Genomic DNA, 126,895 nt, shown 5'->3' with positions numbered 1-126,895 from the left:
TGTAATATTAAGTGTTTATTTTGACGAAGGTGATGTGCATGCTTTTGCATGCGATTTTACCATCGGATTTTTTGCTGTGTAGATAGATGAGTCCAAAAAATTAAAAAAATATATTTTTAATTGAATTTTATGCAAAGAGCGTGGTTCGGGGCAAAATGCACCGCTGTGATGCTCCTTCGTAAAAACAGCGGTGACATCTGGCGACTAGTGAAAACTGCTTTTACCCGGTGCATTTTGCCCCATTGTTGTGGTGCTTTTTGCCCCCCAAGATTGTTTGAAATGAATCAAAAATGTTTTTAGAAATTTGCTAAACAATTTTGAGGGGTTTTAAGCCTTTTTTCACATGGATGACGAAGAATAATGGTTGTTTTAGAACAATTAACAAAATTCTTTCACAGAAATGCTGTTATGGTTGGAAAATCACAGTGTGCCCTTAGGGGGTGCATATTACCCGCTCTCCCCCAACTACGGGCAAACAACTTTTTGGAAAAAAATAACATTAAACTTCCACACAGCTTTGCCTTGGCGTTCACGATTGCGAGATTCCTGCTCGAAACTAGGTGTCCGAAAGCTTGGTTCACAGCAAAAAAAGTGTGAATTTGGAAGGTGTAATTTTAGAAGGTTGAATATTACCTCACACTAAAAAAATTGGAATTTTACATTTGACGTGATCGTATGTTAAACCTAATACGAAAACATGTTATCGTATATTTGATGTAAAATTATGTTTATTTTGACCTAAACTGATGAATTTCTCGTTGGAATACCATAACCTCAAGCGAAACCTAAAATTACATTACTTATAACCTAACTTCACGTTTTATTTGATGCACATGACTGGAGCATCAAATTTGATATAATTTTACATCAAACGAAACCTAATTTCACGAGCTTTAGCCGTTACACTTTTGTCTGAGCGCCGAAACGTCAAAACGTTCGCCATGTTTGACGCCGCAAAAAATATTGTTGCATCAGCGTTTTTCGTCAAGATTATCTTAATTTTTTTTTCTTTACTGGCCTGGACCTGCTCTCGGCACTCAAATCTACGAGAAAGGTAAGTTTAAGAATTCTTGAGGTGGCCAAATAGAACACTTATAGTTTTGACGTTTTCCGTTTCGTTGCGGTTTGTTGTAGGTTGCCGAAATCATCGAGTTCAAAGAAAAAATCGGCGATGTTCCAGTTCCAGTTATGTCCACTGAAGAGGATTTTCCCGGAGTGGACCAAAACCGTAGTGCCCAAGATGTGAGTTCCTTCAAGCATGGCAACATCTCCAGTTGTGTGGCCAACACACTCCAAACGGCATGCCGGAAAATTTGTAATGAAACAAAGCCATAGATAAAATTTCAGTGAAAATGCGAGGAAGAAAAATAAGACAATTAGTGGCTGTGAGTAAAATTGTGTGATGAATTGAAATGTGTTGCAATAAAACCATAAACTTCAGATAAACAACTGTTTCTTTTTATCCAACAAGATTCCTATTAGAATCATTTTCCACCAAACAATATGTTAATGTAATTTTACACGAACTTGGATGATTGTTGGTCGTGTAATTTTACGTCTTATTTAACACAAATTTAGGTCTGATTAGATGCTCCAATTATGTGCATCTAATTTGACCGAAAATTACACGTTTTTTTCTTAGTGTGCTCTTTTATGATGTAATTTTACCTCAATTGAGACTGAAAATGCGACATTACACCAGAATAGTGGTAAAATTACACATTTTCAGAGGTAAAATTACACATTTTTTCTGACATAAAAGATGTACCCCTTTCCAGATGTAATTTTACCATGATTTTTTTTCTGTGTTGTTGAGGCAATTTCAAACCATTTTTTTTACACTTAAGCTTCCATCCGCCTCGGAATTCGAACTGACGACATTTGGATTGTTAGTCCAACTGACTACCAGCGACTCTACCGAGACAGGACAAAGGAGGACGACTCATACACCTGGACTGCGCTAACGACCTCGACCTCGAATTTTTCAACCAACCTCGATAGAAGTGTGTGATCAGACAAATCTCGTCTCGAAAAAAGCCACCGGGACCTTCTGGGATCGAACCCAGTCCAACTGGGGTGAGAGGCAACCACGCTTACCATATAGGCATGTCAGAATCATGTAAGAAGAGTTTTCCATTAAATTTAAGCGTGTCTAAAGCACACAAAAACACACAATTCCATTCAAAGTGGACATCAACCACACAAAGGCACACAAAACCATCACAAAAGTTGAGTTAAATAAAACGACAAAACAAAATTTGATGGCAGCAGCAATAACCAGATAGGATCAAGTGTCAATCAACAGCGAGGCAAAAAAGGACCTCGTTTTCAGGGCAAACAAGTCCGTCTGCAGCGCAACAACAACCCAATTTAAAGGCAAACACACACAACACAATATTGTCTGCGGAAATGTGTAGCATACAGAAGAGAATATAAGTAGGGTCACATCAGCAGCAGCAGCAGCAATGTTATTGTGTAGCTGTATGTGTTTTCCTTTTCTCTTCTCAACTAGAAAATGGGAAAAACAGAACTTTTGTAAAATATAGTGTCAACTGTCACTTTCTCCCTCCCCCCTCCCCACCAAACCCTGTGCCGAGCACTTAGTCAGACGAAACGAGAACTACTAGATTGTGCCACGAGCAGCAGGGTGGCAGAAGTAAAATACAATAACGACCCCCCCTCCTTTTCCCGAACTCCACGTGGTCCTAAAGGTCACCCATTTTGAGAATTGTCTCCACTTATGAAGGGTGCACGCGTGTCGTAGGAAGGAAAAGAAAGCAAACCGGAAAATTCAAATGTAGGGGAAATCTACCCTTTCCAATCAAACACCTATCTTCGTCATATGGAGAGTTTGATGCTCGATTAAAGCTCCAAAAATACTATTTGGGCTATAAACTTACCAGCAACAGCACCGCCTCGAGTAAGCACGCAAATGTATGCCACTAACTGGCCAAAAAGATCACATTTAATGCACTTTTGATCATAATTTGTATTTTGCGAGACCACTTCTCATCATTTTGTTGGCACACACAGTGACACACACGAGAATCCCTCAAGCGCTTAATGAATATCGTCAAAATTAACTTTTCACTTTCGCTTACTTTTTCACGGCGCTTAAGATATGAAATTGCTTCCAACTACCGGCAACATGTTCTTTTGACCGTTACTTAGTCACTCACTTGAAGAATAATCCCGAAATATGTAATAAATTAGCAAGCGCCATCAAAAAAACAAACGCGCCAAGTCGTTTGACGTTTCAATTTTCACTTTGCATTCAAATCGAAGGCTGAAGAAAACCGAGCGAGAGACGAAGGCAAAAAAGAACAAAGGCTGGCCGTCAACACCACCAGCAGCACAGCCAGCGATGCCAGGAAACTTTCCCTATAAATGCCACTTTTCGTGAGTGTTCGTTTGAACTGTCAGCGCAAATGGCAACACTCGACAGAGTGTTGGAAGAAAAAAGAACTAAGCCGATATTAGAAAAATGGGCGTGGCCCAATGCATTCGCCTCGATTAGAATACCCTTGGGAATTTTTTTTTGTTAAATGCTTGGTAAAGAAATAGAATAACTTTTAGTGAAAGTGAAAATAAACAGAAATGTTCACAAAAACTTGCTCTACTCGTTGGTGTACTTGGTTTTAGTAAAATTCAAGGGAGACTCTAGATTATCCAGCATCATTCAAACACGACCGCTTATTAGGATTAAAATGGGTAGATTTCCCCTACAATGGCGTCGTTTTGTTTTCATTCCTTTCTCGAGACGTCATATTGCCTTCTTCCGGGGAAAATTCTCATTGTTTCAAATTGAGTGGGGGCAGGAAAAAGTGAGTGAGAATGATGTGGCAGATTATCAAAGCGGAGGGGACATATTTAAAGCAAAAAAAAAAGACAGAGACAATGCTTCCTTTCACAGTAAAAAAAAAATGGTAAAATTACATCTAAAAAGGGGTACATCTTTTATGTCAGAAAAAAGCTTTAATTTTACCTCTAATAATGTGTAAATTTACATCTGGCAGACGCTAGGAAAAAATATCTGTAATCCTAAAAAAATATCAAATCGGCGATAGTTATATCTAGCTTACTAAGTCCGCGCCCCAACCCGAACGGCCAACTCGCCGCTGTGAAAACTGGACGATCAAATCCGATACGACCATGTATAGAGAAAAGTAAAGTTCGAGGCTCTTTTAGAACTCTGAAAAATGAACATTTTTATTTTTTGACAAGTCAAAGTTACAGCCAATTTAAGGTATAAAAGATGCAAATTTAAAACTTAAATATCTATTTTAAGCGCCAGGTTGCATTTGAAGGAGGAGGAGACAAACGCTTAAAAAATCTCAGGTATGTTTTTCTTTAAACTCGAGATATCTTCATTTGAAAAGTCTATTCTTCAAGGGAAATCCATCTGGGACCACCCTAACGAAATTTGAAAATTGTTTTTCCATGTAATTTTGCCCACTGAATCTGGATCTGCCCTCAGAATTGAGCCAAATTGTCAACAAACTTTGTTAAACAAAGCGATTTTTGGTCATATTTTGGGTCTAAACGTAAATTTTACATGGAAACCCAAAATATGTCAAAAAATCGAGTTTTCGGCACTTTGGCTCAATTCTGAGGGAGGGATTCAGAATTAGCGAATTCTGCTTTCAAAACAATGTTTGAGTAAGACTTCAAGCTTGTCCTGTTTAGACTGTTTTTTTTTTCTAAGTTATTTTTTTCAACAACTTTTTTATTGCGTAATTGATAGAGGGCAACTAATTCAAACTCGAACTACCAGATTTTTTTTCTCAAAAGTTGTTCTAAGAGTTTAAATGCAAGTTTAAGTTTTCATTCCTACGTCACCACACAGCGACAACTTTAAACAATAATATAAATGGTTGTTAACGTTCGCCTGAGGAGGCTCCTTCCCAAAAACCGTCCAATTAAAAGCGAAACATCCTGGAAGATACCGTAGAGAATTTCCCTTATCCTCTTAAAAAAAAAGTAGAGCATCCACCGCCCTCCAAATCTCCTATTCTTGTACCCACGTGTGCGATGGAGATGAAAGCGGCCGGCAAAAGATGGATATCATGGTGTGGCATACGTTCTTTCTCGAATTATCAATTCTTATGCAACTTGGGCTTAGATTATAAACCTGACCAAATTCAGGAGTTCAACGTAACAACAAACACCAAGCGACAAAAGAAACAGGTCTGAAACATTTTCTCGAAAGTAGCCAGTTTTAGACATTGAAGAGTTATTTTATTTCATTTGTATCCTATGACATAATTCGGTAACGGATTACTTTCCGTTCGTGTGTCTATCTTCATTTAGACAGTTGACTTTCCAGTGAAATAAATAAATAAATATTTAAATAAATAAATAAATTATTTAAGAGATAGGACAAGCAGTTACAACTAAAACATACATAATTACAGGCACATTTCATCCAACTAAAATTACTTTTCCCCCACAATGATAGGTGTAGCAGCTTAAGATTAAACCTAACCGTTGCTTTCTTGGATTTTCTTCTTTACAAAGAAACCATCCAAAGACTAAAGTCGAAAAGTTGCTATCGGTGCCTTCCCGAACTTCCCGGAAGGCACTCGTACTTTCAACAAGCGTTAAACTAACAATTACACTGCTTCCTTCCGGGCTTCCGGAAGAAACTTCAACCCTTCTCAGGTGCGCGGAGGCCGGGAATTGAAAAGACTTTTCTTACCACAGGATAATCCCCGCACCACAGACAAAGAGATTCATTTCGTTCGCTCTAACTACATTTGCTCGCTAACTAAGTAAACTCTACTGCTGCTGCTCGACTCGAGTCGACGACTGATTGCTTTTACGTTTGCTACCTGAAATCCAACTTTGTGTTTCTTTCCGATTTGTCCTCATCTTCCTCCTCCTCCCTAGAGCTTCCGGGCCAGGACCAGCTTGTTGATGTCGTTGAACGTCGTCACCATGGCAGGGTTCGAGAGGTCCTTGTAGCCGGAGCACTCCTTGTACGACCGCTCACAGTCGACGCCGTCCTGGCCATCCTTGGCGGACCGCATGTACTTGAAGAACCGCAGAATGTCCGGGTTGTCGTTGGTGGGCTTGCGCAGCTCGTTCAGTTCCCTGTGGGAACAAGTTGGGAGTTAGACAATTTGATGAGCAAAATTCCCACTCAAATTACCTGCTCAGCTGCGCCGAAATGAGGTTGCTGTACGGCGCGTACTTGGCCGGGTTCGCGTACATCAGGCACACCAGCTTCTCCCGGCAGGCCTCCTCCTTGCTCGATAGGCCCATTTGGGCGAACACGGCGTCCAACCGCGACAGCAGCGGACTGTAGAACGGGTCGTAGTTCGTCAGCAGCAGGCTGCTGCTCGGGATGTCGTGGAAGATCTTGAAGTCGTTGCGCTTCTGCTGCCGGTCGTTCGGCGAGTTGACGTACGTGACGCGGCCGCCACCGAAGCCCAGCCGCGACAACGCGCCGTTGTTCGCGTCGTACATCAGGTTGTAGCTGGTGCCGGACGGGTGCGAGTCTGTAATGGTTTAGTGCGGTGGGTCAAATATTGCAAATCTTTGTGAAATATTTTTAAACTGTTTTTGATTGCAAAACCAAGGCTAAAACGGGGAATAGACAAATAATTGGCAACACTGCCAAAAATGGTTTACTTTTGTTAGACCTTAGCTATGAAATTGTCTTTAAAGGAGAAAAGCCACCCTTGAAAAAAAAAAAATTAAAAGAGCTGAAAAATTATTTACAATTTTTCCTTTGGGGCTTTGAAATCGGACAATTAGATTAATATTGAATGTTTGGCCTTTTTGAAATGTTAGTCTTGACTTCAAAATTATCAAAATTTTTGTTTCAAAGGATCTTAAAATTTCACAATTGTTTCATTTTTCAACATTAAAATAAGACCATTCTTTGTTGAGTATTGGCTTAAGAAAATGCAGGAATGTTTGGATGAGACATAAAAAACTATAATTTTCTTGATTCTCTTTCTTTTGTTCGCTGTGTTTCAGTAACCAGAGGTCCAAGCTTCAATACTTCTTAGGCAATTTTATTGGAAATTTTCTGAACTGTTCGAAAGTTTTTTTTGAAAATATTCTGAACTGTTCGAAAAAAAAAAACATTTTCAGGATGGACACTATTTTAAAAATTCGAAAAACGAAAATTTTTCAGTTAAAATTAATCTTGAAAACGGTGTACTTTATCAAAAAATCTGTAAAGTACTTTTCACATGCAAATTTGATTTTACATTAAAAACCGAAGGCAATTCAATGTTTCCAAAAAAACACATTTTTTCAAAACAAATATAACTCGGCGACAAAATTTTTAACCATACTTCTCAATACAAAAAAGTTGAATTAAAAATCGGCAAAAGTAAAACGTGTACCACTTTTTTCTGAACAGTCCTTATCAATACCTACAACTTTGCCGAAGACAGAAAATCAGAATCAGATCAGAAAATTTCTTCGAAAGTTACAGATTTTCGAATATTTACGAATAATTTGTGTATGGACCACAAAGTTTGAACCAAATAAAAAAAAATAAAAATGAAATCCATTTCCGATTCTGGCGTAAAATTGCTCTCCTATTTGTTAAGTTGAGCTGCTGATGTACAGATAGAAATAGAAAAAAACTTTGAAAAATATTTGCAACGGCCTTACTTAAATTTTAACAAAATTCCGAATTCTCCGAAAAAAACTCAAATTTACATAATTTTCAACATCGGTATCAAACGAAGCAAAATTTGGTATGCTTTTTCTCTAAAATATTCTTTTTTGTTAAATACTCAAGATTTTCACAAAGTACCTTATTTTTTAAAGTATTAAAATTTTCACAATTTGCAATATGGGTATCTAATGATTTGACATTTTACCTGCATTTAAAACCAAAAATACTAGAACATTTGAGTATTTTCGAAAAACTACGGTTCTTTGTGAAAATTGGAGAATTCCAATCAAACAACTCTTAAACTGTGAAAATGCATGCAAAATTTCAAATCATTTGATACTCATAATGCTAATTATGAAAATTTGAGGACTTTCGAAAAAAATACGGTATTTTGTGAAAATTTGAGCATTTAACAAAAAAAAAATCTAATCAAAGTGAAAAAAGGAAACAAAATTTCGCTTCGTTTGATACCCATATTGCTTATGAAAATTTTAGTATTCTCGAAAAAATACGGTATTTAGTGAAAATTAATGTATTTCAATCAAAAAACACTAAATCTGTGAAAATGCATGGCAAATTTCAACTCGTTTGATACCCACATTGCTAATCATACAAATTTGAGTATTCTCGAAAAATACGGTTTTTTTTCGTGTTTATGCTTTTACACTTGAGCCGTTGCAAATATTTTTCAAAATTTATGACGCCCCCTCCCCCTCCCTCTAAAATCGGTCCAAAAAATCAGGGGGCAAAAAAAATAAAAATAAATTAATTGAAATAGAAGCCTTATCAACTGAAAACAATTTTGATTGCATTTTCCTGCGTTTTAAATCATATTTAGTATATCTGGGATCGATCAAAAATACCTTGAAAAAAAAAAATTTCCGGCCAAAAGAAAATCGTCAATATTTAGATATTTTGAAAATAAATGATTGCAGAACAACTGGGCAGGTGTAAAAGGGAGCGTTCTTTTATTACGTAACGCAGTTAGGGGGGGGGGGGGTATCGGCGCATGTTACGAAATGTTACGAAAATTGGTGGAGGAGGGGTGTGATGAAAAATAATGTTACGTAAGGCAAAATTTGCATATAAGCACTCATGAAAATTTGCAAAAAGACATTGTGTTACGCATTACATGGGGGGTGGGGGGAGTGGGTATCTCATCTGTTACGATTTGTTCCAAAATCCAAAATTTTGCGTTACGTAATAAAAGAACGTTCCCAAATGCATTTCAAAACACTTTTTTCATTCAAATGTTAATATCATGGCTTCAAAATATCTAATCTGATTTTTCGGCCCAATTTTGAAGGGAGGTGGGGAGAAGGAGCTTTGAAAAATATTTGCTACGGCCTTACTACTTCACAAAAAAATATATTCTAAGTGAATGAAAGAAAATTTAACATGTATGAGTCAATTTAAGAAAGATTATTCAAATGAGTTTTTGTCCGATATCGGCGATAACATTATCGCCGACAGAATCATCGAAAAAATGATAACGATAACCATTAACGTTATCGTTGGACGATAATTCTGATAATCGATACCTTGGTATATTTCCCCTCCGCGATTTTTCTGGTCTTCCCGATTAAAAAATATTTTCAGAATATTAAATTCTAGTATAACATTTCAAAAGACCTAAACTTATGAAATCAGGCTCTTTTCAAATGATAGACGCGAGTTAAACATTTTGATAATAAATTCATCGAAAGACTAACCAAATTTTTCATTTTTGACCTTGAAAATCGGATCAATAGTTGCCCGAGCAGACTGAAATAACTAGGGAATAAAAATTTTTGATATTTGAATATACTAAGCCAATAACAGTTTATGTTATTTATAACATGATTTGTTATTCGTCGTTATGAATTTTTTGTTATTGAATTGTTATTTTAATAAGAGACTGATAACATTTTTAGTTATTCTTCGAACAAATCTTTGTTATTATTTTTTGTTATTTTAACAACTAATCCTATCCGGGCCACGCGATTGCTCTGCAGGGTCGATCCTATTTACAAAAATTATACTTGTGTGTCTTTTCTCACAAGGGTGATGTGCATGCTCTTACATGCGATTTTACCATCGGAGATTCGTTAAATTTAATGAGATACAGAGCATTTAATAGTGATGACCAATTTTCTTTGAAAATTATGAACGCCTTATCGTTAAGCAAAAGTCGATCCGATTTAAAATTAGATTGGTTTGGCGTATTTTTGCCTAAGAAATCGATCAAAAGTGTGGACGTGCAATGTTCAGCCGACACTTTTCAACCGGCAATTTTCACCGTAATGTGAAGAAGCATTCCTTACCCAGCGGCGGCAGATAGGCGTTGTTCTCCATGTTCATCTGGAAGTCCTGGTCCGAGTTGTACGAGTTGTCCTTAAAGTCCAAATCTTCGACGGTGGCGGCCGGATGGGACAGCCCGGACACCGAACCGAGCCCTGTCGGGGGCGGCAAATGAAAGTAATGTAGACATAAACTCTAAACCCAATTACAACACCACCGAATTTACCTTTGCCGACGATTTTACCGAGCGATCCAATGATACTGGGCAGGAACAGCACCAGCAGCACGGTTTTCACTATTTGCAGTCCAAAGAGCAACGGCCAGACGATTTTCTTCAGACCTGTGAAAACAGAGATAGAGAGTGGGTGAAAATATGGTCGAAATAGATGAGAATCAACAGCGTCTTCTAGGAGGGTTGATGAAAGACGTGCTTTGCCTTTTTTCTCCCACCCCCACTCAAAACACCTCATCGAGTGTTTTTTTTTTGTTTTTTCCTCGAGAAACTTTAACGCCCCGCCCCGAAACGGAAAGCGCTTTCTGGGAACCTAATCCCGCGCCGGCAGTAAAAGTTTGAATTTCGGCGAACGGAAAATTCCCGGCCCGGCTTCTATTTGCTTCGGTGCTTTTGGTCATCCAATATCTCGGCATTTTGTGGAAGAAAAGCGAGAAGCGTAAAATTGTATTTGTTATCGCTTCTTCTAACGCTTTTTGATTAAATTTTAAGCCAGGGATTAAGTTTCTGCTGCACGAAAAGCGTATTTGCTGCAGGAACACCTGAGCTGTTCGATGTTTGGATTTGAGATAATAATTTCTAACGTGATTTTTTTTAAATCCTTTTCTTTGCTCGAAGTCATAGTCAATACACGGAGAGACTGGCCAAGGCAAATCCGACAATCGATTGATTATTTTTTAACTTGAATGCCTAATTCAACAAGCCTTCTATTTTTGTTATTTAAATTTTTGTTGTACTAATTTAACTAAATTTTTGTTTAGTCATGTAAAAAAAACTATTGATTTTTAGATCTGAGCAATTCCAGCCCAAAACAGGAAATTTTCAGATACATTTTTACTTCAATTAAACTTTTCAGACATGCTTTGTAGACATCTTTAGCTTATATAAGCGATTTGAGTGAATATTGAGCCAGTTGCACTCGAGAATAACATTATAAAAAGGCGTAATTTTTTAAAAATATTTTTTTGTTTTTCGTAATTTGAATATAACTGAACCTCGAAGCCATTGCACCGTATCAAAAAGTGACCGAAGACAAACTTATGGAAAATTTGACGGGCTGTCTGAAAATATACACTGAAAAAAAACACGCCACCTCTATAACAAAACTAGTGTTTTTTTTTTAAGTCAAAATTAGAGCCGAGCGCTTTTCCGTTCAAAATTGTTGTGGAAGATCTTACAAAAAATACTCAAGAAAACTTCAGGATGGAGCAACTCTTTTTAAAAAATACATAAATCATTTACTAAAACATTTTTTTTTCAATTTGTCTAGACTCTAGAGAATCGATCCCCGCTATTGGCTTGTGAAAATTTTTACGCGATTTTTTTTTAAATATAGTTGTTATTAAAAAAAATGTTTTTTTTTTAATAGTTGCATCATTCTTTTTGTAACATCTTAGACTATTTCCACAAAAAAAATGTGGATCCTGTGTAATTTCCTAATTTCCTGAAGCGTCTTCCGTGACCTGATCAAAAGTGTTAACTAACAAGTTATCGTACCTTATAAATGAACAAACTACGATAAAAAACAATCGTGGGCTCATATCAAAATTTGACTTTAAATCTTAAAATTAAAAATAATCATAAAATGGCGTGGTCCGTCAAATTTTCTACAAAAAACACTCAATGAAAACTCCTTCAAATAAAGATTTATTCCGAGAACTTTTTGCACAGTTTTTGTCGTATTGGTCATGTGTAACATCACCACTTGCACCTTCTGCTTCTTCTTGCACCTCGTATCTTTATTTTAGATTTTTTTTTTATATATGTTATAGGGGCCAATAATGCGTCTTTTGAAACATTGACCCAGACATTTAACGCCCAGATCGGTCTAACATTATCAATCACTTTTTTATGTTTTGATTTTGGAAAATATCGATTATTTGAAAAAATTATACCATACTATAAATATTTTTTCATAATTTTTTATGTTAAATGTTAAATAAAAGATTTATTCCAAGAACTTTTATTATTAAAAAAAATAGCGTATTTAAAAAAAGTGCGCCGTTTTAAAGTTATAGCAACCTCAAATTTTATTGTGAGAAATCATTGTCGATTTTTTTTATAGTTCAAAAAATACTCAAAACATATTATTCGACATAATCAGAAGCTTCCAGTAAATTATCCTTAGAAACATTACAATTATTTAAAATAATGGAAGAAAATCCAGAATGCATTTTTTTTTGATGACGATATCCCAGAAACTTCAAGTTCAAGTTTTAGTGTTAAAAAGTGATTTTGTCTTGAAATTTTCTATTTATTTTTTAAACAAATTCATTGAAAATTTCAATAGCTATATAAATTCACAAGAGTTTTGTTTTAAGGATGAGATAATTTTTGCCAATGAAAGAGATATTTTATTTGCTAATACTTCAAAGGGACCATCCATAAACCACGTGGACACTTTGTTTTAACCTAGATCGAGGGCGATTTAACTACGGGAACTTTCGATATCTTTTTTTTTTATTAACATATCCCTAAAGTACTGTCTACGAAATATTTTACAACATAATTTGATATTTTTTCAATCAGTTTTTTTGCAGAATTGGGTACGTAAGTTTGACAATTTTGAAATAAGAAGACAACAACTCCCTTGTCCTTAGGTGCACTTTAACTTGAAAAATATATTCGAGAACAATACAAATTTCATACTTCGACATCTGACCACTCCATTGTCACCAAGCTGTGGTGGTCGTTGCAGTTAAGTCATTGGGTTAGTCTGCCAAAGGTCCCTGGTTCGATTCCCGTAGTCGACACTCTTGTTGCCTTCCTCACTGAGGTAAGGCTATAATCCTACTCTAAAAATGAACTTTGTATAAAAACTAACTTAATCCACCTATGTGGTTGGAGCCTTCCTCACTCATTACCAACAATGGCTGTACACAAATTTCATCTATTTTTTAGATCCGGAATAAAAAAGTACATAAATATCACTTAAGTGGCCATATCTCGAGACAGGGTTGCCAGATCATCAATGTTTTGGACTCGTTGGAAAGGTCTTTTGATAACCTAACCAACGATAGATCGGATGGTGGATCCGGACATAATTTACAAACATTCAAGTGAGATCCGGCTTCCAAAAAGTACATCAATATCACTTAAGGGGCCATATCTCGAGACAGGGTTGCTAGATCTTTAATGTTTTAGACTCTTTGGAAAGGTCTTTTGATAACCTAACTAACGATGGGTCGGATGGTGGATCCGGACATAGTTTACATACATTTAAGTGAGATCCGGCTTCCAAAAAGTACATCAATATCACTTAAGTGGTCATATCTCGAGACAGGGTTGCCAGATCTTCAATGTTTTGGACTCGTTGGAAAGGTCTTTTGATAACCTAACCAACGATGGGTCGGATGGTGGATCCGGACATAGTTTACATACATTTAAGTGAGATCCGGATATATGTGAAAACACATTTTTATATATAACTTTTGAACTACTTATCGAAACTTCAATCTGTATAAAACTCGATCTATGGTACCCTAAACCAAGTCGAATGCAACAGGTTCGGGTCAAATCGGTTGAGCCAGTGCCGAGAAACATGAGCTAGTTTGTTAGTCACATACATACATACACACACACATACACACACATACACACAGACATTTGTTCAGTTTTCGATTCTGAGTCGATATGTATACATGAAGGTGGGTCTACGACGTTTTTATACAAAGTTCATTTTTAGAGCAGGATTATAGCCTTACCTCAGTGAGGAAGGCAAAACGTCGAAGACCCACCTTCATGTATACATATCGACTCAGAATCGAAAACTGAACAAATGTCTGTGCGTATGTGTGTGTGTATGTGTGTGTGTATGTGTGTGTGTGTATGTATGTATGTGACCAACAAACTAGCTCATGTTTCTCGGCACTGGCTGAACCGATTTGACCCGAACCTGTTGCATTCGACTTGGTTTAGGGTCCCATAGATCGAGTTTTATACAGATTGAAGTTTCGATAAGTAGTTCAAAAGTTATGTATAAAAATGTGTTTTCACATATATCCAGATCTCACTTAAATGTATGTAAACTAAGTCCGGGTCCATCATCCAATCCAACCCATCTTTGTTTAGGTTATCAAAAGACCTTTCCAACGAGCCTAAAACATTGAAGATCTGGCAACCCTGTCTCGAGATATGGCCACTTAAGTGATATTGATGTACTTTTTGGATGCCGGATCTCACTTAAATGTATGTAAACTAAGTCCGGGTCCATCATCCGACCCATCGTTGGTTAGATTATCAAAAGACCTTTCCAACGAGTCCAAAACATTGAAGATCTGGCAACCCTGTCTCGAGATATGCCCACTTAAGTGATATTGATGTACTTTTTTATTCCGGATCTAAAAAATAAATGAAATTTTTGTACAATTCCATTATATCAGCCATTGTTGGTAATAAGTGAGGAAGGCTCCAACCACATAGGTGGATTAAGTTAGTTTTTTTATTTTGTTTTGACGGATGAACTTTTTTTTTGCAAAAGATCCTCGAGGGAATAATTCTCCCGCCCATCTCGAGCTGTGTTCTCTTTATCCGTAAATGGTATAACTATTCTCTCGGCTCGAATCCATTATTCTCTCGAACGAGCGCTGCCCAATTTTGGGAGTATGGATTTTTTTTTCTGCATTTTCTTATCACCCTAATGTGCAAGAATTGTATTGAGACCAATACGGATTAACCCAAAGGAGAAATTCTCTACGAAATCGGCCGATTACGAACATTTTTATTTTTTGTAATTTTTGATTTGGCACAAACTTTGTGGGGGCCTTCCCTATTACACAGATCTATTGTGTCATTGTGGGTATAATTTTTTCACAACCCCCCCATACACTTCTCCATAACAATTTAGTCGCTGACCCTACAAAATGGAACGTACCAAAACCCCCCCCCCCTCTACCAAAATCTATCAATAAACATAACACCAATTATTCATACTTCCCCCAATAATCTCATTCTCCAACCCACTTTCCCCTCAAAAAACAACCCTAATTATCACATCCCTACCAAAACCCCCCACCTACAACTCAAAACTCTCAAAATATACATAATCATTTGTCCAACCAAAAAATCCCTTAAAAATAAAAAAATCCACACCCCACTACCAAAAAACCCCCCACCAAACCCATAAACAAACCCATTACCCGTATCCTATTCCACACTAAAAACTCAAACCCCCACCTATACACATAAAACCACCACCTCCCAACTATCCCCCTACACTACCCTCCATTTCTAACCAAAAATAACCTGGTCACCAAAACCTCCCCCCCCACAAAACCTCCACCACCCCTACCCTCCTCACCAACACAATTTCCTCATAATTTCATAATATTCCCCATAACACCCTTTACCTACACCCAACTCCCCTAAAAACCCCATATTAAAACCCTCCATCTCACCTTCCCAACCCCCCCCATACACAAATGTACATTGAAAATCGCAAAAAACTGCAAATACTTCGCTGAAATCATTTTTTTTGCATTGTAAATTCAATTTTAAATGAAAAAAAAATATAAATTATAAATTTTATTTTTTCTAATCACTTTTCTTTTAAAATTCATAACTCGGCGGCAAATTTTTTGACCATGCTTCTCTATGGGTCAAAAGCTCCCCTAAAACATATCAAAAAGTCTCGAAAATCAAAAAAATACGTATTTTGGGAAATCGAGTTTTTGTAAAAAAAAAATTTAATTAAAAATCGGCAATTTTTTTCGTGTACCTATTTTCTCTCAATAGTCCTCAACAATTCCTACAACAATGCCGAAGACACCATATTGATCAGAAAATTCATTCGAAATTTACAAATCGTTGAATATTTACATACAATTTTGTATGAACAACTGCCAAAATTGTATGGAGACTTGTATGGGTAAACCAATGACACAAAATAGCTTCTTAGGTCATAGGGAAGGCCTCCACAAAGTTTGAGCCAAATAAAAAAACTACAAAAAATAAAAATGGTCGAAATCGGCCGATTTCGTAGAGAATTGCTCAGGTTGGCTATCAAAGTCGCAACTTAATAATAAAACAGTTTCTTGAGAATTAAAAACAAAACCCGTTCTGTTTAAAAATGCCGAGTTTTTCCAGGTGAATGCAAATTCTCGGGGTTTTCCCCTAGGTGGTGGCCACCTCTTATATTCATATGGAGACTTGCATGGAGAAGCTATGATGCAAAATCGTTTCTTATTACATAGTTTCATCCAAATTTAAAATCTTGAAAAAAAAAAATGCAAATTCTAATCTAATCTAATCTAATCTAATCTAACACAAACGCAGCCAGTCCGATGAAAGCATGCTGGAAAGTCTTGTGATTAGATTACGCCCCAAGCACTTTTCTTGTCATTATTAATAATTGCAGTACATCCGAGAACACCCGAAAATGTATTGCAAAAATTAAAGCGGCCAGCCCTACTACGTTGTGTTTACCGCAGAGAGGATTCTGAGAACGGATCACATTTCACAGAATCTACAGGGGAGGAAGGATGCGTGGACATACCGTACCAAACGCTCCTGTTTACAGTTTCATTTGTGTTTTGTATGATGTGTTAAGTGTAAAATATAGTGTGGTTATAAAGTCAAATAAATATAATAATGCAATATAATGATCATTTAATAAAATCCCTTCACCTATATATAATAACCAAGCACCCCAGCACACAAACAGCGGCACAAAAGAAATGAAAATGAGCATGCAAAACAAGACAGCGCGTCCCCGTGGTCAGCGCACTAATGATGCCATTATTTAATTATAATAACCACGCACCCAAGCACACAAACAGCGGCACAAAAGAAATGAAAATGAGCATGCAAAAACAAGACAGCCCGTCCGCGTGGTCAGCGCACTAATGATGCCATTATTTAATTATAATAACCACTCACCCAAGCACACAAACAGCGACATAAAAGAAATGAAAATGAGCATGCAAAAACAAGACAGCGCGTCCGCGTGGTCAGCGCACTAATGATGCCATTATTTAATTATAATAACCACTCACCCAAGCACACAAACAGCGACATAAAAGAAATGAAAATGAGCATGCAAAAACAAGACAGCGCGTCCGCGTGGTCAGCGCACTAATCTGAAAAAAAAAAAAAAAAAAAAAAAAAAAAAAAAAAAAAAAAAAAAAAAAAATGCAAATTCTACAGAATAACTCCAAGCAGCTAAAATCCCATTCTAACGTAAAATAATTTATAATTTCAATATCCACCGACCCCCCGACTCGAAAAACGAAGTTGACTTTATAGCTGTCGGCCACCATTGCTAGTACCAACCACTAGTGTCTTCCTTTTTATCTACAAGGACTTCGCCGCCCTGGGCTCCTAAGTGTATGAAAGTATGGCACGGAGCGACGGCGCCGAATACCCATATTTACACAAAGAATTTTAGAGCGCCCGCCGCGGGATTCGAACCGGCGACCTCTGGATTGTGAGTCCAGTGCGCGGTCCGATTGATCCACACGGGCGGGTCGACCCGCCGACTCACCTTTGAAGAAAAACAACCGCCCCGTCTGCACGGCCCGGGCCATCGTGTTGCCGGCCAGCAGCCGGCGGTCAATTAGCCGCGCCAGGCCGCGCAAAATTTTCCTATCAAACTCGGACAGCCCGAGGGCGTCCAGTCCGCGGGCGTCCGCCGTAATGGACACGTTAGTGGGCGCCGATGCGACCGCTTTGGTAGTGAGCCCGCCGATGATTTCCTTGAAATTTCGATCCAACGCCTCGTTGACGTACGTCGACAGGACATCAGTAAGCTCTTGCAGCTCGCTCATCGTTTGATTTGACGACAGGTCCGCCGTCGTCGTACTGCTTTCGGGGCTGGTTTGTGGGGGGACTTTCAGGGAACTGTTGGACTGCGTGCTGGCTTGTTCACAGTGCGATGGACGAATGGCAATGGCAGCTAGCAGCACAATTGTGGCCACGACGAAACCGTCCAAACTGACCGGTATCCTTTGTCGTCGGCGTTCCATGGTGAGGGGTTTTGGGACTAAACGGGATGCACTGGAATGCACTTTGGCCTGGAAATGGCTTCCTAATTGATTGGCGACGGGTGGTTAGAATGTGCGTTGTCTAACAGCGTCGTTCGGAGTTGAGTGGAACACGTGTAGGCTCACATTGGATTCGCACAGATCTAGCTCGTTGATCTGAGCACTCATTGAGTTGAGCTGTTTGATGTTTGGTGACGGACAATTACTGGCACTCGTGAGTTATTTGCGTGATGTTTCGATGCTTTTGATGTTTGATCTGAAAATGAAAAAAGTAGGTTACAAAATTAATCATCAGTCGGTTGAAATGTGTTTTATTCTGTTTTTATCTGGAAGCCATAATGCTACTTTGAGCGATACAGTAAAACTTTTTCAACAAGACATAAAATCAACAACAATTCACAACCTTCAACAAGCTTCACTTGAAACTTGTACATTCGAATCTCTCAATAAAGCTTGCATAAAGCCATAGGGAAAACATTTCCTAATCCTCACACTCATCACATTGATGTTCCGAACTGATTTACTAACAGCTGTTTGTTGCACTGAAATGAAATATGTTATAACTTTGAAGTTCTCCCAGATTTCGGTCATTCGATTTTTTTTGTATTTTTTAATCCGACTGAAACTTTTTGATGCCTTCGGTATGCCCAAAGAAGCCATTTTGCATCATTAGTTTGTCCATATAATTTTCCATACAAATTTGGCAGCTGGCCATACAAAAATGATGTATGAAAATTCAAAAATCTGTATCTTTTGAAGGAATTTTTTGATCGATTTGGTGACTTCGGCAAAGTTGTAGGTATGGATACGGACTACATTGGAAAAATATTATACACGGTAAAAAAAAATTGGTGATTTTTTAATTTAACTTTTAAAAGGGCGTAATATTGAATGTTTAGCCCTTTTTAAATGTTAGTCGTGGTTTAAAAATTTTGAAAATATTTGTTTCGAAAAGATCGGAAAATTTCACGAATGTTTGATATTTTAACATTGAAAATCGGACAATTAGTTGCTGAGATATTGACATTAGAAAATGGTGTGTTGTTTGGGTGAGACTTAGAATGCATCAATTTTCCTGTTTTTAAACCATTGCATGGCAATATCTCAGCAACTAAGGGTCGTATCAACAAAGTTCAAAAAAGATAAATATAGAGAATTTTCTCTACTTTTCAAAAAAATTTTTTTTTCAAAAGTAGGCAAACATGTGCACTTAGGAGCGGCCGTGGCTGACTGGTTACGGTGTTCGCTTTGTAAGCGAATGGTTCTGGGTTCGATTCCCATCTGCTCCCAACGAGAAAGTTAAGAACACATAAATTTGAAATGTTGAATATGAACGAAAAATCAAAGTCGCTCGAGGCGGGGTTCGATCCTCCGTCCTTTGGATTGGTAAGCAAAAATGCTAACCACTAGTCCATGACGACTTGGTGAGCGTAGACTGGAATTAGGAATACTGTTACAGAGAGCGAGTTGTGGCGCTATAACCACGGCAAATAGTGTCCAGGGCATTCGTGGAAATACAATGTCCCATCCCAGAGGGTCCCGGAGTACCAAACCTTCTTAGCATGGTGCTCCCACCGAATACAACCAAATCTCGGAGCGTATGGTGGTGTGTCCCCACGCTTCTTCCTCCCCTGTCGATTCAGAATTGTGTTGTTGTTCGAACACTCAGTGCTCAAACTCAACCCAATTACGAGTCATCTCTGCGATACGGCTTTACGCAGTAGGCCTGGCCGCTTTAACGCTTGTAATGTTTCAATGCATTCTAATGCAATGGCGCACTACAAATGTTAATAAATGACAAGAAGAGTGCTAGGCGTCATCTAACCTAAGGCACTCTCCAGGATCCCTTCGAAAGATTGGCTGCGCTAGGGTCTGATTAGATTAGATTAGATTAGAAAAGTAGGCAAACATGTGCACTAATTTTTAAAAATGAAAACTGCGACTATTTTCAAAAAAGTCACCTAAAATGGATTTAACTTGAAAACGGTGCACTTTATCAAAATTTCACGTAAGTTCTTTTTGATTGCAAATTTGATTTTACATCGAAAAATGAAGTAAAAAAATTTTTGCGATCAATTTTTCGATTTTTTGAAAAAATCAGTATTGATTCAAAAATTCATAACTCGGTCAAAGATTTTTTGCACAACCTGGAAATTTCTGAAAAGTTGGCATTTGATGTCCCCTAAAACATATCAAAAAATAAAAATAGTGTTTTTTTGCAAATCAAGTTTTAGTGACAAAAAGTTAAATAAAAAATCACCAAATTTTTTTTACCGTGTATCATTTTTTTCCAGTGTAGTCCGTACCCATACCTACAACTTTGCCGAAGACACCAAATCGATCAAAAAATTCCTTCAAAAGATACAGATTTTTGAATTTTTACATATTATTTTTGTATGGACAGCTGCCAAATTTGTATGGAAAATTATATGGACAAACAAATGATGCAAAATGGCTTCTTTGGGCATACCGAAGGCACCAAAAAAGTTCAGTCGGATTAAAAAATACAAAAAATAAAATTTAAGAAAAAAGACCGATTTCGTAGAGAATTGCTCAACTGGCATCACCTCCAAGCAGCTTGTGGTTACAATAATAATTCAATTAATGGACTTAGCAGAGTTGACTCTAGTAAAATTGTTCTCATCTTTGTTAAAATGATCAATTATTGAAGTTGGATATAACATTTTACTCGAAAGAACTAGGGTGACCACTCCGAAAACCAGACTGCTGAAATCGAAATTGCTCGTTTTTTGCACCTTTTTTTCAAAAATGTAATGTTTCATTATATTATCATAGTTCATAGAAATTCCAGGTCAAGCAAAACACATAGTTCAATTTCAAGTTCATATTAATGGTTTGTGAATTCAGACGATTTTGCGGAACGCGTTAAGGTCGTAGATGGTGTCTTCCACTCTTGGGGCAATGACTGTCAATGATGGTTCTGAATTCTAGATTAAATTTTCAAAAGGTCCTATCTGCATAGGAAACCCATAACTCATAGGTTGTTTTTGAAAATTTACTGTAGAATTCAAGGTCCAGAAAAATAGGAAATTAAAATGAAAATATAATCACGGTATGTAAAATGCTTCTACAAACAACACAACTAAAACAATTTTTTGATTGATACATTCTGAATCAAGGTTTGAATGATTATCTAAAACAAATATTGCCGCCAAATGGCGGACCGGGAATGATGCCTTTCAGAGCCTTAAACCCATGGTAATTAGGGGAAATAAACCCATTTAAATCACTCTAAGCCGTTCGACCAATTTTCATCACTCTTGCAGTTTTCCGCTTTAAAATCCACATTTTTAGATACACCATCATTGGAGAGTTGCTTGCTCACTTTTATTTGAGATATTTGTTACTTTGGAACAGTCAAAAACACTTTATGAAAGCTGTAATTCATGATCAAAGTGGCGATAGGCCTATAATAGAAATATGCTGAGAAATTGAATATTTTCCCTAGTTGCTTGTTGAAATAACTCTTGTCTCGATTACATTAAGTTTCAGGCAGTTTTTTTTTTCAAATATTTTGTTAAAACGTTGTTTGCAATTTTTCAATATATTGTAATGTGTAATATATTGGGGACAAAAACATTTAAAACCGTTGAACCGTTTCAAAAGTTAAGCCCCACTTTATAATTTAGAAATTATTTTTGGTGAAAAGATCAGAAAATTTCGCAAAAAAAATAATTGTACTAATATTTTATGAGATATCGTCAGGAGACACTTAGAGAAATTCATTTTCATCGATTCGACTTCTTTATAAGACTGTATCTCTGAAACTAATTACCCCTTTTTCAAATACAGAGAGATAATTATAGGAAATATTTGTACAGATGTGCTTTTCTTTCGAAAACCATTTTTTTTTTAACTCTGAAATCCTCAGCAACTCCATTTGAAAAGAGCATAAACTGAAAAAAAAATCTCTGATCGGGCTCAAAAATTTTCTGGGGGTTCTTTGGCCAAAATAATTTGACCCGTAACCACCGTGCAAGGGTGATCTCAAAAATGGCCATTCTCGTCATTTTTTTTTTTTTTTTTTGCAAAAACCACATTTTTCAAAAAATCTCAACTCCGCGCCATTTTAACCGATTTTTGCTGTCTTGGACGCAAATTAATGGTGATTAGTTGGACTTCCAAAGAAAAAGAAATTAAATGCCGAAAAATCTAGCCAAACATTTGAAAAGGCAAAATGAAACTGTAAAATGCCGATTTGACGATGTCTAGATCAAAAAGTCTTTGTCTGAAAATATTTGTATCGGATTCCTCGGACAATTTAACGTAACGTACTCAAAAATGGAAGGTGTTCATTAACAGGATTCCGAGATATGATTTTTTGAAGATGAAACCTGGGTTTTTCGGAGCGCCGCGCGCAAAAACGAAAAAGTGACGAAAGCGCGAATAATCTCCTTTTTTCTCTAAAACTGTGATTTTTTTTTTATTTTGGCGATATCCTATACATGTTTGAGTATTTTCGTAATTTAAAGACACTTTTGAGCCCGATCGGATTTTTTTTCAGTTTATGCTCTTTTCAAATGGAATTGCTGTCCTAAAAAAACCGAAAATGTTGACCTAAAAGTTCAAAACTTCAAAACGGTTTTTTTTAAATAATTGGGCAGTACTTTTTGCACATTTTTGCAAATTCAATCTCGCTGTAAAGAGTGATTTTTTTATATATTTTACTCAGCAGTGTCATCTAGCGGTTACTTATGGAAACAGCTTTGCATTTTGTCGTCTCAGGTGTAGATTGACCAAATTGGGTGAAATGTGTATCTCCATTATATGTATTTCTTAAATTGGATTGCACAAAAAAACTAATCATAACATTTTGTTTCCGTTCCATCTACTTGCAGCAACATTTTTCTACAAGATATTTCAGTTCGATTTTAATTCATGAAATTTTAAAGTATTCAACATATACTTTTAATATAACGAATCCGACGATTGAATTATCGAAACAAATATATCTTATCGAAAATCAACATAAATGAGCAGCATCCAAGGCTTCTACGCGATTTAAGGACAGGTAAGTCAACAAATATGTACAGTTTGGCAAAACAATAATAAGATCATTTTATCTCTACCAATTAAAGTGTTAACAAAACAGGTATGAGAAACCTAAAAGCTTGGGGAAGACACCTTAATTTTTCAGAAAAGGCAAAACAACCGATTAGTTTGTTTGCCTCCAACTTCAAAATTACATACTTAGTAACTTCTTCTCTTCAACTTCCATTAATCATACAACAGTCAATTCCGAAAACAAAGCAACCCACAACTTTCGTTTGAAGTCCTTCCACTCGAGATGCCCTCGTACAACAGCCACACTATGCTGGGGGCCAAGAACTTTGAAAGCTCCAGCGACGATTCCAGTGACGACGACGAACCGGAAATGGTCGTGGCTTCGACGGCGTCCAGCGAAAACGACGACGACGACGAAGAGGACGACGAAACGGGCGTGCCGAAGCAGTTTGCCAAGAAGAAGCACGGCAGCAGCACGGCGAAGTCGACCGCGGACGAGGAACCGGCCATGAAGCGGCCACGGTTCGATGAGGCGACCACGAGTGGGTCGGGAACATCGGGAGGGGCGGCGGCCGCCGCTGCTCCGTACTACTCGGACATGACGCGCCGGATGATGGAGAAGATGAACTACGACGCGAGCAAGGGCTTGGGAAAGCGCGGCCAGGGCCGGGTGGACATTGTTCCGGTGTCGCAGCAGAAGGGACGGAGAGGATTGGGTAAGTGGGATTTTGGGGGAAGGATTGGAGGGTTGCAGGGTGGCCACTCGATTTGGGATGTTGGGAAATTTTGTTTAACTGTGAGGTTACCATGTCCCAAACTTATGGGTAAAACTGCCTGAAAAGGCGTTTTCTATAGGCTTTTTTTTTTTAAACAAACAATAAAAATCGCATTTAAAGTAATCAATAATGAATCTTACAAAAAAAAATATTTCAAGCCAATTTTTTTAAATTTCAAGGCAACAACTATCAAAATATCAAAGAATTGATCAAAACTTGCTTTTTCCTAATGTAATAAGTCTTACTAATCTACGTTCCCATTCAAAGGCTTTTTACTGAGCTCAAATCCCAAATTCAACCCGCAATGTTTTTCAAAGATGTTTATTAAAAAAAAAAAACTGAAAAACTAAAAAGCTCAAAAACTTGGAAACTTAAATACTTAATTACTTATAACAATCAAAATTTAAAAACAATTGAAAAAAAAAATTAACAAATTTACTAAATGTACCAAATTCATCAAATGTATAAAATTTACCAAATTTATCAAATTTACATAATAATCACATTTACCAAATTTAGCAAATTTATCAAATTTATCAAATTTACCAAATTTACCAATTTTACCAAATTAACTAATTTCACCAAATTTACCAGATTTACCAATTTTACCAAATTTATTAAATTTACCAAATTTATCAAATTTACAAAGTTTACCAAATAACCACATTTACCAAATTTACCAAATTATCACATTTATCAAATTTACCAAATTTTCACATTTACCAAAATTATCACATTTACCAAATTTACCAAAATTACCAATTTTACCAAATTTATCAAATTTACAAAGTTTACCAAATAACCACATTTACCAAATTTACCAAATTATCACATTTATCAAATCTACCAAATTATCACATTTATCAAATTTACCAAATTATCAGATTTACCTAATTTACCAAATTATCACATTTATCAAATCAACCAAATTATCACATTTACCCAAATTATCACATTTACCAAATTTACCAAAATTACCAATTTTACCAAATTTACCAAATTTACCAAATTTACCAAATTTACCACATTAACCAAATTTACCAAATTTGCCACATTAACCAAATTTACCAAATTTACCAAATTATCACATTTACCAAATTTACCAAATTATCACATTTATCAAATTTACCAAAATCACCAATTTTAATAAATTTACCAAATTTACCAAATTTTCCATATTTACCATATTTACAAAATTTACCAAATTTACTAAATTTACCAAATTTACAAAATTTACCAAATTTTCTTAAATTAACAAATTATCACATTTACCAATTTTAACAAATTTACAAAATTTACCAAATTTACCAAATTTACCAAATTTACCAAATTTACAAAATTTACCCAATTTCCTAAATTTACCAAAATAACCAAATTTGCCAAATTTACCAAATTAGCCAAATTTACCAGTTTAACCAAATTTACTAGTTTTACCAAATTTACCAAACTGAAATACTTGAAAAAAAATGAAATACTTTAAAAACCTGAAAAACTTGAAAAAATTTAAAACCTTGAAAAAACTTTATAAACTTTAAAAACTTTAAAAACTTTAAAAACTTTAAAAACTTTAAAAACTTTTAAAACTTTAAAAACTTTTAAAACTTTTAAAACTTTTAAAACTTTTAAAACTTTTAAAACTTTTAAAACTTTTAAAACTTTAAAAACTTAAAAAAAAACGAAAAACTTGAAAAATTTAAAACCTTGAAAAACTTTAAAAACTTGAAAAAACTTTAAAAACTTTAAAAACTTTAAAAACTTTAAAAACTTTAAAAACTTTAAAAACTTTAAAAACTTTAAAAACTTTAAAAACTTTAAAAACTTTAAAAACTTTAAAAACTTTAAAAACTTTAAAAACTTTAAAAACTTTAAAAACTATAAAAACTTTTTAAAACTTTTAAAACTTTAAAAACTTTAAAAACTTTAAAAACTAAAAAACTTAAAAACATAAAAACTTTAAAACTATAAAACTTAAAAACTTAAAAACTTAAAAAACTTGAAAAACTTGAAAAACTTTTGAAACTTTTAAAACATTTAAAACTAAAAAAAACTTTAATACCTTTAAAAAACTAAAAAATAAAAAAAACGTTAAAAACTTTAAAAGAAACCTTAGAAAAACTGAAAAATCTTCTAAAACTTTAAAAAAATTAACAAATCTTGAAAAAACGTTATGCTTTAAAACTTGAAAACATAAAAACTTAAAAAAAATCAAATTTCAAATAAAAAAAAAACACACTTTAAAAAGTCAAATACAGTCCATACTTGGTAAATTGAAGTTGATTTTTTGGATTATTAAATCTACGAATCATGTAATTTTTATTTTTTTTCAAAATTTGTGGCTTTGTACTAAAATATGAATATGGCGTTTAGACGCTATAACAATTTGTTTTTTAATTTATTAGGCAACCAACAGGCCATACTTAATTAATTTGGGTTCGGTGAACGTCAATTGGGTCCTAAAAATAACCCTAAATTTGTAATATTATTGTTCACAACGATAAAGCTTATTTTTCTGAGTACAATGACCTTTTGTACGACCGCAAAAGATTTGAATCAATTTAAAATAAATAACTTCCAACTAGTTGATCCATAGGAAAAAAAAAATGCTTCGTCATTTTTTTTTTTTTTGCATTAAAATGAAAAAAAGGTAGCAGAAATGGTTTTTGCTCGTGTTTTTCATCGTTGTACATTAAAATTTATACAGGGTTTTAGGACCCTATTGCATTAGTGAAAAAAAAACATAAATTGATTGTAATTGCACGTTTATACGGAGCCTCGAATTTTGGATGATTGAATTTTCAGATAATCGTGGTTTAAGATATTCGAGTATGAGCTTTATTTAAACATATTTAATGCTTTAAAGTATTTTTTTTTAGGCATTTATAGTTTTGAGTTTGATCTCTTTTGAACATTTTTGATTTTTGGAAATTGGGAATGAAGGAATTACAAAACGTTTATGTTTTCTGGATTCCTGAACGAAAGGAGCCACCCCGCCGAAACGTTCGAGTATCGACTTGTACTAAAAGTTAATTAATTACAGGTTTAAAGCTCGATCAGCTTGACCAGGCGGCATCCGGTTTCGACGAAACCGCCGAAGTACTCACCATCCCCGAGAAGGTCACGTGGTTCGAGGCGGGCACGGAAGAGTCCGAGCTGGCAAACTTGAGCCGTGACGTTCTGGAAGGTTGGCTTCGGTACGGCCCGCCCAAGATGAACATCGACGACGAGGACCAGTTCTGCGAACCGGCCGTGCTGGAGAAGGTGCTCGAGTCGAAGACGGCATTCGACAAGCTGGGCGCGCAGGACATGCGGATGGCCCGGACACGGTCGAACCCGTTCGAGACGATAAAGTCGAGCATTTTTATGAACCGGGCCGCGGTGAAGATGGCGAACATGGACTCAATGTTTGAGTATATGTTTACGAGTCCGGTTGACGGGGCGGGGAATTCGCTGGTCAAGGATTCGGACCTGCTTTACTTTGCGGACGTTTGTGCGGGACCGGGCGGGTTTTCGGAGTACTTTTTGTGGAGGAAGAAGTGGCTTGCGAAGGGGTTTGGGTTCACGCTGAAGGAGTGTAACGACTTTAAGCTGGAGGACTTTAAGGCGGGGACGCCGGAGACGTTCGATACTTACTACGGGCCGAAGGAGAACGGGGACGTGTTTGATCCGGAGAATATCCAGGCGTTTGCGGATTACGTGCTGCGGCAGACGGAGACGGGGGTGCACGTCATGATGGCCGACGGCGGGTTCTCGGTTGAGGGAAGGGAAAACGAGCAGGAAATCTTGTCGAAGCAGTTGTATTTGTGTCAGATTTTGGTCGCGCTGAGTATCGTCCGAACGGAGGGACACTTTGTGGTGAAGTTGTTCGATCTGTTTACGCCGTTTAGCGTCGGTTTGATCTACCTGGTGTCGAAGTGCTTCAAGAAGATTTCGATTTGTAAGCCGAACACGAGTAGGCCAGCGAACTCCGAGCGATATTTGGTGTGTAAGTGGAAGAATCCCGGTACGGATGCCATCCAGCGGCATCTGTTTGAGGTGAATGAATTTTTGTTCAACAAGAAAGATCAGAAAGACATCTTGGAGTTGGTGCCCTTTGACGTTCTTAAGGAAGACGAGGCCTTCTTCCAGTACGTGTACGATAGCAACAATGAGATTGGAAGAAATCAGGTCGTTGGACTGCGAAAGATTGCCGCTTACACGGAGAACACCAACTTGGTAGAGTCCCGACAGGCCAAGATCCGCAGCGATTGCCTAACCATTTGGAAGCTTCCGGACGTGCTGCGAAGACATCCCCCACCAGCGAAACCGGACGAATACGCGCGCCAAATCCTTGGCGACTGGCAGCAGCAGTTCCTCTCTTCCGAAGGCTACCCGCTCCAGCCGAAGGAGGACCTCTTCTCCTCGATCCATGGCTGGCAGTTTGTCCCGGTTGCCGTAACCGAGCATGTGGACAAAACCATCCGCACATTCTTCATGGGCCGCGGCGGCAAGGACGTTTTCTACTTTGACAAAAACTTCTGGAACCGTCTCCAGGACGCACACCTGGAACTCCCCCCGAAAACCCTCGTCTACGGCGAAGTCGTCAAAGAACTGCAAGGCGAAGGTCGCTCCCAAGTCGCCATCCACGCCTTCCACATCATCGACGGCCTCATGCTCGGCGGCGTCGACATCCGTCGGTTGCCGCTCGCCGAACGACTGCGCATGTGCGAAAAGTTCGCCAAAGCCATCAACAAACCGCCCAAACCGGACTCGTCCGGAACGCGCACCATGCCCGTCCGCAGCAAACGCTCCTTCGAACTTTACGGCATGGAAGACTTCTTCGAGCGCATGGACACCTACCAACTCAAGGACGGCGCCCGCCGGAAAGGCTACAAAGTGCGCAACACCAACGAACCGGACCGCTTCTACGTGCCCCGCGGTCTGCTCTTCCTGTCCGAAGTCCGCAACGACTACCTGAAGCAATTCTCCAAGACCCACAACAAGTTCTACTACTACCACAAGGCCCGCAAGGCGTCCTTCTTCCCGGACCAGATGAAGTGCGTCGAGGAAACGATCGCCTCCTTCCGCAACTGTCTGGAGAATCGCGTCCTCTGGACCTGGGCGGACGTCCGGCAGGTGCTGAGCGAGCAGGAGAGTGCCCGCACCGTAAAGGACCCGCAGCTGGTGTATCGAACCGACCTGGAGCAGTTTCTGGTGAAGAAAAGCGTCTGACGTTAGTGGTGGGTGCGTGAGCGTTAGTGTTGGCGTTTGCGCGGGCTCAAATGAATTGTTAATAAAAATTTTGATCAACTCAGTAGCGATTAGAAGTAATAAAAAAACTAACTTAATCCACCTATGTGGTTGGTGCCTTCCTCACTTTTTATCAACATTTGGTGATATGATGAGTTTGGACACAAATTCCATCTATTTCACAATAAAAAAATACACAAATGTCACTTAAGCGGTCATAACTTGAAACTGAGCGTTGCCAGATCTTCAAAAAACTCATTACCTAACCAACGATGGGTCGGATGATGGATCCGGACAAAGCTTAGGAATTAAAAAAAAAAGTATAAAAATATCACTTAAGTGGTCATATCTGGAGACAAGGTTGCCAGATCATCAATGTTTTGGACTCATTGGAAAGGTCTTTTGATTACCTAACCAACGATGGGTCGGATGATGGATCCGGACATAGTTTACATACATTTAAGTGAGATCCGGCTTCAAAAAAGTACATTAATATCACTTAAGTGGTCATAACTTGAGACAGGGTTGCCAGATCTTCAATGTTTTGGACTCATTGGAAAGGTCTTTTGATTACCTAACCAACGATGGGTCGGATGATGGATCCGGACATAGTTTACATACATTTAAGTAAGATCCGGCTTCAAAAAAGTACATAAATATCACTTAAGTGGTCATAACTTGAAACAGGGTTGCCAGATCTTCAATGTTTTGGACTCATTGGAAAGATCTTTTGATTGCCTAACCAACGATGGGTCGGATGATAGATCCGGACATAGTTTACATACATTTAAGTGAGATCCAGCATCAAAAAAGTACATAAATATCGCTTATGTGGTCATATCTCTAGACAGGGTTGCCAGATCTTCAATGTTTTGGACTCATTGGAAAGGTCTTTTGATTGCCTAACCAACGATGGGTCGGATGTTGGATCCGGACATAGTTTACATACATTTAAGTGAGATTCGGCTTCAAAAAAGTACATAAATATCGCTTAAGTGGTCATATCTGGAGACAAGGTTGCCAGATCATCAATGTTTTGGGCTCATTGGGATGGTTTTTTGATTACCTAACCAACGATGAGTCGGATGATGGATCCGGATATAGTTTACATACATTTAAGTGAGATCCGGCTTCAAAAAAGTACATAAATATCGCTTAAGTGGTCATATCTCGAGACAGGGTTGCCAGATCTTCAATGTTTTGGACTCATTGGAAAGGTCTTTTGATTACCTAACCAACGATGGGTCAGATGATGGATCCGGACATAGTTTACATACATTTAAGTGAGATCCGGCATCAAAAAAGAACATAAATATCACTTAAGTGGTCATAACTTGAGACAGGGTTGCCAGATCTTCAATGTTTTGGACTCATTGGAAAGGTCTTTTGATTACCTAACCAACGATGGGTCGGATGATGGATCCGGACATAGTTTACATACATTTAAGTGAGATCCGGCTTCAAAAAAGTACATAAATATCGCTTAAGTGGTCATATCTCGAGACAGGGTTGCCAGATCTTCAACGTTTTGGACTCATTGGAAAGGTCTTTTGATTACCTAACCAACGATGGGTCGGATGATGGATCCGGACATAGTTTACATACATTTAAGTGAGATTCGGCTTCAAAAAAGTACATAAATGTCGCTTAGGTGGTCACATCTCGAGACAGGGTTGCCAGATCTTCAATGTTTTGGACTCATTGGAAAGGTCTTTTGATTGCCTAACCAACGATGGGTCGGATGTTGGATCCGGACATAGTTTACATACATTTAAGTGAGATCCGGCTTCAAAAAAGTACATAAATATCGCTTAAGTGGTCATATCTCGAGACAGGGTGGCCAGATCTTCAATGTTTTGGACTCATTGGGATGGTTTTTTGATTACCTAACCAACGATGAGTCGGATGATGGATCCGGATATAGTTTACATACATTTAAGTGAGATCCGGCTTCAAAAAAGTACATAAATATCGCTTAAGTGGTCATATCTCGAGACAGGGTTGCCAGATCTTCAATGTTTTGGACTCATTGGAAAGGTCTTTTGATTACCTAACCAACGATGGGTCAGATGATGGATCCGGACATAGTTTACATACATTTAAGTGAGATCCGGCATCAAAAAAGAACATAAATATCACTTAAGTGGTCATAACTTGAGACAGGGTTGCCAGATCTTCAATGTTTTGGACTCATTGGAAAGGTCTTTCGATTACCTAACCAACGATGGGTCGGATGATGGATCCGGACATAGTTTACATACATTTAAGTGAGATCCGGCTTCAAAAAAGTACATAAATATCACTTAAGTGGTCATATCTCGAGACAGGGTTGCCAGATCTTCAATGTTTTGGACTCATTGGAAAGGTCTTTTGATTACCTAACCAACGATGGGTCGGATGATGGATCCGGACATAGTTTACATACATTTAAGTGAGATCCGGCTTCAAAAAAGTACATAAATATCGCTTAAGTGGTCATATCTCGAGACAGGGTTGCCAGATCTTCAATGTTTTGGACTCATTGGAAAGGTCTTTTGATTACCTAACCAACGATGGGTCGGATGATGGATCCGGACATAGTTTACATACATTTAAGTGAGATCCGGCTTCAAAAAAGTACATAAATATCACTTAAGTGGTCATAACTTGAAACAGGGTTGCCAGATCTTCAATGTTTTGGACTCATTGGAAAGATCTTTTGATTACCTAACCAACGATGGGTCGGATGATAGATCCGGACATAGTTTTCATATAGATAATTGAGATCCGGCATCAACATTCCAGCACCTGATTCGCAACTCTAACACTTTTTTATACGTAACTTTTGAACTACTTATCGGATCTTCAAACAATTCAATAGTGCAGTATGGGGCACCAAAACGAATCGAATGCAACTTGTTTAACTCAAATCGGATCAGCCAGTGCCGAGAAAACTTGGCAAGAATTTTGAGCACCAAGGGGAATACGCACACACATACACACACACACACAGACATTTGTTCAGTTTTCGATTCTGAGTCGATAGGTATATATGAATATAGGTCTACGAGCTGTTTTTCAAAAGTTCATTTTTCGAGCAGGATTATAGCCTTACCTCAGTGAGGAAGGCAAAAAGGGTTTTTTTTTGTCAATGATGACTTTCGATATTTTTTCTAATAAAAGTTATGCAATTTGATTAAAATTCTCTAAATCAATTTCATCCGAAAAACGTCCAAACCATGGTGAACAAAGCAAACATTTTAAACATTTTGCTCCGCTACTAGGAAAGGTAGGTTTGCATGTTATATAATTATTGGTTCTCCCACGAAATTGATCGACACTTAATTAACTCGTTTACTATACATAATTAATATTTTGCACCAGAATTGTGGTTTCCACGCTTCCAAGAGAACTGCTGATTATGGAGTGCAAATCACACAGGGTTGGGAAACGGCATGTATTTTCATCGAGCATCTTATATTATAAATCAACACTTTGTAATTAGAAAAAAGCTTCAAAGAGCGTTTCATCTATAACCAAGCATTTATCAAAAGCTTTGCAAAAAAAAAATGTTGTTTTGGGAATCGGAAAAATCGATGAAAAGTCTTAGCATCATCTTTAGACTTGTTTTTATTAGGTCCTATAAACAAATGTAGTGTATTCAGCTTACTCCCGTATCCCGCTATTGATTGCATTTTGAGCAAGTTGGCGAAAGAACCGAATCTTTAAAAATATAAATCGTCCCTGCCATCTCAACGATCAAGTGGCAGTCATCAAAAACGAGATCAAATCATAGGTACTCATAGGGCCTTTCATCAAGCAATCATATTCGCTAGAAGCGATTCTTTTTCAACCCTGATTCTCAAAGCCAGCTTATATTACATGAATAGGGTAGAGTAGTCATCAATGAGACACGGGGAACAATGATAAAATGGCTCTCACAAGTCGTAGTTTCAACCAATCAGGCTCATATTTGGGGGAAAGGTGTGTCTACTGGATACACGTCTGCCATAATAGTGGCTTTGGTTATGGACGCTCCCTTGACAAGTTATTCATAAATGTTTGATTCTGGGGTGTAAAAGTAAATTATGGACAAAAAATACTTTTTCGCTCGTAAGCTGCCATTTACACCAAAACTAATATTTCTTCAAATTTCTTTCGACGTTCCATAGGGATTAAGTTGGGCTACAATGTCCTTTCATTAGATTTGGCCAAAATTTAGAATATACCCAGAATCCAGGGCTGTCTCATTGTTCCCCACTCATTTCAGCCCATGGGTAACAATGAGACACTTTGATTTTTCTTCAATAAACTTTTCAAAATCGATAGAAATCTTTCAAAACATGAATTAAAAGTGATTTTTGGCATATTTATAGAGTTTAAACTTCATTTAACCAAAAATACAAAGTTATTTGGTATTAATATATGGATTTTACAAAATTTAAATACTTTTTAGTGTAACTTTTGTAAATAAAAGTTTCATGTTGGCAAAATTGCTCTAAAATGTTCAAGGCAAGTCACCTGCAATGAAACAATACAAAAACATGATGTTTTGTTAGAAAAATGTTGATTTTCGTAGAGTGTCTCATTGTTCCCCAGCTGTCTCATTGTTCCTGCCAAGTGCGTCTACAATGAGACAGTTGAATAACTCTGGCTGTAGACGTCAGATCGGTCTCATATTTTGGTCAATGTTAGAACACATTAAAAGAAAGATAATGCAACTAAAAGCTCATTAAAACATGCTGATGAAAAAATTTGAAAAATCGTTGAAAGTTGAAAACCAAAAGTGTCTCATTGATGACTACCCTACCCTAAGTTAATTTTTAAAGCTAAAGCTCCTGCTCAATTACATTTTTGATGAAAAAAAAACCTTATATCGCTGTCTATCCCGAAAAACTAAAACATGTTTTGCCCCTATTTTGGGTCTTTTGGTCCTAGGATCCGACCTTCCTATTTTCGACCCACCTTCTGATTGGTTAAAAGTACGAATTTTGTTGAAATTACGATTTTTTTCGCTTTTTTTTTAAATACTTTATTTTTTTGATTTGGAACTTTGTCCTATGTTAAAAAGAAATCTTTTTGTATTATTAGTTTTTCTAAACAAGTCTCCATACAAATTTGGGAACTGGTCTCACAATTTAGGTATGTAAATGTATGCATGAAATTTCGTATCTTGAGAAGGAATTTTCTGATCGCTTTGGAGTCTTCGGCAAAGTTGTAGGTTATGGTTAGGAGTTTTAGAAAAACATAGCAACACGAAAAAAAAAACTCCGGTGTTTGCCCTCCTCACCTGAGGTAAGGCTATCATCCTGCATGTGTACCTATCGACTCAGAATCTAAAATTGAACAAATGTATGTGTGTGACCTAAATTGTAACTCAGCTTTCTCGGCAGTGGCTGAACCGATTTTGTTCAAACTGGGCGCATTCGACACGGTTTAGGGTCCCATACGTCACTATTGAATTAATTGAAGTTTTGATAAGTACTTCAAAAGTTATGTGTAAAAATGTGTTTTCACAAATATCCGGATCTCATTCAAATGTATATAAATTATGTCCGCGTCTATTATCCGTCCCATCGTTGGTTAGGTAAAAGACCTTTCCAAAGAGTCCAAAACATTGATAAACTGGCAACCCTGTCTCGTATTTTCAAATTTTCGATTTTTTTATATGTTCTAGGGAACTAAACAAGACATCTTCTAAGCCATAGTAAGTTGTGGTGCAAAATTTGGTTTAGAAGATATGATTTATGTTTAAGAAATCGTTTTTTTTTCAAAAACTTGGACAAAAAAAATATTTTTGCAATTCCGTCGTGAAACTACTTACTTTTCCTGTCATTCTTGAACGACGAAATAGCCTACTTTTCTGTACCAAAAATAACAGAATCGAATAGCAACACTTTTCAAAATAAATGCTGAAAAGTTCTACTTTTCAGCACTGAAATGGGTGCTGAAAAGTTGAACTTTTCAGCACTTGTTTCGAAAAGTAACACTTTTCAACATTTTTTTGATTTAAACGATTTATTGACAAAATACCTGAAAATTCGACTTAAAATTTCACTCAATGGGTGTTTTTCGAAATTGCAAAAAAAGTTGTATGGAACTCGTTGCAAAACTTGATTTTTTCAGCACTCGTCATATTTATCCAACTCGGTGAACCTCGTTGGATAAATGTACGACTCGTGCTGAAAAAATCATCTTTTTGCAACTTGTTGCATAAACTACTATTAAAATATTTTTTGAAAGCAAAACCGCATTTGCCATCGGCACAGTACTTTTGCCTTTTTTTTTGTTGATAAAATGTAACGTTTTCAAGTTTGAGATGCTTTCAGGTACATATTTTCGATCCCTTCATTTTTTTCAGCATTTTAAGAAGTCGTGTTTTTTTTTCTAAATTAGCGAGTTTATTTTTTTAGAGTGTAATGTTCTACAAAATGTAGAACAGACAAGAACAAAACAAAAATGTTGATATATATGTTTGTATGTATTTTTGACGTGCTATCAGAATTTTCCAAAAAAAGTTTTTTGAAAAAGTGACAATTTTGACCATTTTTGACCAGTTTTTCGAATTTTTAACCCCTAAACTCGTGTGCTTTTGAAATCAATCGTCCAAAGGGTCTTTCTTATGCAAAATTTGCTGAACTTTTCGAAAAAAGAATACTTTTAAATGCACACGATTGAGTTTCTGAGGTTAAAATTTCGAAAAACTGGTCAAAAATGGTCAAATCATCACTTTTATAAAAAAAAAAACATTTTTGTGAAATTCTGATAACTCGTCAAGAATAAAAAAAATGACTCTTCTGGGTTATTTTAGACACGAAAAGTACTCTAAATTTCCAATAAAATGACATGTCTCACGATTGTTGACAGTTGAGTAACGGGAAATGGCGGCGATTTTAAAACTATTTTTGTTTCGAGCCGAAAAATGAAAGGGGTCGTAACGCCCCTCCGTCACATGATGTCGAAAAATGGACCTCGGATTCGTGATCAAAAAATGACTCCTTAGAGCAAGGTTACACAAAAATCGACGAGGGATCGGGGCACTTTTCCGATTTCTTTTAAAAAAGTAAACGTGAAATAAAATTGGCAATGGCCTAATGTGAATTAAGAAAAAAAATTACATTATTGCAATCTTGTTGCAAGTAATAACATGCTGATTTTATAAGGCCCACTTCAAAAATACAATTTATCCCAAAAATGACAAACTCCTCGTCACAGTGTCCTGATGCAAACATTGATCGAGCTCGAGCTGTCCCGCCTATTAGTTAGGCTTTCTAATAAATGCTCAACATAAGAAATTGCCGAACAAAAATTAATCAACTTTGTTTTGAATCCATCTTCTATTGCATAGCATTCCTTTTCACGTCGACTAATTGTTGACAAACAACCACTGCATTGTTTGCCAACTTTCGTCCAATTTGCCTCAATTTATACTCAATTTACCGAGCAGCACAAAAAAATGCCAAAGATGGGCCATAAACTTTGTCGTGTCGACCAATGCTGGGCACGAAATTAAAACCATAATTTACATAACGAGACCACGAGATCGGACCAGCATCGTTCCGCAAATCACGCCAACCGACCGACCGGCTTCCGGGAAGAGCCCTATCGATGGGAAACAATGCCGCTCCTCCAAGACCGACCGACCAGCATCAGCACCGATGTGATGGCGCGTTGAACCACGTGGAGAAAGTGAAACGTGCGACGCCATCGTCACCGCCACCGCCGCCAATGCAAATTATGAAACTTTGAAACGAAAGCGAAAGATTCGCTGCTTCCCACCCTCGCCAACTTGAAAATGGTGTGTGTTTGTGTTCATTGGCACTCGAACGTAAACAATAACTTACGGCGAGGAATGATAAAAAGTGAGCAAACAAAATTATTTATTCTGAAAATTGTCATCCTCGCGCTGCCGCACGGCTTTGTTCGTAAAGTTTTGGTAGGCAAACGAATCGTTAAAAATTACACACGTTCAAGTTCGAGCTACAAGACTCTGGTTAGTTTGCAATACGTCGTAACAGCCAGAGCGACCTCCGAAAAATCTTTAATATTTTCTTTGAAACAAATAAAATTGTCTATGTTCTTCACTCAGTAAAGAGCATTTAAAGCACGCGCAGATGTATAACTCAAATTTGATGAACATTGATAATTCGTATATTGATCGAGAACCAATCGAAAAACGGGTTTGTTTACAACTGGCGCTTATGACCTTTTTTTCAAAACTAACCCAAGATGAGAGGAATGAGAGGAAAATATTTGATCAAGGCATACCCATCTCGCATCGACCTCAACAATCTGCTATCGTTATCGTCAGGACGATAACGATAATCTATCGTTATCGTTATTTCGATAATTCTATCGGCGATAATCTTATCGCCGATAATGGACGATAACTCATTTTTTAAATCTTTCTGAAATCAATTAGTTCAACCATATCATGTTAAATTTTCAAAACCTTCACTAAGAAAATATTTTTTGAAAATCTAGTAACTTTCAAAGTATAATTAAATACTCAAAATTGTTCAAAAAATACCGTATTTTTTCGAAAATACTCAAATTTTTTAAACATGCAATATGGGTATCAAACGACGCAAAATTTTGTATGATATAAAGCATACACAATTTGAATTTCTGTATGAAGCATGCAAAATTTCGCTTCGTTTGATACCTATATTGCATATTTAGAAAATACAAGCCTTACCCGACAAACTTCGTTCTGCCTTTTTTTCATTTGATGACATTTTTAACTTTTTTGCTTCTTCAGCCTCCTGTGATCTAAATTTAATTTTACGTAACTTTTCCCATACAATCTGCTGATTTTCCCGAATCGGTTCCAGAGTGGCCAAAGTTGTCACTTTTTGGCGTAGGGACCTTCCTTGGACTTATTCGAACCCAACGCAACAAAAAGCACCTCGATCCGACGTTCCGTGTTGAATTGATTCGCGTTGGAACAAAACCGTTGAAATTTTTTATATATATAGCTGAGTATTTTGAAAAATACGGTAATTTCTGAAAATTTTAGTATTTAAAAAAAACTCTAATAAATTTAAAAATCATAAAAATTTCAATTCGTTTGATAACCGTATTGCAAATTTTGAAAATTTGATTATTTTCGAAAAAATACGGTATTTTGTAAAAATTTTAGTATGCTCCAAAAAAAATCTAATAAAGTGAAAAAGTTTACTAAATTTTACTTTGTTTGACAACCATATTGCACATTTTGAAAATTTGAGTATTTTTGGAAAAATACGGTTGTTTGTGAAAAATTTAGTATTTTCTAAAAAAAAACTCTAATAAATTTAAAAACCATTCGAAATTTCAATTCGTGTGATACACATAATGCAAACAATGAAAATTTGAGTAATTTTGAAAAAAATAAGGTTTTTTGTGAACAATTTTATAATTTTACAAAAATATTTTATAAAGTGAATAAAACAAACAAAATTTAGCTTCGTTTGATAACTATAGAACAAATTTTGAAAATTTGAGTATTACCGAAAAAATACGCTATTTTGTAAACAATTTTAGTATTTTCTAAAAAATACGGTATTTTGTAAACAGTTTTGGTATTTTAGAAAAAAAACTTTTATAAAGTAAAAGGAACATACAATATTTCGCTTCGTTTGAAACCTATAATGCAAATTATAAAAAATTGAGTTTTATTTCGAAAAAAAAACGGTATTTGGAGAAAATTTTAGTATTTTACAAAAAAAAAAACTTCTATGAAGTGAAAGACACATACAAAATTCGCTTCGTTTGATACCCATAATGCAAATTATGAAAATTTGAAAATTGTGTGAAAACTTTTGAGTACATATTTAAACTTTGAAATTTTCTAGATTTTCAAAAAATATAGTCTTAGTGAAAGTATTTAAAATTGAACATGATATGGTTGAGTTAATCAATTTAAGAATGATGTTGAAAATGAGTTTTAGTCCATAACGATAGAGTATCGTAATCGTCCCGACGATAACGATAACCATTATCGTTATCGTCAGACGAGAATATTATCGATGATTATTTAATCGATTAACAACCTTGGATACCAGAAAATCCAACTACCAGCTACATCCACAATAGCATCTGGCCAAAATATGAGCACTCTAGGTCAACGGGGAATCTATGACATTTCCCCGAAACCCATATTACCGAAGGGACATTTCCCCGAATGCCACTTCCCCGAAAAGACACTTCCCTAATAGTCATTTCCCCGAATTCCATTTACCCGAATTTCCCATTTCCCCTAATCGTCCACATTCCCGAATGCCATTTTCCTGAATGGGCCACAATCCCGAATGCCACTTACCCGATTAGTCATATCCCTGAATAGTCATTTCCCTGAACGCCATTTCCCCGAACGCGGTCAAGCCGAAATGCCCGGTGCCCAGGAGCGCGCGCGCATTTTACAGTCGACTCTCTGCTTGTCAATATCCAAGGGACCGTCGAGGAAGAGAATCATCAGATTACAGAACGATGCAAAATGAAGACTCGATTGAAAATATTTTTTTCTTGATACCCAGCTATGGGAGAGAATCATGGCAACGTCCATCAAACAAAAACACACAAATTTCAAACACCCTTTAAAGCTTCGTTTCGCCAAGCAAAATGTCTGTGCAAGCCATGAAAACTGAAATTATTGACAACCGGAAGAGATTTTTAAAGCAAACAGGGACTGAAGAATTCATCGATAGATAGAGAATTATTGATATCTAGAAGATCGACAGCCAGAGAGTCGACTCTATAAGAAAAAAAAAAAATGATGGCCCTTTTTATCACATCAAACTACATATAATATTTCTTGAAAGGTTCGTATTGGCCTTGAATGATCAACTTTATTTTTGGCTTCACTCAGAACAGACGTAGCATTTTAGGGGGGAAGTGGTGTTGGAAGGTTTGGTACTATTCATTCAAATACAATGAATATTGTTACAGACTTTTTTTTTATATATTCTCAAAACAAATACCTTTTTCTTATAGACATGATAATAATAATGCAATAGAAGTTTTGTTATTTTTTATGATTCAAAAACATACCGTGCGATTTTCGTAGTACCCCGTATCAGTAGAACCCAGTTCACACTGATCATTTTATTTACATTGCTGGTTTGGGATTTGGCGAAAAGTATAATCAACAAAAATTTGTACCAGCCTTATGTAACTATTTCCGTATTAACTTTTCAATAGGGCGAATCTGTAGATGTAAACAAACAGTCTATCCCACTTGCTCTAGTGACAGTTCACGTTGAGTAAGAAAGGGATAGGCTGCTTGTTTACATCTACGGATTCGCCCTATTGAAAAGTTAATACGGATTTGTTCGATTTTTTGCATTTTTGAACAAAATTCGAAAAAAAAATCCTTGCAAATTTCTCAAAAACAACATCTAATCATGCGGTTGAACACAAATGTTAATTGAACAACAAAAAATTTAGTAATTGGGTCCTAAAATTAAGCTTAAATTTGTGATATTATTGTTCACAAGAAAAATAAGCTTTACTAAGTACAATGACCCTTTGAACGATCGCAAAGGATTTAAAATGGATTTTTAATTCAATTTCTAAAAATTCACTTCACGGCCCTTCTTGGCAGAAAAGCTCCTACTTGACAGCTCGATCCAGGGGGGCCATAGTTGATCCATCGAAAAAATGTTGTCTTGTCAATAACTTTTTTTTTGCATAAAAATGAAGAAAAAAAAGTTATCAGAAATGGTTTTTAATCGTGTTTCTTACCGTTGTTCATAAAAATTGACAAAGGGCTTTACTACCCAATTTACAAAATTTAATCAACAGCATACCCGAAAAAGCTGTTTGTTCGGAAAATTAAGAAAGAAAATAACTGTTAGTCATGGAAAAAGGCTTTAGCGAAAATGATGATTAGGGGATGTGCAAATTCGGGTAATTTTAAATTTAAATAAACGGCAATTGGCGTAAGTGTCACTTCGGGGAAATGGCATTCGGGGAAATGGCCGATTAGGGGAAATGGCATTCGGGGATATAGCCGATTAGGGGAAATGATATTCGGGGAAATGGCATTCGGGGATGTGGCTGATTAGGGGAAGTGGTATTCGGGGATGTGACCAATTAGGAGAAATGATTTTTGGGGAAATGGCATTCGGGGAAATGTCATTCGGGGAAATGAGCTAGACCCGTCAACGGGAAGTGGGACAAATCGGGACACAAAGTTTTATATTGGTTGAAAGCCAAAACAACTTTGGAATCATTTTTTTTTATGGAAGAATACCTCCAACTGTTATTGGGATGATCGGATTAGTTGTTAAAATAACAAAAAATAATAACAAAGATTTGTTCGAAGAATAACTAAAAGTGTTATTAGTCTGTTATTACAATAACAATCTGTTACGACGTGCCCCCCGGAGTTGTATAAAAGACGATAACAACAGATTAAAAACAGTTGAGACTGTTGTTGACATCTCCGGATGACAACTGAGTTGTCACCGGAGAGCCCAGTGCAAATACTCTGGCTGGCATGGCAGTGTTGCCAGAGTACTGTTCCAGTTATCCCAACATCTCCCCCTTTTAATGTTGTGGGTTGAGTCACTGGAGCGGTCTTCGGGAACAGGAAGATCGTCAGTGCTGCTGCACCTCACGGATGCCGGAAGATGTGGTTGAAAATGACGACGATCAGATCCGGATCATGGACCGGACCGGCAGGACCCACAGCGACGAACCTTGGTGGATGTCACTTGGCTGCGCTGAACGCGACGTCATCGATTCGTTGGTAGTACGGCCGCAACACGACAACGTTCCGGCTGATGAACGATGAGTCGACACCATGTTGAACTGCATCTGGCGGACGACTCGGATGAAGACGTTGTTGCTGCTCGTTCACGCGACCGCACGTTGCTGACCAGCTGAAGGTGATGCTGTGGTTGGTCAGCCTTCAAGATTCCAGTGCGTTCTTTCTCTCCCCCTTCAATTTTTTTAACGCGTGAAGAACGACGGGGACTTTTGATGGCACTGGCCGCAGACGGTTGCGTCCGGCGGATTAGGAACCGGTGTGCCTTGATGTGGACCGGGTTCGTTGATGTGCTGTGTTGCACTATTGTGACGTCATCGGATGCCGTCCGCTTCATGACGTCAGCACACCCAACCTTACCGTCGACGGCGAGAGCGTTGATGGACGCCATCGGACGAGTTGGATGTTTCGCCGGGATGACGAATTCCGGCTGCGTGTCCTTCACCCTTCGTTCCGTGCAGCCTCCGCGGGTTGAACTGCAAGCGGAACGGTCGACCGCGTCGGCGGGACCTTTGGAGGAGGACGATGCTCGTGCCACTTGGTGCGCTCCACACGGCTGCTGACGACATCGCTGCGAACTCACCGGTTGCTGCTGGAACCGCTGCTGTGGGTCGCACCTGTGCGAATGTTGTTGTTGGAGCCGCTGCTGGAGTCTGCTGGTCACGAGTTGCTGCTGGGGAAGTTGCTGGTGGATTGGCAGGATGAAGTCCGTCGGCAGCTTCTGCTGCTGCGCCGTTTTGACAGGCGGATCCTTGGCGGCATCCACGACGAACACGATGGCTGCCTCCTCCATCGCACTTTTCTTCCCCCGCGTGGGAAGCAAGTTTGTCCGGTGATCTTCCACTCGAACCGGGTCAAACTCGCGAAGAACACCTCGTCGCCACTGTTACGACGTGCCCCGCGGAGTTGATCGTGGCCACCGGCCACGAATAAAACACGACGTAAACGATACAAAACTATTTATTTACACAGGTCGGGAGAAGACATTCTCCACGACCACACAGAACAAGATCTGGACGAACAAGAACGAATCACAATATAAAAGACGATAACAACAGATTAAAAACAGTTGAGACTGTTGTTGACATCTCCGGATGACAACTGAGTTGTCACCGGAGAGCCCAGTGCAAATACTCTGGCTGGCATGGCAGTGTTGCCAGAGTACTGTTCCAGTTATCCCAACCAGGGCTGCGGAGTCGGGTCATATTTCAAACGACTCCGACTCCGACTCCGACTCCGGCTTTCTCAGATTAGCCGACTCCGACTCCGACTCCGGCTCCGGCTTTCAACAAATGGTTGGCTCCGACTCCGACTCCGACTCCGGCCTACCAACTCTAGCCGACTCCAACTCCGACTCCGACTCCAGCTTTCAACAAATGGTTGGCTCCGACTCCGACTCCAACTCCACAAATTTTTAAATGTTTCAAAAGTTAGTTAACTATTATTAGTTAATTATTTTTAAAACATTGATAAATAGGATTATTTGAATACTCTCTAAGCGTCATGTTTTTCTCAAGAAAAATAAGTTAAGTAAAAGTAAGGTAAAGTAAATAAACGGAAAAAAAGTTTCTTGGTAACAAGTTTTATACGTTATGGAAACAGAAATCAAAAAATATCTTCAGTATTTTATTATTCAGGCATTTTGAGAAGAACAGTTTTGTAAGTAAATTTAGATTTATTTGCTTAACCTCAAATTTGAAAATATTTTTCAAAGCTAATAAACTTAAATATTAAATTGTTATTTTAAAAAGAGAAAGTATAACTAAAAGAATCCTGGCCTTAATGATCTATTGAACATTAAAATTCAATTTGCTCACTTTCAGGCTGACATTTGTAAGAAGCACAGTGACAGGCACCTTGTTTTTAAAGTGACAATTTTAAACGAAACATTTTTTTTTTTTGTTTTTTTAAGACGTACATGGACATTACACCATGGCTGAAGGAGATTATTATTGCAAATCAATGTATCTAAACAATTTCTTCGTGGAAAGGACGCTTAAGATGTCCTTTTCAAATATCTGTGACATGGAAAATATTTTACCCTGGAAATTTTTAATTTATTTTAATTTTAAAATTTTATATACTTTAAAAAGGAGGCGCACGATACTTCGTGAATCTTCACCTAAAACGAAGCTTTATGAATGATCTTGCGCCTCCATCAAAATATATGAAAAAACTTAAAATATAATAAAAAACAAATATCTACAAGTAAAATATTTTCTAGGTCACAAATATTTAATTTTTAAGGTACATTGTTATGCCTGATTATCACCTTGCGTCATATTGGCGTGGGACATACAGTATGAGAAAATTCGCACCAGTTGATAATATGTATTTTGATTTTGTTTTTTGTATAATATTTGAAAAATAAATTAAAATCCTACATTTTGTTCTATAAATTTTTTTATTAGTTCATTTTTGTACTGAATTCTTGAGATTTGTTCAACGATATCAAAATAGTTTAACTAAAATCAACATCAACATCATTAATCAATGATTAATTCAAAATTTGTTGCAACTACTTTTGATATTTTTTGTTAGTTTCAATTATTTTAAATGCAACATATTGATTTTCTTGTACTTAGTGATAAACAAAATGCGCATGTTGAGTTCCAAGTAAGAGATTGTTATTATAGTTGATTATTTGTTACAATTGTTAAACTGTCAGTGACTCTTTTTCGATTTGCAAAAACAGTGATTACTATTTTTAATCTTTTTATGTACCTCGTACCAAGACATATGCTATCGGGGTAAAAGATGACTGTGTGTGTACTTTTTTTCAGAAATAACTGGATGAAATTTGGTCAAATTTGAATTGAAAGGGCACATAAATATAGGCAAAAGGAAGCATTCAAGAAACAATTAGATATGTCTGACTACATAACCAATTTTTTTATTATTTTTTAAATTATGATACTACATACTTGGGTAAGAGGTTATCATTTAGTGATTATAGTGTAATAACACAATTAGAGCTTTTCAATCACAATAAAAAGCTTCAAACACACAATGGCATCTGATAAATCAATTAAAAATATAAGATGTTTTGTAAATTAAGCTGTTCTATAGGAAATACTGAACAATAAAAAAAACATATTTTTTGTTGAATTTAAGATAACTCCGGCTCCGACTCCGACTCCGGGTTATCAGAAATACTCGGCTCCGACTCCGACTCCGACTCCAGCCCTTAAAATTTAGCCGACTCCGGCTCCGACTCCGACTCCAGCTGTTAGAGTTTTGACGACTCCGACTCCAGGTCCCCAAAAAGACCCGACTCCACCGACTCCGGCTCCGACTCCGACTCCGACTCCACAGCCCTGATCCCAACACAATCCAATAACAAAAAAATCATAACGATCATATATTAAAAATAATATGATAAAATCATAAATAACATAAAATGTTATTGGCCTAGTATTTCCAAAAATAAAAAAATATTATTCCCAAGTTATTTCCGTTTGCACGGGGATGTAATTTTACCTCAATCTAGACTGAAAAAGTGACATTACTCCAGAAAAGTGGCAAAATTACACATTTTCAGATGTAAAATTGCACATTTTTTCTGATATAAAAGATGTACTCCTTCCCAGATGTAATATTATCATGATTTTTTTACTGTGTACTAGATGTCACCAGAAACAAAGAAGCTTCTTAATTTTTAACTTTTTTAAGGGGTTAAAATGGATGAAAATAAACATTTTTAAACATGGTTCTATTGTGAAATTGTCTCAGAAACACGAATATGGTAAAATTATCACCAGGATATGGGATCTAAGGGGTCTCCGGTCAAAAAATTAACTAAAAGTAAAAGTGTCTATTTTATGTGTTAAACTGCTTTATTTTGCCTTGTCCATTTTTTAGGGGTGAACTTTGGTTGTGTTTTTAGCTAACTTTTCCTATATTTTAGGTGAAAATAGTGTTCACAATACAGACCAGATTCGATTATGCGCAGCCTACACAGCAAATAAAGTAGTAATCCAGCTGCGTGTAAAAGGCCTGGGTGTAAAATAAATTTTGCATTATTTTATGAAATTCTATGTAATATTACACCCTGAAATATGTAGCCCATCAGTATGGGAAACCTACTTGACCAAAATGTCAAGCTCATATATGCGTTTATCCTTAACATTTTTCATCGGTCTGATGGCCGAGCGGGCTAAGGCGCCAGTTCCAACTGTCAGTGCTGGGTTTGAGTCCCGTCGGTTGCAACTTTTTTTTTGTGTTTACAAAAATTGTACATGCAGCGTGTATAATTAAGTGTCTTTTTTGACGAAGGTAATGTGCATGCTTTTGCATGCGATTTTACCATCGGATTTTTTGCTGTGTAGTATGGGTATGGGACTTCGAATAATAGAATCACGAAGAATTATTTTATTTTTTTTCTTTTTGTTGTTTTAAACATAAGTTTCGAGTTCTACAACCCCATTTTAGTTGAATTTGAATAGTTGATTGCCTATCTATATATATAAAATTACGACGGTTTTGTTCGAACGCGAATCAGTTCAATACGGAGCGTCGGATCGAGGTGCTTTTTGTTGCGTTGGGTTCGTGTAAACCTAAGGAAGGTTTATATGCTAAAAAATTGCCACTTTAGTCACGCTGAGACCGATTCCGGAACATCGGCAAATTGTATGGAGAAAGTTACGTAAAATCACATTTTGATCACAGGAGGCTGAATAGGCAATAAATCAAAAAACGTCAACAAACGGAAAAAAGGCAGAACGAAGTTTGTCGGGTAAGGCTTGATAAATAATAAAATGCAGTTTTACCAATATTTTTTCACCGCCATATTGGCCGCCATCTTGGATTGAAACATTCTAAATCAGTTTAAGGGGTCATACTTCAGCTCGACAATCAAAAATTAGACAGCGATAAAAAAAATTAGGTGTATCCGAAGTGAAATTTTTCCGAGGCCTTCGAATAATCGTGTCTGGACTGTACCTTATATCGCTGTACACTTATATCGGGGAACACTAAAACATTTTCTGTCCCTATTTTGGGTCTATCGCTTCTAGCATCCAACCTTCAATGAACTTATTTTCCGAAGCACCGAGCGATGAAAGACCCCTTGTGTCAAGAAGCGGTAAGCAGAAGTGGTGAAAACTTTGGACCTAATCGCTAGCAATTTCAAACGAAAAGAGTGAGAATTATATATGTATTTCTCTATTTCAATTTTAAGAGGCAAAAGAGAAAAAGTTCCTTCTAGTTCCGGTAAAATTAGAGAGTGACGATTCTCGAGATTTTCGATTTCCTGGAAATTAAGAGTGGAATTTTGCACACATTGATCTGAAACAGTTTTCAGATTAATGTGTTTCTTAAAAAGCTTCAAAGCAAAACAAAAAAGACGATAACTTATTTTAAGGAAAGGATTTTTATGTTCATAGTCTTTGCAAGTTTTTTTTTAGTATAAATTCAATTTAGGACATTCATTTATTAACGTTACGAAATTTAAAAAATTGTTTCTCCAAATTTCAAGGCCCTAATTAGCTAATAATAAGAAATCAATACCAAAATCAGTTATTTACTACTGTTATTGAGTTTTCTTGTAATAATTTTTGATAACAGAAAGAGTTATTTTTCGAACAAATCTCTGTTATTATTTTGTGTTTTTATAACAGCTAATCTAGGTGTTTAAATAACAAGTACTGACCTCCTGACAATAACAGAACTTGAACTTTTCCATTTATTACTACCTGTTCATGCTAACAGGTTAATGGAACTTATTGCTCTACAACTTTGTCGATAAGGCAACAACGGTAAGACTTATTGTTTCTGAAAAGTAATTTAGAGACGCAAAAAAGGCATTTTAAATTAACAGTTTGGTAAATCTCAAAAACATCTGTTTAATAAGTTGTTGCACTGCAGATGTTTAACCATACTGGAATCATCCGGAGCATCCAGGAATTGTTATTCGCACTTTGCTTTTCCCCACAAGACTTGAGGTCTTTCCGCGAACATCATAAATCTGTGTTGTTATCGTTAGCAAACTGCTTTCAACTTCAACGCCTGCTCCGACCAAGCTTCATTTTCCGGAATTTTGCCAGCAGGACATCCCTCGGAACCAAATTCCAGAGAGTGTTTCACAACAAAGGTCCCAACGTCAGACGAGGTGAGAAATATTTTCCGCACGTACAACCATCGCATCACCACCTCCACCTCCAGGGTGTGTCATTCACAAGAATTTCGTGAACTTTTCAAAAAGATTTTCCACCCACTTGGTCTTTTCTCGGAATTTTCCGGGCTGGTAGCAAAAAATGGCCACCACACCACGCGACACGGGGTTTCACTTGAGCAAGCAATTGAGCAACAGCAGCGGTGTTTGATGTTATTGATTCGATTAATTTTAAATTGAATTCGACGAAGCGATGCCCGATGAGTTTCGCTGCTGGGATTTTCCAGTGGTTTTTGCAGAATAATTTAATTCAATCAAGGTTGTGATTGCGGGTAGAACACGAAATAAGACGTAAATGGTAATTAATTTGGATTGGAATTGGAGCCCAACGAAAATTCTTCTCAATTTGTTTTTGAATATTTAAAGTGTAAGCTTTGACCAGTTAGCCTACTGGCCTGGAAATACACAAAAAAGCACACCAAAATTAATCAATCACAAACCAGACATCTTATCATAATCTTTACCTAGTTTTCCAACTGTTTGTCTATTCTGATGAGGTTTGGCTGGATTTGGGGCCGCACAGCTGTGCTTACCCCCCTCATGCATGAGTCGAACAAATTCAACTCTGAAGAGCACGTGGCACACATTTGAGCTATTGGTGAGGCTTCGTCGTAAAGCAAAGTGCGCTAGAGTTTGGTGTTTTGGCAATTACAGAGCTGGTTTATCTTTGAATGGTTTACGGTTCTTTCGGCTAATGGATCAGAGGACTATTTGCAGTTGAGTTGGTTTGAAAGGTTTTATAGTTTTAAGTGAAAAAAGTTATGACAACTGGTTCAATTTGGATTAAATTTCTTCCATGCACTTTCTATGCCAAAAGAATCCATGTTGCCTCATTACATACACTCAATATAATTTTGCGGGCTGGTCATACAAATTGGGCATGTGAACATTCGAATCTTGACAGGGACTTTGTGATTGTTTTGGTGACTTCAGCAAAGATGTACGTTAGGATTAAGACTTTTAGAAACAAATGGATCGTAAACGCTTGATTTAGAGGGTGACGATTCTCGAGATTTCCAATTTCCCGGGAATCGAGAGTTGAATTTGGCCATTTCCCGGGAATTCCCGGGACCCGGGAGTTTTTTTGACTATACTATTTTGAATAGTGGCAAAATTTTAAAAGAAAAGTAGTAAAATTGTTTCTTTTTAATGTTACAATTAATTCTTACTTATTCTATGAAACGTTATTTTAATTATCCTCTTATTTTGGAATACTATATAGTTTACTATAGTAGCTAAAATGTTTACGAATCTTAATTCGCACTGAGTGATTTTTTAAATGTTGCACAAACTTGTTGCATGAACTTCTTATTAGATTTTTGTGAAGTAAAAACATAGCTAATATATAATTTCACAATATCGAGATTTTGCAATATGATAACGACTCAAAACAAATATTAAAACTTGTTCTTTCTTCTTTTTTAAGGTCAACTGTAAATATTCATTAATGAAACATTCACAGTTATCAGGATACTCCGAATATTTACAACTGGTGGACCTTAAATTTACAAAGATTGCTAAATTTTTTTTCTAAATATAATGTTATACAGTAGTTGTTCGGTAACTGGGCGTTGTTTAACTGGGCTGCTTTTCAACTGGGCGCTCGATAACTGGGCCGTAGCCCAATTAAAAAGCAGACAAACGTCAAAAAACCAAAACAAACCAAAATGACCGAGGGGTTAATGGATGCAAAAATCATATTCAATAAATAAAAAAAAACTTTTTTCAAACTTTTGTTTAATTTCAAGATACAATTAAAGTAAAATGAAAAGTAAGCATTGTAAATAAATTCAAGTAACTTTTATTTTTATATTTCATCTGGAAAATATAAATATATGGGCTACGTTCTCAGCCCAGTTACCGAACAACTACTGTATTAAGGTTGACGTATAACATAAAATGACTAATTGACATCAAAAAAGGAAATTACCTTGATACAGCGAAATTAACTGAGGTACATACTTAGAATTAAAAAAAAATGGATCGCTATGCTCGAGAGCAGACATGCATCCGCTCTAACTCCTCTTTTAGAAGAACTTGTTTGGCATTTCACGTAGAAGATACCCAGCATGTTGTGCTAGTGATTAGAATACGCTAAATACGCTTGTCTTTAAGGCTCCCGAAGACCCTGAGATATTATTTTGAAACCCAACTGAGATATAGGTTAAGAACTCTTAATTGCACTCAAAGAGCTTTTAAGAAGTTCTTCTTGAGAGCTTAAGAGAACATTCACATGAAAATATAGCTAAAATCGGGTTTTCCAATGAACCAATGTTTTCTACACATTATTCAAGCCAAAAACAAGAGATTTTTACCTAGCAACAAGCATAACATTGCTTTAAACGAAAATGCCATCTAGAACAAGCTGAGTGCCGTTAAAAAGAGCTCATAGTGCCGATGCATGTCTGCTCGAGAGAGGACATGGAAATTAAACTTATCTTGAAAAAGCTTTTTCCTCTTTGAAATATTAAATAAAAACAATATTTAAAAACTTAAGATTTCATTTTTTGGATGTAGCTACTAAGTATGCTATTCTTTGTGTAAATATGGGTATTCGGCGCCGTCGCTCCGTGCCATACTTTCATACACTTAGGAGCCCAGGGCGGCGAAGTCCTTGTAGATAAAAGGAAGACACTAGTGGTTGGTACTAGCAATGGTGGCCGACAGCTATAAAGTCAACTTCGTTTTTTTTTACTAAGTATGCTTTAAGGTAAACTTTTTTTTTGGCTTCTCTCAGTTATAGTTATTGGAATTTTTGACAAGTTGAAATTTACACTTTCTGAATAGAGATTAGAGAAGCATTGGTTTATTCGAACTTGAACATCGAACATTTAACATCCAATGTTCCAAACAATTTTGAATTTTTGAAATAATTTTCAGATAAGTTTTGTAATTTTGCTTCAATACTTATAATTTTGAAATTTCCCGGGAGTCTCGACCAAATTTCCCGGGAATCGAGAGGTCCAAAAATGGACGATTTCCCGGGAATTTTTTCCCGGGAATTCCCGCTCGTCACCCTCTAGCTTGATTTCTTGCATTTTTGTTTCTATTTTTTTTTAAACTTAGCTCAAACTTGGTAAGGGACTTCACTATGACCAAAGAAGCTATTTTGCGTTGTTAGTTTATCCATATATGTATCTTCTGGAGGATTTTCCTGAACGATTTTTTTTTGCAAAATTGTTAAAATTAATGCAAACTTATCAAAAAAAGAATAGGAAAACGAATAAACTCAATTTTCATCCTTTTCCCAGAAATATAATTTTTCAAAATCTCGGGAAATTGACTATTTTTTAAACACTATTGTGCAAAATCTGACCCGGAGATATGAAATTTGCGATAAAAATGGTGATTAGTGAAAAAAATCTTAAACTTTGTCAAATAAAAACTAGAAAAAAAAATACAAATTAACAATCGAAAATTACTTAAATTATTTTTTTGATAAGTTGAACCGTACCGAACCAAACCGCTGATAAGTATAATTTTTAGATTTTTTTTATATGCCAATAATGTTTTATGGTGAAAAAGCGCCATTGCCAAAACTATTTTCGAAGAGCTGAGAATTTTCTGAAATTTGCATTTGTTGACTTTGTTGTTCGGAACTGCTGTTTGGCGGGACACAGCCTCATAAAGCTTAAATTTTGTGAAAAATTTGCTATAGCTATGCATTTTTGAAACTCCCAGGAAACTTGGTTGAGACAGGGAATTTTTGCTGTTATAAATATTATAAGCAAAATTATATGACAACAATAAGCGATATAAGATGCACTAAATCCAAAACAAACAAAAAAAAATGTATATCCATTTCAAAGTTTAACCAATGCATTTTTAATCACAAATTCACAAAACGTCAAAGTGCCCTACAACTTTCCCGAAGAGAGTATGGATTTTCGAGCAAAAAACTAGTTTTACACGAGTTTTGAACACGCTGTAACTTTTTTAAGGAGCAAGTTAGCACCATACTCTCTTGGGGAAAGTTGTAGAACACCTTCCAGAGCATGCAAATATGAATCCGGTTTTAATATAGCGTGAAACGGGAGTTTTATAAACACCAAAACCCAAAAAATAGGTTTTTCCCATACAAATTCCCATAGAAAATAGAATTTTCAGCTTGCGTTTGCTCCACGCTCGCACTCGCGCTCATATTTCACTCACGGAGCGCACGTTTTGGAAGTATCGCTAATCGTTTTACGTTTCTGATGGAGTTTTTGGCTTAAGGCGCAGCAGGGCGGTGGAAACATTACTTAGTGAACTATTTTTTTGATATAGTAATTGGAATAGCCTAGGGAATAACTTATTTTCGTTAACTATGTTTTTGAATAATAGGTTGGATTCGCAACCCGGGCAGAAAGTTGCATCTTGGAAAAATCTACCCATGTTCGTAAAAACACGAACAAGTCAAGTTAACCCCAGGGTATGGTTAAGAGATACCCGGGCAGAAAGTTGCATCTTGGAAAAATCTACCCATGTTCGTAAAAACACGAACAAGTCAAGTTCACCCCAGGGTATGGTTAAGAGATAACCGAACATGGCCACGAACATAAATTGTTCGAGGTGTATCTGCGAAAAATCTTGTTGAGTTTATTTGACCAACAATGCCACATCAAGTTGAGTTTATAGTAGCAAACAACTGAAATCTTCCAAAAATCATATCAAGTTTATAAAGTAGATTTTGATCCCAAAAATAATTTTATTGGTTTTTAATGCACCCCGCCACTATTCAAACCCACCCCCCCCCCTTCTTTCTCTTCACAAATATGAGTAATATTGCAGGAATATACGCACTTACATCAAAACAAGATTTTTCAAAGTTGAAAAATTATTTTACTTTAAAAACTCATTAAAAAATTGTGGAGAATGCGTTGAATTGCCAAAATGTCACAATAATTTTCCAAATCACGAAAAATCCAAAGTCTCTATATTCCATTTTTTTTTAAATTAAAAATAGAAGTCTATGAAAATATTCCTAAAATTGCATAAGTCCAAAAATCCACAGTAAAATTTCAAAAAGCCTGGTAATGTTTCTTATCAAAATAATTTTTCAAAATGTTGAAAAATATTCAACTGGCTGAGAGCAAAAATTTCGCAAAGTCCTGAAAATCTAATAAATTTTACCAACAATCTTGTCGTGATACGGATCCCGTAAATTTTCTAAGTGCCGGAACGATTTTTGTAGGGGGTATATCAATAATTATTAAAAACCAACTTTCGTATTTCAAAATTTCAATGAAGACGTTTTGTTAGGGACATTATTTTAGGAACAAACTGATGTTTTTGTAAAAATCGGACGAAAATTTCCTGTAATTTCGACGATTTTTCCGAAATTTTGGTTTAAAGCAAAAATAAACATCAAAATAATTTATCATGTTTCCAAACTCCCAAAAAATTTCTAAGTCCCAATTTTTTTTTGTTCATTTTCCTGCTCTCGAAAAATTTCTAAGTGTTGAAAATATTTTACTGGCCAAATGCCAAAATTTTGCTAAGTCCAAAAAATCAAATAAATTCTACCAAAAATCTTGTCGTGATACGGATCCCGTAAGTTTTCTAAGTGTTGGAACGATTTTTGTAGGGGGTATATCAATAATTCTTAAAAACCAACTTTCGAATTTCAAAATTTCAATGAAGACGTTTTGTTAGGGACATTATTTTAGGAACAAACTGATGTTTTTGTAAAAATCGGACAAAAATTTCCTGTAATTTCGTCGATTTTTCCGAAATTTTGGTTCAAAGCAAAAATAAACATCAAAATAATTTATCATGTTTCCAACCTCCCGAAAATTTTCTAAGTCCCAAAAAAATGCTTTTTCTGTAAAAAGTAAAGAATTTAAAAATATACGCAAAAATTTCAAAGTCCAGCATAAATAAAATCAAATTTTAAAATATCAGCTCATGAAAAATTATTCTAAGTGTCGGAAATTAAAAATTCTGTCAGTGACTGCAAATTTTGCTAAGTCCAGCATAAATTTGAAATAAAGTCAAAATAATCATTTCATGATGTTCGGGTAAAATTTTGGAAAAAATAAAATTTTCGAAATTTTTGCTAAGTCTAAAAAAACTACCACTAACAGCTCAATATCAACTGTAGATAATGCAGTATGATCATGGAATATACTTTCCATGATACGCAGTCGGTTTCAAAAGTCGTCATAACTCGAGGAGTTTACAGCAAGATGCGAATAAACAAGCCAAGATAGTTCGAAGTTATCGCCACCAACTCACTTTCCGCCCGGGATAGGCCTTATCTTAATAAAAAATAAGGTAAGCTGTAAGCGGAACAGGTGCTGAGGGAAGGGTATGGGCCCCTAAACATAAGGGCCTCAAAAACTTCCAAAGCAATTCAAGAAGATTTAGGCTCTAGTACGTTAGATTCAATGTTGTGTGCTTGGTTGATTGAAATATAACTGTTTAATGTACCTAAACAGTTTTTTGACTACCTTTCCAGAGTGCGGGTCCATAAAAAAAAACATTCTGTTTATTAAATCGTCAAGTGATTGGAAACGGCTGATCCTGTTTAATAAAGTTAGTCCTTCTCTCTCTAATTCTTGAAAATAGGGTAGAATTTTCCGAATATTTGGGATGATTTGTAACTATTTTAAAGCTATTTTTGTGTTTTTTTTAAAACCCCTAAAAACTTAAAACAAACATAATTTCTCAATAAATTAAATTGTTTGTATATATCAAGCAATACAATGTAATTGGTCAACTGTGGATTTTTAAAACAAACAGTGCATTTCTTCACGTCAATGATTTTTCCAAATCCCTTTTATTACTTACTTTTGTTTGTTTGACCACTGTATTATTTGTTTTCGCTGCCTGTGCTTAGATAGTTCTAGAAACTTCATGACTAACGCGCAGCTGATTCAACAGGAAAAAAATCTGCCTACTTTGGCTCACCAGCTCACGTGAGCGCCAAACGTTCCGGTGAGCGCGAGCGAACACGAGCTACCTGATAAAAACTCACGCTCCAGCTGAAGCGAGCACGCCTTCCGTGAGCGCTCGCTCATTCGCAACTCTGCCGCTCACAGTATTGTTAGCATCTGCAAGAGTAGTTTTAAAACTGGTCCATGATAATAATCATCATCAGTGGGTTTAAAATATTTCTCGAAATCCACTTTGCAACCGGTGAATGGTGTATTGCTTACATCCAGCTTAAAAATGTTCGTTCCTTCTACAATGTGCAGATTATTACGCTACTGGTTTTATTTATAAAAAGCATGCACAGAAAAAAAAAATCAATTCTCGTAATTGTGAATTAAGTTCACGAATGTGGGAACCACGAAGGAATTTATTCATGAGTATGATGCATTTGCACTATAAACGTGCATATATTCCTTCGTGGTTCTCGCATTCGTGAATTTAATTCACGATTTCGAGAATTGATTTTTTTCCGTGTGAGAAAAAAATGTCAATTCAGCTAATCTGGGTATGCACCAATTGGACTGGTTCGGATAAAATGTTAAACTTGCATTTTGCAGACTTTTTTTTATTTTGAGCACTTCTGAGAGATGCAAACCAAGCTGTTTCAATCGGATTCTGTTGGATAATTTCGACTAAATTTCTCCCACGTGCCATCGTTCAACTGCGAGCCTTGCGGTGTTCAATACTGCAAAAAGAACCGCCAATCAATCGAACTTTTCCCATAACATCTCTTCAACACCAACAGCTGCTGTATCGGGGAGCTTGTTGATTGCCTAGCTAATATTGTTTGCGCATGTTTATCTACTGTACCGCATAAGAAGTGTATGCAAACATTCGATTCCAAGAGGGTAGGATCTCGTGTTGAAGACCGCAAGATATAGCTGGAATAACAACAACAACAAAACATGCTCCAAATAAGTGTTGCCTTTGCGGGATCTTCAATTGAAGCGTGTTAAAAACGGCGCTCAAACAGTTTGTCGATTTCGATTGTCGATTGCTCAACGAGAGAGCGAGATTTAATTATAGCGATAATTCGATGCCGGCTGGTTCTTACCTTGGAAACTCATCTCATTTTGAAGTCCGTTTAACGATGCCGGCCTTTTGGTGCTGAAATGGAAAGAATGTTGAGGGGGGAGAATGCATTAGATTATATTGCTTGATTACGATAGCCTGAAATGATATCAAGTCATAATTGCACAATTTATTGATTCGTAGATGAAAACCTTTAGAATTATAAAAAAAAAATCATTCAAAATACTGAACTAACCAACCGGTATATGGTTTTTAAATTTAATCATAAACCAAACTAACATTTGTTCGGAAAAAAAAACCCTTTCACACAAAACAAGGTTCATCTAGTGACAATGTTTCAAACACCTGAATACACCTGACTGGCTTTGCATCTCTAATCAAACGCATACACGAATCAAACATCAAGAGTCCCATTGTGACAACTCTCACAGCCAATTTCAAGTGAAAATGATCTACATTTTGCTGTGCGCAATCAACGCCAATTGACTGTTTGTGCAAACAAAAGAGGATTGCAATATTTGCATCGACTCGTACGTCATTGAATAGTCGGATCGGATAACCCTTGGTGGATTCGTTACACTGAAAGAAACGTAAAATCTACACTGAAATAAAAAAAAAGTACCAAATTCCTGAATTCTAGGAATTTTGCCTCCTTTTCTTATTAAGTAATCCAAAAAACTCGATTACTTAATAAGAAAAGAAGCCAAAATTCCTAGAATTTAGGAATTTGGTACTTTTTTTTATTTCAGTGTACGAATATGTAAACATTACGTCAATTACAGTTTCCAGTCTAAATCGATTAAGTGCAGTCCAATTCAATTTTTCAATTCGGTTTTATTGGTGAATAATCAAGATACAATAAGTTCTTTTGAGATACATAACAGAGTTTTGGAGTTCCTTTCAGCTGTGTGTTACATCAAATCCATTTTCGAACAATTATTACTAGTAAATAAAGGTGTCACCAAGAGTAAGAAAAAATAAGAAAAAACTTACTAAAATTGCAAGTGAAAGGGGATAGAAATAGAGAAAGCTTAAAACTAGATCACAGTTTTTTATCCTTTATAGATGTGCTTGATCATCAGCTCCCCAAGGGCCAGGAATTGCTCCGCCTTGTTACGGCAGGTCCGAAACCGCGTCATCATCTCCCCTGCGAAAGCAAAGAACTCTGGCAGGGTAAAGAGATCTTCCCCGGTAACATCTTGCTGGGCCGTACTGCCGCTACCGGCAGCGACCACGCTGGCGAACGATCGCCCCCATCCAGGAGGGAACGCTGAGTTGTCCGCTGGAACCGTACGATGACCAGCTGCCGGCACGGTTACGCTCGTACTTCGCTGAGGAGGGTGGGATGCTGCTGCTTTCTTCTTCCTCTTTTCCTGCTCCTCGAGGTAGCTTTTCGTCCACGGTAGTTGCTGGTATGGTTACCTCCGCAGTTTGCGCACTTGATGCGCGCCTTGGTTTGCTCTGCCTTTTCCCCCACAGCGGGGCGGGAGGTTGCAGTTCCGTGAGCCGTGGCCGAATTTCTGGCAACGGTGGCATTGTGCTGCGTCCGACGGGTTCTTTAAGTAGAACCGCCAGTTTACCCAAAACCCGTCCAACGCCTTAGTTCGCCGCAGGTCTTGAATCTTGACGGTGCCGCGGTCGAAGTACAACAGGTACAGTGTGTGTGTACCTGTGACTGTTGTCTTCCGCGAGAGGACTTTTATGTCACGCGGTTTTATTCCGGCGTCCGAAAGGTCCTTCTTGAGGTCGGAGATCGGGCGGTCTTGGTACCCCTGCAAGACGACCTTAACAGCTGTTTTTTTTTAGTTTTTACACTTCAATTTCTCCACAACCAGGTCGAAGTTCTTGTTGTCAAATGTGTAGACTTGCACTGACGACTTACCGATTTTCAGACAATATCCGAGGCCTTCCAGCAACTCGTCAATATCGTCCACCAATGTGTCCAAAACAAAAATTGGAGGTGGTCTACGTTCCTTTGGAGAATTGTTCGTTTTTGGCGTCGGCACTTTTTTCCGTGCACGACGATCGTCGTCGTCGGTAGTGCTGCTACCGTCGGTGTTGTTGTTGTTGTTTTCTTCGTCATCGCTCAGCATCTGGAACTCGTTCCTGATGGGAATGTTGGCGGATGTTGACGTGTTGGTCGTGGCACCGGAAGTACCTGAACGGGTTCGCACTGGTGATCTCGGAACATCTCCGGGATGAAGATACTTTTTGTCGATTCCTTCTGCGCTTACGCTCCCCTGCGCGATGGCGGTCGACACGGCGTTGGTTTGTTTACCTTTTTGCACACGGCCGGTAGACGAACTTCGCGGGTTTTTCGAGGCCGCACTCGAACTGCCACGGCCACGGCCGGCCTTTGGCATGCTGGAGAAGCAAACTCGCGAGTAATCACAATCAAATACGGCGAAAAAATCTGAAAAAAACGATAGAGCATTGAGCACTTGACTGCTGCTTGCTCTCGTGCGTAGGGTAGGGTAGTCATCAATGAGAGACTTTTGGTTTTCGACTTTCAACGATTTTTGTATTTTTTTCATCAGCATGTTTTAATGAGCTTTTTATTGAATTTACTTTCTTTTAATGTGTTCTAACATTGACCAAAATATGAGATCGATCCGACATCTACAGCCAGAGTTATTCAACTGTCTCATTGTAGACGCACTTGGCAGGAACAATGGGACAGCTGGGGAACAATGAGACACTCTACGAAAATCAACATTTTTCTAGTAAAACATCATGTTTTTGTATTGTTCCATTGCAGGTGATTTGCCTTGAACATTTTAGAGCAATTTTGCCATCATGAAACTTTGATTAACAAAAGTTATACTAAAAAGTATTTAAATGTTGTTAAATTCATATATTTATACCAAATACCTTTGTATTTTTGGTTAAATGAAGTTAAAACTCTATAAATATGCCAACAATCACTTTCAATTCATGTTTTGAAAGATTTCCATAGATTTTGAAAAGTTAATGAAGAAAAAATCGAAGTGTCTCATTGTTACCCAAGGGCTAAAATGAGTGGGGAACAATGAGACAGCCCTGGATTCTTGGTATATTCTAAATTTTTGCCAAACCTAATGAAAGGACATTGTAGCCCAACTCAATCCCTATGGAACGTCGAAACAAATTTGAAGAAATATAAGTTTTGGTGTAAATGGCAGCCTACGAGCGAAAAAGTATTTTTTGTCCATAATTTACTTTAACACCCCAGAATCAAACATTTATGAATAACTTTTCAAGGGACCGTCCATAACCAAAGCCACTATTATGGCAGATGTGTATCCAGTAGACACACCTTTCCCCCAAATATGTGCCTGATTGGTTGAAGCTACGACTTGTGAGAGCCATTTTATCATTGTTCCCCGTGTCTCATTGATGACTACTCTACCCTACACGGAGGTGGTTTGAGTGCAGTCCAAACTCGAAAAAATCACTTCGGTTATTTGATTCACGGAAATTTTCATTTTCTCCGTGTGGTCATCCAAAATAGGCATTTGAACGAAAATCTGAGCAATTCTTCACCAAAACCAGCAAATGGATTTTATTTATGGGCAGTTCTCTACCAGCTCACACGAAATCGGGAAAAGTTGCCCCGACCCCTCTTCGATTTGCATGAAACTTTGTCCTAAGTGTTAACTTTTGTCCCTGATCACGAATGATCTGTTTTTTGATATCTCGTGACAGAGGGGTGGTACGACTCCTTAAATTTTTAAACATGCTAAAAAATAGGTGTTTTTCAGCCTGAAACGGTGATGAGAAAGAAATTTGGTGTCAAAAAGTTTTAAAAACTCTGCCATTTTCCGTTACTCAACTGTAAAATTTGTTGGAACTTGTCATTTTAAGGGAATTTTAATGTTCTTTTCAGGCTGGAAATTATAAAAAAACACCTCTTTTTTCGCGTGTTCAAAAATGAAAGGAGTCGTACTGCCCCTCCGTCACGAGATAGCAAAAAACTTTTTTATTTGATCCCTATGATCTAAGAAGCCGTTTTGTGTCAGTGTGGTTCACCCATACAAGGACTTCGAACAATTTTGGCATCTTGTAAAGGAAACATTTGCCGCCTTGTTTTTAATTGTGTTGATTGGAAAAAATAGAAGTTTTAGTCAAATTATTTTTTGACTACAGTTTTAAATGTAAAATCAAATTTTCAACCGAAAAGTACTTTAAACTTTTTGATATAGTGCGCCGTTTTCAAGATAGAGCCACCTAAATTTTTATCTAAGCTGAAAAATTGTCGGTTTTTATGATTCCTGAAAAAAAAATGTTTTGTCGAGAAGTTCAGGAAATTTCCAATGATATTGCCTAAAAGTGACATTGAAGATTCCAGAGGGCAAAACATTCGATATTGTACCCATTTGAAAAGTTAGACGTTCCGAGAAAAACGCGTTTTAATGTTTGACCTCGAATAAACCAAAACGAGAGCACGCAATGTAAACAAAAACAAACACGTTTTGTTCCATTGACCATTCTGTGCATTGTCCTGAAATTTGGTTGAATTTGGTTGCCGGAGTCCCGAGTTATAATTACAAATGTTTACGGTAGTCGAGCACGTTCCTGTGTCAAACGCGTTCTGACCTGAATATCCTTTGGCCAATTGTCGCACTTACATCAATTTTCAGACTGTGTCAAGAAAGCACGACAAGATTGAAACCTTTTTTTCGGTTTTTGTTGCAAATTCAAGATTGAAATCGAATTTTGGGGATCTGTGAAGGTCAAAAGGTGATGCATTGTGAGCTGCACAAAATGGCGTTCTTAACTCAATTTGGCCCAAAATGCACGTACGACAAGTTAGCACGACGGCGACGAATTGTTTCATTTGACAACATTGAAAATTGGACCATTACTTGCAGAGATATTGGCATTCAAAATCTTTAATTTTCTACCCGGATAAACGAAAACTATATGAATTCTAGTGAGGACCTTAAAACAACCTTATGAGTTATGGTCACCATTTGTAATAATGTTATTTGGCGGACCTTGATAACTATTTGCCAAATGGTTACCATTAGTAATAGAGTTATTTGAATGTTTGTAATGGTCAACTATTTTCTTGATGACTTTAAAAAACTATTTGAGGATGTTTACTCAAATGGTTACCCTAAATCATAAGGTGGGTTTTAAGTTCAGATGGTTCATATTGACCAAATTTTACTAAGTTTTGTTTTCAAATGAAAGAATCAAACTTTTTTGTCTGTAGCTTCATAAGGGGTTGGGTTTGTGCTGGAGTCGGATTTGGGCAACTTCCGGAACAAGATTTTGTCTGACTAAGTTGTCGGAAAAGTGTACGATCTACGTACGCTGATAAAAGCGAAGAATGACAACTTTGGCAGAGAGTTTGTGAACCATATGGTAAAGGCATTTACTTTACGGTGAAGTGTTCGTCGTGCAGCTGCACCAGTAGTACCAAGTTAGGTGGACATCATTTTGCTTACTTGTCCCTGGATTTTACCCACATTTGAGCTGCCATAGACAACCAATCCGAAGTTTACCAATTTTAATTGACAGAATCTAAACCAACAAAAAGAGAAAACAAACTGAGGAGCTCAAGAACAAAAAGGCTCGAAAATATCGGTTCCTTTTGATGCGCTACAATTCCTTTGAGTTTCGTTGACGATTCAATTTTAAGCATATCATGTTTGTGATAATTGTTACTTTATTTCAATTGTATGAGCGAATCATTTTCCAACAGTTGATAATTTTGGATTTACGGCATATTTGCGAGAGCAGGTAACGAGCGTAGCGAGAGAAGAGAAACGAAAGAGCGGGCCAGGCAGAGTATTATTACTCTGCTTTGCGCGCTCTCTCGTTTCTCTTCTCTCGCTATGCTCGTTACCTGCACTCGTTGCAGGCTGGCGCAGGCAAAAACAGTCTGAAGTGAAACGTTTGTGCGGCTGGTTGTTGTCTACGTTTTGTGCGCAGGTATAATTTTCAAACAAATCATTTGATTTACCAGATACTTTGTTTACATTTTTCTTGTTGAACATTTCAGCGCCGTGGACAACTTGAAACAACGGAACAGCTGGTGCTGGAGGATTCGGCGGCAGCCGACCGACAAAACAAAATCGAAGCGAACGCACGATTGGCATTAATCAAGGAAATCATTTGAATCATCAGATAAGTACACATATTTGAATGTTACATTCTACTCGATACTTTGTGATTTTTTCTTCTTTTTTTCAGGTTTGGACGACTTTGGCAGTATGATCAACCGAACAGAATCGGCAATCAACTAGAATCAAAGCCAAAAAAGTTTTAATATTATTGTTGTGAACTATCCGTCAAAAAGTGAACAATTCTGTAAAAATTAGGTAGGTAAAAAATGGTAGAAAAACTATTAAAAACCATTTGAAAACTATTTCTCAAACAGTGGAACTGGGAGAAAATTATAGAATTAACCTTAAATAACCATGTGAAAACTATTTCTAAAATAGTAGCGCTCGGTAAAAATAGCAAGAAAAACCCTAAAAAACCATTTACGAGCCATTTGTAAAATAGTAGCAGCAAGGTTAAAAATTGTAAGAAAAACCTTAAAATACCATTTAAAAACCATTTCTGAAACAGTAAAAACCGGGGGAAAAAGGTCGCTTCCACGCGAAAATTAACTTTATTTTTACCATTACACAAATGGTAAACTGACGAAACGTTGTTCGGAGATTTTTAAGGTTACCGTTGCTAACCACCCTCATCTCAGATGGTCGAACTTTATGAAAAATGGTAGGGTACCATTTCCGATATGGTATTTTAAAGGTTGTCCTACCATTTTTCAAATAGTGGTTACGATCTCTGAAATGGTGAGTAAACCATTTAACAAAAAGTTTTTTTAAGGTTCTCGTTTATGCGGGTAGTTTCTATTTATTTTATCCGCTGTACTTCAGCAATCAGAAGCCCAATCTTGAATGTCTCTAAGGCAACTTTATTGGACATCTTTTAAATTTTAGAATGTAATATTTTCAGGAATGGACAATTATGAACACTTTTTTAAACATCGTAAAACTGGATTTTTTCAGTTAAAATTAAAATTTAACTGCACAGCAAAAAAAGAAGTAATCCAGCTGCAAGTAAAAAGCCTGTCTGTGAAATAAATTTTGCATTATTTTTTGAAATTCTATGTAATATCACACACTGAAATATGTAGCCCATCAGTATGGGAAACCTACTTGACCAAAATGTCAAGTTCATATATGCGTTTATCATTTACATTCTTCATTGGTCTGATGGCCGAGTGGGCTAAGGCGCACAGCAAAAAAAGAAGTAATCCAGCTGCAAGTAAAAAGCCTGTCTGTGAAATAAATTTTGCATTATTTTTTGAAATTCTATGTAATATCACACACTGAAATATGTAGCCCATCAGTATGGGAAACCTACTTGACCAAAATGTCAAGTTCATATATGCGTTTATCATTTACATTCTTCATTGGTCTGATGGCCGAGTGGGCTAAGGCGCACAGCAAAAAAAGAAGTAATCCAGCTGCAAGTAAAAAGCCTGTCTGTGAAATAAATTTTGCATTATTTTTTGAAATTCTATGTAATATCACACACTGAAATATGTAGCCCATCAGTATGGGAAACCTACTTGACCAAAATGTCAAGTTCATATATGCGTTTATCATTTACATTCTTCATTGGTCTGATGGCCGAGTGGGCTAAGGCGTCAGCCTTACTGATGGTCCTGGGTTTGAATCCCGTCTGCTGCAACTTTTTTTTTGTGTTAACAAAAATTGTACATGCAGTTTTGTAATATTAGGTGTCTTTTTTGAAGAAGGTGATGTGCATCTTTTTGCATGCGATTTTACCATAACTTTTCCCATGTACTCATTTTGGGGGGAAATATGGGTAAGTGAAATTGTGTCTTTTAATGCATTGGCTTATCAAAGGATAGCTCTCTATCGAACTATCGCAACTCACTTGACAAACGGCTCTTCTGCACTCTGGTGGTGGTGGCCCCTCGGAGCCACATCACTGGTGATGGCGAGAAAATGCTTGCCTGAAAACTTGTTTGCATTAACGGAACATAGCTTTTAATTGATTGCACCCCGGAGTGGACTGATAACACATATCGCTTTTGTAAAGCTCAGCTCCTACGGTGGCGGCTTCCGGGACGCTGAGTGCTGATGGTGGTGACGATGGTTGTTTGATAACCCAGTGGCCAATAAATTTTAGATAGAGTTGGGGCTAATGAAGAGTCATAATTTACCCCCCGGAATCTGTGACTGTGATAAGCACTGATGACTGCATTGAAATTCATTTCAATGGGTTTGGGCATGTAATTATCGATGAGTTGAATCGCATAATTAATCAGAAAAAAATATTACTTCACTCAATCAAGAACCACTCAGTTACCCAAAAGTGAGCAATCCATTGATGAGCACCAAAAAAAAAAAACTCTTCACCAATCTGAAATTGCTGGGTGTGAATCTGATTATTCAGAACCGTTAATGAACCGTCAGCACCAACTCAACCTCATTACGCCGCCCACCAATCATGTTGTTATGATGTGTCGAGAGGAAGAATAAATCTCTGACATCAGCTTCGACGAGCCAATCAGCCAATTCTTCCCCTCCAGGAAATTCCACAGCTCAACTCATCACCAATTTGGTAGAAATGGAAATCAGCCACTGCTAGAGGCAATTCGCACTTTTTTCCAGCATCGTCTGCATATTTTGCAGTCAATAAAAAAGGAATACTGAGCAGCTTTTGTAAAGTTGCCAATCATTTCCATGAAAAAAAACGGGGCTTTTGGGGCTGATTGATTTTATGACGGCTTTTTTTTCCAGATAAAAATAATTTTGATTTTTCCGTACAATTTCATGAACCAATGAACAGCAACACAAGTTTTGAACTTTTCAATTTAATTAAACGTCGAAATAAATTCCATCGAACAGAAGCCAACTCGTTCTAATTGAATTTCGAATTCTGTCAATTGCACTGACCAACGGCAACGGGCGTTGTTTTTTTTATTGCTGTAAATGGAATGATGCCGAACACCGACAAGATGCCGAACACTTCGACAAGCAGTAAAACGAGTAAAACAAAGGTTGTTTGCAAAATGTTCATTAATAACAATATGAAAATTAAAGTTTTTGTAGCTATTGCATACAACTTATCAGAAAAAATAGTAACACTCTGAAGAAATCACCTGAATTCTCAATTTGGATATGTTTCAGATGACAATAATCTACATCTTTTGAGCTATAGCACAAGCTGGTACAAATTCATTAGGCGGTCGAAAAAAGCTGAGAAAGTAGATTTTTTAGGCTTTATTTTTAGATGTATTTGCAATTGAGTAGTGCGGTGCTTGTGGGGACGCGCAGTCCTGTTTTTTCGTGTTATTTTCCGTCTCTTTTGTGTCGCTGTTCGAGTCCATGGGGTGATTGGCCATTATAATTAAATAATAGCATCATTAGTGTGGTGCTTTTCGGGACGCGCAGTTCTGTTTTTTTTACCTTCTTCTCTTTTCATTGTTTTTTTTTTACTCGCGTTCGTTGGGCGATGAGTTTTTTTTGTGTTGTTCTCTTTTTATAGTTTTCTATAAAAACGAACCTATTTTTTTGAGACTAGCAAGTCGTTTTGCTGGATTAAGTCCTTTCCATATCATCGATGATCGGAAGGCACGCCGTCGAATATGTTTTAAGGCTTATGATATAAAATCATTTTACTAAATGAAGCCCTTCCTACATCACCGTTGATCGGAAGGCACGCCGACGGAGAATTTCTGGAGAATCGCGGTCGAATTAATACTATATTTAAATTCCTAGATAGCTATCTTTCCGCAGCCGGCTGCCTAAGATTTTTAAAATTTCAACCGATAAACAAATTGCTTATGGTCGCATCACCTACCACAGTGAATCCTGACCTCATACCCATCTTACTTACCCCTCAAAACTCATGTGATACTTTGTCGGAGACGCAGCCGATTTAGCGGTCCCATCACTCAAGTATCGGACTAACATTCCCAACCACTTCCCCGTGTCTTACCACTGGTCGTGGCCGGCCTTTGAAAATTGCGAAGGGGTGATGATTGGTTCCTACTTTTCATCTGTGGTCCACGGAGCAATGTTTGGGGGTCCTGGTCAATAACGATGTAGCAGCTACGGGTAGACACCAATGCTATGCTATGCTATGCTATGCTTTATTTTTAGATGTATTTGCAATTTGCTTTGCAATCTATTTCGTGCACCGTTTTGAAGTTATAGCCATAATTAAATGACTTTTTGTCGATAACGTGACTGTTTTACCTGTAGAAGTCATGGCCAAATTGTAGAAGTCAGGCCACCAATTTTTTTTTCTTTATCTTATTTTTGATTTTTGATCTTAGGTCCAATTCTAGGGCCTAATCTTAGGGCTTAGGTAATAGAAGAAGACGTTGGCGGTGTTGAAATATTGAGACAATGCTTTTGGTAATTTTTCAAGCATCAGCCATTAAAATCTGACTTAAATGGGGTCGTAGAATTCACTTCCATGTCAAAAGTAAGAAAATAAAAAATCACGAAAAAAATTGTTGGGATTCGATAATCCGAAGTCCCATACAAACATTCGGATAATCGAGTCTGAACTGTATCATCGAATCAGCATAAAATTTTCAGTGCTTTTCATTTTCAATACCAAATGTGAAAGCATCGTGAAACTTTCCAAGCTTCCAAATGATCTGGGTTTATAATCAACCTTAACATTTGAAACGGCCGTAAAACACTTATTCGACCATATAAAATGTCAAATTTCATTTGAAAATTTTGATAATATTTGTATTCGAAAGATCAGAAAACCCTATCACTTTGTCGAAGACACCAAATCGATCAGAATATCCGTTCTCAAGATTTAGATTATTGATTTTTTTAATAGGGTTTAACTGTAAAATGATCATGTCAACACTAAAACCGATACTTTGAGACTTTGGCTTAATTTTGTGGGCAGATTCAAATTCAGCCGGCAAAAAACATGTAAAAACTTACTTACCCGAGCATGGGTTAATAACAAGGGAAATGCGTAATAATACTTTTCGAAAAACGAAGTTGACTTTATAGCTGTCGGCTACCATTGCTAGTACCAACCACTAGTGTCTTCCTTTTTATCTACAAGGACTTCGCCGCCCTGGGCTCCTAAGTGTATGAACACGGGCGGGACAATAATACTTTTCTCTGGTATCAATACTAAATTGTGGTATTCCTGGACCCTTTAAAATTTGTCTTAAGGGTTATGCAAGAGCAAAATGTGGTATCATACCAATTTAAGGTATTGTTTGGATATTGCAAAATTGCTCAATTTGTCAATGATCGGACACAATAGTTTGGTATAACTTTGGTATTAAAGTGTTTTGTCGAATTCTCCTGAAACTATGGAAAAAATTTGACCAATTTTGACAAAATAATTCATTTTGCGCTAAAATGATGCCTCAAAGCGAATGCTTTTATTGAAAACCGAAAATTTCAAACTTGATTTTAAACATTTTTGATACACCCCCTAAAGAAATGACTTGAAATTGTGGAAATAAGTACGTATTAAAGTGTTTTTTCAAATTCCTCTGAAACTATGGGAAATTTTTTATCAATTTTGACAAGATAATTAATTTTGCGCTAAAATGACTTGATACTCAAAAATGTTACAGCTGATTATCCATTTTTGTTATATACTCACTAAGAAATTTTTAAAAATCATGGAAATTTCTCTAAGTCGGGATAACCATTTACCATTTCGCGGGTCAATCGACAGATTATTTAATTTTGGTGAATTTCAATCCAATTTCATGTTAATAACATTTATTTTTCAATCTTGTTATTTTTCAGAAGCTTAAAGAATTCAATCACAAGCCGTTCATCAATGACAAATGTATTCGATGTGGTGAAGAATATCACTTAAAACAACATGGAATCATCAGGTGAGTAGATTTGGCTGTTGCATATGGATCATTTCCGTTTTTTCACTAACTGCAACTGCTGCACAAAAAATGGCATGAAAATACCAAATTTTGGTATTACTTGGGCAAATACCAGCGACCCATTAGTAGATGGTAAAATACCATGAAATCATACCAAAATCATGTATGTGGAAGTCCACAGGAATACCAAAATCTGATTCTCCAAAGGCGCGAGAGTACCTTGAAAATAAAACCATGGCAATACCAAGTTTTAATATTCAAGCAATGTTCAAAAATCAAGAAGACCTCAACTTGGTATTGAAATTGTTGTATTTTGTGGTATTATTTTACCCTTAAATAACATGGTTTGGTATTTTTGTGCCCTTCCACAAACAAGACTTTGGTATGATTTCATGGTGTTTTACCATCTATTACTGGGCAACCAAGTGCACATTTTGGTCCCTGTTATTTGACCAAGTAATACTAAAATTTGGTATTTCCGTGTTGTTTACCCCTGCTCGGGTAATCCACTTATGTCGATGGTGCCTTCCTCAGTCTTTACCAAAAAATCAGGTTTAATTTTCAACTTATTGTAAATTTTCATAGCTTGAGACAGGGTTGCCAGATCTTCAAACTTTTGGACTCGTTTGGATGGTATTTCGAATACCTATCCAACGATAGGTCGAATGATTGATCCGAACGTGGTTCGCATACAAATGCGTGAAATTCGGCTACAAAAAAAAAAAACGTAAATATCACTTAAGTAGTCATAACTTGAGACACGGTTGCTCGATTATCAATATGTTAGACTCATTGGAAAGGTATTTAAATTACCTATCCAACATTGTATATCATGATGGTAACGAGACGATTTCCGGCCACTTATGTAACAACACATTTTTATACATAACTTTTGAACTACTTACCGAAACTTCCTAAAAAACAATGGGTACGTATGGGACCCCAAATTGGATCGAATTCAAAAATTTGAGCAAAACCGGCTCAGCCAGTGCTGAGGAAACTGAGTAACAATTTTGGTCACATACACACACACACACACACACACACACACACACATACACATAAATTTGTTCAAATTTTAATTCTGAGTTGATAGGTACAAATGAAGGTGGGTCTTCGTGCTTTTCATTAAAAAAAATCATTCTTAGAACAAAATTATAGCCTTGCCCCAGTGCGAAAGGCAAATAATATACAGTTGGACAGTTTTCGAATTTTATTAGGGTGGTCCCAAACACTTTTCAGATGGAGATATCTCGAATTTAAAGAGATTTTGTCGGAGTTTGTAGTGCTAGATTTACCCTATTTAATGCAACCTAGCGCTTAAAACTTGGCCTGCGCTTTTTCGAGATATTTCAGGTCTAAAATAACCACTTTGTTACCTTAAAATCTGTAATCTGTAACTTTGGATTTGTAAGTCCAAATCGACTTTTTTTCAAACGGAAATGTGCGGCAACATCATTTTTCTCTAAAACTCAACCCTGAATTACCCCGTTAAAAAACGGATTTTTGAAGGTTTGCTCAGAAGCTTTCTTTGAACTTGGTCGTAGAAGGCGTAGATTACGGGATACATTTTTGATGTCTTCTACAAAGTTGCTAGAAGCCCAAACACCTTCCGGCAGATAAAAAAAAATTCCAAAAATATTCCTTAAAACTAAGATGTTTGAAAACACCCTAATTGTGCACCACCCTAATTTTCATCCAAGCCAAAAGTTGTCCCATTTGCAACAACTCTTCTGAAGGCATCAAAGCTCCAGAACTGCACCATTTTTCGGAAATCCATTATCCAATTAATTTTGCGATCTGAACCATTTTGCATTGGTTTGGGTGTTCAAAGCTCAACACTGTTTTTAATATTTGTTTAACATTCCAACGCCCAAGGCTCCAAAAAAGTTGGAACGGTAACTTCAACTCGCTGGTTCTCGGGCATAACTCAACCAATCAAAATGATTCTTCTTTCCAGTGATTTGTTAGGATGTCTAGATGATTCTAGAACTTTGCAGAACTTTATTTGACCAAATCTGTAATTTATGCGATCAAAAACATCGTTCCAATTTTTTTCGCGTGTAAAAAACAATCGCCAAAAATTCCGCGGAGGCAGTCATTTAAAAAAAAGGTGGAACGATGTTTTTGGTCACAGAAATTACAGATTTGTTCAAATCAAGTTCTGCAAAATTTTGGGATCATCTAGACATTCTTACAAATCACTGGAAACAAGAACCGTTCCGATTGATTGAGTAATGCTCGAGAACCAGCGAGTTGTAGTTACCGTTCCACCTTTTTGCGAGGCTTGGGCGTCCGTGTTAGTTGGACATGCGTTGGGCGTTCCAGTGTTAAAAAAATGGAAAATATTTCACGTTCAGTGCAAGAACCAACTAAAAAAATATATATTTTAAAGGGAAAAAATAAAGAGATAAGGAGACAACGATTAAAAATAAGGCTTTGAAAGTTACTCTATAAAATGATTAATTAATTGTTCATATAAATAAGCTTACAATCGTAAATCGCCAGCTCATCAGCAGGAGCCATCACTTCTAAGTTGATTCATCAATCATTCCATTACCTGCACACACAATTCGGCGCTACGCCCAATTATGATTATGTGCCGTAAATTAAACCCAGCCAGGGGCGTGTTTAATCTGCCAAACAAAACACTCAAAGCTGTACAACTATTTTCGTTTTCCTTTAACCCAATTTTAAGGGGAACCGCTTCTTGGTGGGGCTCCAGGCAGGCACCCGCAGCCAGCAAGCAATACACATTCATCATCACTTCAGCGAAAAGCCCCAGCAGTGGCAAGCAATTACGGTAGGAATTTACGCCTGGAAGCTGTACCGAGCCTGGAGAGAGCTTTCTGACTCTGCTCTCCTGCCAAACGTGAAGCTACACTTGCAAAATTTGCACAATTCAAGCGATACGGCCCAAACTCGAAAAGTCCCGTTGGATAAGAGTCGGGTCGAGAGGGGGCACCCACGTCAATCCACCAAAAGTGATGGCAAACAAACCGTTCTCAAGTCAAGGTGCGCTGCAAGTAAGAATATCATTTTCGACAGCGGATAATTATAATTAACGAAATGTAATTAAAAAATAAATCTGCTCGCGGTACGACTGTGAGAGAAACGCAGTTCGGCTTTTGGATCTCGTTACACAAGCGGAAACGCTGTTGCAAAATAAATAGATTTTCGATCAGGCGGACAGATTAATTTCAGTGAAATTCGATACAAAAAAATGTGAAGAGGAGTTTTTCGACGTAACATAATTGTTGCCTGTCAATTAAAAATGGTTTTTGGATTCAGAAAAAGAAAACAAACCATTATAATGAAGTATGTTGAAAATCCCAAATTTTGCGTTACGTAATAAAAGAAGGCTCCCTTTAACATGATGATATTTTATACTATTTCAGGACGTTTATCAAGCACCCGGATTAGGGCTATTGATTTTTCACGGCAAAAATATCTAATTTTGCTTCGAGCCAATTATAAAACATTGAAATTCTATGGCAATTTCAAGGTACTTTAAAACTGCTTAAAAAAAGCGTAACAATGCATTCGTTTAGCATAATTATGAACAGCAAAGTGTTTACAAAGTAACCAGTTGTTCAAGATACAAAATTAAACCTTCTGACACAAAATATTTATTTGAAAAAAGTTGTATTGGATTGATATGGAGAAATTTTGAAAAAAAAACGCTGAATTTAATTGAGATTGTAGAAATTTATTTGCCAAAATATCTCCAACACGAAGCACATGAGCAGTTCTCTCAGATTTCGGTCATTCGATTTTTTTTGTATTTTTTAATCCTACTGAAACTTAATAATTTTTCTTACAAATGTATGAATATTCAAAAATCTGTATCTTTTGAAGGAATTTTTTGATCGATTTGGTGTCTCCCGAGCAGGGGTAAATAACACGGGAATGCTAAATTTTGGTATTACTTGGGCAAATAACAGGGACCAAAATGTGCCCTTGGTTGCCCAGTAATAGATGCTAAAATACCATGAAATCATACCAAAGTCTTGTATGTGGAAGGGTACAACAATACCAAACCATGTTATTCCAAGGGTAAAATAATACCACAAAATAAAACCATTACAATTGAGGTCTTCTGGATTTTTGAACATTGCTTGAATATCAAAAGTTGGTATTGCCATGGTTTTTTTTAGGTATTCCCGCGCCCTTGGAAAATCAGATTTTGGTATTCCTGCGCTCTTCCACATACATGATTTTGGTTTGATTTCATGGTATTTTACCATCTATTACTGGGCAACCAAGGGCACATTTTGGGCCCTGTTATTTGCACAAGTTATACCAAAATTTGGTATTTTCATACCATTTTTAGTGCAACAGTTGCAGTTAGTGAAAAAACGGAAATGATCCATGCCCGTTGCATCTACTCACCTGATGATTCCATGTTGTTCTTAGTGATATTCTTCACCACGTCGAATGCATTTGTCATTGATGAATGGCCTGTGCATGAAGTTCTTGAAGCTTCTGAAAAATAACAAGATTGAAAATAAGTGTTATTAAAATGAAACTGGATTGAAATTCACCAAAATTCAATAATCTGTCGATTGACTCGTTATTCAAAAAATTTGGTTATCCCGACTTAGAGAAATCCCAACGATTTTAAAAAAAATCGATTTAAAAAAAATCATTTTTGGGTTTCAAGTCATTTTAGTTCAAAATTATTTATCTCTTCTAAATTTATAAAAAAAAATCCCATTGTTTTCGAAGAATTTGATGAAACACATCAATATCAAAATAATACCAAAATGTGGCCACTGACTTAGAAAATTTTCCATTATTTTAAGTCATTTCTTTAGGGGGTATATCAAAAATGTTTAAAATCAAGTTTGAAATTTCCGGTTTTCAATGAAAGCATTCGCTTTGAGACATAATTTTAGCGCAAAATTAATTATTTTGTCAAAATTGGTCAAAATTTCACCATAGTTTCAGAGGAATTTGATAAAACACTTTAATACCAAAAGAATACCAAAATTGTGGTGTTCGACCATTGACAAATTCTGCAATTTTGCAATATCAAATTAATACTTTAAATTGGTATGATACCACATTTTGCTCTTGCATAATCCTTAAGACAAATTTTAAAGGGTCCAGCAATACCAAAATTTGGTATTGATACCAGAGAAAGGTATTATTACACATTTCCTTTGTTATTTACCCATGCTCGGGCTTCGGCAAAGTTGTAGGTATGGATAAGGACTACACTGGAAAAAAATGATACACGGTAAAAAAAATTGTTAATTTTTTATTCAACTTTTGTCACTAAAACTTGATTTGCAAAAAAAACACTATTTTTATTTTTTTCATTTTTTGATGTTTTAAGGGACATCAAATGCCAACTTTTCAGAAATTTCCAGGTTGTGCAAATAATCTTTAACAGAGTTATGAATTTTTGAATCAATACTGGTTTTTTCAAAAAAATCGTCATATTGGTCGCAAAAATTTTTCAACTTCATTTTTCGATGTAAAATCAAATTTTCAATCAAAAAGTTCTTTAGTGAAATTTTGATAAACTGCGTTTTCAAGTTAAAGATATTTTTAGGTAACTTTTTTTTTAAATAGTCACGGTTTTTCATTTTTTTAAATTAGTGCACATGTTTACCAATTTTGAAAAAAAAAATTGAAGGGCTGAGGAATTTCTCTATATTTTACTTCTTTAAACTTTGTTGCTACAACCCTTAGTTGCTGAGATATTGCCATGCAAGTGTTTAAAAACAATCAATGGTCCGATATACAATGTTAAAATATGAAACATTCGTGAAATTTTCCGATCTTTTAAAAAAAATTAATTTTTAGATCAAGACTATCATTTTAAATGGGCGTAATATTAAATATTCAACCCTTTAGAAATGTTACTTGATTTAAAAAAAATAAAAGTATTGGGTTCGAAAAGTTCGGAAAATTTCAAGAATGTTTCATATTTTAACATTGAAAATCGGACCATTAATTGCTGAGATATCGACATAATAAAATGGTGGGTTGTTTGGGTGAGACTTAGAAAACATCAATTTTCCTGTTTTCGAACACTTGCATGGCAATATCTCAGCAACTAAAGGTCGTATCAATAAAGTTCAAAAAAGCAAAACATAGAGAATTTTCTCAGCTTTTCAAATTTTTTTTTTTCAAAAGTGGGCAAACATGTGCATTAATTAAAAAAAATGAAAAAAAACTGCGAACATTTTCAAAAAAGTTACCTAAAAATGGCTATAACTTGAAAACGGTGCAATTTCTCAAACTTACACTAGAGTACTTTTGATTGCAAATTTGATTTTACATCGAAAAATGAAGTTGAAAATTTTTTGCGACCAATATGCTGATTTTTTGAAAAACTCAGTATTGATTCAAAAATTCATAACTCGGTCAAAGATTTTTTGCACAACCTTGAAATTTCTGAAATGTTGGCATTTGATGTCCCCTAAAACATATCAAAAAATGAAAAAAAAAATAAAAATTGTGTTTTTTTTGCAAATCAAGATTTAGTGACAAAAGTTGAATAAAAAATTCACGATTTTTTTAACGTGTATCATTTTTTTCAGTGTAGTCTGTATCCATACCTACAACTTTGCCGAAGACACCAAATCGATCAAAAAATTTCTTCAAAAGATACAGATTTGAATTTTCATGCATCATTTTTGTATGGACAGCTGCCAAATTTGTAAGGAAAATTATATGGACAAACTTATGATGCAAAATGGCTTCTTTGGTGTTACCAAAGGCACCACAAAAGTTTCAGCCGGATAAAAAAATACAGAAATTAAAATTCGAAAAAAAAGACCGATTTCGTAGAGAATTGCTCACATCTTAAACGTCATTTTAATCTTAATTAGAATCAGTAAAATAAATTTAATAAAATTTGGTTTGTTTTTTCAGTAAGATGACAATTTAAGTATTTTTATGAAGTTTAAGAAAAAATTCATTAAAAGCAGTTTTGTTTAAATTTACTGATAATTCCAGATAATTATAACATATTGCTGAATGCTTAATTAATTTGATTACAACATGTATCATATTGAAAGCAAATTGAATGAAAAGCATTATTTATAATTAAAATCTACAGTTATTTTTTAAATAGGTAATATAAAACTATGAAACACAATAGTTTATAGGACCATTTAAAAAAAAACTCTTGAAATATTCAAATTTCTATACATTTTACAAAAAAAAATAAAAGGAGCACAAACTTTGTTGCGTGTTGTTATTTTGAAATGTTGAATAATGTTTTTGTACAATATTTTCAAAATTTTGTGAAATAAAGAAATTTTGCTGGAAATATATAAGTTACGGAAATTGCTTTCCGCATAATTGATCGACGCCACCAACATCGTCAGCACAGCCGACAACAGTAACCCAAACTGCGAACAAAGCTAAACTTCGTTTACCTCGCCGCGATTAAAGCAAGTACCTCATGTGTGAGGCTCTGGGGGACTTTTCGATAACAATAAAATCAGAACGTTTTGGACAGTCAAACTCAACACTTTGGAGTAATTAATTAAAAGAAACCCACCCTTTCATAATGGACGTTTTATAACTGGCGCAGTCGAGTCTTCGCCGGAAGGTGGCTGTGCCCAGTGATTGAAGTTGTCGTTCGCGAAAATCTCGGTAGTGAGACCGAAAGTGCAAGTTTATGCAAAAAACACGGCAGTTGTTCATTCAGCAGAAATTCGTCACCAACGGCTCTGGAGATCAGGAGTGAAGCAGCCAAGGAAATTACCTGGTGAAGCAGCCACCGACCGAAGAAGATGAACCAACGTTATCTGCTGGATACTTCGGCAAGAGGCGTGATACCATCGTTTGCACATCGCGAAAAACTCGGATCCGAGTTCAGGAGCGCAGCCCGACGTGGACTTCAACACCTTCGACGAGGAGGACAAAGGAGCAGCGTTACCCGGATTTTCAACAAGCCACAAAATTTAAAGTGAAAAACAAAATCTAAATTCAAAATTCAAAAATACTTTTCCAAATTTGATAAGTTAAGTGAGAATGTGTGTGTGAGAGTGAAAACAAATTCTGCAATTCGAAAATCATTTGCATAATTCAGCATGACCAGATTAACTAATTTGACAAAAGGAAAAAACACGATTCAAAATTTATTTTTTAGAAGGTGTGTGAGTGTGAAAAAAAAACAAAGAAAACCATTTCAAAATCATGTAGCAAAAAAAATTAAGTTAATCGAGTGTGTTTGAAATTGTTAAGAGGAAACATTACAATGAAATAATAGTTTTTTTGTAATAGCTAATTACAAGTCTCAATTTGTAATTCAGAGTTACAGAAATGTAACAAACGAAGATGTAATTAAGGATTACGTAATCTTTGATTACAAATATTTGTAACACTTAATTACAAAACAGCAACAACTATATTGTTTCAAACATCACCAAAGAAGCTTGAGATATTTCAAACTCGCTAAGTGACCTGTTTGGTAGTTCTTTCCGATGGAAAAATTATGTGCAGTCGATACGGATCGGGACGATCGTTTCTTGGTGAGGGAGCAGTTACGGAAATTGCTTTCCGCATAATTGATCGACGCCACCAACATCGTCAGCACAGCCGACAACAGTAACCCAAACTGCGAACAAAGCTGAACTTCGTTTACCTCGCCGCGATTAAAGCAAGTAGCTCGATTAATGCTCAGTAAGCAAAACCTCAGTACCTCGTGTGTGAGGCTCTGGGGACTTTTCGATTACAATAAAGGTAGAACGTTTTGGACAGTCTAACTAACCACATCGGCGTTATTAATTTCGAAACATCTTCCCTTCTACCATGGACGTTTTATAACTTATATATTGTAATGAACAATATCTTCAAAAAACATTTTAGAACTCGAACATGGTAGCCTGGTGTGTTTGAGGTTCATCTGCACTGAAAACTTGTACGGCGTGTAAACGGACAATGCGTTTCGGGAAGACTGTTTTTTTTTTATATTCGAACTGCTTCCAAAATAAAGTAAAAAAAAATCTTGGAAATTATTGGAATTGAAAATTAATACATAGGTATTTAAGGCACTGAGCAGCGATTTATCAACTGAATATTTCAAATTTAGCGGCTACCAACTTCACAGTCAGGGGTTAATTTCACGGGTTTGCGGCTTCCGCGAAATCGTAAAAAATCACTAGCCCTAATAACTTTTTAATGATTTAGAGAAACTTAAATTTTGTTGAAACTCGATATAGGAGACCTTAAGCAGCTCAGTTTGAGACATTTTGAATATTAAAAAGATTTATTTTTTTCTTAATGTGGACTTAGAGTAAATGCATGTCTGATTTGATGTCTACATCAGGGTTACCAGGCCAAAATTTAAAAAAAAAATCTGGCCACATGCCGACAAAAAATCTGGAAAAATCTGGTCCATTTCTTTGCTTCATAATGGCTAAATTTGCGCTTTAAAAGTAAAACACTCGCACAACATAACTTTTTAACAGAATATTGTAATTGACACATTGTTAAAAATATCATTCAAATTCGGCTAATAACAAGAAATATGACAGGATATCTAAAAACCTGGTTTTTTCGCAATCTTGAAAAATTATAAGTAGAGCTTATTTCAGAAAACGACGCTTTGCAGCAGCGAAAGTTTTTGATGTGAAATGGGCACAGTTTTTTGAAAGCATCATTGAGGTTATGTTTCAAAGATGAACTTAATATTACTCCAAAAAAGATTAAACTAACGAAAACAACGATTTTAGCTGGTATTTCATTTTATTTTTTCTTAAAATAAGGCCACTGCAAATATTTTTTGAAGTGTAGGAGGAGGAGGCAAATTAAAAAAATATATTAATTGAAAAAAGTGTTGTAAAATGAATAGTAGTTTAATCATCAATTATTAATATCAATCCAAAAACAAGAAACAACAATAATCTTTTTGAATACCGGCAGTGGGGTTGAGATTGGGTCTGGGGGTGAGATTGGGTCAAAGTGTTTTTTTTTTTACGGATTTAACTATTTCTCAGGTTTTTCTCAATGAAACCAAATTCTGTTAAAAGGATTGTGTAGGGAACATCTTAAGATGACTTCGCTGAAAAAATCTCGTTCCTAGAACAAATCCTGTTATTTTGGCAGCTGTCTAAAGTTGAGGTACGTTTTTGGCCAAAAATTACCTCTCGAAAAATCATTTTTCTAATATTTTTGTTGGAATTGCTCGAAAACTACCCAAATGTTTGAAAATCTCTACTTCAAACATTGTAGCATGTCAATACGATTCCCTCGAACAAGAAACACTGTTGGATGACTTGTTTTTACCATATCGTTGTATTTGCATCATTTTAGTTTCATTTGACCCAATGTCACCCCCTCTAAGGGGTGAGATTGGGTCAATTTTCAAACTATTGGCATTTAAGGTAGTGTTCATCAAAATCCACCATATTTTGGGAAAATGTTAGTAAACTATCTAAGAACAAATCTACGTTGAAAGATTTTCGATGTTATTTAAATTGTTTTTGTTATTAAGAAATTACGAGAGGTGTATCTTTTTTTGACCCATAGTCACCCCCACTGACAGTATCTAAATTTGGGCAAATCTAATTTTCCAGATCATATCTTGCCACTGTTGTGAAATTTCACTGTTACGTGAGGAGTAAGTAATCCATTGCATTTTTATCACTACTATTTAAATCAGAAGCATTCTTCACACATTTCCCAAGCATCCGTCGCACCCTCCTTTTGCACGCAGAATACCAAAACAAAAGATGCCATCATCGTAGTATTACGTGCCGTCGTCAAGTTCAGCTTACGATTTTATGCTTTTTTTGTAACGCTACCAACCATGCTGCAACGCCATGCTTTCTTCTTTCACTATAGGTGACTGTCTGACGGTGGCATCATTCATTCAGAGACGATCCCTGACTTGGGCTGTTAAGTCTTGTGCAACCGGCGCACGGCGATCGCCCCATGAATTCACGCAGCAACAACATAAGTCTAATGGTGCCAGATCATGGTCGAGTCTGCTGGTGATTGCTCGGTTGAACCACAGACAAAGGGATGAAACTCTTTTGGGTTGATGATTTGAACTTGTGATTTTGATGTTTTCCTAAAGCATTTTTGTTTTGCTGTCTCAGAAATGTATTTATGGAAAGTTCACAGTACCTCTACTGAGTGAGTTTCAGCTTAAGTAACGTAAATCGTTCCTTCTTCCGCGCAAATTGATGAACAATTGACCGGTGGACGTCAACCACCATCGACGGTCACAAAAGCGGAACGTCCAGGTCAACAGCTGAACGGATGTCTACCTAGTACTGTGGCGAAGCAGCCCACTTTAAACACCGGTACCGTTTTGATGAACGAAGAGATTGACCTGGCCTGGTAGCAGCTTTGTTTGAACTACATTCCGACTAATGGAGGGCACCCGGTATGTGGCGGGAAACCTTTTTGGAGTTCCCCACCGGCACCGATTACGCACTCGTGGACGCTTTTTGCAGCTCCCAAAATGTGTGCCATCTGCGGGGCGCTCAGATCAAACATTTGAAGCTTCCTCCTGATGGAGTGCTTCAAAGTGTAATTTTGCACTGACCCAATCGGAATAGAGAAAAAAAATGCAGCTCGCGAAAGCCATCAATGAAAATGTTGGCAAAAAAGAGCTGAATATTCACAGAAAAGAGATAGATGTTTCAAGCGAAATAGTAGTTTGAGCAATTCCAGCTCAAATCAGGAATTTTTCTGGTACTTTTGTACCCGACCCTCTCAGATTTCAATGAAACTTTGTAGAAATTTTATCCTAGGCTTATATAAGCCATTTTTGTGTATACGGAGCCAATTTTACACAAAAATGGCATTTGAAAAGGGCGTATCTTATTTAAGTATTTTTTTATTTTATAATTTAAAAATTACTATATCTCAAAGACATTGCATCGCATTAAACAGTCGTTAAAGACAATCTTGTAAGAAATTGAACGAACTTTCTGAAAAAATACTATGCCTATGGGTCAAAAAACGATACACCTCTCGTAATTTCTTAGTAACAAAAACAATTCAAATAACATCGAAAATCTTTCAACGAAGATTTGTTCTTAAAAAGTTTAATAACATTTTCCCAAAATATGGTGGATTTTGATGAACACTACGTTAAATGCCAATAGTTTGAAAATTGACCCAATCTCAACCCTTAGAGGGGGTGACATTGGGTCAAATGAAACTAAAATGATGCTCAAATACAACGATATGGTAAAAACAAGTCATCCAACAGTGTTTCTTGTTCGAGGGAATCGTATTGACATGCTACAATGTTTGAAGTAGAGATTTTCAAACATTTGGGTAGTTTTCGAGCAATTCCAACAAAAATATTAGAAAAATGATTTTTCGAGAGGTCATTTTATGCCAAAAACGTACCTCAACTTTAGACAGCTGCCAAAAAAACAGGATTTGTTCTAGGAACGAGATTTTTTCAGCGAAGTCATCTTAAGATGTCCCCTTCACAACCCTTTTTAACAGAATCCAGTTTCATTGAGAAGAACCTGAGAAATGGTAAAATCCGTAAAAAATCACTTTGACCCAATCTCACCCCCCCAGACCCAATGTCACCCCTACTGACGGAACACTGAAAGAAAAAAAACACGTCCACTTCTATAAGATTTTTCAAATTTTAAGTTTAAAAGTTAAATTTTAAGGTGATGTCAAATTTGTTTTTTCGTTCACATTTTTTTTTGGGAAAATAGCCTAAGATGTTACAAAAAGACTCACGAAAACTGCAGAATGGTATGTCTCTCCGAAAAAACTACAAAAATCATGCACTAAAACTGTTTTTTAAAGTGAACTAAAATGCTGTCAAAGACAAAATTATGGAAAATTGGACGAGCTTTCCGGTAAAAATATTTGCGAGACTGAAACATCAAGTCTGTCATGTAGAAAATGCCAAAAACCACAAAAAAAAACTATTTTTTTAACATTTTTATTTTTAAAACAGCTGAATCTTTACGACAGTTGAAATAGGACAATTGTCAATAAAGAGACTTTTATGTAAAATTGTCTGAGAAATCGATTCCCACTATCGGTTTTTTTTTTAAATTTTGACGTTTAGACCACCTTAAATAAAAAACGTTACTTAATCCACCCTTAGGTGGTTGGTGCCTTCCTCACATTTGAAGGGTAATGCTATCCAAAATAGACACAATAGGGTGTACCTCTAAATGTTCTATCAATTTGACTTATTGTTCATACCATCAGATTGGGTAGTCAGATCTTCATATTTCAGGGCACTTACGCATGATATATTTGGACGACGTTTTCATCAAAGTATCTGAGATCTGGCCTCCAAAAAGTGTATAAATAACACTTAAGTGCTTATAACTTATGATAGGGTTGTCAGATCTTCAATGTTTTGAACGCGTAAGATAGGTCTTTTGATTAACTATCCAACGACAGGTCGCATAATAGATCCGGACATCGTTTTCATCAAAATATCTGAGATCCGGCCTCCAAAAAGTGCATAAATAACACTTAAGTGCTTATAACTTTTGATAGGGTTGTCAGATCTTCAATGTATTGATCGCGTTGGAAAGGTCTTTTGATTACCTATCCAACGACAGGTCGCATGATAGATCCGGACAACGTTTTCATCATGATATTCGAGATCCGGCTTCCAAAAAGTACATAAATAACACTTAAGTGCTAATAACTTTTAATAGGGTTATCAGATCTTCAATGTTTTGGTCGCGTTGGAAAGGTCTTTTGAATACCTTTCTAAAAATGTATAACATTCCGGGGTTTCTTACAAAAACCACCCTTTTTACAATCTTCCGGACTTTTATTAAAATCGTTTTTTTAGCATAACTTTTGAAGTACTTAACTAAACCGCATATTTTTTAATAGCGACTTATGGGACCCCAATGCGGATCGAATGACGCCAAAACGGACAAAATCGGTTCAGCCAATGTCGAGATAATCGAGTGACAATTTTTTGATCAACATCCCACCACACACACAGACATTTGCTCAGAATTTGATTCTGAGTCGATAGGTATACATGAAGGTGGGTCTAGGAGGTCTAATTGAGAAGTTCAATTTTTGAGTGATTTTATAGCCTTTCCTCAGTAAGGTGAGGAAGGCAAAAAACAGTTTTAGTACATGATTTTTCGATTTTTTTTTCAAGAGAGACATACCATCCTGCTTTTCCTCAAAAATTTTGAACGAAGAAAATTCGTGACATCACCTTAAAATTTAACTTTTAATCTTAAAAATTAAAAAATTCTCAAAGAAGTGCAGTGTAATTTTATCTCAGTGTATTTTTTTTTTCGAAAAGCCCGTCCGATTTCCTACAAGTTTGTCTTTGGCCACTTGAACAATTCTCTCAGATTTCGGTCATTCGATTTTTTTTTGATTTTTTAATCTGGCTGAAACATTTTTGGTGCCTTCGGTATGCCCAAAGAAGCCATTTTGCATCATTAGTTTGTCCACATAATTTTCCATACAAATTTGGCAGCTGTCCATACAAAAATGATATGTGAAAATTCAAAAATCTTTAGCTTTTGAAGGATTTTTTTGATCGATTTGGTGTCTTTGGCAAAGTTGTAGGTTTGGATAAGGACTACTCTGAAAAAAAAATGATACGCGGCAAAAAAAACTTTCTGATTTTTAATTTAACTTTTTGTCACTAAAACCTGATAAGCAAAAAAAAAACTATTTTTATTTTTTTTATTTTTTGATATGTTTTAGAGGACATTAAATGCCAACTTTTCAGAAATTTCCAGGTTGTGCCAAAAATCTTTGACTGAGTTATGATTTTTTGAATCAATACTAATTTTTACAAAAAATCGAAATATTGGTCGCAAAAATGAAAATGGCTTCCTTGGGCATACCGAAGGCACCAAAAATGTTTCAGCCGGATTAAAAAATACAAAAATTAAAATTAAAAAAAAGACCGATTTCGTAGAGAATTGCTCACTTTTTGAAACAGTAATTTTTAAATTACAAAATACAAAAATGTTTGACTAACTAACGCCCTTCTAAAATGTTATTTTCGAGTAAAATTGGCTCCATATACACAAAATGGCTTATGTAGGCCTAGTATAACATGTCTACAATTTTTCTTTGAAATCGGAGAGGGTCGGGTACAAAAGTACAAGAAAATTTGAGCTGGAATTGCTCCAACAATCACCATTTCAGGCTGCAAATTATTGAAAAAGATGTCTTTTTTCGCATGTTCAAAACGGAAGGGGTCGTACTGCTCCTCCGTAACGAGAATTTAAAAAAAAACGGACTTTGGATTTGTGATCAGAGACAAAAGTTAACCCTAAGGACAAAGTTTCACGCAAATCGAAGAGGGGTCGGGGCACCTGCTGTGTGAGTTGGCGGAGAATAACCCTTATAATAGTAATATTGTTTGTTGCAAATCCACTTAGACAGATCGACGTCGTCGTGCTAACTTGTCGCACCCGCCATTTCGACGTTCCGAGAAAAACGCGTTTTAATGTTTAACCTTGAATAAACAAAAATTAGAGCACGCAATGCTAACAATAACAAACACGTTTTGTTTGGCTGACCATTCTGTGCATTGTACCGAAGTTTGGTTGAAGTTGGTTGCTGGAGTCCCGAGTTATAACTACGAATGTTTACGGTAGTTTAACTTGTACGTGCGTCAAACGTGTTCTGACCTGGAATCCCTTTGGCCAGTTGTCGCACCTTAAGCAAAAGCACGGAGTTTTTCTGGATTTCGTTGAATATCTCAGGATTGAAATCGAATTTTGGGGATCTGTGCAGGTCAAAAGGCGAGGCATTGTGAGCTGCACAAAATGGCGATCTTAACTCAGTTTGGCCAAAAATGCACGTACGAAAAGTTAGCACGACGGCGACGAGATTATGATATATATTTTTCCTGTGGGTGTTCAAATTCCAAGGCCTAGTCTAACGCAATATGTGGTAGAAAATGGATGGTATATTACAACCACAGAGAAGCTCTGTAGTAAAATATTTGCTATTCAATACAGGACTTTAACACTCAAAAAAGTGATATCTCAAGAATTATCCAATTTACTCCAAATCCAATTTAATCAGAATGTCAATTTTCCCTTCAAGTGCTTGTCCAAAGGGCTAAAAATACATTTTTAAACTTCAAACACAATTTTATCATATCTGGCAACACTGACGTAAATTTTGAGTACGCCATTGGAATCGTCGTCAATAAATCTTCAAATTTGCTTACCCAAAGTTGACTTTTTGTTAAGTTTTCTCTCTGGAAAATGCATTTTAAAAATGAGATTTTTCAAACGTTTGAAAAATAGGGGGGTAGACCAAATGTCACCAAATTTGGGATTCTTTGTTTCAAGTCAAATTTGCAATTTAAAAGCAATCGTATCTTTAGTGTTTTGTTGCACTTTATTTTGATATTTTGACTCTGCATTGCTTGAGAGTTCCAATGATTTTCTCGCTACCTTTCGACTCATCGCTCACCCTGAACAAACCGGCCCGATATGTTCACGTACATTCAACTCTACCATCTGCCTCTTCAAGACAGCGCACACAACTCGACAAACTTGCTCTCCATCATGTTCCGTTTCGAGTTTCCCATTGGGTCACAACATTGCCAACCCGGCAAACTCGAGTTCAACAGCAGCAGCATCCGAAGACGAAACCCGCAAATAAACATCTCGTCATCGGCCACGGGATGATATCACCGAGAGATTTTCACGAGCAAAACAACTCTACTCGAGTGTCGCAAGAAATCGAAAGTGGAACTGGATGCCCGGAGACAACTCTCCAGTCGTCGGTACTTGTTCAAGCTTTTTTTTTTTCGTGGATTGTTGTTGTTTCAAGTTCAGCTGACCAACTTGAGCGAAGAGTTGGTAGGGGGAGAGGGGGTAATATGCACCCCCGGGGCAAAATGCACCCCCTGCTTTTCTCGGCATTTGGAAGAATTTTCCGGGAAAAAATCATAGAAATTGGAAGCTTAACATTACTAAACCATGCTGGAAAAATTTGAGCATCGTAGTATAAAAACAGCTTAAATTATTTGCATAACTTTAAAATGTTGTGTTTTCATCTAATTTTCATTGAACATTCATTATGAGTTTTGGACAATTTAAAAAGCTTTTATTCATATTGTAAGTGTTAAGGTATATAGTTTTTGCCAAAATCTTCATTATTCTGTAGATAGATGAGTCCAAAAACATCAAAAAATGCATTTTTAATTATATTTTCTGCAAAAAGCGTGATCGGGGCAAAATGCACCGCTGTGAAGCTCCTTTGTAAAAACAGCGGTGTCATCTAGTGGTGACTAGTGAAAACTGCTTTTACCCGGTGCATTTTGCCCCATGTTGTGGTGCATTTTGCCCCGTTGTTGTAGTGCATTTTGCCCCAATGTTGTGGTGCATATTGCCCCGCATGGTTGTTTGAAATGAATCAAAAATGTTTTTAGAAATTTGATATTTTCGAACAATTTTAAGGTTTTTTAAGACTTTTTTCACAGGGATGACGAAGAATAATAGTTGTTTTAGAACATCGAACAAAAGTCTTCCACAGTAATGCTGTAATTGTTGAAAAATGACAGTTTTCCCTTAGGGGGTGCATATTACCCCCTCTCCCCCTAATAGCGCAATCGGAGTCGTCACGTGTGCCGCGGTCGTCACTTCTAAAGCGCTTTCACTTTCGATTCGCGCGGGCGCGGGCGCTTTTTGGATATTCGTCTCCGTTGTGGTGTCTTGTGCAATTTTGCCACTCGTCATATAAATTTTGCTTAAGTTTTTTTAAATTGTCAATATTCGGTTAAACGATTTGACAAATTCCGTCAAAATGTCAGACGTAGAACAAGATAGCACGGCGCTGTTAAACTACTTGATTCGAGCACTGTTGCCGAAATCACTGGACAGAGAGCTCGCCGGACAATGAGAAAAGAGAAACATGATGGTGCTAAAATTATAGGCCCACGATAATTGATTGTTCGTCGGCACGGCGTGTCAGTACTTGCGGAACACTGTTGGACTGAAGTGTGGCCGGGGCTGGCCGGAACGATCAAATTTCTCCCCGCGTCGTTGGTCAGCCCCATCGGAATGTCGTTGAACCTCGGGGGTCTTAAATTTGCCGTAATGCACACACATATGATGTAAATCATATCATCTTTATGAAAGTAATGACCGAAACAACAACACAAAAAAAGTTTCAACTTGATTTGAATAGCATTTTGGCGGGAAATCACCGAGACGACGACGACGAAGTGGCCAATTCGCGCCCATGGGTTCAACGGGCACCACCAGACTGGTCTTCACCGGATGCGCATATGATTGACCGACATCTTAATGGTCATGTTGGAGAGTCGCTGGACGTGAAGAGAAGCCATTTTTCTCTATCTGGTCGGTTGAGCAGCGAGTTCAGCTGCTGGTGACGGCTTACGGGGGGAGCTCTTCATCTAATCAATCTCTGCAACCGGTGGATTAGGGCCTGTAATCAGCACATCAACTCGTCGCGACTCGGTTCAGAGAGCAATTTTGTTAACCGGAAGTGAAGTTGATCTCTGGCACTATCAATGGAGCATTGATGTGAAAGTATGCGTCCATTCATAAAACGTTCCACGAGCATGATTGATTAAAAATGAGCTTATGTTGTTTGAAATTCAACTAGCAGATTGTGGGCGATTCACACACAAAATGACAATGAATTTAATAAACATTGAGTTTTAGATGTATAGTAAATCTTTTTTTTTCAATTAAATTTTGGGAAAAAATAAAAAGCATCTTAATAATAGTTAATGTCACTCTTGTCGTATAGCGACTTCAACGTTTCTAAAAAAAACGGTCCCGAAAATTGGTTGAATTTGGTTGCCAGAGTACACCTGCATGCCAGAGTGTCAAGCTTCACCTCACTTAAATTTCCACATATTTGTTGTCGAAAATGCAGCCAGATCGGAATCCACATTTCAGATATAGAGTTTATTTTTGAAACGGTTAATTTTTTTTTTGTGTTTTTGAACACCCCTAACTCAAGGCGGTTTTAAAAACACCCACGAAGCAAAATTTGGAAATTTTGTATATGGTTTTTCAGATTTTTTTTTTATTTTGATAAAACTTTTTCATACATTCTTTCTGTAAGGTAAAGGGGAAAAAACACAAATTTCATTTGACTTTTTATCACTAAAATTTAATTCCCAAAAATTTCCTGAACCTCAGAAAAAATGAAAATTTAGTCCAGGGCTGCTCAAAATTTTTGGAGACCGGGCCAAATTCAAAACTCAAATGAGCTTGCGGGCCAAATTTACAAAATAGGTTATTTAAACAAATAAATTATGTTATTTAGTTAAAAAACTGAAAAATACATCTATAAGTTGAATTTCTTTCAATTTTTGAAGTCCTTCGTTAAAAATAATAGAAAATGCAAAATGACAGTTTTCTATCTGTATTGTTTATTTTATTGTTTCAGGTATTTGAAAAAAGTTTTTTGCCGAATATACTTTAGCAAATTGTGACATGTCAACTGTAAAATTTATGTAGTGGCGTAATTTTATCTTTAAATTAAGCGTGACCAATAAAAAATTTTGAGAGCTAGAATTTCAACATTTAAATGAAAAAGAAAAAATGATAGAAGATGTTATAAACACGCGTAAAGTTAAACTGCAATAATTATTTTCAATAAATTAAGATTCGGCGAAAAAAAAAAACATTTTAGCGAAAAAAAAAACATTTTTTTTTATCAAAAATTCAAATTAGTGTTACTAAACCGGAACATGCCAAATGATTCTAAATGCAGAGGAACGCATAATTATTTGAAATCAGCTGATTGCACTTAAATTTCCATTGATTTAATGTTTTTCGAAAAAATATTTTTGCTCCTGGTTTTTTTTACCTATGTTTTAATAATAGGGGAGAGGAGGGTTGGTCGTCAAAAGCTTCGTGAAATATTTGCAACAGCCTTGATCAACCGATTTCAACATTTTGTCTACCTGAATCAAATGGTAGTCAATCAGATTCGTTACCTAACTGTCATGAGTTCGAATCCCGAAGGAAGGTTCTAAGTGCAAAGTAAGTTTGAGGGTCAATTCATAAAAGGGTCATTATGACTTTGAAATGAATATAGAATACTTATATTTTTGCAGTTATTACAGATTTCAAATTTTAACGTTTTATAAATATTTCCAAAAATGTTTGATGAAAGTTTTGATGATATTTACTAGTTTCACTCTCATCACATTGAAACGTGTGAAATTGCGTGATTTTTGAACAAAGTATTTGTGTCCTAAGATGGGGATCACAATATTGATAAATCATTAGTTTTTTATTGTAGCGACCCTAAGGTGCTCCTTCATATTTCAAACATAACATCCAAATTCAAGTTCATTACAACGGTTGCAAAAATATAAAAAAGATTAGAATAAAGAAGTTTGAAATAAATTTTGAAAAAAAAAAGTATAAAATCCATAAAATTACATTACGGGCCATTTTACATGATCATTCAAAATAGGTTCACGGGCCACAAAAAATCACCTCGCGGGCCACGTTTGGCCCGCGGGCCATACTTTGGTCACCCCTGATTTAGTCAAACAAAATAAGCTGGTACAAATTTTATTTAAAGTTTTCGCTTCCCGAGTTTTTCGCTCTTGCTGGAGAGATGCTCACGCGCTTTCATGCCTGCCGGAACAAGGCAGAACAATTCCAAGCTCTGAGTTAGCTTATGATGAAGTATATCTACAACGGATAAGCTGTCTTGTGCATCGAAGTTTTTTTGACGTCAAAAGACAAAACATTCTGTGATCTAGTTTTAAGCTTTTCTATTTCTATCCTTTTCCTTAGCAAATTTCGAAGGTTTTTTTTTTTAAATAATTTTTCCTTCTCTTGGCAAATCCATTGCTAGAATATCCAATTGCATCAAAATGAACTATAGTACAAATCATAGTTGAAAGGTACTCCAAAACTCTATAAGGTTATAAGAATTACGAAATTGTGAATTGATTATTTACTAATAAAAACAAATTGAATTGAATATTTAAGTTTTTGTCTCCCCCCCCCCTTCAAAGTTGGCCCGAAAAATCAAGGGGCAAAAAAAATATTTTTTCAAGAAACTTCAATTCTTTTATGGAAATTTAAGTGCAATCAGCTGAAATCAATTTAAAATGCATTCTCCTGCGTTTAGAATCATTTTTAGCAATTTTGTGTTGATTGAAATATCTTTAGAATTTTTATAAATTTTCGATGTTTATTATCGCAAATTATTTTTTTCGCTAAAAGTTTTGTTTTCGTCAAATCTTACATTGTTTAAAACTAATGAATGCAAAACAACTGTACTAATATAAAATGCATTTCAAAACACTTTTTCCATGTAAACTTTGAAACTATGGCTTGTTATTTCAATATTTATATTTTTTTATTTTTTTGCCCCCCACCCTCACCCCAGCCAGAGCCGAGGGACAAAAACTTTTGAAAATATTAGCATCGGCCTAAATTGAAAAAAATATGAACCAAAACTTATCAATTTTCTTTTATTTTATTTTTTATAATTTCGTCGTTTTCAAGTAGAGCCGTTGCATTTTGTTGTTTTCAAAAATCTTCAAAATTTCAAATTTTTTTTTTTTTTAGATTCTACCAGTTTTTTTCCTCAATTCTTCCAAAATTTCCTTATGAATTACTTAACTTTTGCTAAAAACTGGATGAATGGATCAGAAATTCCGTTCAAGGTTTGTTTTCGTTTTAAAGGCGAGTAGCTATTGAAAGACGCAATGGTTGTGCCGAAAACGGTTTTCAAATATTTTTGCATTGTCATAAATTGAATGTCATATTTATATTTTTTTAAACTCAAACCAGTTATCTGATTTATGGTTCCTTTTTGAAAACATGTTAAGGGGTTGGCAATGTTTTTCGTTATAAATAACCCCACCGTGTTACAAAGAGCTCCCCCTCAGCAAGTTGAGGCTACTCTCACGAGAAAAGTCATCCCCCAGTGCTTCCTCAAGGTCCACCCTACGAGACACTCTTCCACAGCTTGACTGCTTCGTTGAGTCCAACAAACTGGAAAACTCAGTCACTGTGTCTCTAATGCACTTCCCCCTCCCCCCTGCCATTTAGTTAGGGAGAGGAGGAGGAGGGGGGTTGGGGGGGATATGTTTGTTTGGCCAGTGGTGCATGAACAGTGCATCGCGGTCAGTCGCGCTAATAGTCGTAAAATGGACTTCCTCAACCGGCCCTCCGAGGGGAAAAGCAGCCTGCTTGGACATCAGATCACAGTGTTGGGCGTTTCCCTGTGGTGATTGGGTGTTTTGAATATTCATGTGCTGGGTACACCTTAATCAGGCTTTGATGTAGTTAATTATGAGTTTATTTATGGGACTGATAAAAATAGGTGACTTTCCATTTTATACGGTATGGTTTGGGTGGCAAAGGGCATAACACTAAAAAAAATTATGGTAATATTTATCAGGAAAAAAATGTAATATTACATAAGAAAATGATGAATTATCATCAGTTTCTGGTAAATATTTATCAGGTTCACATTTAAAAAAAATATTTTTAGGTGGGTAATTCTCCGCCAACTCACACAGCATTTGCCCCGACCCCTCTTCGATTTGCGTGAAACCTTATTCGAAGGGGTAACTATTGTCCCTGATCAAGAATCCGGGGTCCGTTTTTTGATACCTCGTGACGGAAGGGCGGTACGACCCCTTTCATTTTTGAGCATGCGAAAAAAGACATGTTTTTCAATAGTTTGCAGCCTGAAAAAGTGATGAGATATAAATTTGGTGTCAAAGAGACATTGATGTAAAATTGGACGCCCGATTTGATGGCGTGCTCATAATTCCGAAAAATTGTATTTCTCATCGAAAAAAACACTTCACAGTTTTAAAAGCTCTGCCATTTTCCGTTACTCAACTGTAAAAAACTATTGAACATTTTAAAGGAAATTTAATGTAATTTTTGGAATCTACATCAACCTAGAAGGTAATTTTTTTCATTTAGAACAAAAATTATCATATTAAAATTTCAGGTTTTTTCTAACAAAGTTGTAGAGCAATCAATTAAAAAAAATCTACATGTAAACATAAGGAGTTTTCTTACAAACATTACGAGTTATCGTGATCTTACGATTTTTTTTTGAATAGGTTGGTCGTTAATCATGGCCGTTCATGGTCATCCGCGACAGACACGGACGACGAAACAAAGAGAAACGCAAAAAGAAACTTTTTAAATTTTTTTTTTTCGTAAAATCGCTATAACTCATGATGTTTGTAAGCAAATCCCTTATGTTTAGATATCAAATTTTTTGTAATTGTCTGCTCTACAACTTTGTAGAACATTGTTACACTCTAAAAAATATCCCTGAAATTTTAGAAAAAACACGAAATTTTAAAATGAAAAATTTTGTTCTAAATGAAAATATGACCCTTCTGGGTCAAAGTACATTCAATTTTCCATAAAATGACATGTTCCAAAAAAATTTACAGTCAAGTAACGGAAAATGGCAGAGTTTTTAAAACTTTTTTTTGTGTTTTTTTCGATGAAAAATACGTTTTTCCGGAATTCTGAGTACGCCATCAAATCGGGCGTCCAATTTTACATCAATGTCTCTTTGACACCAAATTTATGAGCAATTCCAGCCCAAAACAGGAATTTTTCAAGTACTTTTTTCTCGACTCTCTCCGATTTCAATGAAACTTTGCAGACATGTTATCCTACGCTTATATAAGCCATTTTTGTGTATATGGAGCCAGTTCCACTCGATAATGACATTTGAGAAGGGCGTAAGTGTTTTAAATATTTTTGTAATTCGGAATTTAAAAATTTCTGTATCTCGAAGCCGTTGCATCGTATTAAAAAGTGGTCAGAGACAAACTTGTAGGAAATTTGACGGGCTTTCCGAAAAAAATACACTGAAAGAAAAAAACACTCTACTTTTACGAGATTTTTCGATTTTTAAGTTTAAAAGTCAAATTTGAGGGGGAGCCCACGATTTTTTTTCGTTCAAAATTTTTGTGAAGATAGCCTAAAATGCTACAAAAAGACTCAAGAAAAATGCAGGATGGAGCAACTCACCTAAAAAAATACAAAAATCATTTACTGAAACGGTTTTTTTGAAAAGTGCTCTAAACGTCAAAATTTTCACGAACCGATAGTGGGAATCGATTTTACAGACAATTTTACATAAAAGTCTCCATATTGACTACTGTCCTAAGTCCAATCCTTGTGAAGTTACAGCGGTTTTAAAAATAAAAATGTTGAAAAAATAGTTTTTTTCATGGTTTTTTGCAATTTCTATACGACAGACTTGATTTTTCAGTCTCGTAAATATTTTTACCGAAAAGCTCGTCCAATTTCCCATAAGATTGTCTTTGACCACTTTTCAAAATTACTCATTTTTTTGATGATTTAAGCTAATTTACTATCCAGGTTACTAAACTACACTGAAAAAATATTATGTTTTCAGTTATGAGCAATGTAATTAGCTTATATCTGTAAGCCCATACATCCAATTGAAATGTGGTCAAAGACAAACTTATGGGAAATTGGACGAGCTTTCCGGTAAAAATATTTTCGAGACTGAAAAATCAAGTCTGTCATATAGAAATTGCAAAAAACCATGAAAAAAACTATTTTTTCAACATTTTTATTTTTAAAACCGCTGTAACTTCACAAGGATTGGACTTAGGACAGTAGTCAATATGGAGACTTTTATGTAAAATTGTCTGTAAAATCGATTCCCACTATCGGTTTGTGAAAATTTTGACGTTTAGAGCACTTTTCAAAAAAACCGTTTCAGTAAATGATTTTTGTATTTTTTTAGGTGAGTTGCTCCATCCTGCATTTTTCTTGAGTCTTTTTGTAACATTTTAGGCTATCTTCACAAAAATTTTGAACGAAAAAAAATCGTGGGCTCCCCCTCAAATTTGACTTTTAAACTTAAAAATCGAAAAATCTCGTAAAAGTAGAGTGTTTTTTTCTTTCAGTGTATTTTTTTCGGAAAGCCCGTCAAATTTCCTACAAGTTTGTCTCTGACCACTTTTAGATACGATGCAACGGCTTCGAGATACAGAAATTTTTAAATTCCGAAATTACAAAAATATTTAAAACACTTACGCCCTTCTCAAATGTCATTATCGAGTGGAACTGGCTCCATATACACAAAAATGGCTTATATAAGCGTAGGATAACATGTCTGCAAAGTTTCATTGAAATCGGAGAGGGTCGAGTACAACCGATTCCCGATTTGGCATGGAATTGCTCTATCACATCACCTTTTCAGGCTGCAAATTATTGAAAAACACCTCTTTTTCGCATGTTCAAAAATGAAAGGGGTCGTACCACCCCTCCTTCACGAGATATCAAAAAACGGACCTCGGATTCGTGATCAACACTGTAATCTAAACAAGGACAGCAGTTTTTAGATAGTTTAAAATACATTCAGAATAGTTTTTTTGTTCTTTGATGTGCGTTGGATTTAAATGAAACGCATTTTTTATCCAATGTTTTTAAAAGTTTAATAAGTTTCTTATTAATATATTTCTTTTATTTATTTTTTATCATGACTACAACAGCTTATAAAATTTCTTTGAAACTGTCTGAAAAAAAAAACAAGCAGCGAAAACAAATGAAATTATTCCAGACAATGTTATGTGACAATGTATTGGATATGTTTAGAATTTTTATGTTTTATACAAAAATATATTTTTAAAATTATCTTTAAGTCACTACCGCCAACTGGAGATTTTAGAGCAATTTGAAAATCGGTGTACTCATTGTTTTGTTCTGTCCATGTTAATACCGAAATCAATCAAAACAATCAGAACATTATGCAAAAAAAAATCTCCAGATGCTGGTGTTAGGAAAAAAAAAGATTTGTTTTTACAGTTTAAAGTCAGTAATATACGTAAATATAATACCAAGTCTTTATTTAAAAATAAATAAAATTTAAATAGAAAATATTTAAAACGCTAGGCATTTTTCGGATCTGTACTCTAAAATTTCAACAATTTTCCTTAATAAGCCAAATGAATGCTGATATATGCCGAATATAAATTTTGATAATGTAAAATTCTTATCGATTACTTAGTATTCAATTGTTCATCTATTTCCACACCCAAATCTGAATTTCCAGGCCAACATTTGATTTTTTTTTCAATTTCGGGAATTCCCGGGATAAAATATAAAAAATCCCGGGGTTCAGGAATTCCTGGTTTTGGAAAAATCCCGGGATGGACGCACTACAAATTTGATTTTACATGAAAAACTGAGCATGAGCAGCATGAGGGTGGTCTACCCAATGTTCCCCTCCGTTGCTGAACAGAACCGTAATATCCTTTCAGCACTACTGATCATAAGGCGTTTCCCTTATCAACAGCATGTATGAATGTGCTGAAAAGATAAAACACCATGATTGCTAAAACTTGATCAGTTGCGAATAGGTAACAGTCATTGGCCACCAACGGCGCCCGCCATGTCAGTTTGTAGATCTCGATTTTAAGGGACGGGAATGTTAGTTAGCGCAGGTTGCTACTAACTAGGGCAGCTGGTTTCCCTGTGCTTACACCCCACAAGATTTTACAAAGTTCAATTATCTGAAGTTTAAAGGGTTTTTTTTTTCAATTAGTCAAGATAAAACACACCGCGCAACATGGTCCAACAAGCATTCGAAGGTCTTTGGAAGGTACTACAGAGAGGAACGAGCCATGTGGTAAGCTCACGCGAGGAGAGGAAGAGAAACCTGTTACAAAAGAAAGTTTATGCCACCCTGAGCATCTCCGCCACCTCACCACCACTACAATCTCGCTACACCCACCGGATGACGGCGATGATGCTCCCTCATCTGGTTCGGAACCGGTTTCAGGGGCACCGCTCGCTGATTATGGCCGATCTTCTTGTTTCTGCCGCCCCGGTGAAGATGCCACACGAATTAAAACGCGTTTTTAATGCGCACTTCTGAGGCGTTTACCTTTTACGGCATCCTAAACATCTGTAGCGCGTGGTACTGGGCAATGCCGGGAGAAGAAGCATGCCGATGGGGCACTGGAGCGGATGATGACCTCCGAGACCGAGTTGTAATAGTTGCCTTCGAGGAGGACTTTCCATTTCAACCTGGGCAATTCCTCACCATAACTAGTCGAGGCTGGACTGCCAGAGATGAAAATGAAATTTATCGACTGCATTCTTCTTTGCCCGGTGCAGCGCAGCAGCATCTGGGAGCTGCAGGTGCTGGCATCGCTGAAACGCTGCACGTACGATGGATGAATGGACCTTGGCTTTGGCCCCGCGAGGTGTGAAGTTTGTTTAGAAATTGGTTGACCCTTTGAGGTGTGCTTGGGTCAAATGTGGCGTTTACCCATTGTATGGGATAGTAATCTTGAGGAAAGTGAAAAAAGTGTTGATTTGCATGCTGTTCAGCTCATTGATGTTTTTAAAGGTTATCAAAGAGCAAAGCCTTCATTTCAATTCCAGGGTTATGGAACTATTTGTAAAATAAAGTTTCGTTTTTTTTTTTCAAAGCGAATCGGTAAACCCCTCTTAAAACCCAAAAGGATCTCAACAAAACATTGTTACGGCCTATTGATAAAACTTTCATAAGAGTTCTAGGCTTTACAACTGAATCTTAACAACCTCCTCACACCCTTAATAAAGCTTTGTTAAAACCTAGTCAGGGGTTATGGAAAATGACATTTCATACGTCTTCAAACGTCTTATGTCAAACAGGTTTGATTCTGGCAAAAAATGAGCCTTGTCTTGTCAAATGATATAAGAGATGGCTTGCAAAAATGGCCATAATGTAATAATAGATATTGGAGGCAATTAAAATAATTTGAAAGCATATTTCTCGCAATCGGTGGCTCAATTTCAGCTGCAGTTGATATTTTATCGATAAATGTGAGGGAGATAGAGCCGAAAAAATCAACTTGCTTCATTAAAAATAATTCTTTTGTAATTATAGTTTTTTTATGAAAAAAAAAATATTCTATTGTAGTTCTTTGACAAAAATATTAAAATTATTTTTGAACTGCAATGACTATGCTAATTATTCAGCAAAAATAAGTTTTTTCATCAATTAAAATCAAAATTTTTGCTTTTTCTTTTTTTTCTACCTGCACAGCAAAAAATCCGATGGTAAAATCGCATGCAAAAGCATGCACATCACCTTCGTCAAAATAAACACTTAATATTACACACTGCATGTACAGTTTTTGCAAACACAAAAAAAAAGTTGCAACCGACGGGATTTAAACCTAGCACCAACAGTAAGGACTGGCGCCTTAGCCCACTCGGCCATCAGACCGATGAAAAGCCGTAGGGATAAACGCATATATGAGTTTGACATTTCGGTTAAGTAGGTTTCCCATACTGATGGGCTACATATTTCGGGGTGTAAAATAACATAGAATTGCATGAAATAGTGCAATATTTATTTTACACCCAGGCTTTTTACACGCAGCTGGATTACTACATTTTTAGCTGTGTGGATGGCGGTCAATTACATGAAATCAGACCACGCGTTTAGCTCCATATTTATGCATTTATATTTGGCCTCGATAAATGCCTTTTTAGGAGCTTATGGTTTTAAGTAAGCTACAACACCCTTGGTTTTAAAGAAGCATGCGGTAAAACCGATTAGCATGACATTGCCATCGGGTTTTCAAGACTCTCTTAAAACTTTCATAAAACCTTGTTGAAAGCCATGAAACCTCCATAAAACTAGGTGGTTTAAAAACTTGTGTGGACAGGTAATCAAAAGACCTTTCATACGAGTCCAAAACATTGAAGATCTGGCAACCCTGTCTCAATTTATGGCCATTTAAGTGTCGTTTTTGTGCTTTTTCGAAGCCGGATCTTTTGGTATTAGTTGGTTACCAAAAAACATGTTTGATGCTAGATGTCAATTATTATCTTCTAAGGAGGGAAAAAGGCACCAACCACATAAGTGGATTAAGTAAGTTTTGTTTTTAAGTAAGTCATCTCACTAATGATCGCTTTCAAATGACTTCTGTCATCACGCAGCAAACACAAGCAAGAGTGAGACGGAAAACGAGAGAAAGAGAAAGAGCACGTTGTCTCGTTCGGGCTGCTGCTTGAGTGGTGCTCATTTTTCGTTCGTTTCGTCTTTGTGTTTACGTTCAACGACGTCATGGCAAGCATTGGCAATCTTGATGGGCGCTGTGTGTCAGCGATCAGATTTCGCCTTCGGAATTGATCGCTGACAGAAAGTTCTATCAAATATCGAGCAGTCCCATTCAGTGACAGATCCCTTTTCAAGCATTGCCCAGAAATCCTTTCTTCAGGCAATCTTTATTCGCTCGAAAAGATTTTTATTTAAATTCAATATCAATGAAATTGCAAGTGAAAATATATTTTTCTTTGTAGTTTTTCATTTGGATGAAATTCTTGGATTCATACTAACAGATTTTGGGCGTAACTATTTTTTTTTATTTTACAGTTTTTGAAAACTAGTTATTGTGAAACATCTGTAAATTTTGCAATTCAAAATTAAATAATTTTAAATTGAAACAAAAAAACTCAAGTTCACATTAGCCATTATGCCAGACAATCAAAACGGTCAGATAATGTTTTCTTTTTATAATAATTAAGATTTAATTCATAATCAATAAGGCTTTCTTTTCAGAAATTTATCAACACATTCAAAGTATGCTTGCATGGCTGTTGGTAGTTTGTTTGCATCAGATCTGCTCTCTCTTTCTAGCAAAAGTTTTTTGTCAGGCGACTTCTAGCTGGTTTTTTTTTTACTGATCGCCCGATATATCAGCCAACATATTTCACAGGGCTTTGACAGCTCGAGCTCGATCATTGTTTGCATCGGGGCACTGTGACGAGAAGTTCGTCATTTTTGGGTTAAATTATTTTTTTTTTCCACTGGGCCTAGAAAGCTTTATAAATGCTATAGTTTTCAGCTAAATTATGCTCTCGGACTCTCTCCTTAATTTTTGTTTATCAAAATGATGATAGGGAAAAAAATAAATTACTAACTTCATTAATTCTTACAAATCACAAAAATAATATTTTTCTGAATTGTGAGTACGCCATCAAATTGGGTCTGTGTCACCAAATGTCCGTATCATCGCCATTTCAGGATTCAAATTATTTTAAAAACAAGTCTTTTTCGCATGTTCCATAGTGAAAGGGGTCGTGCCGACCCTCCGTCACGAGATTTATAAAAATGACCTCAGATTCGTGATCAGGGACAAAAATCACTCATTAGAACAAAATTTCACAAAAATCGAAGAAAAACTTAAAACTTAAAAAAAGAAAACAAAAGTTACAGCATCTAATTTCAGCGTGCCTCTAATGTTGGCAGGTCAGAACTTTGACATTCAATTGAAGCTAATTAAAAGCGATTTCAACTGAAATCGAGTGATAAATAGCTCAATATTAAATGAGCAAGCAAGTTTCTATCAAAAGTTTTGCAAATTTAGTTGTTTAAATAGCGCAAATCAGCAAATTGGATGAAGTTAGGAGCGAGTGCTAAACCTGCCAAACATACGCGAATTTCCCCTATTTGCTTGAAGCCTTGCATTAGCTTTGGTAGAACTTTCTTTAACTCAGCTTTTAAATCAAGCTTGCAAACAACCCCTTAAGAAATACTTATTGAATCGGAATAGCTTTTGTAAAATTGGTTTCAAATGCTATATAATTAACGTTCTTGTATCTTTTAAGGTGAAACGAGACGCCAGTATTTGGATTCTATTCAACTTAAATCAATTTGGGTAATTCTCCGCCAACTCACACAGCAGTTGCCCTGACCCCTCTTCGATTTGCGTGAAACTTTGTCCTTAGGGGTAACTTTTGTCCCTGATCACGAATCTGAGGTCCGTTATTTGATATATCGTGACGGAGGGACGGTACGACCCCTTTCATTTTTGAACATGCGAAAAAAGAGGTGTTTTTCAATCATTTGCATTCGGAAACGGTTTAGAGATAGAAATTTGGTGTCAAAGGGACTTTTATGTAAAATTAGACGCCCGATTTGATGGCGTACTCAGAATTCCGAAAAAACGTTTTTTTCATCGAAAAAAAACACTAAAAAAGTTTTAAAAATTCACCCATTTTCCGTTACTCGACTGTACAAAATTTTGGAACGTGTCATTTTATGGGAAATTTAATGTTCTTTTGGAATCTACATTGACCAAGAAGGGTCATTTTTTCATTAAGAACAAAATTTTTCATTTTAAAATTGCGTGTTTTTTTGCAGGATTATTTTTTAGATTGTAACAATGTTCTACAAAGTTGTAGAGCAGACAATTACAAAAATTTTGATATGTAGACATAAGGGGTTTGCTTATAAACATCACGAGTTATCGCGATTTTACGAAAAAAAGTTTTGAAAAAGTTGGTCGTCGTCGATCATGCCCGTTCATGGTCACCAGCGACACACACGGACGACGAAACAAAGAGAAACGCAAAAAGTAACTTTTTCAAAACTTGTTTTCGTAAATCGCGATAACTCGTGATGTTTATAAGCAAACCCCTTATGTTTATATATCAAAATTTTTGTAATTGTCTGCTCTACAACTTTGTAGATCATTACACTCTAAAAAATAACCCTGCAAATTTAGAAAAAAACACGAAATTTTAAAATGAAAAATTTTGTTCTAAATGAAAAAATGACCCTCCTAGGTCAATGTAGATTCGAAAAGTACATTAAATTTCCCATAAAATGACATGTTCCAAAATTTTTTACAGTCGAGTAATGGAAAATGGGAGAATTTTTAAAACTTTTTTAGTGTTTGTTTTTTCGATGAAAAAAACGTTTTTTTTGGAATTCTGAGTACGCCATCAAATCGGGCGTCTAATTTTACATAAAAGTTCCTTTGACACCAAATTTCTATCTCATCACCGATTCAGGCTGTAAATGATTGAAAAACACCTCTTTTTTCGCATGTTCAAAAATGGAAGGGGTCGTACCGCCCCTCCGTCACGAGATATCAAAAAACGGACCTCGGATTCGTGATCAGGGACAAAAGTTACCCCTAAGGACAAAGTTTCACGCAAATCGAAGAGGGGTCGGGGCATCTTTTCCCGATTTCGTGTGAGTTGGTAGAGAATAATTTCTGAATTCGACAAATTGCTTGCTATCGACCTATTTAACTACTGCAAAAAAAAACAGAATTTAGTATGTTCCGACGTTTTCCTTAAAGGTTCCAAAATCCTACCAAAAACTCGAGTCGTATGGTCAATGTGGCGCTGCCACTCTGTTTCACCTTAAGCTAGTGATTGTTTCAATTTCATAAGTGGACAAACAATTGTAGATCAATGGAAGAGCATATCAGATTTTGTTTTATTTTTCTTTGCAATTTTCATCTTCCACTCACATTCTGCACTCATTTGTTAATGAACAAATACTTTTTATTTTCAGGTGAAAAATAAATAAATAATTGTAACTCTGTAAGGATGATACAAACATGACCCAAAGCAGCCGAAAAAGAAAATCTTATCCTTTAATTTACACAAAACGCCTCGTCAACAACATGTTCGAAACAAGTCGAGTCGACAAAAAGTAATACCATTGTACTTTCTGCTTACTCCTTCAATACCCACCAAAAAAGCCATCGCAATGATATTCTCATTATTTCGCGATTCAACCTGAGAGCTTTCATTAAACCCAGCTTAGCGAAAATGTCAGAGCACCTCCCACCGTGCGCGCTTGAACAACAGCAGAACACAAGAATAGATCTTATCCTCACCACAAAAAAAAAAAAAAAAAACTCTCTCCAAAAAGTCGGAAGGAAAATTTTGACATCAGCTGGAAAAACAAAAAAAAAAATCACAGAGTTTACCCTAATCAAAACGAATCAAAACCGGACTTTTCTTCCCCCGAGCAGTGCAGACTTGGTCCGGCTCGCCGAGTGCTCTCGGATGAGTGAAAAAGATCTTTAAAAATTTAGGTATGGCTATGACCGGCGAACAACACCTCGGGCCAGGGTAATGGTCCCTCGAAAACGACCTCTGGCCACGTGGCTCAGGTTTAGCGGAGTTGGAAATATTCGTACGTACTTTTTTTTAAGGGGTGGGGGTTGAAGGTTGCGTGGCCTCTCTTTGTACTCTTTTTACAAATACGGTAGGAACCGGAGACGGGTGCCCCGTAATTGGAGCTGACAGGGGAATCTTGCGAGCGAGGGACAAAAATGTGGACAAATGCTGAAGGGGCCTTGGAAGGGGGAGAAGGATTCTGGTAGAAACAACGGTTTGAAGCATAAAGGTTCGTGCGTAATGAAGGCGTTTTTTCCATTCGGAGATGATTCATGCTTACGTTTTCGTTGGAGTACAAATTCGAAGAAGAAGAAGAAAAGGGAGCACGATGGACAGTTCTTTTTATTGAATGTTAATTGACGTTTTTGGGGCAGCAGCCGGAGCCGCGCCCCTTGATCGGCTTCCGTTTGAATAATTTAATTTAGCACAAATCTGAAGGGCTTCGCTGGCAGAAGCTGTCAAACTGTATTAACAGCTGTTGCTGGAAGAGGAGCGTTTCATCAATCATTCTTTGTTGAATTTATTCAAGTAACTTTTCCTTTTAAGAGGTAAAACATGTTTTTGCAAGAAAAAATAAATAAATTTAATTATGCTAAAAATAACCTCAAACTAGTTACATTTTAGCAGATCCAAATTTTAACAGTTGAAAATACATAGCGAAGACAAAGCCTCGTTCGAATTATTTTATAAAATAACTCAAAAAATGAACGTGTACTTGTCGACTCTAAGGCAATGTGTGGGTGAAAGGATGTAGGGGGAGAGGGGGTAATATGCACCCCCTAAGGGAAAACTGTGATTTCTCAACCATAACAGCATTACTGTGGAAGAATTTTGTTCGATGTTCTAAAACAACTATTATTCTTCGTCATCCATGTGAAGAAAGTCTTAAAAAAACCTCAAAATTGTTCGAAAATATCAAATTTCTAAAAACATTTTTGATTCATTTCAAACAACCATGCGGGGCAATATGCACCGCAACAATGGGGCAAAATGCACTACAACAACGGGGCAAAAAGCACCACAACATGGGGCAAAATGCACCGGGTAAAAGCAGTTTTCACTAGTCACCACTAGATGACACCGCTGTTTTTACAAAGGAGCTTCACAGCGGTGCATTTTGCCCCGACCACGCTTTTTGCAGAAAATTTAATTAAAAATGCATTTTTTTATGTGTTTGGACTCATCTATCTACAGAAAAGTGAAGATTATGGCAAAAACTATATACCTTAATACTTACAATAACAATAAATGCTTTTTATATTGTCCAAAAATCATAATGAAAGTTCAATGAAAATTAGATGAAAACACATCATTTTAAAGTTTTGCAAATAACTTAAGCTGTTTTTATACTACGATGCTCAAATTTTTCCAGCATGGTTTAGCAATGTTAAGCTTCCAATTTCTTTGAGTTTTTCCCCGGAAAATTCTTCCAAATACCGAGAAAAGCAGGGGGTGCATTTTGCCCCGGGGGTGCATATTACCCCATCTCCCCCTACGAAGACTATTTGTTGTCACTCGAATTTATCGGATCAGCGTCATTCGATGCGTCTTCAGGTTACATAATTCTTTTTTTAAAACATTGGGTTTTTCAATAGTAACTTTAAACCTCCTAGACCAACCTTCACATATCGACCCAGCATTAAATCGTCGTGTTCATGCTAGCTTGTCGCATGTCGAGTTTGGGCCAAATTGAGACAAGAACGCCATTTTGTGCAGCTCACACTGCCTCACCTTTTGACCTTCAATGATACCTTAATTTCGATTTCAATCCTGAGACATTCAATAAAAACTGAAAAAATCCGTTCATTTTTGTCATTCTTTGAATAAAATCTTTTTGAAAAGGAATAGAGGAAAGTAGAAATCTATATTAAATCTTGTGATTAGTCAAATAAAAAAAATGATGATTTGTTTTATTTGTTTCAGCAAGGGCATAATATTTAGAAACTCAATTATTTTTCTGGCATTTTGATGTTTTGACAAAAACAACTGCGTTCTTCTAAAAATTCATGAATATTGTAGAAACTCTATGGTTTCATAATAATTGTTTAAAAATTGAGAAAAAAAAATAGGATTAGTATAATTTCACAAACATGACAAACGTCCTTATCTTTTTAGTGTTCTCAAACACATATCTTTTTTTATGAAAATCAAAAATCAGTTGTAAAAAAGACCAAATTTTGCAATGATTGTAACCATTCCTTTAAATATTAAAAAAAATCAAAGATACTAGGGGGAGAGGGGGTAATTTGCACCCCCGGGGCAAAATGCACCCCTGTTTTCTCGGTATTTGGAAGAATTTTCCGGGAAAAAATTCATAGAAATTGGAAGCTTAACATCGCTAAACCATGCTGGAAAAAATTGAGCATCGCAGTATAAAAACAGCTTAAGTTATTTGCAAAACATTAAAATGTTGTGTTTTCATCTATTTTTCATTGAACTTTCATTATGATTTTTGGACATTATAAAAAGCATTTATTGATATTGTAAGTGCTGAGGTATATAGTTTTTGCCATAATCTTCATCATTCTGTAGATAGATGAGTCCAAAAACATCAAAAAATGCATTTTAAATTAAATTTTCTGCAAAAAGCGTGGTTGGGGCAAAATGCACCGCTGTGTCATCTAGTGGTGACTAGTGAAAACTGCTTTTACCCGGTGCATTTTGCCCCATGTTGTGGTGCATTTTGCCCCGTTGTTGTAGTGCATTATGCCCCAATGTTGCGGTGCATATTTCCCCGCATGGTTGTTTGAAATGAATCAAAAATGTTTTTAGAAATTTGATATTTTCGATCAATTTTGAGGTTTTTTAAGACTTTTTTCACATGGATGACGAAGAATAAAAGTTGTTTTAGAACATCGAACAAAATTCTTCCACAGTAATGCTGTAATGGTTGAGAAATCACAGTTTTCCCTTAGGGGGTGCATATTACCCCCTTTCCCGCTAAATCAATCAGGAAATCCGTTGAAAAAATTAAAGTTTAGGACCATCCATAAATTACGTGGGAACTTTTTTTAAAATCTACTTTTTTAAATCACGGACAGATTTTGTGTCACGAAAAATTGTACTAATGCCCTTTTTTCAATATTTCATCACAACCATTTTGGCCACCATCTTGAATTTAACAATCTAAATCACTTTAGAGTAGTTTAGAAGTCATACTTTAGCTCCACAACCAAAAATAAGACAACGATAAAAAAAAAACTTTTTTTAAGATCAAGTTTTCTGATAAATTGAGCGATACTTCCCGATGCAGAAAAGGACAAACGAGACAAACTTTATAGCAGCTTTACGTTAAGATTTAGAGCTTTGGTATCTTCGGGATAAATAATCTTTTGTTATGGTTGACATTGGGGTGGTCAAAATTTTAGGGTGGTTCAGAATTTTTACTATGGCGGGATGACGAGATAGCGCTTTGGTCTCTCCAGAAAAGTTTCAGGGGTTTTGTTTTAAGAGTCATTTTTGTGATTAAGGATAAATAAAGTTTATGAAAAAATAGTTTTTTGGATTTATCAATTCAGGCTTATCACGTAGCGAGTCGGTGTCTTCTAGACATTTGTAGAACTCAAAAACAATGAAACTATGTATTTTTTAACGAAAGTTAGATCCAAAATACGTCACTATTGGAAGCATCTGAAAGTACATTTGCTGGAAATATTTCGGAGGTCTTTTCTGTTTGACACATTTTATCTTAATTTGAAAATGAGCATTTTTTATTCGTTATCTGTCCATATGTTTTGATAGAATTGACATTTTGACAAGCTCTACAATCAGGGATGCCACACGGTTTTTTAAAATGTCTGTAAAAAAGTCTTTGCATGTCTGTGCATTTGTCTAAAATTCAAATATATCAATTTATAGTCATGGGAATCTATCATAAATTGAATTTTTTAACATTTGAAGACAAACATATAAATTTTGGCTGATATTTTTACAAAATATTGATTGAATTAAGTGTTTTTAAAAGATTGTGCACCTCAAAAAATGTCTGGCACAATCTCAAATGTCTGTGAAACACAGACAAATCTATGTGTCTGGAGTCCTTGTCTACAATATTCAAAATGTAAAAAAGACAGGGGAGTTTTTTTTTGTTTTTTTGTTGATTCTTGAAATATTTCAGTTAGAACATTATTCTTCTCTTACCATCACTAGATATTTTTCTACATGTTTTAGCTCTTTTAGACAATTTGTCTTTGTCTTTAATGTCAGTTGATTCTAGAAACCAGTTCAGTTAAGGGGTTACATACAAGTAATTCGACAAAAATGTCAAAGTTTGGTATGAGCACAAACTTAAACTTGTTTTTAAATTTATTTTCAGGGCAATAAAATATACATTTTAACTATTTACAAAACGAATTTGAAGACATTTTATTGTATCATTGCCGAGATGTAGCTATTTTAAGTAAGCAGTATCAAAAAAAAACGGGTGGCACGATATCTCACCACTGCTTTGACCAAATCGACTCCAAATTTTGATGTACACTCGTTAAACCAACCCCATGTGCATGGCGAAGGCAGATTTTCAAAAAGTTTATTTAAAAAAGTTAGAAATATTTTTATGTTTTTTTAAAGTTAAAAAATTATCAGTTTTAGATTTTTATATTTTTTCTGAATCAAAATTTAAAAATCGGGTTTCGTCATGCATACCGAAGTCTTCACCTCAAATTGCAACCACTTGGTCCATTCAATCTCGGGATATCGTGGCATTTGTAAATCAAATTGTTGTTTAGAGAAAAACTGACTTAATCCACCTATGTGGTTGATGCCTTCCTCACTTTTCCTTTACCAAGAATGGGTAATATGAGTGGCTTTGACACTGATTTCAGCTATTTTTTAGATCCTGAGTAAAAAAGTAACTTAAATATAACATAAGAAATAATAACTTGAGAAAGGATTGCCATATCTTCAATGTTTTAGAATCGTTGGAAATGTCTTTCTATTACCTAACCAACGATGGGTTGGATGATGAATCCGGATAACGTTTACATACATTTAGATGAGATTGAAGCCTGAAAGTACATAAATATCACATACATAAATATTACATACAATTAGATGAGATTGAAGCCTGAAAGTACATAAATATCACTTAAGTGGTCATAACTTGAGACAGTATTGCCAGATCTTCAATGTTTCGGACTCGTTGGAAAGGTTTTTCACTGACCGTATCAAGTTCGAATGGTATTTCCATTCCATTTAACATTTTACACAGGGGTTTGGTTAGCCTTAATTGATCTCATCGATCAATAAATCAACTCAATAGCTAGATCGAAATATATCAATCCAAAACAATTAATCTGTCAATACCAGAACCATTCAACTAGCTTCGCACTCTGCCAGCTGTCCAATCCCGATTTCCGAACATGGCTTTTATCACACGTTTCCTTTCCGTCCATATGTAGACTAATAGAAACCACACCACACGAAAGTGCGTTTCGCGCTCGAATGGATCCGTTTTCTTCGATATATTTTGTATTTACTAACAACGCGGCTAAAGATAGTACACGGATTATCTCTCAAGGGTGCCTTTTCACCAAACACAATCTCTCGTCGAACGCGAAAAAAGCTCCTCTTTCCAAACAACAATACCGAACGTCGTCGTCGGAAAAGGCCTTAACACCCCTCCGAAAGGGGGAAAATCTTCGATTTCAACACGTTTCCCGCCCGCCTGGTATCGGTTTATAACCGACCGATCGATGAAGGCGACGAAACGGCGGAAATTGAATTTTCCTTGATTTTTCTAACACTTGCCACGAAGCGGCTTAGTTGGTAGCAATTGCGCCGGCCTCCGATATCACAGGGAAAACCTGCTAAGGGGGAGACTCTCGGTTAACAATATTGTTGTGAAAATGGAAGTCGTTGACCGTTTCGACTGGGCTCGGGCAGGCCGGTTTTCTGTGTTGATGAGAAAAATGTGGAGCACGAAATCGTTATTAAGTCAAACCGATAAACGAGGACGTTGGGCGGAGGGTACTTAATGGGGGAGGTTTTGGTGGACGGGGGTGCGGAGTTGGACCAGATTTTTCGTCTTTAAATGACGAGCGGGAAGTAGGTTAGGTCTCTAACCTATACTGGGAAATATGGATTGTGAAGAACACAAAAGGCTTTACATTTACCAAAAATCCAATTTAGATACACACTTAGATTTTTTATAGAATTCTGTAAAGTTTACCGAATTTTCAACTGCTGAACAGTTCGGTAAACTGAAATTTACCGAATTCGGTAAAAACTCTTGAAGTATGTAAGGTGGAGCATGGAAAACAATATTTTGGGGATCAGTGGACCTTTGAAGGGTTGATCAGGGTCAAAAGGGGCATCTTTTGGTATAATCACAGACAACAGACGTAGCAGCTAGAACAAAATAATTTAAATATCGTGTGTAAAAACATGGCGGATGATAAACTAACGCCATCTCGTAGTCTATTGCCACTTGCAAGAATAAGCCTGAATGTAGACTGCAGTGCACCGCAGCCTTTGCAGGAGCCGCATTCTGATTCTCACCAACATAATTTTTATGATGCTAAGTTTTTTTTATAAATTGACTTTTTTGCTCTGAATTTAACTTCAAGTTATCTGAAGCGATTATCAAAATAATTACCTTCGACATTTCAAAACCATTTTTAGTCTACACATCAATTTTCTCGACGAAAAAGAGGCATGAACATTTTGATGAGAATGACAATGCGCCCAACCACGTGCTTTTCAATGTTGTTGTTTAAACTTGAGAGCAGCGCGGTAGAGATGTCAAATCTCCTATGCGACGGCAGCGCCACAAACGGCTTGCCATTCTTAATAAAACCGTTGCAAGCTTTTACACAAGGTGGTGATCGAGCCAAAACGTCTGTTGTCTGTGGTATAATGAACAATAGGTTGGTCTCAACGTTTGCTTAGAGCGTATCCTAGACCTTATATCTTCCCAAAACCCGTTCAACTGAACGCGAAACTTATTTGGGGATACCGTGGAGATTTCCCTTATCCCCTTAAAAAAGTGGAGCATCAACACTCCCCGTCTTCCAATTCCCTTCCCTTGTTCCTGATCCAATTCAGGTGGAATTGGGTTAAATCCCGATTATCAATTCCTAGGCATCTTGCTTTAGAAAATCATCATTTATACATGGCGAAATCCAGTCTGCAATCCGCTAAAACCAACGTCTCTATGCGAAGCAAAGCGATGAACATTTGGGTGGTTTTGAGCAACTTTGCCGGAGGCAGCAATGCTTGATCAGCAAATGGGAAGTTAAAGTTAATTAAAAACTAACGCGAAATGTGCACAATAAATTAACATGGGTCATTCTCCGCCAACTCACACAAATCGTGACCCAGACCCCTCTTAGAATTTCGTGAAACTTTGCTCCTAGCAGAGTTGTAAAAATATCAAACTATCAGCTCTCAGCAACTATAACTACACAGAAAAAAAAAGTTGAATTTTGGAATGTTGAAAATTTGGTAGGTTGAATATTACCTCTTTTTTTAAGTAATTTTACATAAAAAATGTGTCAAAATGTGAACCTGATGAATATTTATCAAAAACTGATGAAAATTCATCATTTTCTGGAGTAAAATTAATCATTTATTTTGCCACAAAATCTGTCACCATTTCCTGATGAATATTACCATCATTTTTTTCTGTGTACTTTCCGTATTGATACTCTCAGCGCCGAACATAGCCGAACCCGTTTTTGTGTTTACACACTCGCGTTTGACATTTTCCTTTTCTCTTTCATCCCCGCTTTCACGATCATCCAACCGCAACGGCGTTTAACCACAAAAGCCGCCACAAAACCAATTTTGCAAGCGCAGTTTATCGGGACATCATGCGTGGTGGGCTCCTAACCGCCGTCTCGCGTTGTTTCATTGCAGTTTTCGGAGAGATTGAGAGGCTCAGCGGTGAGAGCGCTTAGTCCAGGGGAATCGCGAGACACAAGAAGAGATCTCAAAAGCTATAGTGACGGTCGCTGTACTCTCTGAAGTTTTGGTGCAGAGATCATCAAATGATAGCATCTGCTATCACTCATTTGCTACTGGCTCTTAGACATAATGGTGGCCTCTGATCACGAATCCGAGATTATTTTTTCAATATCTTATGATGGTGGGGCGGTACGACCCCTTTCATTTTTTAAGTATTTTGTTAAGACATTGTTGACACATGAAAGAAATGAATGTAGGGATTTTTCTAAAATAAAGGAACAAACCTAATACAGTCCAGACTCGATTATCCGAAGGCCTTGGCAAAATTACACTTCGGATAATCGAAACTTCGGTTAATCAAATCACGAAAAAATATATTTTTTCTATGCCTTATTTTTGATTGTTGAGCTTTAGTATGACCCATAAACTGTCCATGATCGCATAAATGTCCCATATGCAAAAACAGCTAGCTGACAAAAACGCTGAATGTTATAGAGGTAAATCTCTATCAGCTCACACGAAATTGGAAAAAGTTGCCGCGACCCCTCTTCAATTTGCGTGCAACTTTGTTCTAAGAGGTCACTTTTGTCCCTGATCACGAATCCGAGCTCCGTTTTTTTATATCTCGTGACGGAGGGGCGGTACGACCCCTTCAATTTTTGAACATGCGAAAAAAAAGATAGAAATTCGGTGTCGAAGGGACTTTTATGTAAAATTAGACGCTCGATTTGATGGCGTGCTCAGAATTCCGAAAAAAAACGTATTTTTTATCGAAAAAAAAACTCTGCCATTTTCCGTAACTCAACTGTCAAAATTTTTGGAACAAGTCATTTTATGGGAAAATTAATGTACTTTTCGAATCTATATTGATCCAGAAGTGTCATTTTTTCATTAAGAACAAAAATTTTCATTTTAAAATTTCGTGTTTTTCTTACATTGCAGGGTTATTTTTTAGAGTGTAATAATGTTCTACAAAGTTGTAGAACAGACAATTACAAAAAAATGATCTATAAACATAAGGAGTTTTGCTTACAAACATCACGAGTTATCGCGATTTCACGAAAAAAAGTTTTCAAAAAGTTGGTCGTCGTTGATCATGGCCGTTCACGGTCACCCGCGACAGACACGGACGACGAAACAAAGAGAAACGCAAAGAGTAATTTTTTCAAAACTTTTTTTTCGTAAAATTGCGATAACTTGTGATGTTTATAACCCCTTATGTTTATATATAATTTTTTTTGTAATTGTCTGCTCAACAACTTTGTAGAACATTGTTACACTCTAAAAAATTACCCTGCAAAGTTAAAAAACACGAAATTTTAAAATGAAAATATAGTTCTAAATTAAAAAATGAACCTTCTAGGTCAATGTAGATTCTTCGAAAAGTACATTAAATTTCCCTTAAATTATGTTCCAAAAAGATTTACAGTTGAGTAACGAAAAATGGCAAAGTTTTTAAAACTTTTTTAGTGTTTGTTTCGATGAAAAATACGTTTTTTTTGGAAATCTGAGTACGCCATCAAATCGGGCGTCTAATTGTACATAAAAGTCCCTTTGACACCAAATTTCTATCTCATCACCGTTTCAGGCTGCAAATTATTGAAAACACCTCTTTTTTCGCATGTTCAAAAATTGAAGGGGTCGTACCGCCCCTCCGTCACGAGATATCAAAAAACGGACCTCGGTTTCGTGATCAGGGACAAAAGTTACCCCTTAGGACAAAGTTTCATGCAAATCGAAGAGGGGTCGGGGCAACTGCTGTGTGAGCAGGCGGAGAATTACCCATGGGCTTTTTAGAAAGAGCACACGATTTTGAACCAAACTGCATCAATAACTCAAAAGTATATGGGACATTTATGCTATTATGGGAAGTAAAATACTCTGAAGTGATTTGCAGACTTTCACGGTTTTGGAATACGCCACCGTCACGAGTTATTGAAAAATGGGCCACGAATCAGGGACCAAAATTCCCTTTTAGAGCTAAATTTCTCGAAAATCAAAGTGGGGTCGGGCAACATTTCCCGATTTCGTGTGTGTTTGCGAAAAATGATCCACATTTCTGTTCCAAAAGAATAAAAATCGGTAAAACCGATGTTACAGCCATAGAACGATGTTGAAGACGTTATTTTGAATCTCAAATATCTTAAAAAGGGATAAGAGTTCGATTTTTAAATAGATTTTGGCTGGTTTGTTTTGAAAGAAATGTCCAAAATACATTATTCAAAAACACAAGCCTTCATTTTAACGCGCTATACTTACATTTCAAAGAGAGCTGTGTCTCACGCAGAGCCTATTTGTATGTAATTATTTGTAAAGTGAGCCTGGATTTAATCTTGAGAGAGAACTATTTTTATTGAAACGCTTGAATAATAACAAACTTCGATTCTCTAAAACACAAATCGAAAATGACGTATTACATGATTTACTTGAAATTTTGCATATCATAAAGGAATTCAAAAAGTTAAAATGCATTTGTGATTTTTTTTTGAAAATTTAAAAAAAATGCATGAAATCTCAAAAATAGTTATTGTTCACTGCTCAACTCCAGAAGACCCATATTTTATGGGTCAACACCGGCGCCTTCCCAAGAAGTCTGTAGTTCAACAAATGTAGGAATGTTAGTCCAATACTTGAATTTGCATGCATCATTAGTTTGTAGCTCCATTAAAATTATCATGAAAACAATGTGTTTAATTTCTTTTTACTTTTTGTCTTTTATCAGCGGAGCCTAGCTTTAGAAAATATGTGTTATTTAATTTTGGAACTTAAAAAAACATAATGAGTGATTTGAATCGATTTTCTGGATTAGTTAACTCACCTAAGATGATTTTAATTTCGCAACGTTGATACACTTTCAAAACTGCTTTTGAGACAATATTTATTGAATGATGACTAAATCCGTCCACTCATTCGGAGATTTCCAATTGCAACATTCACTTTTGTCTGCGCAAACACTCACACACCAATCATCCGAATCGTAACGTTTCACAGCTCGTCAAGATTTCTCTCCAATCCTTTCACGTTGAACACTCAACCGTGGGCAAGCTGCAGCTGGCTCCTGCAATGCAAATCTCGTCGTTTCTGCAAATTTCTTCACCGAATTTCTTCAAAAACAAGCACAAATACCACCAACATCCACAACACAATGATAACCTCAGCATCCACTCAAATACACGTCACTAAAAGCCATCAGAATTAATCAGACGATTTCTCTGCCAATCACAGTTAATCCCGTTGCCAAATGTCACGTAGTCACTTCCGGCTCCTGATGGGGTTGGTAATGGTCCACTAACACAAACACGTGACAGTCACGCACGCAACACACACGCAACCTTAGGTTCGCGGCGGATCTCCAAACGTCCAAATGTCAAGAGAGGGAGAGAGGGAGAGATGGCCCGGAACGCGCGGTTGACCGACTACTAAAACACAACCCGGAACGAAAAACGTGGGCGAGAGCGCGCGCGTGCTTCTTCGATCGATTTCACCAGCCAAATAAACCTGGCGAACGTGGAACAGCAGGCCAAGACCAAGATCACCAAACGCAACGCAACTCAGCCAACGCAAGGCCAATGTGACGAGACGAGAAGAAAGCAGTGAAATTTTTCAACAAACAACAAGAAGAGAGTGAGAGCAAGAGCATGCGGCAAAAAAGAGAGAGTCATCAGCCGCTGTCATTAGCAACAACGCGACGCGTTCGCAACGGAGAAATTGTTGCTAATGATTGCAGAAGAGAGAGAGAGATTGATGATCGCGACTTGATCGCGAGAGAAAGAGGTTTCAGCAACTCACACAAAAAAGAGAAAGAGGCAAAGGGTCGAAGTGGTAAGCGCGCGCGCTTGTAATAGCGGCCGTGCTTTTAATTGAAGACGAGTGTTTGATGTGTTTGACAGCTTATTTGAAAGAGTTTAGCATGTTTTATGGAGGCGTTGGTTTTATGAGTGATCTTGCGCGATTGTGTTGCTATAAGAGTGTGATCGTTAACGTGAAGACTTACATCATTGTCATGATTTTTCGTTCAAAGATATAAATTTTGAGTCGCTATCAATATTTTGACAAAATGCCTTCTACAAGTTGTTTAGAATAGTGCCCTACACATGCTGATTCCTTTTGGTAACGATTATCCCATTCCTTGCAAAGTTATGGAAATCGTCATTAATCAATGATTGCCAACTAGGACGTCAATGATTGTACCACAAAATTATATAAATTTTGAAACACATTTGATTTAGACCAAAAATTCTTTCAGTGGCTTCAAGAAGGCAACAACCGGCACATGCTGATTCATTTTGGTGCATAAATTCGTTAAATTGAATTCAAAACAGAAAATTTTAGAGTGATGATCAATTTTCTTCAAGAATGATCTTTGGCTTCACCTTAAGATGGATGCATTGTGCGTGTTTGGGTCTTTCCGGATATCTCGAATCGAAATTTTGTTACAGAGATTGTGAAACAACTCGAAATAAAGGTGGAACGAAAAACAAATCTCTCACTTTTGTTTCAACTAAACGGAAGATCTTTCTGACACATTCTTTTAGTAACGTCATGGTATGACAAAATTCCTAAGGGTCCTAAGGGAGCGTTCTTTTATTACGTAACGCAAAGTTTTGGATTTTTGAAATTTCGAAACAAAAATCATAAAAAAATGCTCTAAAAATCATTTCAGTAATAGGGTATATGGCCCTATTCTTCATGTAAACTAATGTCAAAAACATAAACAATGACTTTTATATCCCGCTGTTTGGCATGTATGAATTTTAAAGCCCGCCAAACAAATCGCAGCAAACTGGGAGTTGCTGAGGAAAAATCGGAAAAGTTCTTGTCAAAAAATGTCAGGTTTCTTATAATACGGCGGTGTTTGCTAGGGGTCCTGTTTATAGTTGGAGACTGAGTAAAGCCTGACAAAAGTGGCTATGTTATTTTAGGAATCCCGATCCCGCCCGATATTTAATCGTTTTAGTGTTTTATAACTTCGAATAAGGAGTTTTGTGCTTCCAGATATTGATCGGACAAAGGAACATGAAGAATTCCCCAAACCATTTTCGACCCTTGCAGCGGATCGTGGAGTGAAAATGCAAAAAAATAAAAATTATCGTCAAAATGGCTCGTTTCAGGATTGTTTTGTGCCTTAATTTATGCTTAACAAAGTGTACCATTGAAAATTGAAAATAATTTAACCATTTCATTGTAATAAGCATTTCAAGTAAAACATTTTTTGGATGCTTTTTGGACTTATTGAATGTATTTTGGAGACATCGCTGAACCTTTTTTGGACCCACACTCTGATTGGTTGAAATTTTGACAACTCGAATTGCGGCGTGCGGCGGCAACACGCACACTTACAAAAACTCGGTTTGATGAACCAAAGGGCCTATCCACGATTGTAATTTTAATTAATTATAATCAAAAATTAGAAAAATATTCATAAATTCATGAAAAGGTTTTTTTCAATTTTTTTCATCAATGTTTTTGTTTTTGTTTTTGTTTTTGTTTTTGTTTTTGTTTTTGTTTTTGTTTTTGTTTTTGTTTTTGTTTTTGTTTTTGTTTTTGTTTTTGTTTTTGTTTTTGTTTTTGTTTTTGTTTTTGTTTTTGTTTTTGTTTTTGTTTTTGTTTTTGTTTTTGTTTTTGTTTTTGTTTTTGTTTTTGTTTTTGTTTTTGTTTTTGTTTTTGTTTTTGTTTTTGTTTTTGTTTTTGTTTTTGTTTTTGTTTTTGTTTTTGTTTTTGTTTTTGTTTTTGTTTTTGTTTTTGTTTTTGTTTTTGTTTTTGTTTTTGTTTTTGTTTTTGTTTTTGTTTTTGTTTTTGTTTTTGTTTTTGTTTTTGTTTTTGTTTTTGTTTTTGTTTTTGTTTTTGTTTTTGTTTTTGTTTTTGTTTTTGTTTTTGTTTTTGTTTTTGTTTTTGTTTTTGTTTTTGTTTTTGTTTTTGTTTTTGTTTTTGTTTTTGTTTTTGTTTTTGTTTTTGTTTTTGTTTTTGTTTTTGTTTTTGTTTTTGTTTTTGTTTTTGTTTTTGTTTTTGTTTTTGTTTTTGTTTTTGTTTTTGTTTTTGTTTTTGTTTTTGTTTTTGTTTTTGTTTTTGTTTTTGTTTTTGTTTTTGTTTTTGTTTTTGTTTTTGTTTTTGTTTTTGTTTTTGTTTTTGTTTTTGTTTTTGTTTTTGTTTTTGTTTTTGTTTTTGTTTTTGTTTTTGTTTTTGTTTTTGTTTTTGTTTTTGTTTTTGTTTTTGTTTTTGTTTTTGTTTTTGTTTTTGTTTTTGTTTTTGTTTTTGTTTTTGTTTTTGTTTTTGTTTTTGTTTTTGTTTTTGTTTTTGTTTTTGTTTTTGTTTTTGTTTTTGTTTTTGTTTTTGTTTTTGTTTTTGTTTTTGTTTTTGTTTTTGTTTTTGTTTTTGTTTTTGTTTTTGTTTTTGTTTTTGTTTTTGTTTTTGTTTTTGTTTTTGTTTTTGTTTTTGTTTTTGTTTTTGTTTTTGTTTTTGTTTTTGTTTTTGTTTTTGTTTTTGCTTTTGTTTTTGTTTTACATTCAGTTATATTCGGTAGCCGCGCAAAGAAGGTCATTTCGGAAGCTTTTTAATCTGTTTTTTTAATAAACTATGAAACATTACTAGCAGTTGTTGTTATACTTTGAAATCGTTGCTTTAAAACAAATAAAATGCATTGGCACTCACACAGCCAAATAAAAACACTTTTAATAAATTTGTACCAGCCTAAGCAATCATTCCAACGTCAAAGTTCAAAACCAATACGAAAGAGAATTTTTCTTCTCTGCTGGGCTGCTGAGAAAATGTTGATGAATAGTTGCAGTGCACTCTGATAAGTCCAGCCTAGAGTTAAAATCAACAACGGGCACGGATGACGGTTACGATGACGATGATGAAACCAAGTTCAAACTCTCTGCATGTTGGAATGTTTACGATCATTGTGGCAAAGCTACCGTTTGTTTTGAACCGCAACCGTGATAACCTTCACACCAACACAAACACGACGACGAAGAGAGTTCGTTTTGGACGGTCAACAAACCGGTTCAGTGATCATTAGAAAGGTGAGAGGAGAAGCGCCGCCCAAACTTTTTTTGGTGTAGATATTTTGAACCTAGAAAAGCTTTTACGCTGGATAAACCTTTAGAGGTTTAGTGAGTGAGAGAGAATTTTAATAGCGTTTTAATGAATGTTAATTTGCTTACCGTTCCGAATCGCTCTCGTTCCCCACAGTCGAACTTGGAGGCCCCAAACTACGGAACGCACGTGCGACTTACTCTAGGTTTCTCGGATAATGAAGAGATTACGAGCTTTGAGCCGATTGAGCGAGCTGTGTCACGGTGAGGTGAGGTAATTGATGACTCGGAGAGCAGTTTGTATTTTTTTGCTGAGTTGTTGCTGTGTTTGAATTTTTTCTTGCATGACTTAAATCCATTTGCCAGAGGAGAGAGAAAGTATAACAGAATGAATAATTATGACATCATGACTAGGTGAGGATAAATTTATTATAAATGCTGGATGCTGTTGAACTTATAAAAATTTGAGTATTTGTCGATATAAAGATTTGCGAAAGAATTTGTGATATTTATACGATCTCTCACTTGTATTTATCGCTACATTTAAAGTTGTGAAATGGTGTTCTAATATTTTGTATATAAAAATAGATAAAAAAAAACAAGAAATGAAAACATGGTAATTTAAAACCAATTCTATCCAAATTTTCCAACTTTCTGGAGATTCAGCGCTCTCATTTTTTTTTTTAATATTAGGAAGTTAGTCGTCAATGCCGTTTTTTTTTTTTATTTGATCGCATTACAGTCCAGGCTCGATTATCCAAAGGCTTTGGCAAAATTTCACTTCGGAAAATAAAATAAAGATTTTTTTTTCGTTGTCTTATTTTTGATTGTTGAGCTTAAGAGTTACTCGTTAACTACTCTTTAGTGACTTAGAATTTCAAAATCCAAGATGGCGGTGATGAAATATGGCCTAACGTGTTTATTGTTTGCAATTAATATAAAAAAATCCAGATGTAGAAATGAACCGAGAAATGCAAATATCCTCTTATGCCCTTTTTTAGTTTTTTTATATTTTCCGTCTTCAGGCGGTCTTTTTGAGCAAAGAGTTTGTGTGCGAGCTTCGTCGGACCGGCTCCGTGGCTTAATGGTTACGGCTTCTGCCTCACAAGCAGAAGGTTCAGGGATCAAATCCCGGTCGGTACCTTTGAAATTTGGAATCAGAAATTCGAACTTTTTGAATATGAACAAAAAACGAAAATGAATCAGACGGGATCCGAACTCACGCCTTTGGATTGGTGGTCTGGAACGCTAAGCAGTCGGCCAGCAGAAGGTTTACACTCTAGTTGTGAAATGATCCGTAGTGTTTAAACATGTTATCTTCTCATATTACATTACATACGCGCTGATCCCTGATTTGCCTGATGGGATTGGAAGTCTAAATATAGATCGAGTTTCCTTCAGATGCTTGCTACTATGTTTAGGCGGGGCCGAACAATGCCCAGCGACCTCGGAATTGGACCGCAAGGAGCTCTGTCATTCTGAAACGGGTGGTTGGAAGCAGCGCGAGGGCTATCACCACCTAATAGCCGGGACTGAGATAAGTTGTATCAGCATTCGGCATATACAAAAAGTCTGATACAAACTATACTTTCCCATAATATCGCTACCGGTTAGCGGGTATTAGATTGGACCACACACACACACAGAGTTTGTGGGCGAGCTTCGTCGGAGGATGACAGATCAAACCGGCGCGTCCTCCGGTGAAAAGTCGTCGGAGAATACAAAAATTTAAATGAAGTGTTATACAAAAGCCATTTATATACGCGCTGATCCCTCTTTTGCCTGAAGAATCTGGAAGTTTAAAGATAGGTCGAGGACCTGTCTGGTTCTTGCTCCAGGCCCAATGACCTCGGAATTTTGACATTTTGACATTTTGACAATACAATTCTAGAGTTTTTTTTTATTAGGTCCTATAAACATATGAAAGACAATAGTTTATTGGTCCTTTTAAAAAAAAAAAAACTCTGGAATTAAACAAAAAACAGTAAATTCTTCAATTGTTCAATCTGTTTTAGTCATGTCACTCCTGCACCACACTGCTAAGTGAATTTGTGCTGATCGGAGGTACAACTTGAGCACGCATACTTGTGCACAGCACTGACGTGTGAGATACAACTGCCCTTCGAGTGTTTACGTTCTTGGTCAATAGGGGGATGGCGTCGCTATTTTTTCATAGGGACGGGGCGTTACATCGTGCTGCCACCTGGTTTTTTTTAGTGCAAGAGTGGAAAAGTGCTGACTCATCGTCTAAAAATAGATGGTGTCCTATCTCGCCCAGCAAAATGAAGTCGATAAAGTAGTCGGTTTCGATGAGAAAAAGTGGAAAACGTGGTCTAAAAATAGCGACGCCATCTCCCTATTGAAACATTTCGGCATTTTCCTGTGATGGTGTGCGTGAATTTTCGAGACCGTTCTAGTCGGGAGGAATTTCCTCGCGATTTCTGCGTTGTACCACACAGCTCAAATTGGGAGGGCCGCCCTCACGGATTTCTCGTTTGCGTGTACAGCATTTGATCGGTCTGATGGTCGAGTGGGCTAAGGCGCCAGTCCTTTCTGTTGGTGCTGGGTTTGAATCCCGTCGGTTGCAACTTTTTTTATGTGTGTGTGTGTGTGTGTGTGCAACCAACCAAACGGGACCACGCGGCCGCTTCTTACAAATTGAGTTGTTTCCATGTATTTTTAGATCTACATTCTATACATGCAAATAACTCGCATAGGCATTTGGAAGGTGTTAGCTCTGCCGAGCTTCGGTGACCCATTTCTACGCTGGCTAGCCGAGCGCGAGGTACTTCTGCTTTATCGACAAGCCCCGCCCCGAAGAACGTTTGCACCAATCGGGTTCAAACGTTATTTAGAACTTCCGAACCCTTGTCAAATGGACAAGGACCCAGCGCGTATATAGTTGGTAGGTACAGTATTCCTGATTCCAGTTATAGCTCACCAAGTCGCGATGGCCTAGTGGTTAGCATTTTTGCTTACCAATCCAAAGGACGGGGGATCGAACCCCGACTCGAGTGACTTTGATTTTTCGTTCATGTTCAGAGTTTCAAGATTTATATTTCCTATACTTTCTCGTTGGGAGCAGATTGGAATCGAACCCAGGATCATTCGCTTACAAAGCGAACACCGTAACCAGTCAGCCACGGCCGCTCCGGTTGCAACTTTTTTTATGTGTTTGCAAAAAATGTACATGCAGTGTGTAATATTAAGGGTTTTTATTTTGACGAAGGTGATGTGCATGCTTTTGCATGCGATTTTACCATCGGATTTTTTGCTGTGTAAATACGTATTCATCGACTCGTTTTTTAAAAACAGTTTTAAGAAAAACGCCGTAACTTTAAAAACATCTTAGAGCTTTCAGTGTATAACATAAAACAAAAAAAAATATGTGTACCGTCAGCATGCCCGACATTGGTCTGGGAAATGAGTTTGGTGTCACAAATTTGCAGAAATACAGTTACAGACCCTATTTGTCCAGCATTTATTTTTTAATCTCGTGGTTCCTGATCATAAATCAATTATCACGATTCTCGTATCACACGACGAAGCCAAAATTCCGTGCCATTAAATAATTTTCTCCCTCATTTATGGGTCACCGGGACAGACTGCAACAGTTGTCTCCGGACGGTTGGTTTTGTGACCAAAACAAAATTTCGCGCGCCCGGACAGGGTTCGCTGTCGGCGCTCATTATCACTGTTTTTTTTCTATCTTCATTCCGGTTTCATGCACGCGTCAGCGTGTCTCTCTAATTTTTTTGATCTTTTTCTGGGGTTTCTTTTTGGGGCCAAAATTGACGGTGACCATCTTTCTCGGACACGACAACAATAAACAAGATTTCGTGTGGCGATATGCCGGAAGCTGGCCGGAAACCTGAACTATAATGGCCAATCTGGCTCCGGCTTCCCAAAAGCTAGAGGACCGACCACTCTTTGTCATATAGATGTGGAAAACGGAACCATCAGCCTGGTCTTTTGTTGTAAATGAATGGACTACATTGTACACTACATTGTACGAGTATACCGGACAATGGTCAAAAAGGACTGGTCATCGGCTGGTCGAACGAGTTCCATCTAAACCAAGCTTTTCGTCCTGGTTGTGATGGGTTCGGTTGATTAGATCAAATTACTTGGTGCAAGAGAGAAAACTAATTAAATGAAGCACAGTGACTTCTCCTGACTGGAGCTGGACCAAAGAGTTATGATTGTGTGATTGGTAACATTGTTATTCGTTCATTAGTGTCATTGTGCAGAACAAGAGCTAACTATCCTTTTTCCACATCAGCAAACCTTTTTTTATGGAAATGAACTTACGAATGTTTATACTGACATGAATTTGCCTAAGTAAAAGTGTCTAATGTGTATTGTAAACCAAATTCATAATTCTCTTTTGCTATCCTTCAATCCATTGATGTATTTTGTCCATCGTAATATGTCAAAGATTAATAAAGAAGTGATTTAAATTGTTAGACTTAATTTAAAAACTGTTCTACAATATCGATGCTTGTGAACAGTGCTGAAAATGTCAGGGGTCATGACTCGAAAATCGGTGACGCTGACACGATTTTTTGAGATCCATTCACTGAACCGCAAAACCGTGACATAAACAAACCCGGCGCAGTCGTGAGTGCCCTAGCTCATTGAGCAGCTGCAATGCGAGGCAGTAGTCGACCAACGCTCATTTGACGTTGCACGCACACACATAAAGAAACAAGTTTTTACACAAAAAGTTTGTATTTATGCGTGGAAATGTAATTTTGAATATAAGTTATGGTTGTTTTACGTGTTTTGCACAGTCTACAACCATTCAATTGTTTGAAAAGAGTCAAAATAGTGTTTAAAGAGGATTTTACGAGTCAGTCATATGACACGAATTGAGTGAGTGTAGCTCATTTTTTCACGTCTCTCATTCTACAGCAGCCGACCGGCGCAAGTCAGGCGGCAGTGGTTGAATAGACACAGTAGGCTTGCAGTCACATGCTAGCAGTGAACGGACATTTTGGTTTGCTTCATGTGTACGCTGGGTTGGAAACTTTTTGCAGGCCTGCTTGTGAAACTATCATCAAATAATAGTTTTAGGAAGTTGTAAATATTTATTTGAATGCTCTCAAAACATAGAAGAACATTAACCAAATCATACAAACCCATTGAACAACATTAACCGATATTTATTCGCATGATTGTCGCAACAAAATTGAATAGCATCGCAAAACGTTATACATTTTTGGAGTCTGCGATCAGCAGAGAAGCGAGTCAGACGTGCGTCCCTCACAAACCAAAAAAGTGCTTAAAAAGTGCAAAAATGCCTCACGGCAAGAAAAAGAGACGGTCCTCACCAGCAGGATCGGCAGATTTGAAGAAGCTAAAGAATGCCGAAGCGCTACCTGTAAAGCCAGGCAGTTTGAGCAAGGACGCTCAAAATTCGTCTGGAAACCAGTTCGCTACCCTCCCTGTGGACGTGAGCGAGAAGGAAGAATTTGAACGACGGGAAAAGTTGCCACCCATTTTTGTGAAAACATCGTCATCGGATTCGGTGCGAAAGTGGCTGACCGGGTTTATCAAATCTGGTGCTTTACGAGCTTCCATTCGCTTGTGTGCTGATGGACTCAAAATTCTGCTACCTACCAGAAAGGATTACAACTACGTGCGGGATTTCCTGAACAACACAAAGATTGAATACTACAGCCATGACGATCCAGGTAAACGCCCCATGAAACAGGTCCTCCGAGGTCTGCACGACATGGATGTGAGTGTGCTGAAAGAAGAGCTCAAAACTCTTAAGTTGAACGTGATCGAAGTCTTCAAGATGACGAGACACAACAAGGACATCAAGTATCGTGATCAACTGTACCTGGTTCATCTCGAGAGAGGATCGACATCGCCGTCTGAGCTGAAAGCAGTTCGGGCAATTTTCAACATCATCGTGACTTGGGAACGTTATCGTCCAGTGCACCGTGATGTGACACAATGTTCGAACTGCTTGCAGTTTGGACATGGTGGAAGGAACTGTTTCATCAAGAGTCGTTGTGCAACCTGCGGAGGTGAGCACAAAACACAAGCTTGCGAAACAATCAACGAGAACATCGAAGCGAATTGCTTCAATTGCGGCGGCGACCATTCTACCAAGAATCGAAGCTGCCCAAAACGAGCTGAGTTTGTAAAAATTCGGCAGCAAGCGACGACGAGGCACCAACCAAATCGTCGCAAAACACCACCAACTTTCACTGACGTGGATTTTCCTGCTTTGGTGTCACCTGGAGCGGGATCTGTTCGAGTGGTTTCAAATCTGCAGCCATTGCCGTTGAATCAGCGGCAAAAAGTTGCAGAGAATACAACACCTCCTGGCTTCAGTCAGCAACCGAGGGAAAACCAACCAACATCAACGGGTGAAGGCAGTAGTGACCTGTTTTCACCACAAGAACTTCTGAACATTTTCATCGAGATGACAACAACACTGCGTGGTTGCAAAACTCGTGCGGAACAAGTAAGAACGCTTGGAGGATTTATCTTAAAATACAGTTCGTAGTTTACTCGTTCTAATGATTTTGAATATTTCAATGAATTTACTTTTTTAGTTTTAGGTTAGGATTAGTTGTTAAAGTGATTTTTTTCTTTTTTACCCAAATGTATTCGATTCAATGCAAAAATGTAAAACAATTTGAAGTAAATAAATGAATGTGAACAGTTAATAAGAAAACGAAAAATATAACAAAGATGAAGAGCATGTAGCCATACCACTTAGAATGTAAATGAAATGTAATTATTATAAGAAAGTTCAATAAAGACATATTTAATTTCAAAAAAAATTTTTATACATTTTTGGATTCTTTGGACAATTTTGCATTTGGAGGAGGTAAAATTCGCTTCGCTTGGATACAGTAGATTTGGCGGATTGCAGACTGGATTGCACCATGTTTGTATAATAATTTTCCAAATCAGATTGCCTAGAAATAAATAATTGGGATTAAAACTGATTCCACCCCACCATGAACCAGGGACAAAGGAAAGGATTTGGAAGGTGGGAAGTGTTAATGCGCCTCTTTTTAAGAGGACAAAGGAAAATCTCCACGATTTGGCGGGCTTTTCAAACAAAATGGACAAGTGAATATCTTGAAAATCTGTATCTTGAGATGGGATTTTCTGATCGATTTGGTGTATTCGGCAAAGTTATAGGTTATGATTAGAACTGTTCAGATTTTTTTTAAACTGTCAAAAAATACACATTTTTATCATTATTTTATGGGATTTTTCAAAATTCATTTTTAGGATGCAAATAGTAGAAATAATTGTAATGGTTTTTTTCTTAGCTGATCTAACCTAACGTACTTTATCAATGACACCAAATGGGATATCGTCACACTCTAATCGTGCGCAAATGTTGCTCAACCTATCAAGTGGCCACCAACCCAACCTTGTTGTTGGTGTCTTCTTCCTATCTCATCAGCCAAACCTACCTACCTGTTTACTTCCCGCCAAAAACGCCACCAACCGAGTGCCATTTAGCGAAATAAAGAAAGTGAAATCGATTTGATCACCCTCATCCCCGGTCCGCCAATTGGTCGTAAAATTAGCATCACCACGGCGCTGCATCGCGTTTGTTTGTTTTGGTAATCAACACGCAAACACACGGGCAATTTCCGTAAGTCAATTTAGTTATATTGGCTGGGGTTGCGGACTTGGAGAATTTAGCTGAAATTAATGGTCAAACGATTACAAAATACGTCTACGAAATCATAGGTCGTTGCAATAAATTGCTGTAGCTACGTCATTTATCAGCCTCGCTGCGTGACGTTAAAGTGAGACTTTCACGCTAATTGAGTCACCGACTGAACTCTGAGAGCTATTGGGCAACAACGTGGCAAAAAAAATGAGCTTGTCGAATTAACCATGCGTTGAGTTTGTCTATGGTAATTATCTGACAGATTGCCACCATTAGGCTCAGCCATGCCTGATAACACGTGTGGCAACATAGTTTGCATTTGGTACAAAAAACAAACAAACATGTGAGTTAGGTTGTGGTCTGATAGTTGAGTACACGGCCAAACTTGTGTGGGACGTTCATCAGTAAAGTTGTTCCTCACGAGTACTTGATGTTACAAACCTAGAAGTTGTTTCATAGCACAACTCCTCAACTAAATAATCCAATTAGAGAAAACCGGTGAAACCAATATCAAGGGTATTTTAACAAACTTGTTGAAGAGATAAGTGAAGAATCTGTTTTGTTCGGATTGAAAGTAACCTTATAAAGTTGACTTCTAAGATAATTAGAAATGCAAATTTAAAGATAAAAAAAAACACAAACAAACTTCATAAAATTCCACCCCTTGTAATGTTGGTCCTTGACGCTTTTCTTTTATCTGAGTGCTCCATTTTCATCTCGCGAATAATGTGTCACGTGAGCGATACGTTACGCGATAAATGATCGATGTCGTCGTCGAGTGCTTGTACTCCGCTAAGTACCTGACTCAGCATAAAACGGCAACCGCAGAAGCAGCATCATCAGCATATCGCACTTGCCCATTTTTCATCACGTTTCATGCTGAACAGTAAAAAGTATCAGATAAATTTAGGCTTTTCCATTATTTTTTTAAGAATTAAATTCTGGAAAATTATATTCTGGGGGATGAAAACTGAAGAATTGAATTCTGGAGATTGGAATAAAACCCAAAAATATCTATTGAAAAAATATCCTTTCGATTTTATGTCTTCGGCAAAATTTTAAATACGTATTTTGGGAGTTTAACTTTAAGGGGTTACATACAAGTAGAAAATATCAAAATTTCATGTTACGTCAAAATGGTTCAATCCACTAAAAACATGTTTTCCAATCATTTCTGAAGGTCTCATGAAGATATTTCATGATCATGGTGAGTAAAATACGATTTAGGCTTGAAATTTTGCCAAGCGTAAAACGAACTGTCAAACTTTGAGAGCGTTTTTCTCTAAACACAGAGTTGATTTACGGGTGCCACAATATCTAGAGATAGGATGGACCATATTGAAAATTGGGGTGAAGACTAGAGCGTCCAATTTCCCGGGGTTACAAAGTTCCCGGGAAACGGGACATTTTAAACCAATTTCCCGGTAAATCCCGTTAAATATTAAATTTATTGAATATTGTATTTTTTGTTGAGAAGTATTTTTTATCAAAGTGTTTGGACAGTGAGTAAAATGAATCCATGCTCCACAATCATAAAATTTCTTTTAAACTTGCCTCTGTGACCAGTTTGAGAGAGTGTGGTTTGACACATAAAGTAGAAATAAAAAACATGCCGAAATTATGTTTTTCATGACAAATATTTTTTATAAATCAAGACAAACTGGTTTTAGTTGTTGAACAGAAGAGTAAAGCTGTTTAGGTTTTCTTTAAACATCTAACTTCTCGTGTTTGTTTTACTTCAACTAAGTTTTTTCAAATATTTAAAGGTTTTTTAAAAAATATGTTTGCATTTTTAACAAAGCAAAGTATTTTTCATGTGTTTTTTTTTTTGCAATGGTTTTATTTATGCCAAAAGCTATTCAGGTTTATAATTCACTTCGGATGAAAGTTATTTCATAGAATAAAACATGATTAAAATTATACGGTAAATTAATATCATCCCACAATCGATCTTCTATTTTTATCATATTTAATCTTTTAACACTCATTGTTGTACCAGTGCACCATAATTAACCATAGTTAAATTGTTATTTCTTGAATACTAGGTACTTTACGAATTAAAATAATTCTTCTTGCACAAATCTATTTGAAATATTTAATGAAACCAATTAAATTTTCATATCATTCGATCATGGTGAACAAAAACGTAAACATCTCAATTTTGCTTTGGCAGGAAAGGGTTTATATTTTTTTAAATTAAATAACAGCAATTATTACAACCTTTCAAAAATTAACAAAAAATAATTTATTTTCATTAAGGTAAATTTTTTTCAAGATGCTTAAGAAATTAATATCAAATTTTATGATCATCTGATGAATTCCATATGGACTGAACAACAAATTGAATTGAACAAAATTATGTTGAATATATAAATTTTATTAGCCGATTTGGTCGAAGCAGTGTTGAGATATCGTGGCACTGCTTACTTCAAATAGCTATACCTCGGTAATAGGCCCGTAGCCAGGGGGTGGGCTTTAGGCTGTTGAGACTATCAAAACATGCAAAAATCCCGAATTTCATCCAAATCGGACCTCCCCCTCCATTTTTGTACCCTCCCAAAAAATCGACTTTTTGGCTATTTTTGAGCGAAACCCCTATCTTCGAACGACGATAACTCAGGAACCACAAATCTTAGAGAGTCGGTCTTGGACTCAATTTTGAAGGAAATTAGACGTAGAATCCATTTCCGTGATCACAATTTGGATTAAAATATTTTTTCTACCTGTATTGCGCAATTGAAAACTTTAAACGGCCGTATCTCAAAACAGCCCCATTTATTTTTTAAATTTGACCTCACCATCGTATTCCCCGTCCAATTTTACATAAGAATCACTTATCGACAGAAAGGAATATGTTTCGTTCCAGAGATATCGAATTTCAAAGTTTTGAGTATTTGAAATTACCTAAACAAGCTACAGCATATGCTAAAAGTACTCAATCGTGCTGATCAATAATTACTACCTGGTGTTCTGTAAGATGAATTATTTTTATAATTTTATACGATTTTGAGATAATCAATACCTTGAACAATCTATTTTTTGTTTAAGGAATATTTATTGGGTAATTTTGAATGCACTGTTTTTCCTGATCTCAGTGTCATTGAACCATATTAGGTAAAATTTGAACTTTTAATATTTATTTGCAAATGCTACAACGTTTTTACAACACAATAAAAAAAAACATTTTTCTATTGTTTTCATATTTTTCCTAATTCCTCATTTCTTCCCACTTTATCAAATTATTTCTTTTATTTGAAGCAAGAACAAATGTAGAGCTGGATGTAGTAGATGAAATAATTCTCATGGGTTCTAGAGCTTTTGCCATGTGCGGTAGCAAAATAGTGCCATTCAGCAATAAACCCCAAAATCTGCCTTACGGTTTGAAAGATTGAGCATGATCATATTAAACCGATTTTTATATTGTGAGCCAGTTTCATCTGAATAATTGATGATTTTTTTTTTCAATTCTGGTACATTTAATTTCAAAAACGAAACCATATACTTCTGATACATGTGGACAGCAGCTGTATCGTCTTCCAAGATTT

The 126,895-nt window shown here is 36.4% G+C and overlaps 2 protein-coding genes across 2 annotated transcripts; one reads left to right on the top strand and one right to left on the bottom strand.

Annotated features, from left to right (window-relative positions):
- Window positions 1–5,216: 5,216 nt before the first annotated feature.
- Window positions 5,217–112,266, bottom strand: LOC120429011 (uncharacterized). Its single transcript, XM_039594149.2, has 7 exons — window positions 111,478–112,266; window positions 56,029–56,081; window positions 17,632–18,386; window positions 10,146–10,259; window positions 9,943–10,074; window positions 6,152–6,500; window positions 5,217–6,093 (listed from the first exon to the last, which is right to left on the bottom strand). Exons 3-7 carry the CDS (start codon window positions 18,110–18,112, stop codon window positions 5,886–5,888), a joined length of 1,284 nt encoding a protein of 427 aa, XP_039450083.1. The 5' UTR covers window positions 18,113–18,386; window positions 56,029–56,081; window positions 111,478–112,266; the 3' UTR covers window positions 5,217–5,885.
- Window positions 22,982–29,260, top strand: LOC120429010 (cap-specific mRNA (nucleoside-2'-O-)-methyltransferase 1). Its single transcript, XM_039594148.2, has 3 exons — window positions 22,982–23,162; window positions 23,384–23,871; window positions 26,969–29,260. The coding sequence occupies exons 2-3, from the start codon at window positions 23,439–23,441 to the stop codon at window positions 29,137–29,139; spliced, it is 2,604 nt and encodes an 867-aa protein (XP_039450082.1). The 5' UTR covers window positions 22,982–23,162; window positions 23,384–23,438; the 3' UTR covers window positions 29,140–29,260.
- Window positions 112,267–126,895: the final 14,629 nt, after the last annotated feature.

The sequence above is a fragment of the Culex pipiens genome, chromosome 1 (assembly GCF_016801865.2).
Source record: "Culex pipiens pallens isolate TS chromosome 1, TS_CPP_V2, whole genome shotgun sequence".
In the NCBI taxonomy this organism is placed as follows: domain Eukaryota; kingdom Metazoa; phylum Arthropoda; class Insecta; order Diptera; family Culicidae; genus Culex; species Culex pipiens.
This window is presented reverse-complemented; position numbering and strand designations above follow the sequence as displayed.

Coding starts and splice junctions, on each gene's coding strand:
- LOC120429010 (XM_039594148.2), top strand. CDS start 23,439: ATGCCCTCGTACAACAGCCACACTATGCTGGGGGCCAAGAACTTTGAA. Junction 23,872..26,968: donor GAAGGGACGGAGAGGATTGG/GTAAGTGGGATT, acceptor AATTAATTACAG/GTTTAAAGCTCGATCAGCTT.
- LOC120429011 (XM_039594149.2), bottom strand. CDS start 18,112: ATGGAACGCCGACGACAAAGGATACCGGTCAGTTTGGACGGTTTCGTC. Junction 10,260..17,631: donor GCGGTTGTTTTTCTTCAAAG/GTGAGTCGGCGG, acceptor CTGTTTTCACAG/GTCTGAAGAAAATCGTCTGG. Junction 6,094..6,151: donor ATTTCGGCGCAGCTGAGCAG/GTAATTTGAGTG, acceptor TTGTTCCCACAG/GGAACTGAACGAGCTGCGCA.